Source organism: Neolamprologus brichardi, chromosome 7 (genome assembly GCF_056152115.1).
Source record: "Neolamprologus brichardi isolate AB-2024 chromosome 7, ASM5615211v1, whole genome shotgun sequence".
Lineage (NCBI taxonomy): Eukaryota > Metazoa > Chordata > Actinopteri > Cichliformes > Cichlidae > Neolamprologus > Neolamprologus brichardi.
Genome location: NC_142110.1, coordinates 17,171,519 through 17,314,841, shown reverse-complemented (window position 1 = coordinate 17,314,841; position 143,323 = coordinate 17,171,519). Strand labels below are relative to the sequence as shown.

The 143,323-nt window shown below is 40.2% G+C and overlaps 6 protein-coding genes, 1 long non-coding RNA gene and 1 pseudogene across 11 annotated transcripts; 6 read left to right on the top strand and 2 right to left on the bottom strand.

Annotated features, from left to right (window-relative positions):
* Positions 1-6,529: 6,529 nt before the first annotated feature.
* On the top strand, positions 6,530-10,000 carry LOC102781705 (uncharacterized). Its single transcript, XR_436629.2, has 2 exons — positions 6,530-9,492; positions 9,586-10,000. It is a non-coding gene; the product is annotated as an uncharacterized LOC102781705 (long non-coding RNA).
* Positions 10,001-11,350: 1,350 nt separating this feature from the next.
* Positions 11,351-19,586, top strand: LOC102781898 (neuroepithelial cell-transforming gene 1 protein-like). The gene is made up of 12 exons (XM_006782563.2): positions 11,351-11,673; positions 13,089-13,155; positions 13,938-13,997; positions 14,692-14,799; positions 14,880-15,044; positions 15,135-15,197; positions 15,290-15,386; positions 15,488-15,564; positions 16,854-17,111; positions 17,204-17,374; positions 17,466-17,652; positions 18,674-19,586. Exons 1-12 carry the CDS (start codon positions 11,510-11,512, stop codon positions 19,003-19,005), a joined length of 1,749 nt encoding a protein of 582 aa, XP_006782626.2. The 5' UTR covers positions 11,351-11,509; the 3' UTR covers positions 19,006-19,586.
* A 3,806-nt stretch (positions 19,587-23,392) lies between these two features.
* On the bottom strand, positions 23,393-29,240 carry asb13b (ankyrin repeat and SOCS box containing 13b). Its single transcript, XM_087843230.1, has 6 exons — positions 29,026-29,240; positions 28,167-28,366; positions 27,894-28,044; positions 26,343-26,477; positions 24,719-24,910; positions 23,393-24,629 (listed from the first exon to the last, which is right to left on the bottom strand). The coding sequence occupies exons 1-6, from the start codon at positions 29,066-29,068 to the stop codon at positions 24,481-24,483; spliced, it is 870 nt and encodes a 289-aa protein (XP_087699356.1). The 5' UTR covers positions 29,069-29,240; the 3' UTR covers positions 23,393-24,480.
* Positions 29,241-41,207: 11,967 nt separating this feature from the next.
* On the top strand, positions 41,208-68,711 carry tasor2 (transcription activation suppressor family member 2). Of its 2 annotated transcripts, none has more exons than XM_006782566.3 (22): positions 41,208-41,817; positions 42,121-42,269; positions 42,560-42,655; positions 42,745-42,817; positions 44,094-44,185; positions 44,272-44,409; positions 45,741-45,874; positions 45,995-46,011; positions 47,392-47,491; positions 47,600-47,694; positions 47,782-47,888; positions 48,144-48,216; positions 48,323-48,394; positions 48,533-50,629; positions 51,339-52,065; positions 52,214-52,673; positions 53,198-58,273; positions 60,845-60,967; positions 61,046-61,199; positions 61,296-61,401; positions 67,216-67,397; positions 67,602-68,711. In XM_006782566.3, exons 1-22 carry the CDS (start codon positions 41,784-41,786, stop codon positions 67,697-67,699), a joined length of 10,203 nt encoding a protein of 3,400 aa, XP_006782629.2. In that variant the 5' UTR covers positions 41,208-41,783; the 3' UTR covers positions 67,700-68,711. The 2 variants fall into 2 exon arrangements, with proteins under 2 accessions (XP_006782629.2, XP_006782628.2); XM_006782565.3 differs by having other exon boundaries at positions 52,214-52,688.
* Positions 62,225-63,152, bottom strand: LOC148101993 (uncharacterized; annotated as a pseudogene).
* Positions 68,712-73,406: 4,695 nt separating the features above from the next.
* taf3 (TAF3 RNA polymerase II, TATA box binding protein (TBP)-associated facto) lies at positions 73,407-80,741 on the top strand. The gene is made up of 7 exons (XM_006782568.2): positions 73,407-73,778; positions 74,146-74,388; positions 74,810-76,644; positions 76,749-76,831; positions 77,524-77,797; positions 78,327-78,433; positions 79,839-80,741. The coding sequence occupies exons 1-7, from the start codon at positions 73,613-73,615 to the stop codon at positions 79,951-79,953; spliced, it is 2,823 nt and encodes a 940-aa protein (XP_006782631.2). The 5' UTR covers positions 73,407-73,612; the 3' UTR covers positions 79,954-80,741.
* Positions 80,742-85,008: 4,267 nt separating this feature from the next.
* On the top strand, positions 85,009-119,629 carry LOC102783450 (CUGBP Elav-like family member 2). 4 transcript variants are annotated; one of them, XM_035915443.2, is made up of 14 exons: positions 85,009-85,217; positions 99,452-99,648; positions 103,822-103,904; positions 105,628-105,676; positions 106,100-106,234; positions 107,154-107,233; positions 108,451-108,612; positions 109,503-109,566; positions 111,698-111,835; positions 112,417-112,545; positions 112,656-112,832; positions 112,983-113,126; positions 114,397-114,576; positions 115,524-119,627. In XM_035915443.2, exons 1-13 carry the CDS (start codon positions 85,105-85,107, stop codon positions 114,522-114,524), a joined length of 1,599 nt encoding a protein of 532 aa, XP_035771336.1. In that variant the 5' UTR covers positions 85,009-85,104; the 3' UTR covers positions 114,525-114,576; positions 115,524-119,627. The 4 variants fall into 4 exon arrangements, with proteins under 4 accessions (XP_035771336.1, XP_035771332.1, XP_006782632.1 ...); XM_035915439.2 differs by having other exon boundaries at positions 112,980-113,126; XM_035915445.2 differs by lacking the exon at positions 85,009-85,217 and adding an exon at positions 87,475-87,798 and having other exon boundaries at positions 112,980-113,126; positions 115,524-119,626.
* A 2,830-nt stretch (positions 119,630-122,459) lies between these two features.
* On the top strand, positions 122,460-140,838 carry dhtkd1 (dehydrogenase E1 and transketolase domain containing 1). Its single transcript, XM_006782572.3, has 17 exons — positions 122,460-122,930; positions 123,195-123,347; positions 126,741-126,952; positions 127,039-127,233; positions 127,401-127,670; positions 128,477-128,648; positions 129,436-129,634; positions 132,197-132,509; positions 132,599-132,683; positions 132,789-132,928; positions 133,009-133,159; positions 133,257-133,363; positions 135,183-135,347; positions 135,939-136,021; positions 136,182-136,348; positions 139,844-139,929; positions 140,018-140,838. The coding sequence occupies exons 1-17, from the start codon at positions 122,759-122,761 to the stop codon at positions 140,117-140,119; spliced, it is 2,772 nt and encodes a 923-aa protein (XP_006782635.2). The 5' UTR covers positions 122,460-122,758; the 3' UTR covers positions 140,120-140,838.
* The last annotated feature ends 2,485 nt before the right edge of the window (positions 140,839-143,323 follow it).

The window sequence follows — 143,323 nt, the reverse complement described above, 5'->3', positions numbered from 1 at the left end:
TCACTGTAGTCGTTTTAATCTGTGCTAATATCTTTGTAACAAGGTTTTTTGACTGAGAAGTTGGGCTGTACACATGAAAATCTGACATTAGATCAGATAATGTACTGCTGTAACACAGGAGGTATTACTGCTGAAAATGGGCCTCTGTGTACCTGTGTAGATATTCCATTCAAACTCATTCATGATTTATGATCAATGTTACTGTTAAACATTTACATTTCTTGACATAATCAGGAGCGACTAAACATCAAACCAAATTTGACTGTATTTACAAAACAAGACGTTTTTGATTCACCTCAAACTTTTGAGCTGTATGGTTTTTGATGACAGCAGATGGTATCAGAGTATCAGGACAGGGGGAGACTGTTAAAAAGTTATGAGCTGTCTTGCTGCAGAGAAAGTGGAGTCGGTTGTCCTTGAAATGCTACCAGGATAGGCAGCTGGCAGGATGAATGATGCTCTGCCTCTGTGCTCAAGTGCAGACATAGGCTTTAAGCAACCATGAGCCACTAATAAGAGAAAATTCATCAACACACAATAAAGTGGACTTGTTAGGGAGAGTTTACCTTTAGCGTTGGAATAGCTCAACTCAATATTTGTTAACAAATACGCTTTAAAAATTCACTCTTTGTTATAAACTGGTGATCAGACACAGTTACATACATGCATACAATACACACTACTGCTCAAAAGTTTGGGGTCAGTCAGAAAAGTTCTTGATTTTAATGTCAAATTTACTTTTATTGTTGAAGTTTATCAGTAACATTTTTTCACAGATAGTTTTGATCAAATCATTCATTGTAAATTACTTCTGATGTTTAAGGAAATATCTACACAGGTATGCAGAAACCCACTTTTACTAACAATCACTCCTGTATATTGTAATCTTAGATTGTGATTCTTTATCCAAGTGTATCAGATCAGATCGATAATATATGAGTAGAAAAACCTTTCTACAAAGAATAAGCCATTCCAGATGAAAATAGCAGAGCTCAGGTTTTCTGCAACTGCATTTCAGAAACTGAAAAACATTGTTGTCATCAAATGAAACATTACATTTAGAAAGCTTGGGGTCCTGAGCAATGACTTTTTGGGTTCAAGAGGATGAAAACCTGTTGGAGTGTGTGCTAATCTCTATAGAAAAAGGTTTTATACAACTGGGTGTGTCACTCTCCTTTCAGGACAGAACAAATTTGATCTAATCATATTAGAAATGTTGTGTTTCAGACACAGATGTTGCTACATTTACTATTTTTCTATTTTTGGAACGAGTATAATATTTTGTAGAAGGATAAGGGGTTTTATATATGAAACTTGGAACACAAACTGAAGATTTTTTACACTGTGGTGTGTAACTCCCTTTGAACAAAAGTGCAAACTGGGTCCAGTTATGTATTGGTGCATGCTCAATCATCCAGGTAACTAAATACCAAAAGGTTGATTCTGTAAGATAAGATAAGATAAGATAAGATAAGATAAGATAAGATAAGATAAGATAAGATAAGATAAGATAAGATAAGATAAGATAAGATAAGATAAGATAAGATAAGATAAGACTTTATTGATCCCACAGTGATGAAATTTTGCGTTACCTCAGCTCAGGTACAGATAGCAGAAGGAAAATACAAAAAATACAAATAAATACAAACAAATATAAAATAAGTAAGATAATACACTATATACACAGAGTTTATCTGGACGTAGCGTTTTCAGTGTCATCCAAGTGACTTCTTCGGCCTGAGTGACTGAAGAAGTCACTTGGATGAGTGACCAAACGTTTCTCCCATTGGAAACGCTACATCCAGATGGGTCCAGTTAGATTAGGAAGAGAAACTCTGATGATTCAGACACTATTGATGCAAAACTGATCATTTCTTTCATCACTGTAGTCGTTTTAATCTGTGCTAATATCTTTGTAAAAAGGTTTTTTGACTGAGAAGTTGGGCTGTACACATGAAAATCTGACATTAGATCAGATAATGTACTGCTGTAACACAGGAGGTATTACTGCTGAAAATGGGCCTCTGTGTACCTGTGTAGATATTCCATTCAAACTCATTCATGATTTCTGATCAATGTTACTGTTAAACATTTACATTTCTTGACATAATCAGGAGCAACTAAACATCAAACCAAATTTGACTGTATTTACAAAACAAGACGTTTTTGATTCACCTCAAACTTTTGAGCTGTATGGTTTTTGATGAAAGCAGATGGTATCAGAGTATCAGGACAGGGAGAGACTGTTAAAAAGTTATGAGCTGTCTTGCTGCAGAGAAAGTGGAGTCGGTTGTCCTTGAAATGCTACCAGGATAGGCAGCTGGCAGGATGAATGATGCTCTGCCTCTGTGCTCAAGTGCAGACATAGGCTTTAAGCAACCATGAGCCACTAATAAGAGAAAATTCATCAACACACAATAAAGTGGACTTGTTAGGGAGAGTTTACCTTTAGCGTTGGAATAGCTCAACTCAATATTTGTTATTAAATACGCTTTAAAAATTCACTCTTTGTTATAAACTGGTGATCAGACACAGTTACATACATGCATACAATACACACTACTGCTCAAAAGTTTGGGGTCAGTCAGAAAGGTTCTTGTTTTTAATGTCAAATTTACTTTTATTGTTGAAGTTTATCAGTAACATTTTTTCACAGATAGTTTTGATCAAATCATTCATTGTAAATTACTTCTGATGTTTAAGGAAATATCTACACAGGTATGAAGAAACCCACTTTTACTAACAATCACTCCTGTATATTGTAATCTTAGATTGTGATTCTTTATCCAAGTGTATCAGGTCAGATGGATAATATATGAGTAGAAAAACCTTTCTACAAAGAATAAGCCATTCCAGATGAAAATAGCAGAGCTCAGGTTTTCTGCGACTGCATTTCAGAAACTGAAAAACATTGTTGTCATCAAAGGAAGCATTACATTTAGAAAGCTTGGGGTCCTGAGCAATGACTTTTTGGGTTCAAGAGGATGAAAACCTGTTGGAGTGTGTGCTAATGTCTATAGAAAAAGGTTTTATACAACTGGGTGTGTCACTCTCTTTTCAGGACAGAACAAATTTGATCTAATCATATTAGAAATGTTGTGTTTCAGACACAGATGTTGCTACACTTACTATTTTTCTATTTTTGGAACGAGTATAATATTTTGTATAAGGATAAGGGGTTTTATATATTAAACTTGGAACACAAACTGAAGATTTTTTACACTGTGGTGTGTAACTCCCTTTGAACAAAAGTGCAAACTGGGTCCAGTTATGTATTGGTGCATGCTCAATCATCCAGGTAACTAAATACCAAAAGGTTGATTCTGTAAGATAAGATAAGATAAGACAAGATAAGATAAGATAAGATAAGACTTTATTGATCCCACAGTGGTGAAATTTTGCGTTACCTCAGCTCAGGTACAGATAGCAGAAGGAAAATACAAAAAATACAAATAAATACAAACAAATATAAAATAAGTAAGATAATACACTATATACACAGAGTTTATCTGGACGTAGCGTTTTCAGTGTCATCCAAGTGACTTCTTCGGCCTGAGTGACTGAAGAAGTCACTTGGATGAGTGACCAAACGTTTCTCCCATTGGAAACGCTACATCCAGATGGGTCCAGTTAGATTAGGAAGAGAAACTCTGATGATTCAGACACTATTGATGCAAAACTGATCATTTCTTTCATCACTGTAGTCGTTTTAATCTGTGCTAATATCTTTGTAAAAAGGTTTTTTGACTGAGAAGTTGGGCTGTACACATGAAAATCTGACATTAGATCAGATAATGTACTGCTGTAACACAGGAGGTATTACTGCTGAAAATGGGCCTCTGTGTACCTGTGTAGATATTCCATTCAAACTCATTCATGATTTATGATCAATGTTACTGTTAAACATTTACATTTCTTGACATAATTAGGAGCGACTAAACATCAAACCAAATTTGACTGTATTTACAAAACAAGACGTTTTTGATTCACCTCAAACTTTTGAGCTGTATGGTTTTTGATGAAAGCAGATGGTATCAGAGTATCAGGACAGGGAGAGACTGTTAAAAAGTTATGAGCTGTCTTGCTGCAGAGAAAGTGGAGTCGGTCGTCCTTGAAATGCTACCAGGATAGGCAGCTGGCAGGATGAATGATGCTCTGCCTCTGTGCTCAAGTGCAGACATAGGCTTTAAGCAACCATGAGCCACTAATAAGAGAAAATTCATCAACACACAATAAAGTGGACTTGTTAGGGAGAGTTTACCTTTAGCGTTGGAATAGCTCAACTCAATATTTGTTATTAAATACACTTTAAAGATTCACTCTTTGTTATAAACTGGTGACAAAATCCTGATCAGACACAGTTACATACATGCATACAATACACACTACTGCTCAAAAGTTTGGGGTCAGTCAGAAAAGTTCTTGATTTTAATGTCAAATTTACTTTTATTGTTGAAGTTTATCAGTAACATTTTTTCACAGATAGGTTTGATCAAATCATTCATTGTAAATGACTTCTGATGTTTAAGGAAATATCTACACAGGTATGCAGAAACCCACTTTTACTAACAATCACTCCTGTATATTGTAATCTTAGATTGTGATTCTTTATCCAAGTGTATCAGATCAGATGGATAATATATGAGTAGAAAAACCTTTCTACAAAGAATAAGCCATTCCAGATGAAAATAGCAGAGCTCAGGTTTTCTGCAACTGAATTTCAGAATCTGAAAAAAATTGCTGTCATCAAAAGAAGTATTACATTTAGAAAGCTTGGGGTCCTGAGCAATGACTTTTTGGGTTCAAGAGGATGAAAACCTGTTGGAGTGTGTGCTAATGTCTATAGAAAAAGGTTTTATACAACTGGATGTGTCACTCTCTTTTCAGGACAGAACAAATTTGATCTAATCATATTAGAAATGTTGTGTTTCAGACACAGATGTTGCTACATTTACTATTTTTCTATTTTTGGAACGAGTATAAAATTTTTTAGAAGGATAAGGGTTTTTATATATGAAACTTGGAACACAAACTGAAGATTTCTTACACTGTGGTGTGTAACTCCCTTTGAACAAAAGTGCAAACTGGGTCCAGTTGCATGCTCAATCATCCAGGTAACCAAATCCCAAACGGTTGTTTTTGTTAGATAAGATAAGATAAGATAAGATAAGATAAGATAAGATAAGATAAGATAAGATAAGACTTTATTGATCCCACAGTGGTGAAATTTTGCGTTACCTCAGCTCAGGTACAGATAGCAGAAGGAAAATACAAAAAATACAAATAAATACAAACAAATATAAAATAAGTAAGATAATACACTATATACACAGAGTTTATCTGGACGTAGCGTTTTCAGTGTCATCCAAGTGACTTCTTCGGCCTGAGTGACGGAAGAAGTCACTTGGATGAGTGACCAAACGTTTCTCCCATTGGAAACGCTACATCCAGATGGGTCCAGTTAGATTAGGAAGAGAAACTCTGGTGATTCAGACACTATTGATGCAAAACTGATCATTTCTTTTATCACTGTAGTCGTTTTAATCTGTGCTAATATCTTTGTAAAAAGATTTTTTGACTGAGAAGTTGGGCTGTACACATGAAAATCTGACATTAGATCAGATAATGTACCGCTGTAACACAGGAGGTATTACTGCTGAAAATGGGCCTCTGTGTACCTGTGTAGATATTCCATTCAAACTCATTCATGATTTATGATCAATGTTACTGTTAAACATTTACATTTCTTGACATAATCAGGAGCGACTAAACATCAAACCAAATTTGACTGTATTTACAAAACAAGACGTTTCTGATTCACCTCAAACTTTTGAGCTGTATGGTTTTTGATGACAGCAGATGGTATCAGAGTATCAGGACAGGGAGAGACTGTTAAAAAGTTATGAGCTGTCTTGCTGCAGAGAAAGTGGAGTCGGTTGTCCTTGAAATGCTACCAGGATAGGCAGCTGGCAGGATGAATGATGCTCTGCCTCTGTGCTCAAGTGCAGACATAGGCTTTAAGCAACCATGAGCCACTAATAAGAGAAAATTCATCAACACACAATAAAGTGGACTTGTTAGGGAGAGTTTACCTTTAGCGTTGGAATAGCTCAACTCAATATTTGTTATTAAATATACTTTAAAGATTCACTCTTTGTTATAAACTGGTGATCAGACACAGTTACATACATGCATACAATACACACCACTGCTCAAAAGTTTGGGGTCAGTCAGAAAAGTTCTTGATTTTAATGTCAAATTTACTTTTATTGTTGAAGTTTATCAGTAACATTTTTTCACAGATAGTTTTGATCAAATCATTCATTGTAAATGACTTCTGATGTTTAAGGAAATATCTACACAGGTATGCAGAAACCCACTTTTACTAACAATCACTCCTGTATATTGTAATCTTAGATTGTGATTCTTTATCTGAGTGTATCAGATCAGATCGATAATATATGAGTAGAAAAACCTTTCTACAAAGAATAAGCCATTCCAGATGAAAATAGCAGAGCTCAGATTTTCTGCAACTGCATTTCAGAAACTGAAAAACATTGTTGTCATCAAATGAAACATTACATTTAGAAAGCTTGGGGTCCTGAGCAATGACTTTTTGGGTTCAAGAGGATGAAAACCTGTTGGAGTGTGTGCTAATGTCTATAGAAAAAGGTTTTATACAACTGGATGTGTCACTCTCTTTTCAGGACAGAACAAATTTGATCTAATCATATTAGAAATGTTGTGTTTCAGACACAGATGTTGCTACATTTACTATTTTTCTATTTTTGGAACGAGTATAATATTTTGTAGAAGGATAAGGGGTTTTATATATGAAACTTGGAACACAAACTGAAGATTTCTTACACTGTGGTGTGTAACTCCCTTTGAACAAAAGTGCAAACTGGGTCCAGTTGCATGCTCAATCATCCAGGTCACTAAGTCCCAAAAGGTTGATTCTGTTAGATAAGATAAGACAAGATAAGACAAGATAAGATAAGATAAGATAAGATAAGATAAGATAAGATAAGATAAGATAAGATAAGATAAGATAAGATAAGATAAGATAAGACTTTATTGATCCCATAGTGGTGAAATTTTGCGTTACCTCAGCTCAGGTACAGATAGCAGAAGGAAAATACAAAAAATACAAATAAATACAAACAAATATAAAATAAGTAAGATAATACACTATATACACAGAGTTTATCTGGACGTAGCGTTTTCAGTGTCATCCAAGTGACTTCTTCGGCCTGAGTGACTGAAGAAGTCACTTGGATGAGTGACCAAACGTTTCTCCCATTGGAAACGCTACATCCAGATTGGTCCAGTTAGATTAGGAAGAGAAACTCTGATGATTCAGACACTATTGATGCAAAACTGATCATTTCTTTCATCACTGTAGTCGTTTTAATCTGTGCTAATATCTTTGTAACAAGGTTTTTTGACTGAGAAGTTGGGCTGTACACATGAAAATCTGACATTAGATCAGATAATGTACTGCTGTAACACAGGAGGTATTACTGCTGAAAATGGGCCTCTGTGTACCTGTGTAGATATTCCATTCAAACTCATTCATGATTTATGATCAATGTTACTGTTAAACATTTACATTTCTTGACATAATCAGGAGCGACTAAACATCAAACCAAATTTGACTGTATTTACAAAACAAGACGTTTTTGATTCACCTCAAACTTTTGAGCTGTATGGTTTTTGATGACAGCAGATGGTATCAGAGTATCAGGACAGGGGGAGACTGTTAAAAAGTTATGAGCTGTCTTGCTGCAGAGAAAGTGGAGTCGGTTGTCCTTGAAATGCTACCAGGATAGGCAGCTGGCAGGATGAATGATGCTCTGCCTCTGTGCTCAAGTGCAGACATAGGCTTTAAGCAACCATGAGCCACTAATAAGAGAAAATTCATCAACACACAATAAAGTGGACTTGTTAGGGAGAGTTTACCTTTAGCGTTGGAATAGCTCAACTCAATATTTGTTAACAAATACGCTTTAAAAATTCACTCTTTGTTATAAACTGGTGATCAGACACAGTTACATACATGCATACAATACACACTACTGCTCAAAAGTTTGGGGTCAGTCAGAAAAGTTCTTGATTTTAATGTCAAATTTACTTTTATTGTTGAAGTTTATCAGTAACATTTTTTCACAGATAGTTTTGATCAAATCATTCATTGTAAATTACTTCTGATGTTTAAGGAAATATCTACACAGGTATGCAGAAACCCACTTTTACTAACAATCACTCCTGTATATTGTAATCTTAGATTGTGATTCTTTATCCAAGTGTATCAGATCAGATCGATAATATATGAGTAGAAAAACCTTTCTACAAAGAATAAGCCATTCCAGATGAAAATAGCAGAGCTCAGGTTTTCTGCAACTGCATTTCAGAAACTGAAAAACATTGTTGTCATCAAATGAAACATTACATTTAGAAAGCTTGGGGTCCTGAGCAATGACTTTTTGGGTTCAAGAGGATGAAAACCTGTTGGAGTGTGTGCTAATGTCTATAGAAAAAGGTTTTATACAACTGGATGTGTCACTCTCTTTTCAGGACAGAACAAATTTGATCTAATCATATTAGAAAAGTTGTGTTTCAGACACAGATGTTGCTACATTTACTATTTTTCTATTTTTGGAACGAGTATAATATTTTGTAGAAGGATAAGGGGTTTTATATATGAAACTTGGAACACAAACTGAAGATTTCTTACACTGTGGTGTGTAACTCCCTTTGAACAAAAGTGCAAACTGGGTCCAGTTGCATGCTCAATCATCCAGGTCACTAAGTCCCAAAAGGTTGATTCTTTTAGATAAGATAAGACAAGATAAGATAAGATAAGATAAGATAAGATAAGATAAGATAAGATAAGATAAGATAAGATAAGATAAGATAAGACTTTATTGATCCCAAAGTGGTGAAATTTTGCGTTACCTCAGCTCAGGTATAATTTAGAAGGATAAGGGGTTTTATGTATGAAACTTGGAACACAAACTGAAGATTTCTTACACTGTGGTGTGTAACTCCCCTTGAACAAAAGTGCAAACTGGGTCCAGTTATGTATTGGTGCATGCTCAATCATCCAGGTAACTAAATCCCAAAAGGTTGATTCTGTAAGATAAGATAAGATAAGATAAGATAAGATAAGATAAGATAAGATAAGATAAGATAAGATAAGATAAGATAAGATAAGATGTGTCTGGTGATTCAGGGCTTGTGTGTGTATTTTTTGTTTTTCTCGCGCTGACAATCCTCACAGGTCCTCTGGCCCATGATTCTTGATTGTATATTCTTCTGTATATAATGTTTGTTGTGTTCTCTCCCTTTTCTTCCATCTCCCTGCTTGTGGTTATGTGAGCTCATGGAAGTTTTGGGTTGCCGGAGGGATCCTCCTATGAGTCCCTAAGTGTTCCCGCACTGGAAGCTGCCACACCAGCCGTCACTAGCTGCAGCTGAGGGCCGCGTTTGGTGCGCACTTTTTTACCGTAGACTAATGTGCGTGAAAGGCTTCGCTTCAGTGGATTGCCTTTTCATTGTGTATATCTGTTTGTGTCTTGCCAGGAGCTGGAAGCAGAGCACGTTTTCTCATGGGAGTAGAGTCACGGTGTGGGAAGAAGAGTTTTGGAGTTGCCTTTTCACCTTTTGGACATTCTGTACTGCATTTTGTCACTCACCTAAGTGACTTCTTCAAAATCAGTGACTCCTCAATTGGACTATTCTGAATAAAAAAGGGTTTTTCATGCTGCTAGATGAGTTTTCATAGTTTAAATCCAATTCATCATCTATCATGATGTCCCAACGTTTCTGCTGTTGATAGTATTACAGTAATAGCATCAGAGGATTGTCTTGTAGGTGAGACCAGCATCACTGAATAGTATTTCAAGTTTAAAAACTTTTTTTTAATGTAAAATGAAACAAAAATAAGTCTTTTGTAAATGTATTTGGATCCAAATAAAATATATCTGTGCAAATAAAATCTATTTTTGTGGGACTTTATTTTGTGAGAAGATCATATCTGAAGCATACCTGCTAGGTCAATGAATACTGAAAATAATTTTAGTTTCTGTCTTTGTGTTAGTAACAGTGCAGAAATTTGATTGCGCTGAATGGTTTGATTCTCCCTTCACAGCTAATGTTTTTATCTTGAACTATAAAAAGAACAGAGATCATCCTTCGGTTGAGATGCTCTTTTTCTAGTCATGTGGCTGAGTCACATCACTTGTGTCAGTATGATCAGAACAATGGTCACCTGATTCATGAGTATGTGCCAGTTTGAGTCAAAACGCTAATCTGAATCAAAGTGAATGTCATCGCTCATCTTTTGAAAAATAAAGTAAAGTCAGCAAACTAAATAAGAATTTTCTTTACTTCACACATTATGAGTATTATCAACAAAGGATCAAATTGCATATGTTTTCAGTGTTTCCAAGTACCCAGTTTTAGATTCCAAATCCACAAGTCCAAAAGACCCGCGACTTAAAAGAAAAAAAACACACTGCCTTTCATACTACACTAAAGTAGTTAAGTAATAGATAAAAACTGAAAGGACAGAAAAGTTCCTGTTTTTCACTGTACTAGAGATACACTCGGGGGTCGAGGGCCATTTCCTGGTGTCCAAAACTCAATTTATTTTCAAAAGTGGTTGAAAATTCATTAAATTCTACTGATTTTATTTGAACACAGATGTCCTGACACCATACACCTGTGTAATAATATATGTTAATATGATTAACTCTACTTAACAGTCAAATTTGTTCTGCCTGAAGGCAATAAAAAACTACATCCCTGCTTTCATTCTGAAACTGTTCTGAGAATACTTAATGTTGGTAATGTTTTCTGTGGCAAGTTTTCAATTTTCCCTAAGTGTCATTTCTGATAATGTAAAGTTTGTCAAAAATGACTCCATACAAGGTGTAGGGTCACTGGAGGTTATCTGAGCTGACCACACTCCAGACACTTTGCCAGTCCATCACAGAGCTAACACAGAGTCAGACAAGCGTTCACCTTTGGCCAATTTAGAATAACCGGCTAATCTAATTAGCATGTCTTTGGACACTGCGTGAGTAGGCTTTCTGCCTTTCATGGAGTGGACAGTCAAACAAACTGAATCAGCATAAATCAGTTTTGATGGATCAGAATGGATCAGTGTTGTCTTGTCCCCAGTCAATTCATACTGCAGTTTTTGTGCACCCCGCTAACTCTGATAGGCTGGTTTTCATTATCTTTCGTTATGAAACGCGGACGAGCTCAGACTGGCTCCTCCCACCTAGTCTAGCAGCGGAGCTCCGAGACGTATCCTGATTGGTCCATTTCCAAGAATCCGCCATATTCAAACTTCCGCCGTGCTGTGTCTTCTGTTGTCATCGATCTTCTGTTTTCTTTGTACGTATAGGGCCAGTTTTCATACGTTTGGTTTTTCTATATTCCTCGCTTAGTCATAAACACTTTCGGGTATAACTCATTTCACAACGTATAGCCACGGGAAATGGAAGAAAACGAAGAATTTAGCGGAAGCGCGACGGAAAACAAAAGACACAAACTTCGCAGGGTGTCATCGAGGACGTCTACGACCAGTATGATCAGCGCTGCGGAGCCCTCGCCTCAAACCCTACGAAGAAACAGCTCCAAGAAGCACGTAGCTGCGAAAAGGTGATAGCATAATTATTTATTCGACAGCCCTTTTGCAATATAGTACAGTATACTGTAGCAAACATTTTATCCATTACCCGGTCGGCCAACTGTGACGGGCAGGGCTGGTATTGTAACTGGCAAAAGGTCCTTTCAAGTGCACCTCGGAAGCCAACCAATCGACTGAAAATACACATATGTCTGCTTATCTTGTTTTAATAAAGAGATAATTAATTTAATTTTTACATGCATGTGTGTGTGTGATTTAGGATTTGTACAGTTTCCTGTGCAGTAGACATCATATTTTTATATTAGGGCTGTAATAATGTTATCCTCTGTAAAATACATCTTTATTTCTTATGGGGAGGGAACAAAACTTTGTTTACAGGGTGTTCGTTTCTTTTATTGCAAATGAATTACTGTCAAAATACAACAGGAGGAGAGACATTGTAATCAGACCTGTGCAAAAGTTTGCAAAAAGAACATTATTTGTTATATCATTTAGAGTTGAATAATGTTTTCAAGTTGAAATTGCAATATGTGCATTTGGTAGACTGCAAAAGCTGCAGTTAGTCTCACCAATCAGAAGTGACCCAAAACAACTGCATATACACCCTCCAACAACATACATGTGGGTTAAGGTTAGCCCACATGAGTTCATGAGGTTACATCTTTTGGTCATAACATTACATTCTAAATATTAAACTGGGTTTAACTTAAAAAACATTCCCCAAATCATTTAAGGCTAATATTATATGTGCATTATAAATACTCTATAGATGTTTATGTTATAAAACACTGTTGTTATTTGATCACCCTGCTTTATAATGCTTCGTTTTGATTAGTGTACTGTGGCTTTAATTTGATGGCCATGCACTGCACCTGTATTTGTACTTGCAGACTTTCAAAAAATGCAAACAGTATAATATCAGGTATGGATTTCAAAAAATGTGATCGGCTCCAACTGTTTTTTCCCAGAAAGTGGTGACTGTTAACAATGGTTAACGTGACATCAGTAAATCAGATCTCATGACTCTCAACAAAACTTTTACAGTACTGGTTGTACTCATGCCTCAGAGTCATGAGCACTGTTAGTGGGGTTTTGCAGTAGTGGTTGCAGCTGCCCCTTGGCCTTGACCCTGACAGAAACTGTGTAGTTTCATTGTTTTGTCGCCATAATTGACAAGTAGCACAACAGAACTGCACAGCTCCTTAAATGGCTTCGTTGTGCTTCAGTCATCCCAGAGCACATATTTGAAACATAACTGCAACGTAAAGGGTCACAAAAATGCTTCCATGTAATACTGTAAGCCTCGCATATTGTTGCTGATGTTGATAAGATACCAGAAAATGAAAAGCTGCCATTGTGTAACGACCATGCTATAAATGTGTTTTCATTGTGCAAGGCCAAACATGATTTGTTTAATTTCCCACAGACCACCACTGCAGAGAGGCAGCTCCTTCACCTTCCTCACTCCTGGGACTCCGTGGGATTTCAGCCTAGTGAGTTCATGTTTAATATGCAACAGCATCATGTTTTATTACAGCGATCAGGCCCTCACACAATTATCTCTGTGTAAACTGAACAACTCTCTTGATCCATGTCTTATATGGCTTGTATATTATGGTTTTCCAAAAACTTTCCCAGAGAGGTTTTTGGTGATTTTATCCAGCATTAAAAATCACGAGCATCACAGTAATAACATTTAAGAAGAAGACAAAGCCCGCCTGGCTTTGTCCGCACCTGCACATTTTACACAGACACCAGATCAGCCAACCACCCTGCAGTGTTTTGATTCTGAAAGGGTTGAACTTTTGTACTGTCCGCGGTCTGAATGCTCGGAAGTAAATTCTCTAGGAGATAAAAGGGAGTGTTACATCCAGACGGAGAAGGGAAACGTTCTGTTCCAATATACACGGGGGGGGGGGGGGGACTGCGTTTTTAACATTCAAGAATGTGAAATCAGTTCTAGTAGTTCTTCATAAGGTTTGAGCCTGTAAAAGGCTAGTTCAATTTTTAGTAAAGTTGTGCTGTGGCTTATTTTTACACCTGTAACAAATAATGGGGAAATGCATACTTTTCAGCCAAATAATAACAGAACATGGACTCATTGTGTGTCGACAGAGAACACTGCCATGGGTAGTTTCCCCTAAGAGTCCCAATCTGAGACAGGAAACCCCCATATACGTATTGCATCTGGTCATGGGTAGCAGGATAACATTTTGGACTGTTGTTGTTGTTATGTTCATATAAGAGATGCTGCTCTTGTGTTTTGTTGCTGCAGAAAAGAAAGCGCAAAGAGAAGGAGGATGATACCGTCAGCCTGTCCAGCTTCGACCTCAAGGTGAGAGTCGGAAAGTCTCCTTTCTGCACCTGAATGCATCTCTACCATAAACTTTAATCCTTCTGCATGACTCAGGTTGTCATCACAGACAGCCCGAGTCATGCAGGCTGAGGATAATCCTGCTATGCCTCAGACCGGCTGAGGAAATAACTGTAAAAGAGTATACAAGCAGTGCGTCTCTTGGTGCTGTGATTGTCATAAATTCAGGGTTCAGTTCAGCACATCAGAGTAGCATTTACACTATGTTTCTGTGCTGTAGAAGCAGGAGCAAAGTTCCTATACTCGGATATTTGAAAGGAAGAGTTGAGAAAGCTGAAATTCTCCCTCAAATGTGTAGGAGAACTGTATGAAGTACAAGAAGAAATCTAACCAAGCAGACACTTTGTTCATGGATATAACTTCGCAATGTGTGTTTCACTGGAGATCACATAGTCAGACTGTAGGTCTAAATGCAACATAAATACATCTGCAGAGTAAACAGTCCTGAGACTAAACTGAAACTGTTAAGAGAGCAGATCAGTTTCATTTCATCCAGGTGTTTTACTGCTGTTGCTAAATAGACTAAGCATTTAAGAAGATAGATGAAAGGAATCTGAGTAAATTGTGTGTGAGGCTATTTAAAAATGCCAATAGCTTCAATTATAAATAAATCCTACAGTTTTAGTTTATTATAATTGTATTTTTCTTTTTTTAGGAACCCAGTAACAAGCGTGTCAGATCACTTGCCAAAGTTTCATCCCTCGTCAACTTGATATCTCCTTCAAAGAATGGAGCAGTGCGGCGCTTTGGTCAGACCATCCAGGTGAGCGCTGTGCTGTGACACTTAAAAACAACACTTACCCCGTACCATCTTCAATAACAACAGCCTTTGTTTTTTTGTAGTCAATGTCATCACGTGATACCAAGTCACCAGGGATGTCCCTCAAAGCTGGCAGCAAAGCTTCAGGTCCGACCCCCACGAAACGGAGAAACAGCACGCTGTGGTCGGAGACGCTGGACGTCCATCAGAAGAGCACGTTCTCAACAAAAGAGATCAAGAGACAAGAGGTTGTGCAGCTCAGCTTTAAGTCAGGAGCAAGATCTTAAATGTGCTGAGAGCTGAGAAAGTAACCCCTCCTGCTTTTGTTTTATTCTCAGGCAATTTATGAACTGTACAGGGGAGAGCAGGACCTCATCGAAGATCTTCAACTTGCCCGAAAGGTTAGTAGAATATTTGAGTAAAAATAGAAGAATCCAGCATTTCAGCTTAATTTCAGCTTCCTTTTTACTCAAACTGCTGCTTTTGTGTTTAGGCGTACCACGATCCAATGCTAAAGCTTTCCATCATGACGGAGGAGGAGCTGGCTCACATCTTTGGCGACTTGGATGCATATATCCCTCTACACGAAGGTGAGCTCTCGCTAACTTGGATATAAAACTGGAAGCTGTTTGTTTTTCGCTAACAAATGTGTCTCTCTTTTTTTCTCTCTTTTTTTTTTAACATTCTGCAGAGTTATTGGTGAAGCTGACAGAGGGAACTGGCCCTGATGGAACAGTAGCACAGATCGGGCAGATAGTGATAGACTGGGTATGAATACAGTAACATTATCCTGAGAATATACACTCACCTGTTACAGTGTCAGGTACATCTGTTCAGCTGCTTGATAACACAGATATCTAATCGGCCACTCACTTGGTATCAAATCAGTGCATTTAGCCAAGTAGACATGGTCAAGACGATTTTCAGAAGCACTGCCTTGATCACCCAAATGTGACCACTCTGGAGAAGTTTGGAGGTCAGAGGAGAGGGCCAGGCTGCTTTGAGCTCATAGGAAGCCAAAAGTAACTTAACCATTCATTACAGCTACAGTAAAATCTTGAAGCAGATGGTGTACAACAGCAGAAGACCACACTAGGTGCCAATCCTGTCAGCTAAGAGCAGAAAACTGATCCCAGTTCACATGACTTACCAAAATTAGACATCAGAAGATTGGAAAAATGTTGACCGATCTGACGAGTCTCAATTTCAAAATAAAAGCATGGATCCATCCTGCCTTGTATCACCGGTTTAGGCTGGTGGTGGTGGTATAATGGTGTTGGAATATTTTTGTGGCACACAAACACCACAGCCTACTTGAGTATTGTTGCTGACCATGGCTATCCTTTTATGACCATCCAGCAGGATAACATGTCAAGTCACACCACAAAGCTCAGATCGGCTCAAATTGGATGTGTTTGAACAGGAGATTATTGTTGTGGATGTGTAGCCAACAAATATGCAGCAACTGTATGATTGTTATCCAGCACTTTATTAAATCTGTGCTACAAAGGATCCCATAATTTGTACCTCATTAATTTAGCAGTGAGTGTATTTAGTGGATGTTTATCCTATAAGGCTTTGACAAGTTAGGACATTTTAATACAAATATTATATTATAAAAATTCTTGCTAAACTCACTAAAATTAAAATATTATTTGCTAGAATTGGTACTTATTATATCATTTTTTTAATAGTTGGCTGTACATGACAATAATTTGTATATTTAATGTTGCATGAGTAAATTGGTTGAGATTCTTATTTAATTTATTCTCTCACTCTAATTTTACCCTTTTTTTTTAAACAATAGTCTTCATAGCTGCTCAGGGTGGCAGTAGAGATCACGTTTACTTTAGAACTGATGATGCTGACTGAAACTTCACAGCCTGCCATCAGCTAATATTCATATTTAAGATGCTTTTGAGGAAACTGAAAATCCTTTTAAAAAACCTGAAACTAATCCGACAAGCAGCCTTTGGATATTTTCTTTCTTTTCTTTTTTTTAAAGACATGAAAAGTGCACCGTGTAAATGTTTTGCCTCCGACTGTTTTTCTCTCAGCTGCCCCGTCTGAACGCCTACAAAATCTACTGCAGCAACCAGCTTGCCGCCAAAGCCCTGCTGGACCAGAAAAAGCAGGACAGGCGGGTGCAGGATTTCCTGCAGCGCTGTTTGGAGTCACCCTTCAGCAGGAAGTTGGACCTCTGGAGCTTCCTTGACATCCCTCGTTCACGTCTGGTAAAATACCCGCTGCTGCTGCGAGAGATCCTCAGACACACTCCTCCCGATCACCCAGACGTGACCAGTCTGGAGACAGCAGTACGTTACCTGCGTGCCACATAATCTGGCAATTTGCATGTTTGTTGCAAATAAAATACACCATCATTTTCTGATAACTTTTTATTATCCAGATCACTATAATCCAGGAGATCCTGTCCGATATCAACGTGAGAAAGGGGGAGTCTGAGTGCCAGTATTACATTGACAAACTGGAGTTTCTGGACGATAAGCAGCGGGACCCCCTCATAGATAAGTGTAAGACACTTCTGTGTCACGGCGAGCTGAGGAACAAGAGCGGCTCGGTAAGAATGGATGCTTCTTCTCGCTGTTACAGTATCTGCACGCTATTCGTGTCATTTTGAAGTTTCACGCTCTGTTACTGTGCTGCCTCAGAGGCTGCACGTGTTCCTCTTCTCTGAGCTGCTCGTTCTGACTCGGCCGGTGACGCGCAACGAGAGGAGCTGCTTCCAGGTGTATCGACAGCCCATCCCTGTTCGAGACTTGGCCCTGGAGGACCTGCAGGATGGAGAGATCCGCATGGGCGGGTCCTTCAGAGGGGCTTTTACCAATGGAGAGAAAGGTGGGTTGACTTCTGATGGCTATAATAATAGACGGGAGTTCATATCAGTGTAAATTTGAGGAGTTTTGGGGTTTTAGACCATCAATCAGACAAAACAATTATAAGATGTCACTTTGGACGCTTTCTTTTTCTGTGCTTAATTTTTGTAGACTAAATTATTAGAAATGCATCTTTTATAGTAAAAATAATACCTTTATAACTGAAAGTGTCTTAGTTGTAACTCCACAAATATTTAGCATGCATAGATGCATGAATCCAGTCGGTAGCTGGGTCTTGCCTCTTCTCTCGCCAACTTTCATTCACAAATCTCAGTCATATTCTCCTGCTAGAAGGAGGGGGGGCTTAGTAGTGGTCCACTTCTAAAGTATGCTTTTCGCTAAAATGGTGAAGCCGAGAGCAGCAATACATAGTCACACTAACCTGATATGACCTGATTACACATGTTCATCCTTACGTCAGGGTTTATCCATTTTACCAGTTTTTGATGGGAAATTTTGGACTGATATGTTAAACCACACAACATACTCCAAAAACATCCATTGATGGGTGTTCTTTATTTTTAATTGATATTTTTTTTTCATAATTATAAGTAATGTTAATTAATATTTATTTAACAAAATAAATTAACTGGTCTGTAAGTTCAATAAACACTAGAATTCTCTGGTAATATTTAATAGTTTGGGCTTTACGGGGTTAAAGCACACTGCACACCAGAGTGAACCTGCTGAGTCATGTTATAATTCACACTTGGCTTGCCACGACTGGCGGCCCTTTTTGTATTTGCTCACAAGTTGTCTGTACCATTGTGTTGACTTACTCTTTAGAAGAAACATGCAGAGGAGGTTGGGTGAGGTGGGAGATTATGGATTCTTATAGGACTGGTGTTTATAACGCTGAATGAACTGGCAAAGAATTCTTTTTTCTTTTTTTAGTGTCATTAAAAAGGATTTTCCAGAATCCTGTAGCTTCAAAGCATCAGTATTATTTTTCTGACTGCCACTTTTATTCTCTTCTTCTCTAGCTAAGAATGTTTTCCGCGTGAGCTCTCTGGATCCTTCTCACGGCCAGACCCACACACTGCATGTGAGTGACGTCTACCACAAGCAGCAGTGGCTCAACTGCCTCCGAACCGCCATGTCCCAACAGCAGGGGGCTCCAGCTAGAGTTCAGCAGGGGCAAACCATCCCAGCAAAAAGCCACTCCTCTGTGTCCTCAGCCACAGTGTGTGACGAAGAAGAAAATGAGAACTGTCCTCCTCCTGTCTCTGGCCCCAAACTGAGGCCTCAGACGCTCTCCAAAACCAGACTGGACCAGAAGTTACAGTCACTGAAGAGGAAGGAAACTGGAGTGTAGCTATTTAGAGGGTTCCTCTTACATGTATTTGACGTGTGTCCTGTTTAGTCACCTTTTTTTTTTTTATCCATCTGCACTGAAAAGGCTTCTCCAATCATCACCGTCCAAATGTTAATCCAACTGTAGCCCTTAAAAATGTGTAATTAGTTTACAAAAAAAAAAGCCTGCTATTTGCATATGTGTTTACAGCAGCTGTAAAGCAGAGTTTTCTGTCTTGTTGCTTTGAAAACTTTTTCAGCTTTGGTTTTTGGTTAAGGCTTTTTTTGTTTTTTAAACCGTCTCTGTCTCGTGTTATGATCAGGATGTGACTGTGTGTCTATAGAACGAGCAGCACGTGTGAAGCTGTCCGTTTTAAGTGTCATCTGTGCCAAGATAAGGGACCAAGAAACTGTCTACCAAGGAAACAAGGCTCAAAGTGTTTCAGATCAGTGTCAAGATAGGGAGCAGAACACGTGTGAGAGCACTGACCACAGATGTATTAAGAATTTTTTTTAAGGGGGAAGGAGGGACATCAAGAATTCATCACATATTCAGAGGAAATTTGTTAATCAAAAAGGAAAAAAATAAAACGTATAGTAAAACTGAGTTTGAGACTTTTTATTGCAGGTTACTAAGATCCTCTTGATTGTACTTTGAATTCTCAGTCACTTCCCTTTATTGTTAACGTGGCAGTTCAACAGTGTTGCAACACTTTTAAAGCAAACAGAAGCTTAAAAAAAACTAGACACTGGTTTCTTTCCAATTAGTGTTCAAAAAACGACTCTCTTAGCACGTTTGTTCATGTGTTTTCGTTCAAATATGTCAAACTGGAAAAGGCGAAATGTAAAAAAAGACAGGTTATTGATAAATCCTTTCGAGTTCAGAGGCAAGTTTGACTTTTGTTTTATTTTAATTGCTGTGAAATGCCCGTAGTAGCTCTTCAGGGCTGATCCAAAATGATATGCATTGAAAATGACAGACCTGCAAAGCCTGATTTACATGTATGAAAATTTTACCTCAATATCTGTTGTTGCGTTTGTTTTCACTGTAAAACATACAACTGACACAGTGTGACTCTAGATAAGGTGTACGTCAACAGATACGTCAATATTCAGTATTAAACAGTCATCGAAAAGAGCATCACTGCAAAACTTAAAGATGTACTCATATAGCATTCAGGGATACAAGCGTCAGTACAAAGCGTATTTCAAATGTATTGTCATAAAGAGTCAGAGAACAGCTCATCACATTGCCAACTTCCTCTATCTTATTAAACACCGATTCTTCACTCACTATTTAAAAACAGGAACCTGAAAGACTTTCTTAAGTTCTTTTTCATTTTTATATGCTCGAAGGATCATTGGAATTTCAGTTGATGGATGTTTTGCTTCAATTCGATTAGGCAGCCACACAGCAGCTTTAGCAGCACACATTTTACTTCCACTAAAACCCTCGGGGGGCCTCTTATACAGCTTTTGATCAGTAGTATTTATAGCTGATAATGTGTCACCAGCATGAGATGCTTCACCACAGCCTAACCAAAACCCTCTTCCTCAAAGATGCTTACAACTGCCAATGTTGAGCGTCATGTACTCTTTCTGGGAGAGTTATGAAAGCAGGAGTCGGCGCAAAGCTTAAGGGTAAGCCGCCACACCTCCTTTTATTTGACTTGACCGTTGCCCTGATAACACAAGCCTACGCGGCGAACACCTGCTTCCCCTAGAACACAGCTGCTGAGGTTTGGGTAGGATAAAATGGCCGGCTTGGGGAAGTGGAAAAAGTTTTGAATGCCCAGGACTAAACCTTTCATTATATAATGACTCACTGTTAACTGTCTGCTGAAGATAAAAGGATATCCAGAGCTTTAGGGGGTCATTGTATTAATCTTTATTAAGTCGCACTTAAGAAAACACGGTCTGACTGAACTAACACTCAAATGTTTGTTCAAATCTTTATTAAGCACACAGATTGAACATTAACAGCCCAGGTTGGAAAAACCTGTACAGTGAGAACAGCGGATGTTTCCTGCAACCGTTTATAACTTGCACATTTCCTCTTTAAAAAAAATTTTAAAAAATGCATCAGTTTCAGTTTATGACCCGATTCACAAGCCCTCTTCTGATTGCGCTACAACATTACAAATTGGGTTCAGGTCACGACTCTCGTTTGTTTGTTCCAAAACATTAATTTCTTCTTTTGCAACCGTTCTGCTGTCCATTCATTTGTGTGCTCCGCCGGTTTTATGTCAGGTATTGCTGCCCTTATAGTCACCATTCATCATTCCCCCAGTTTCAGTGCATTCATGCATCGGGAAAGCAAAGAAGCTCAAACCCTGATCGTTCCTCTGCCGTGCTTCCCAGTAAGTATAACGTACATATGTTCAAAGAATACCTGATGCTTTCCAGATCATCCAGTTAGCCTTTGATCTTAGGCGGCACTGTTTTGGTTTATGTTTTCTTCTTATTTTCATTCTATTACCCGATTATTATTTGGTATTTTTTGTTATTGCAATGTTCTCCTGTCACTTTGGCTGCTTCATCACCTTTTTCAGGACTACGTGTCTTTCTGTTGGTATAATCTTTGCAAGATGTCAGTTCCCAGGGAGAGCAGTAACACCTTATGAATGAGACATTGTGTCTCAATGCAGACCGATGGACATCCTGGACTGGACTCTAGAATTGCTTTTGTAGTCTTTTCTCAGCTTTATGAACCTCTAAAATGGTTCTTCTGAGGTCCTGTGGAAGTTGTGCTTGAGGCAAGGTTCCAACCAATTCGCCTTTTGGTCAGAAATTCAGTCATATGCACTTTCAAACCCAGACTCTAATTATTCAGTGTGGTAAAAAAAAAATTAAATTTTTAAAAAAAAAAACAAACCCAAACACATCTATTAATGTGTCTTGGATGAAGATCAGACCACATTTATTAATAATCAGAGTAGAAACGCAGCTGATTCTAAAGGGTTCACAAAAACGTTTTTTCTAATCCTGTCGCTTAACTTTGGAACTACCAGTTCTGGATTCAGAAGACAGTGACAGCTCACTAAATGTCATCACCATCATGCAGTTGTTGCCGTGTGTTGACCTTCTCCAGAGTGAAGAACATGCTGGTATTGTTGAGTAGAAAGAAACCAATTTTGCAGGTTACTGTACTCTCTTAAGTTAGAGAGTAAATTTACAAAAACAAGGCACGTCCAGCCAGGAAGAAGCTGTGGTGTCACGGCGAGCTTAAAATACTCAAACTGTGGGTAATGACATTAATTCGCGTTGACACTTTGGCCCTAACTGAGCTGTCTCCAGATGCATTGAGGTTACAGTTAATGTTTTGGTTTTTCTTTTCACTTCCTGCTTACTGTTTGCATGTTTGGTTGCTAACATCTCCCCATCTCACGGCAATTGTTCTAGTTTTTACATCCTCCAGATGAACGTTCACATGTCATCTTTGTTGTTAGCAATATATATTTGTTTATCACTGACGACCAAACATTCCACCAAGCAAGTTTTAACTACACCAGCTGAGTTTTTGGCTCAGTCCACAGAGAACATACTTTGTATTTGTACTAATCTTTGCTGTAAAACAGTTGGTTTAAAAAAAAAAAAAAAAAAAGGATTTTACAGTGAATATTAGCTGCTTTGTACTTGTTACCCATGCTGCTCTGTAACACAAGCTCATGTTCAGGCATGCTTTAGTGCAAGTCAGGCATAATGAATGCTTTTATTGTCTGAGTGTAGGTGTAGGTTTCAGGTTCATTTCAGGCATTAGCTGCTTTTCTAGTCTTCACCAGAATGAAAATCATGTTATCAGAGCAACCATTCAGAAGGGCTGCAGAGAGGACTTTTGCTTTGTGCTTTATGGTCACATTTAATCATTCAATTTTTGTCCCACCCTAGAGTCTGACTGACTTAAAGGGATAGGGTGCTATTCGAACTATTGCTGTCCAACCACCTACACGTTGTTTATTTGCAGTTGTGCCATTTTGAAAGGACGTGTTTTGGTTGAGCCCATTTTAAACAGTTTTGCACAGAAACCAATAAACTGCCATTAAGAAAATACTTGTCTTTCAAAAAGTTTCCATGTTAAGATACCAATGATGTACTTGAGTCTGCTTTGTGACTGAAAGATGCAATCTATATATACCCTTTCACAATATTAGTTCCTGAAAACGCAATTTCAGATCATTTCCAGCTAAGCATTGCCAACTGGTGAAGCTTGGTTCCCAAACCCATTAGGGAACTATAGGGTTTTTTTGTTGTTGTTTTTTTTAAGTGGATGTTTTTTAGGTCGATGTTTTTTTCCAGTGGAACTTTCCATTCATTTCACGCAGTCTGTCAATTCCAAAGGAAATGAAGTACCTTGTAAATCTAAAACAGTTTTGATTGAAGCTTGAAGTCCAATTAAAACAACAAACAAGTTATTTTTAAATTCATGTGGTAGTCATCTGGTATTTATTTACACAGATTTGATAGAGGTAGAACCATCTGTATTATGTACAAATTTACATTAAAAATAAATACTTACAGAATATATACAAATTCATATTCATATGCAGTCCTAGTAATCAAACCACATGTTGCCAAAACAGTTAATGTAGTATTACGGGATATTGCAGGGTTTTAGTTTTTTTTGGTTTTCAAACTTACATTCACACATACTTGGACAAGTATTTTCTTGTCATCTCAAACTCCACAAAGCAAACGGTGTTATATCAACACAAATTATTCCAAGAAATGTGAAATGATGAGTGGTGCTGCCAAAGCCTCTGAATACACACAGGTGCACTCCGATACTGATACCAATTCAGGACTTGGTATCAGTATGGGGGGGAGAGTACATGAAATCAAAACTACTAATAATGGATATTAAAAAGGTGGAACTTGGCCTGTTGCAACAAATACACACCGGGAGTGTGCCAGACAAGTCGGCACACACCACAGTTCTGAAAGGAGATCTAAAATATGGAAACCCCCTGTGTAAGGTTGACACTTGCTGTGCATGGCCTTAAAAGGCAAAAATTAATCTTTCGGTCTTCGCACAGAGCAGCAAATTCCTCGCCTAAATTGTGCACAACCTACCAAGGAACAAAGCCCTAAACACTAGAAGGTGCTGAGATTTTTCTCGGTATTGGGTGGAGCAAATTAGAGGAAAAGGGCATTAAAAAAACAAAAACATTTGACCTAACATTCATTTGATGCAGAGGCTAAAGTTTGCCAACTACGTCAAACATCAAGGCTAAATACTGCAGGGTTTTCTTTCCGTTTGTCAGAATAATTTGTTGCTGTAGCTATGACCTTTAAAGAAAAAAAAAAAAATCACATTTTCAGTTTGCTTAGACAAAAAGTCATCATATTTAACTGAAAAAAATTAAATTAAATAAAAATCTATACACCCATCTAGTTTGGGAAATGTTAAGACATCTGTGTGGTATCACTATCAGCTCAAACATCCTGTCACATGATTTTCAGAAGAAAGGGCCACAGGAACAGCCGTTGCAACCAGCGATTAAATTTCAATGACTGGAGCCGGAATGTAAGACAGGAAGCTTATGATACGATTAGGCAAGTCCAGCCTAGAAACAACTTTATGCGCTCTTGTGCCGAGAATCCTCCTCACTGCCACCCTGCTGATCTGCTGTAAACTCAGGGGGTTATCTAAGACAGAAAAAGCCATCTCAAGTTATGCGTCACTAGTGTTCTTGATGGACTAAAATAAACAGGATGTACTCTAGGTGGATACTCACTCTCAAAGAACTCGAGGCAGAGATACGATGGGGATCCCAGAGTGGTGTAGTGGATAGGTTTCTTGTTCAGGTTATCCGTGGCGTACACATTCCCCCCAAACTCCACAAGCAACTTAATCAAATCTGTGTTTTTTGCCTTGGCTGCGTGATGAAGAGCTGTCTCGTGGAGCTTGGCAGCATTCACGTTTGCCCCTTTCAAAAAAAAAAAAACAAACTTCTAAGAGTGAGGAAAGTGCTGCTGATGCCCAAGGTTGTGTTTTTAATAGAAATTATAAACATCATAATCACTTTATACAGCAAGAAATATATTTGACACCAAATATTACAGTAAAAAAAAAAATATATATATATATACATATATCCTGGTAATGGCTGCAGTGGGGTATGCTTGTAGCTGCTACTACTGACAGACGTTGGAACAGTGAAACTGTGGATGGATCCACTGATACAATTATTAGTGGAGGATACTGAAAGACGAGGTCCACGCTCAAAGTCTAAAGTGCTACGCATAACAACGAAGAGAAGTCAACTTCCTGTGTTTAGATGTTTAGATGACGTGTCCTGTTTGTGGTTAAGCTGTGAAGGTAAAACTTGACTGTACAGAAAATTATTTTTCGTCTTATTCAGAAAAAGTTTAAAAATGCCGGTACCCTGCATGCCATGCCATTTTAAGTTTTAGACTGAGAGTTACATACATCCATTAACATGTTATATGTACAAGAGATTTTATTATGGAACAAGCTATGATATCAGGGTTAAAATAATGCTGTCATTACTAAGTAATGCAGCATGTTTTGTTTCTGCTCTAAAAACAGCTTATTAGTCTTTTTTTTTTTTAAAGAAGCACAGATAAGACAGGATATCACACTAAATTATCTCTAATCCATGATGACTGAATAGTACATCATAACTGTAAATTTCATCAGCCGTGGTGCGCAGAGGAAACGCCAGAGATCTTTTTCAGTGATTTGAATTCGTTTAATCTTAATATCGACAAGATATGCAGTCACACGAACCTTGTCATGGACAGGCAGCCAGTCAGCTCATTTTTACAGAGAGGCAACTATACTAAAGTAAAAAAACATCAAGAGCAAACAAAGTAGCTGTGTGAGCTAAACATCTGATGGTAATTTATTGCATTGATAAATCCATCAAGTTCAAAACAATCTCCAACAACACTGGCTGAAATGCAAACCCAAACCATGACACAGCCTCCACCGTGTTTTACAGATGGCTAAGTACAAAGAGGTGCTCTGTTGTAGAACGACAGATTACTGCTAAAGCTACAAAACCTTAAAAAGAACTGGAAAAATGTCAAGAAATAAAGTTGGATTCAATAATCTATAGTCATTATAGATTTTGTGAATCCAATTTATTACATTCATCAGGGAAACAAAAAAAGATATACCATAAAATAAAGTACAAATTACAAAATTGAGACCCTCCTACTATATGAGCACACAGGTCTGATTGATGAATCTTCCACTAATGTGATGCTATTCTCAAAGAATTCAGGTTCACAGGTTAAGTTAGCATGGCAATATAACCTGGTAATAAGTGAACCACCCTGAAATTGCCCTGATAAGCTCAAATCCTGCTTTGTGGTACAGGCCTCTGGACTCACCTGCGTTGAGGAGAGTTTTGGCGCAGTCATAATGTTGCCTGGCACAGGCTACATGGAGCGGTGTCCCATAGTGGCAGTCATGGGCCTCCATGTGAGCTCCTTGATCGATCATGAGCTGGACACAATCTGAATTCCCTGATATTTACAAAAAAAACAAACACAGAAAATAACTAATTCCAGTTGTATAAACCTAAAAAGTTCTGCAGTTGAGCAAATGTTGGCGATGCAGGTAGGTACATTTGGGATTTTAGCAGCAATAATTATTAGTATCAGAAGAAATAGTCCTTTTCGGTATCCCTCTCAATGCATTTGTAACCATGTGTGACGCCATTAAGAGAATCACAGCTGGACTTTAAGAACTTATCCTCTAGCTTGAAAATCCTTTATAAATATTAAGCTGAAAATAGTTGTGAAACTCAAGGTGACACAGTCTGTAAGCGGTTTGTTCTGCATCCTTCCATCTTTCTACAGAGAACCTGAAGGTCGGCACAAAGACTTTTTTCCCCAGGACTGCTCTCCAAATAATTTTGTCCTACATGTTCCAGTCATTCTGATCCATATGAACTATATACCTTTAACAGGTGAAGCTGTGCATGCATACAGTTGTCTTTTTGACTTGGGCTGTGTGGTGTGCTATCTGAAGCTTTGGTGATTCTATGACAGATGGACTGGGAAATTCCACAAGAACAAAAAAATAAATAAACAAACATCTGTGTCACTTTTGTAGTCATTATTGTAAAGCGAGTATGTCACAAACCAAGCACCAAGCCCCAGGGCCTGGATGCAGTTTCAGTCACATTGACATTTACGTCATTGCAAAGCTGCACCCACAATCACCGTCTGTCTTAACACTGGTCAGCGAGAGTCGGCGAACCTGCTCGTCTAGTTTTTTGTTTTTTGTTTTAAATACAATGGAGAGGATTTGTGCAGGTGGAGCTACAGCTTTAAGTACACCGATTCCCATTGTATTCACCACCGGAGCCATAAAGGTCTCTGTTACAATACAACAGCACTGTTTCTCCACTAGAGAGACCATCTTGCCAAAAGGGTTGGTTCATCTGCCTTCACACCCAATTTGAATTCGAGTTACATCCCGTTCCTAATCCATAGGGTTTAATATAATGTCAGCCCACCTAAGGTTTAGGTGTTTATGGGAACTTTTGACCATTCCTCCAGAAGTGCATTTGTGAGAGACACATAAAGCCTGGCTCACAGTCTCCACTCGAATTCTTCCCAAATGCCTTTTATCATGTTAAGGTCAGGACTCTGTACAGACCAGTCAAGTTCTTCCACATCAAACTGGCTCATTCATGTCTTTATGGACCTTGGTTTGCGCACTGGTGCGCAGTCATGTCGCAACGGGTAGGGCCGACCCCCAACTGGGGTCGAAAACCATTGCATGAAGCTCTCTACACCATGTTCTTGAGCTAATCTGAAGGACACATGAAATTTGGAGGTCTATAGCGATTGACTCTGCAGAAAGTTGCTGACCTCTGCGGACTATGCGCTTAAATTATGATTATGCACAATGTTGTGTTGGAAAACACACACCTCCCATGCAGGCTTCATGAAGAGGTGAGAAGGTGAACAGTGGAGGATTTACAGTTGCTCCATACTCCAGCAGCAGCTTGACGCAATCCAGACTGCCAGCTGCACAAGCATCACACAGCGGCGTGCTACCATCGATGTTACGAGCGTCCACCTGAAGGACAGGGCCGTAATGACAGCACACATGCACCATGTTGAGCTACCACCTAAGCCACCAACTGTGCTTGATTCTCTAGTGACGTGCCGAAGTCAGGTAGCACCACAAAACCTCCTCACCTGTGCGCCAGCATCCAGCAGCAGTCTAACACACTGGGCCTGTCCCTGTATACAGGCCTCGTGCAGGGGGGTGATGGAGTCCACAGCCACTATGTTAACTGCGGCACCTCCCTCGATCAGCTGCTGCAACTGGAAGGCCCTGCCTTGTGCAGCAGCCTCGTGCACTGCTGACCGGTCTGTCCAGAATCCAAGGCCGTGTGCTGCAAAGATGTGAAACCAAACAAAACCTAAGAGCATCTATTCACAGTCAAGGGAGGGGGGGTATGAGCGTTTATACTACTTCTTTCTAAAAGAAAAGCCAGAGTGTTTCTTCTCCTCATAAAACATGCAGCTCTTAATCCCATGTCAAGACAACTTTGTATAGAGTTACCCATATAAATAACATAAAGTGATGACAAATGCGCAGGAAAGGAGGAGAGGTTTGGGAACATGACAAAGTGGGAGAAAGTAGTTTCTCACAACAACCTAAACACAAATGACACTAGTGCTCTGCACGTGTGCAGCAGGGCCCAACCCACCTGAATAGCACATGTATTTGTCTTACATGGTGTGAGGTGTGCGTTATAATGGATCCACTGCTGAACCAGTTGCACAACAGGCAGTTCAATGCCTGCTGGTTTCAGCAACGAGCTTAAAGCGCGACGTCATGCTCTTAGATGAACGTCAACCAGTTTAAGATACCATGCTGGCTTAAGGCTAGCCTTAATCAGCATCGTCAAAGAAAGATGAAAGGCAGTCTCCACGAAATGAAAAGCTAATAAATCTAGGATCTGCTGGCATCATCGGGATAATAACCGGCAGACTCCTTATTGAAACGGCTGTCTTGGTTACTGTTAGTCACCAACTCTAAGCTACTTACCGATTTCTCCATACAAGGACGGTCTGGCCCGTGTGATCTCCATTTCATGTTCCTGTTTTTGTCTCTGTCAGCAACGAAGATTTAGCCGAGAATGGTTTTCATTTTGAAGCAAAGCAACAAAAATCGAAAGGACTGCATTACTACGAGTACTACCACACACACCGTGCAACCCTGTGCAGAGTCTAAGCAGCTGAGGTTTAGCCTAAATAAACAACGCCGGGGAATTCTGGGATATGTAGGCGAAGAGTTACGATTATAACAGATAGATGAAAATAATAAAGGACACACACACATTTATATATGTATATATAAATATAAATATATATTGTAGATGTTGTGGTTCTTTAGTAATGCAGAATAATAGGACATATGTATTTATTTGTGTAGCACATTTTTAAAATCCATTATGTGGATTCAAAGCATAGACTGTATATAAAAGACGGACAGAGCAATGGGTTTTGGACCTATTTTGAAGCCTTGGTGTTTTTCATTTTTGGAAGCAGAAGTTGCTATTTGTGATGCAACATGGAAAAGTCCACCAAAGATGTACACCAAATCCCAGTGTGGTGATAGAAAGTGTATTCTGGTTTTTGCCAAAAAACAAAGAACCCGTAAATATTTAAAATGTTGGTCTATATTCTGTCAAACGTATCTTATGAGATACTTAGGAGTCTTATGAGTCATTTTGAGCCAGAAAGAACATTCCTGACACATTGTAGAAGCTGCAATCAGTTTTTTGATTGTAGCTTTTGACTGACTATAATGTAGAACACAGAGAACAAAAAACCTATAATTCCTTTACCTTCTTTTTTTTATACAACTCCGTCACACCTCCTGTTGACTACTGCCGATAAGCAAAGATTTAAAACAAAACAAAACATGGAAACATTGGAAATCACGTTTTGGCACAACACCGGCTGAGCACAAAAGCAATAATGCAATCAGGAACAGCCAGACTTTCCCATATTTCAGATGTTTGTCATCTTAGTGTCACTGTCTGCAAATATCTCTCCACACACTGTATCCCAAAAAATGCAATTTATTGAACTGTGTCTAATGCACAAATTGTTAATATACAGTGTACTGTTCTGCCTCGGTTCCTCATCCAGGAAACTTTTGGCTAACACTGTGTCTAATCAGGGGTTTCTTAAAAGTAAGAAACAGTTTACAAATATGAGACTAATATCTGTTTACATCATAACATGACACCTGTCAATCCATTATCCTGTTGGATGACTTATAAAAATGTGTAAATTGTTTTTTGTACTGAAGTGCAAACATGTTTTGTAATCCTTTACAAATTGGTGTATTAACATAGCATGAATTGCATCACTTCTGGAGTCAACCTCAGTTTTTCACTCTTCCATGTTAGCTTCCTTTTTCAGTTTCTCTACTTTATCTAATACATAGGTGTCAAACTCAAATTTGGCCCGCAGCCTAATTACATTTGGCCCGCGAAGCCATACCAAATTATTATTAGAGCTGGCCTACTGGTATTATACAGCTAATATATATATATTGTTTAGTATTAAGCTTTACTTGTTCCATATTCAGTTTTTCAGCAAAACTTGTTTGAGTCCATAAGAAGAGATTCATTCTTAAATCTGGAGGAAGATTTTTTTTTTCAATAAATATTAAGGTTAGCCCACGACCTTGTTCCAGTTTTGAATTTTGGCCCACTGTGTATTTGAGTTTGACACCCCTGATCTAATGACTTTAACCAGCAAATAAAAAAGGTTTACATCGCTGTCAATAATGTCGCATGTAAAGAACTGTTTTTTATTCATTTGTTTATGGCATGTGCCCGTTTAGAGCTAGCTTGGCAAGCTTTAGCTAGCATGACACATTAACTCATGATGTCACTTAAGTGCTATTTTATATTTCAATTGCAACTCCTAGGTTAGATAAGGTTAAGTAAACAGGTTAACTGTGGGATGGATTTCATGATCCATGGTAACAGTGGTTATTGGTGAGTTCATTCTGGTAGCTATTTGTATGGCCACAGGACTGACCATTAGCCACCCAATTACCACTTCCCCTCAATGGAAAGGGAAAAGTCATTTAACCAATGTTTTTAGATTTTAGTTTTTTTGTTTGTTTGTTTTTCTGGAGACACCCTCTTGAAGCATTAAAAATTAAACTTCCTCTTTCAGCTTTCATCTCTCTCGATCCTATCGTATCCCCAGCATCGTCGTCTGTCACACCAACCTTCTGCGTGTCCTCGTTTGCTGTAGTCTTCCTCTTTTTGTCATGCCTAGAAACTCCATATTTGACTGCTGGGTTGAGCACTAACAACTAAGCACTGCAAATCTTTTACACAGGAGGTTGTAGTCAAGGTGCAACATGTAAGATTTTTGGCCTTAAGCATTCAAGGTTAAACAAAAATTATCAACAAAATTTGAAGAAATAAAAGATCTGACTCCAAGTGAACTGTGTTGGAAAGATTTTTGCTGAAGTGAGCACGCTTGCTAGCTTCTCATATTTGCACTTTATATCTAACGGCAGAGCTTCTATTGTAATATAAATGGAAATTACAAATTAGCTATCAGTGTTTGTGTTTACCATTGCCAGACAATGCTACATCAGTGCAATCATTCACCAACCATCATGAATGATGATGTGACGGAGAAGCAACGTTATATCAGCTTGCAATGACAAGGCCTCCACTTCTTGTCTTCTTTAAGACCATGAGCACACACACACATTGTGGTAGTGTATGTTTGTCAGTGCTTGTTGTTCCTTAAACAAGCAAACCATAAGCATCAATCAGCAACCACACAGCAGTGTGTTTTGAAGCCGTTTATCAGACATGTACACTTCTCACCATCGTGTGGGTCTTCTTCAGAACACTTGTCACCTCCTCTCAGGCTTAATGGATCACATTTGCCAAATGCCTGCGAGATTCTGCTTATTTCATGTCTGTTTTTAGATGCATGTCATTATCCTGTTTGTGCAACCATGTCCTGTGATTATGACACTGCATGTCTTTCTTCAGAACGAGCTGATACACTTCTGATATCACTCTTCTTTTCTTCATCTCCATGCTGTGCATTTATTTTTACTTTATTATTTTCTGTGAGCAAAAACAGAATTTCACTTATCAAAAGATTCTCATTTTGTTTCATCTATCCAAACAATTTTCTTCTAGAAGCATTGTTATTTGTCAATATATATTTAATATCTTTTGACTTTGTTACGGTCTGTTTTTCCAAAGTTATGGTTTCCGAGGCTTCTTCTATAGAAGCCACTTACCTTTACAGAGTGCTGTAATCAGACATCAGTGCATCTTGATCTTGGAGGTCAGCTTTTATACTGTGTTTCAAGCATTTCTTTATTTGTCATTCCACAATTAGCTTAGCTAAACAAGGTACAAGTGACAGTCATAACAAAGGCATAGCCTCTCCAATTGTGTCATTCTCCTATCCACTCGCAGGCTGGGTTCATCATGAAGCTTCTGTTTGTTCCTTGTAGCCATGTAGATTCCGTCATGGCTACTTACCTGGAAAAACGTGCATAGATGCTTTTCTGCACATCACTAGCCATAACTCTGCATTTGCTGGCCGTTTTCAAGCCATTTGTCATGTCTAAGAAGACAAGCAGAACACAAAAAATAAATCAACACAAGAAAGGAAGTCAATATGACTGTTTATTTCCTGTAGAACTCTTGAATCACAAATGTTGCAACGTGGGGGAAGATTATTCTTAAAGATTTTCTTTTTAAACATTTAAACATTTGCAGTCAACAGTAGCTTGACTTGAAACTCTAAGCCCAAGATCAAGAATCACCAAAAATTCACATTTTCAATATGGGAAAATGAGGTACAGAGACCATAACTGTGCTTGTATCAGGCTGTAAAGATGTATTTCTGTAGTAATGTTAGCACTACAGTAGAGATTCTGTAAGTATGAGAAGCTAGCAAGCTAGTGGTCAAAAAGAACTGTAGCTTTGGCCATTTTAACATTAGCTTCATATTTTAGCCTTGGAAGTTTCCATCTGGTTAATACAGCTTCTCTGCTTTTTATATTCAATATCTAACAATGAAGCTTTTGCAACATCTGCCTACTTCTAGGGTCTAATGTAATACTATGTAGGTTGTCATATGACACGGTGGTAAATAAAATAGAGGGCTAGGCAACCAAAGTCTTGAATGCCCACTAGCAATGAAGCCTCTGTGACAAAGTGATGCATGGCAACCAAATTGCTTTCTGTGTAAAAACCCATTAACACACTTATTTTATAGTCTGGTTATTATATTGGCTAGCAGCTCAGAACAGTCTTTGATTATATGTTGATCATAGGCAGTATAAAAGACGTAGCTACTCCTGCAGCTGCAAACTGGTTAGTGAAGTCTTATTTTGAAGCCTTGTGATGAGCATTTTTGCCATTTTGTTGTTTTGAAACCCTATGTTATGAAGAGGGGCAGATCAGACTGAAATTGCATTGGCTAATGACTTGTCAATCACAAATCATTAGCTCATGACAATATGTTGGACAATATACTTTCTAGCACTTCGAATGGCAAAATTATTCATGTTTTATACAGTACAACCCAAAATGAGTGAGTAACATAACCATGGTTGCCATTAGTTTTTCATGTACTACAAATATTTGGGGGAAAAAACCCTGCGAAAACTACTAGTCCAGTGATAGTAAAACCTGGAAAAGTTTAACGAAAACCAGAAATGTAAAAGGTTCACCTTCAGAGTGAAAGCTGTGCCTCAGTGCTGCCACCAGTTTGTTTCAAAAGGCACAACTGGTTTGCAACGTGTCCATAGACACGTCTGTTACTCCCATGCAAACTGGGACAACAGCAATATGCTAACAAGGAGGATTTCTTCCAGCCAGTTGGGAAATACTCATTCTTCCCTCATGAGTGGGTGCTGCCAGAAAGTCACAGATAGAGTGGGTGAAATGTTGTCGCAACAGCGGAGGTGAGATTGATTTCGAAAGTTGGACTTGCTGGAGCGCTTGTGATACTGTGAGCGCTGGAGGGTGTTTTGTTGGTAAGGGAGGTGGCAAAAAAGCTGGCAAAATTGGTTGGAGCAATGCCAAAAATTCAAACCTGGTTGGCAGTCCACCCTTGGCGGCGGTTGAGCACGACTGTTCCGTGAGTGGGTCAGCTGTGGGCAGCTGGGAAGACTATGTTGATTTTGATGAAGAGGAGGAAATGCCTCTGGAGCAAGTGCAAGGTGAGCAGAGGAGCAAAAAGCGTAAAAGAGGTGGGAGCAGTAGTGGTAGGGATGATTCTTTAGAAGCTAGAGAGAGAACAAGAATGTTTGTTGTTCTGAGATTCAATGAAAGAACACAAGTCCATATTAAAAAACTGAGTCCGTTCGTGTTGACAGCTGAACTTAACAGTAAAGTGGGAGACATAGTTTCTGCTAAGGTACTCTCAGATGGAAATCTTCTTGTGTAATGTGTGAATGAAGAGCAGCTCAACAAGGCTTTGAACTTAAAACAATTGGGGAAGTTTAAAGTAGAAAATGCTGGGCAAGTGGATGCAAGGGGGTAATTTCTGGGGTGCCCATTAGTGTGAAAATGTATGATCTGAAAAGCAAAATCAAAGGAGGAAATGTGATTTCTGTGGTCAGAATGAAAGCAACAAAAGAAGGATTTAAGGTAGATAGTGAAAGTATCCTGATACACTTTGAAGAAGGAAATCTGTGAAGGAAAGTGGTTTTGGGCTTCATTAGTTATCCAGTACGAGCCTATGTTCCAAAACCTCTGAGGTGCTTTAACTGTCAAAGGTTTGGACACCTAGCGAAAAACTGTAAGGAAAAGAGGAGATGTGCTCGGTGTGGTGGAGATCAGGAATATGGGAAATGTGGAGATGGAGTTCAACCAAAGTGTTGTAGTTGTGGTGGGAGTCACAGTGTTGCGTATGCTGGATGTGAGAGAATGAAACAAGAAAATCATATTCAAAAAGTGAGGATGGAGAAGAAGATCTCCTATGCTGAAGCAGTGAGGGTGATGAGAGTGAGTGAGCAGGTCAACGTCAACCCAGGACAGGGTGCATCTCGGGATCAAAGAGTTACCCGGATCAACACGAATAGTATGGTTATTGATAAGATGGCATTGGTTACATTCATTGCAGGAGTGATAAACACCACAGCTGATGTGAGATCTTAGCAGGAGAAAATTCAGCTCATTGTTAAGGCGGCAATTAACCACTTGGGGTTAGTAAGACTGACATGGGAAGAAGTGAGGGACAACCTCAATTATCAGTCAAGTCAGGAAACATGACGTTCTTTTACGTAATCGTGGTACTTATTCTTCAATGGAATGCAAGGAGTCTGTTGGTCAATGGCGAAGAGTTGAAGCATTTCATCAAACTACTTGATGTTAAACCAGATGTCATTTGTGTACAGGAATCTTGGCTTAAATCTTCTTTGGATTTTGTGTTGTATGGTTAAAAGATAATAAGAAATGACAGGGACCGTGGTGGAGGGGGAGGGTGTGCAATGTTTGTCAAACAAGACATTCCATATAGACTCCTGGGTAAAGGCAATGATTTGGAGTATATTGCTATTGAGGTTTGGGACAGGAATGAACCAAATGTTATTGTGAATTTCTACAATCCTTGCGCCAGATTGGAGCTGCCGCATCTTCGTTCAATTGAAGGAAGTGACTGTCGTAGAATTATTTGGTGTGGGGATTTCAATGCCCATAGCAGAGTGTGGGGAGGCACACACACAGATAAAAATGGTAAGGTAATTGAGGAATTGATGGATACATGCAATTTGGTGTGCCTGAATGATGGTAGGGGGACCAGATGTAATGTTGTTAATGGAACAGAGTCAGTTTTGGATTTAACTCTAGTCTCAACTGTCCTTGCAGGAATAAGTCAGTGGACCATCAGAACAGACACTACCATAGGCAGTGACCATTATCCTGTTTTCTGTGATGCTGGAGGGAAGATACTGGTATCTCTAAGAGAGGTGCATAAGAAGTGGAGTTTTCATAGGGCTGACTGGACAAAATTCCAAAAATTATGTGAGGAAACGATTGACAAGGTTGCTGAGTCTGGTAGTGTTGATCAAATGAATAATCAGTTTATTGAAGTACTTATGGTAGCCGCCAAGGCCTCAATCCTGACCAGTAAAGGCAAGGAAAGTAGGACTTTGGTGCCATGGTGGACAGAGGAATGTCGAATTGCTGTAAAGGAAAGAAACAAGGCGTTTAAATTTCTCCAAAGAACCCTTAACAAGCTCTGATTGCATACAGAAAAGCAGTGGCAGTGGTCAGAATAACAGTGAGACAAGCAAAGCGGAGCAGTTGGAGGTTGTTCTGTTCTAAAATAGGAAGAACCACTCCAGTGGGGGAGGTCTGGGGCATGGTCAGAAAAATGGGAGGTGACCGGCGGGAATGGGATTACCCAGTTCTATCTTCAGGCCAACAGAACTTTGTAACAGCTCAGGAAAAAGTGGAGGTTATGGTGAAAACTGCTGTGTTTGCTTAACACAGTTTGGATTAAGGGTGAGCTCCCAAGTACTTGGAAGGAGGCTGTTATTGTGCCAATAAGAAAACCCGGGAAGGATCTATCTAAACCAGATAGCTACAGACCAATCGCTCTTACATCAAATGTGTGCAAGTTAATGGAACGTATGATAATGGCAAGACTATCCTTTGAGCTGGAAAGAAAAGGGGCTTTAGCCAATTACCAAAGTGGTTTCAGGACAGCTCGGAACACAACTGATGCTAGACTTGAGAATGTTTTTAGGAATGCGCAGGCCAATAAAGAGTCTGTTTTGGCAGTGTTTTTGACATAGAAAAGGCATATGATATGTTGTGGAGGGATGGGCTTTTAATTAAGTTGCATAAGTTGGGTATTGGTGGCAGGACATTCAATTGGATCCAAGCATTTTTATCTGGTAGGAAGATCCAAGTGCGAATTTGGTCTACAATTTCTAGTCAGTGCACGGTTGAAAATGGAACGCCACGGGGCAGTGCGATTAGTCCCCTGCTTTTTGTTATAATCAATGATCAATGATGTTTTTTCTGATGTTCCTGAGGGAATTGGGAGGTCTTTGTTAGCTGATGATGGTGTGTTATGGAAAAAAGGAAGAAATATTGAGCACCTAGTGGGCAAGGTTCAGGAGGCTGTAAATATGGTGGTTGAGTGGGGATTTGACTGGGGATTCAGGTTTTCAGTGGAAAAAACAAAAATGATGTTCTTTACCAAAAGAAAAGTGAGTGAGACTTTGATATTGAAACTGTATGACGAAGTAATTGGGAAAGTGAGCTCTTTTAAGTACTTAGGTGTTGTGTTTGATTCAAGACTGACATGGAGGGAGCATATTGACCAGATTGAAACCAAATGCAAAAAAGTTATTAATGTTATGAAGTGTGTAGCTGGGAGGGGTTGGGGAGCGAGCTCTTCTGCTTTGAAAAGACTTTACCAGGCATTAATTAGATCGGTCTTCGATTATGGGTGTGTGGCATATGGTTCAGCAGCTCCTTCTGTGTTGAGACGTTTGGATGTTCTGCAATCGGAAGCCCTTAGAGTGTGCTGTGGAGCTTTTAAAACATCTCCAGTCAGTGCCCTACAGGTGGAGATGGGAGAAATGCCCCTAGATCTTAGGAGGAAGCAAGTGTCTGTGAATTACTGAGTTCATCTTGGTGGTCATGGTGACGCACATGCCACAAAGGAGGTACTTTTGGAATGCTGGGAGTATGGAAGAAGTCAGAAGGATCCTTTTGGAAAAGTGGGGAATCAGTGGGCTACGGAGTGTCAAGTGTATGAACTTAAAATATGTCCTGCAGTAGTGTTCCCTGTGGTTCCTCCATGGTTATTGGAGACCCATCCTGTGGACTGGTACTTGCTAGATCTGAAGAGAAAATTGAAAGGAAGAGTCGATCTTGTTTCAGCATTACATTTTCACAGCTTGAATGAATACCCTGAGTGCATTCATGTGTTTATGGATGGTGCTAAAAGTCCAGATACTGGGAGTACAGGGTTTGGAATAGCAGTTCCGTCAAAAAATATTGAAATAAACAGACACACTTCGGATGGACTGGCAGTGTACACGGTTGAAATGGTAGCAATTTTGGTAGCATTGAAATGGGTAGAGTGTTCAAAAATCAGGCAGGTGGTAGTATGTTCTGACTCGGCAGCTGTTCTTTCAAGTCTACAATCATTTTGTTCGAAGACAAAGCAGGGTATGCTGTATACTATTCTGGAGACTATAAGCAGAATAAGGTGTTGTGGTGGCAATATTCACTTTCTTTGGGTGCCAGCTCATGTAGGAATCAGTGGAAATGAAAAGGTGGATAGGTTGGCAAAAGGAGCATTGACTAAAAATAGGACTGAGATGGAAATTAAAAGCAGCAGATCTGAAGCAAAAGGTATTGTTTGGAGGCAGGTTGTTCAGGAGTGGCAGAAGCGGTGGGATTCAGGGAGTAAGGGCAGGCAATTGTATCATCTTAAGAAGGAGGTGGCAGGGTGTAGGTTGTATAGGGGGTAATAGGAGAGAAGAGTGTGGTCATTACCAGGCTTAGACTGGGACATTGTGCATTAAATAAAACACTACAGATGATAGGAGAACATGAGACAGGGCTTTGTGGAGTGTGCCAGGAGGAGGAGGAGATGGTAGAGCATGTAATATTGCGGTGCAAGGGTTATGATGTGGAGAGGAAAGTTCTGCAGAATAGATTGAAGGAGCGGGGAATTGGGGAATTTAATCTGAAGAGTGTGTTGGAGGGTAGTAGGGCACAGGTGAGGGAACTGGTGGGGTTTCTGAAGGATATAGGTGTTTATGAAAAAGTGTGGGGTCTTTTTTTGGGCGGGTTGTATTGTTTTTTGGATACAGATTGTAAGCTCACTGTCTGACCATACTCCGGAACAGTACGAGGCGGTAATGCTCCTTTACGTTTTTTGCCAACCGCCGTTAAACACAAAGAAGAAGAAGAAGTCACAGATAGGCCTCTAGGCCTGTGGCTGTGTCCCAATTCAGGGTCTGCACACTTGAAGTACGCGCACTACGCGTACTACGTACAGTGCGTACTATAAGTACGAGAAGTGTGGAAGTGATAGGCTTGTGAAATAGGACGGTCTAGCCTTCGTCGCGCTGTTTAGGTTGCCTAGCAACCATGATACTAACCGCGAGAAACGTCTCATACAGCATTGTGTGACATAAATGAAGGAGAAAAATGTTTTTTTGGTCATTCATTTTTGTTCTGACATCACTTTGATTAGTTGAGTATCTGAGACCGAGACCACGGGACTAAAACATGATTGTTGGGCTTCATTTCTGTACTGAACAGTCATTTCAAGATTAGTTAGTAAATAACAATTAGCTAATGTTGTTCATGAGACTAAAATCATCTCACTGTGGTAATGTAAATATAATATGGCCAATATTATAGTATTGTCAGATTATTATGATATATGTATGTATGTATATATATATATATATATATATATATATATACACATACATACATATATATATATACATACACATATATATACACTACACACACACACACACATATATACATATACATATACATATATATATATATATATATATATATATAGAGAGAGAGAGAGAGAGAGAGAGAGAGAGGAATGCACAAACTTCACTAATGTCACATAACTTTGCTGTTGGCCACATGTCGGCAATGTTTTAATGTTCTTTGTTATTAAACATTCGCACATAAATAACTGACATCGTATTCAGTACTTACTTTTGACAGTTCACTCTTGGCCGCTCCCTTCTGTCGTATTTTGCGGCAAAATTATCCACACCCACACCCACCGCTGCCCCATGAATTGTGGGATATATGGGACCACGAAGCGTGCACCGGACCACGCTTGATATTTGGGAAAATCGACGGCGCATTTGGAGTATGCATTTGAAGTACACTTCGAATTGGGACAGCCGTCGTCGCGTGGCGGTGACGTAATCACACTTAAAATGCGTACTTCAAGCGTGCAGACCCTGAATTGGGACACAGCCTGTGTGCATATTTACTTGATTGGCGTCGCATCCACTGTCACAAGCCACAACTTCTGTCAGTGCTGCATATCTTAATTTTTCCAACCTGGCATGTTGTGTTGTTGCAACCAAAGGTTGGCTGAAGACACAGCTGTAAAGCCGTATCAGTGTTTAACGCTGTTTTTTTAAATTCTATATCAGAACAGAAGCTCAGAGATTTACAGATTATACAGAGGGAGATGTTGCAATGGTCAGATGTGAGAAGTCAGAATTTCTGAGTTCCCAATCAAAATTTGAACCTGACGTTAACAATCCAACATGGTAGCATGGGCCATAAACAGTAGCAAAACTGTAAAACCAGGCTGTATCCATGGATAGGTGCAGTAGTGTTTTTAAGTAAAAAGTAAGTATTATGCCGTATTTATTGTGATATCTGGAAAAATAAATACTGTTTTTTCTCGCTTTTTCTGGAATATGCTAACTTGGGATTGACGCCATGCCCGAGTTCCGACATCTAAGATCCAAGTTATGTGGAATGCAACATAAGTCTTTTTGGAACCACAGCTATCACCCCAGGTGGCCATTAAAAAGAATGCAGGTTCGAAGCACGTCTGCACTGGCTTCACTCTTCAAAATAGGAAGCTGTGTCTTTGTCCAGTATGCAGAAAGGCTATTTCGAGATAAAGGAACATATCAAATATTTGTTTTTGTTCAGCTCACAGTGTGAACTTGCACTGCACATGCTCTTAGCATAATGAGAGGAACAAACAGATGTGCAAAGGAACTAGGCTGTCATGTGTCTCAAAGGGTGAACTATGGACTTAGAGCAATGTCCCACTCCATGTAAAAATAAAAAAATCACAATGAAGTAGGTACTCAAACCAGGTTACTAGTTAGGTTCTGTAACCTTTGATAGCGATATAGGCGAAGCTGCCCACCATAACATAGCAGTCTAGATATACAGAGAAAACCTTTTAAATAGACTCATGCAGAACACGACCCCCCCGTTTTGTTTTGTTTTTTTACTAAACAGGCAGCTACACATTTCCACTAGTTTTTTTATAGCGATTAGTTAAGTTACCGTGAGTTTGCCTGTGAATTTGGTAAACAGGATTTTCCGGGAAACCAAATTTCATGGGAACGTGCTAAAGACGTGTTAGCACTAATCTCCATAACTCCCCCCGCACCTCCCGTAGTTTATCTAAACTGTGCTACGGTGTTCAATCAGCCATATTACCCGTCAAACCGGTTGATAACGAGTTAGCGTTCAAATATAACCCCACGGTGTTAGCTTGTTTGTTGTTATAAATCAGTATTTCTTCGCGAGGAGGAGGGAAAGGGACAGGAAAAAACGGACACGCACACACACACGAGAAGTGAGCCGCAGGCGCAAACTAGCTTCAGCAGCTGCCTTGCGAACACAGTTCGGTGTAGACTTTCAAGATGGATGCTTCGCCTCGATAGGTTTCTGTTTCCTTTTTGAAACCGACGACAGTAACACCGAGTCCCCACGCGAGGAGGCATGTGGAGGACCGAAGGGCTTTCATGAGTAAAGAGACGCGTTGTTTATGAAACGATAAACGTCAACCTACGTGGATATTTTTGCTTCTACGTGCTGTGGACAAACAGCGATTTTCTAACTTCCTGGTTTTCGTGTTAATATGTCTATTGAAACTGCGGCGACAGGAGCTCGAGTGACTTTGAAAGGTTTATCTGACGTGGGATACATGGGATTTAATTACCGAGTTGTGATGTTTGAATCCGGGGAGAGCAGTTTTCAGCGAAAGGAAAAGGGAGGCCGACAGATTTCATAAGCAATGGAAAGTGGGAATGGTGGTGCCTCGAGTAAAGGTGATGAGCCCTTTTCCCCCACCAGCGCCACTTATACGACTTTCACTTCAAGATTTTTTTTTTAAAAAGTCGTGTGGTGGGAGATTTCTCTCCTGCTTTACTCGACACCTGCTAATGTTATGTGTTAAAACTGAAAATAAATGCGTAGATAATGGTATCCAATGGGGACAGGCTGTTCCAGGATTGAGAAACAGCTCGGAGAGTTTTTTTCCCCTTGGTTGAAATCCAACCCGCAGTTGCCTGTAATTTTCCAGTGTCTCGTGGATTTTGCGCTCATGTTTGCATTCTGTCCACTTTCTTTAGGTGTCTTGATACCTGTGCCAGACTCTTCTGACATCTTTAAAAACAGTATCTTGGCTCCACTTCAACGTGCATACTTGTATGATGAGTCGAAGCAGTGTTTCAGATACAAGTCTGCTGTTTTGGTAAAGAATCCAACTTTGGAAGAAAAGGTTAGTCTAAGTCTTGCCCCAGCATTTAAGTAGATTTTTATATAGCCCCAGTATAACCACATTTAAATAACATGTGGTCGTTAAACCCCACCAGATGGTATCTTATACATATGCAGTGGGTTTTGTTTCTCTTTTATACATATAATATTGAAGATTTCCCCTCTTTTGAGCTCATAAGAAATCCCACAAGGGTAAAATTTCTCATGCCTGAAACAGGAACTGCTCTTACATGAAGCACAGCCTTTATTCTGATTTCCTTATTTCTTTTTTTAAAATTTGTTTTGTATCAGTACAATGCCTTCCGAGCAAAAAGGAGAGACGCTGGGTATTCAGACGAGGATCTAGAGGAGTCTTATGGCTTTTTGCTCTTTGACGATGTCAACAAGGTACAGACTGGAGGTCACAGACACAGCTGAGAAAACACACACAATCAACCGAATCCTCATACCGTGCTCCTTTTTTTTTTGTTTTAAAGGCTAACGCACTCCGAGAAACCGGTGTGCTCACTGGAAATAGCACATGTACAACTCTGGGAGATCCTTCTAAAGGTATATATATACATGTATTTTTTATCCTCCACCCTGTCCTTCCCTCCCTCAGTCTGAGCCTGATATCATATGATATCTATGTGTAAAAACTCAACGTTAAAATCTTATTCTAATAAATTCCTTAGCTGTAAACCTATAAAAATACTAATAAGCAGGATTTTACCTTGAAGGCCAAATATAAGTTGTCCTTCATGTTTGCAGATCAAGCTAAAGAATAGTCCATGTTGGTTGTCCAGTGCTGCCTTGTTTTGAAAGTGAAAGCAAATTAAAGCCCTGAATGTATACAAATGAAAGTGAAAGAATGTGTGAAACAGAAACTATATGTTACATGAGGTTTTTGGGATATTGGTGTTTAAGGAAGACTCTGGCATTTCTTTCTGTTTTGCACTGCGAGTTGTATTGTTAGCTCTGTTTAGCCTTAAAACTCCCAGTTTAAAATGCTGCTGAGACACCCAACGGGGCCCAGTACGGACTGTGATAAAGAGTAGCAGTTATCAAGAGCAAACTTTGGTCAAAGTCAGTTTTTATGGAGCTGTTTTGCAGTGAACTGTAGGAGAAAATGGCACCGGCTTGACACTTTAAAACAACAGCTTCAGTGTGTCACATGTTATCGACTCAGCCAGTGTTTTTTTTTTTTTTTTTTGCTGCACATCCTGTGCAGACTTGCAGTTGTGCAATAGGTTTTTTTTTTCATGACCTTTCTCTCATAAATGTTGTAATTCTTGACATGTTTGTTACTTGACATTCCTAATTTTAAAAAAAAGTCTAAAAAGTACAAGACGCAACAGACTTCTTAGACTAGTTTGTGGCTGTCTACCTCGCCTTAGAACTTGCTCTTGAGTATGTCACTATTTTTCAAGAATTTTCTATGAAGTTTTCTTCTTTTCTTTTCTTTTTCAAAACTGACTCAGTTACTTGTACCATAAGCAGGAAAACACATGTTATTGAATGTTCATTACATTTTAACTATATAACTAGATTTTATTTTATTCTAAACTGATAAATGTCACCGTTATGGTCTGTTGAAATTTAGTGTTTACTGCAGTACCTAAGGTAATTCAGTCAGACTGTTGCTCAATGTGAGGTGTGTTCTTGGAAGTGTGAGACATTCATTTTCCTAGGTGTGGTTGTATTACTCTGGGAGTGACAGACAGCGACTTCAGAGTTATGACTTCACCATGATAGTTGTCTATGAAGTCCTATTACAAATAATTGAACCTCACTGTTTATTTTTGACTGAAAACATATTAAGTTTAAATTTTCTGTGTATTTAAAGGTGTTTACATATCGATGTACTCTGATTGTTTGGATCTGAATCGTTGGTATCATGGGAAATCTGGTTACATCGCCATCATCAGGCTGACAAAGGTACTGAAAAAAGAAATGGATGTTTCTAGAAGGATTGTTCCTGCTGTTATAAACACAAAAATGTTGTTATTCTCTGTTATTAACAGGGTAAAGTTAAAAGGGTTTCAGAAAACTATACCCAGAATTTCACAGCACCCACTGTGGGGTTGGACTGCCATGTGTCCGAACAGTTCCCTTCAGTATCTGCACAAACCAGCTCCTTCCTTGCATTTGAGAGAACCCAGGTAAACAAGTTTCTGTGTGTGTGTGTGTGTGTGTGTGTGTATGTATGTATGTATGTGTATATATATATATATATATATATATATATATATATACACACACACACTGAAGGATATATTATATTTTAATCAGAATATAGCATCAAGTCAATTAAACTATTGATCTGGGTTGTTAATCAGTTTCAGCTGCTTTGGCGTTAATGAAATCAACCACAGGTGCACTAGAGGGGCAACTATGAGACAATCCGCAAAGAGGAATGGTTTTACACATGGAGGCCACTGACGTTTTTCCCTCCTCATCTTTTCTGACTGTATTTTTTGGGTTAGGATAGGTCAGTGGCACTACTGGCAGCATGAGGTGATACTTGGATCCCACAGCAGTTGCACAAGTAGTCCAGCTCTTTCAGGATGGCACATCATTACATGCCATTACCATTTGCTTTTTCTTCCAGCACAATCCCAAGAAGGCCCAATTTTCTCTAGTGGGCCTTGTGCTCACAGTGTTGGTATTCTATGCCAATTGGGCTCAACAATTGGCATTTTCCATAGTGCAGGACAATGCCTGGCCTTGTGCCAAAAGTATGTGGGCAGTTTTTGGAGATGAAGGAATTGATACCATTAGGTGGCCCACAGGGTCGCCTGACCTAAGTCCAATAGAACAACTTTGGAGCATTTTGTTTCGGTCGATCCAAAGTTGCCAGGTTGCACCTCAGACCGTCAAAGAGCTCAGTGATGCCTTGGTCCAGATCTGGGAGGACATCCTCCAAGATACCACCCATCTTCTCATTAGTAGCATGCCCCAACATTGTCAGGCATGCAAGGGTGTGGGAGTCATACAATGTATAGAGTACCATTTTGATTTTGCTGCAATGAAATTTTAGCACAATAGACCAGTGTGTTGCATCAGTTTTTCACTTCTTGGGGTGTCTTTGAATTTAGCAGTCTATTGGTTGATAATTTTCATTTCCATCAAAGGATGTGGCATCCCTTTGTTCCTTACACATTACCCTATCTATATAGATATTCATTTAATGGTTTTTTTTTTTTTTGGGGGGGGGGGGGGGGGGGTTATGGAGCACATTCAGAAAAATGTTTAATTTGCTAATTGATTTGCCTGAGGTATATCATTGATAAATGTCAACTTAACAGGTCCTCTATTATTAGTATTGTAGCATTCCAGTGGTGGGGTGGTTTTTTTTTTTTTTTTTTTTTTTTTTTATTTTCTTTTTTTAACCTTGCTTAGTTACTTCCTTTTATGAATAAGTGCATGTTCAAAAAGAAAAATGAAAGCATACCAGGCTGTTCAAGTACCTTTTTTTTGTTCTGTCTTGCAGTGTTACATGTATGAGTTGCTAGATGGTGGAAGCAATGCTACAGCACAGTCTCCCAGTGCTGCTTGTCCGTTTGCTATTGTATTGTTTTCATATACGGATACCAAAGCAACAATAGCATCACCTCAGGAGAAATGGTATTTTATTATCACATATACATGTTTGTTTTTTAAATCTTTATGTTCTAGTCCGATACCATTCCATGCAATGTGAGATTATTAAAATCATACTGACTTTTTTGTTTTTCTTCTTTTCAGCGAGGAGAAAAAAATATGTAAGTAAAGGCTGGGATTATGAGTACACGTAATTTAGATTCTTAAGGAGCTGGAGGGTCACTTTTATGAGGGTTCTGTTTACTTTTTGTAGAATATGTTTTGTTACATATATGTTACATTTATGTAGTTCACCTACCCCATTTATATCCCCATATAAATCACCTATGAAAACCAACCTTATTTAAGACCACATTTAAAACAACAGAGTTGACCAAAGTGCTGTACATAAAATAGGAGGGTCACAGAATAAGAACATTAAAAAACTGTAAGATCCAGTGTACACAGACACACTCACAAAAGACCATAAATTAGAGCATAAATGCAATCTCCAAAAGTTGATTCTGTTCATCTGGACGTAGCTTAAATGCAATCGCATCCTAAGTCTTAACATTAGGACAAGAAAGGGTACTAGTCTTTAGACCTTTTGATGTTAAAGGGACCAAAGGTGTTAACGCCTTAAAAAACATTTAAATGTGTCTTAACATAATGTAGAGAAGATATCAGCAATGATGATTATTTGCTTCCCATCTTTCTGGGAAAGGATTTAAGGTGATTTCCAATTGTACATTAAGAAAGATTATTCAAAAGTGGGAAGCATTCAAGACGATGAGCAGTCATTCCAGTGGTGGAATCTTTCCAGCAAATTCACATCAAGGTCAGACAATGCAATGGTCAGAGAGACTGCAAAAAAAAAAAGAAGCAAGAGTTACATCGCAGACCCTACAGGCCTCAGATAGCAAGTTAAATGTTATTAAGGTTGTGACAGTGTAATTAGAAAAAAACAAGTAGAGACTTGTTTGGAAGAGTTACCAGTATAACCTCTTCTCTTTCAAAAGAGCGTGGTAGCATAGCTTAGGTTTGCAAAGTTGCATTTGAACAAAACTACGAGACTTCTGCAACATTGTCCTTGGGACATAGATTAAAAAAAAATGGAGATGTTTAGCCATAATAAAATGAAAAAACAAACACAGCGTCTCAGTACAAATACCTTATTGGCAATTATCAGGGATGGTGGTGGCAGGATTATAATTTTTGAGTCAGCTGTGAGGCCAATTCTCGGACAGCTAAAGCTTAGGTCAATCAACAGGATAATAACTACAAGCACAACAGTAAATCTACAACAGAATGGTGGAAAAACACCTCAACCTAATTACTTAACCTAGATAATATTTCTATTATGAAAACCTTATAATTGACGGAGGTGTATCTTTTTTGTTTTTTTTATATTTTTTTCATACGTGACTAAATACATAATAGATATTTATTGCAATTTTCAAGTGAACATGTTTTTGTTGTTGTTGTTTTGTTTTGTTATCATTACTGAAAATATGCATTTTTTTCATGCATAACATTTTTGCTGTTGTATTAAATCATTTCAGTTTTTCATTACTTGCCTTGGAGAGGTGAGCTTCAGATCGGCAAGCAGTTATACAATGTTGGGCTGAGGTCTAAAGCAGGGGCCTTACTACCTGCCAAGCTGTAAGTTCAATGTGCACATAGAAAAGGGAGATTTTATTCTTATTTGGCTTTGAACATTTAGATTTCATTAAGCTATTTTATGTGCTTTCCCTTTTTTTTCTGTTGAAGACCACCAGTGGTGAAAGTTGACTGGGTGATTACCATGTTAGATCTACGACAGCTGTTACCAAGGGCTGTTTTTGAAACCTGCTTCACTGGTGAAGGTGTGCTGTTGTTATTTTTTTATTTTTAAAGGTAAAATCTTGGGGAAGTAAACATATTAATAAATGTGGCATTTTGCTGTCTTTCAGTCTTTCTGGATGGCTTATACTGCAGTCTATATGAGCTGGTTTCTACTGAGGCAGAAGAAACCAACTCACTTGTTCAGCTTCTGTGGGACATCAAAGAGAAAGATCTTGTGAGTTTTTGTTTACTATCAATCTAATATGAAACACAGAGGACCAAGCAAACTCTTTATGAAACAACTAAAGCAATTAATTGAGTGCTAAATTGTTCACAAACTATTTTATTGTTGATAGACTAAACTGTGAATGATTTCATCGGTGGAAATTTCCAGTGCAATAAAATATGGGGCTCTCTTATATGCAGCTGACAGTATGTGGTTGAGTGTGACTTACCTAACACCCAAAAACCATTACTTATTTACACATAGGCTCTCATTGTTTTGCTGCGAGATGGTGGATTTTTTATCCTGCTGCACTCGTCCCATTTTCTCTCATATGATGGTAAGACTTAAAATGGTTAAAGTATACTGTTTTGTCAGTTGCATAACAAAATTTTGTCTTTGTTTAGAAAGCTACATATCATGCACAAATTTCTTCTCTTCCCTAGATGCTTGGTCCTGTGCAAGTGAAGTCCTGCAGGGCTTGTTTGTGTTTCCAGATCCTCGAGTTGTAATGAGAGGTCATTGTAACATTTATTAAACACTGAATATAAATGTATTTAATCATTCTAAATTTTGTAACTTGCATTTATTGCCATTAAGGCAGTTTAATTACAAGAGCAGATACTAAGCAAATATTCTGGCTTGATTTCTCACAGATACCAAATTTGGACAGAAGAACCCTTCTATGACATCAGAAATCCTCCGGATTCTGCCTGTACTAAGCTATGCTGAGGGTGAAGCTGAGAAAACACCCATCAACCCAAGTGAAGAACTGTGTGAAGTCTTGGCTCAGCATATGCAGAGTTACACTGCACTGATAAATCCTGGTCTGGCGTCAAGTCCTTCTCGGGAAGTCAGCATGTTTCCATTTCAGTATGATGTGCCGGATACCCACCTGTACTCTTCCCCTGAATGGACTGATGGGGCAATGCAGAGCTTCAGGTCATATCTGAGCAGACCAACCTCCTTCCAACTGCCAGTATCTAGAGCTTCAGAAATTCTTGCAGCTGGACAAGAGGAGCGGAGGAGAGAAGATCTTGATGATGATGTCTATATCTGTATATCGTCTCCTGAGGAGGCACCTCAGGAGTTGACAGACCCTGTTAATACAGTGTTGGAAGACACATTATCAGACCTGAAATCTTCTGAAAATGTTGAGACATCTGTAGACAATGTTACAACAAGTACCGGAGCACAAGATGATTTAGCATTTGTACCTCATAATGTGGTTCCAAATGATTTGCAACTGGGAGCTTCTTCCAAAGACAATGAAAAATCCAGTGACCCCAGTGAACTGAACAAAACTGTTGATGTGGTGGCAAATAATCTCACTCCTCCTACATCAGATGACCTTCCTGCAGAGCTGATTGTCAGCATCACTTCTGCAGAACAAAGTGTCAGCAATGAGACTCTAAATCTAAGAGCAAAATTACAAGCAGCAGAAGTAAACTCTCTCTGTGATGAGACTGGCTATACTCAAAAGCTTTTGAATATACCTCAGGTCACTAGTTTCACAGAAACAAAACTTAAACTACACACAGGAGGTTCCGGGGGATTGAAAAAAGCATCTAAAGCTTCTGTTGTGCCGTCTACTTTACAGACGGTCAAAACACCAGTGGAGAATGACAATGTAAACAGTCTGAAGGATGAACACACCAAGGAAATACCAGATCACCCACAGCTGAGTAATCCTTCAAATTGGAGGAAATTACAACGACGTAAGCGCAAATGTGGAAAACTATCTCCAAAAAATAGAAAACTAAGATCAGCTATGGTTGCTTTACCCATAGCAGAAGAGAAAAAAACAGATCCTGAGCATTACCCTTTAAGAAGGAAAACCGAGCGCTGGGACCTTAAACCAATCATCAGTGAATGTGGAAAGATTTTGGTGCCTCACGGCTCTACAGACTTTGCTGATCAAATTAAATCTTTGAAGGATAAGCTCCAGTCTAACAAAAATGAAAAGTGCTCTGAAAAAATGTTGCTTGATGCCCCAGTGAATGCTGATGACGCGGTCAAATCGGATCCAGAGTCTTGCACTGCTCCAGAGACAGCAGTGGAAGACATGCAGGCTGCTAACATAGTGGAGGGTGGGAATGATCTTCATAACGTCACTGTTAGTGATGTTAATCCTGAGAAGAAAATTTCAAGGGAGTCAAATTATGTTAATAGTTCATTGCCTTTGAATCCAGAAAGTAATTGCTCAAATAATGAACCCACAGACAGTGTTTCGTCACAAGCAGTTCAGGAAAAACACTCTGAGAACCTCTCCCCTGAAAAGTGCCCAACTAAGAGTGAATTTCTGTTGAGGAAGCTAAAATCAGTACTTTTAAGAGGAAAGAGGAAAACAGATCTTGTGACAGAGGACACAGCTCCAAATACTCCTCGGGACACTGAGCCTTGTCTCAAGAAGAGCAAAGAAGCGGACACTGAGTCTGAGGCGCTGACATGTAATGATAAAAATACCCCAAGCACCAATGCTGCGGTCACGGAAGTTCAAAGGGTGCAGCCAGTTGACCCTTTGTTTGCGTTTGCCCTTGGTCTGACCCCTAAAGTGATACCGGAGAACTTGAAAAAAACAGAGGATCAGGACTCCAAGCAAAAGACGGACACAGCAAAGACACAGGAACAAATGATTCAGGACAAGCAACCTCAAATCTTGCATAGGGCTTCATCAATTTTTACAAGACGGGGCAGGATAAAAACACTCAAAAAGCACCAAAGCATCTCTGCAGAATGTATTAAAAAGAAATGTAAGTTATGTTTTTGTAATTATAAAGTGTGGAATGCTTGTTTTTTGTCTGATATGTGCAATCTCTTCTGCCATGTGCAGGACAAACTAACCCCTTTCCTGACTGTCATTCCCATAACTGTCCTCTGCATGCTACTTCTGCACTTTGCAAAGCCTTTGCTAACTTGTGAGCTGTTTTCACACATGCACAGCAACCTTGAACTTTTGTCACAATTACCTAGTTGAAATGCATGTGAAAACACAAATGCTTAATGTAACGAAACATGAAACAATCTTTAACCTGCCAGGTGCCTAATGCGATATCTGTATATAATAATACGGGGAATTTAAAGCAAGCAAGTGGTCACCCTGTGTTTTATCTCTTGTAAATTGTACTTGGGCACCTCAGTGTATAAACCACAGTAGTGAGAATGCAGCTGATGCAAATGTTTCCTCCTTTGTGCTTCGTTTAATAGAGGAATTGTGTGAAAACAGCTAGTTTGCTTTTGCTCCTTTTTGCTTGTGCTGCATTTTTGCTAGTCCTATCAATCTCCAGAGGGTTGACATTATTGGCTAAATAAACCAACACCTTTGTTCTAAACAATGGCATACTTAATATGTTGGTGGCAAATTCGTAATGATAATAGACTGGTATATTTCAAGTGCTTTCAATGTGCTACATTTTATTTTCATGCTGTTTCTCTTGTTTCTTCTCTGTTTTGTCTTCACAGGGTGGTTGCACTTTCAAACTCCAGCTTGTTTTGCCAGTGAAAAACTCAAAAACAAAGACTGTACTAGCGATAATTCTGTCAGGAAGACTGAAAAAATGAACAGTGCTTACTCACCTGCAGATGCTTTGAACTTACTTGCTGACTTGGCACTCAGTGCCAATAATGACCAGGCCCCTCCACAACCAAACCCATCATTTGAGAGAAAACCTGAGACGGGTTTGAAGAAGTCTGACCTTAAAAAAGACCTTACCAGTGCTGAACAAGAGTCAGTTCTTCATGCTCTGCTTAGACAGCCTGCTGATAGATCCACTCAGCCACATGAGTCTCCCGCACCAAGCCACCTTGTAGTAAACGGTGAACTCGTTGGTTTGGTATCTAAAGAACATGCTTACTCATTGCCCCCATCTTCCTCTCTACTATTGGGTTTGCCAGGTACATCCCTTGTAAGTGATTCTTCGAGACTTCAGCACCATGACCAGACAATGTATGGATTTCAAACACTACAGCCCTCTGTTGGTCAAGAAGACAGAAGTGAATACGACAGGACACCAGAATATCTGAAAAAGCGCATGGCTTGCAGACAAAAGTTCAGATACTCCCGTACTTTTGTTAACACGGAAGGACGTATAAAGGTCACAAGACACTGGCAAGAAAACTATGACTTTAATCTGGACAGCAAGTTTACAAGCGATCCAAAAGACAAAACTATTGTTCGAGCTTTGCATGGGTATGTACACAGAGTTATTTATCCAGTAATATGTCAGCATAAAGTTAAACATGTTGACAAAAGTTATTGTTTATTTTTTGATAGCGCTGACATTTACTTCAGATGTCGTTATGTAGCTAACCTTTGTACAATTTGATATCTTCAACAGGCCATGGGATTTCTCCATTCAAGACACTAATGAAGAGGTGCGGCTAATTGTCCACATGTGGATAGGCTTGTTTTACAGTCGGTCAACACCACGCTTTTTTCACGTTGAGTCAAATTTTGCGTACTCCTGCTCAGAAGAGAATGATTCATTGGAAATGACGAGTGCAGTTGTATCTGGCTTAACTATATTTGAGCATAAAGACACTGCTGCTTCTTGCCCAAGTGTACCAGACACTTCAGACCCTTTGTTGTCAAATGCTTTGGACCTCAGCAAAAAGGATGACACCATATCGAATCAAGATTCTGTGGTTTTGGATTTGTCACTGAAAAATTCCAGCACCTGTCTACAGTCAGTCACTTCACATCCACAAGTCCACAAAAAGGGGTCGCTTGATTCCGGTGAACAGAAAGAACCCAGTGAAACACTGAATTCTTTAAAGCCACTGGGAGAGCTTCGTGAGGCAAGTACATTTCAGGTTTGGTTCTAACATTACTATTACTTCAAACATACAATATGAATAATATATGAATTCTTTTAAAATTAAATGGTTTTCCAGTTTCAGCTACACCTCAGAAATTTTAGGTCTAGACAGCTAGGATGTTTGGATTACATCTGGTACATCTTTTGGATGACCTGGGAAAGACTCTAATCATTTAGTCTAAATTTGTCCTCCTATGTTGCTTAATTCCAAATACAACCAAATCTATAGATCATGAAGTGGTATTTGTGTTCAGTCTCTTGGGAAGCTTCCACATATCTTTACACTCATGAAGCTCAAATACTTGGATGATGCAAAACAAGGACATTTCAGCTCTTACCTTGGAGCAACAAAGAAAAAGGCTAACAGTATCTGCTGTTTTGTATAAAATGTTTTGACATTAAATGCAAACCACTCAGTCTGAAATGTTCAATTAACATATTGCATGAATTAAATTGATATTTTAGTGTGATTTGTTTATTTTCTGTTAACTCTTTCTTTTTCAGCCTTCTGAAAACATGGTTCATTCCAAAATGATTGTGACTGACGTGATAAATTTCATAAAGCCTCATGAAGCTAAGCAGACCAGTCCTCACAGTAAAACTATCTGCCTGGAGAAGATTGATGTTCCATCTTTTAGAGGTGATGGAATAGCCATTCCTCTTCAAAAAGTGGCACAAAGTGCATCTGTCAAGGTCACCACTGCTGTGGCAGCATTTGGAATTGGTCAAGTGTTACTTGGATGCGGTGAAGAGGGGAAAAATATGCAAGAGAGCACTAAAAATCTAGGAGCTAAAGAGATGGACTTAGTGAAACAAGGTGCAATGGATTCCTTTTCATTTGTGAAACCTGAAAAAGGAGACCTCAATATGGAAGTAGAAGGCGTGGTTCAGACAGATGAGCATGAAAAAAACAAATTGAAAAAACTGGCAATATGTGAAAGGAAGGAACACCCAAGCCAAGAAGGTAATGCAGAGCCATCTCAAAAGGTTAGTCATGCAGATGATGATTCTGGAAAGAAATCAGATATTATTGTCTGCAATGGAAATTGTGTAGAAAGTGAGAAGCTGTTATCAAAGGAGGAGCATAAAGGAGTCTCACAAGAACATCGCAGACATTTTAAAGGGTTTCTGGCCTGTGACATAAAGCATAAGGCTAAAGTGATGAAAGAATATGGTCACTCTAAAGAAGATGGACTATATGAGAAAGAAAACTGTATGTCTGCTGGAAAAGATTTGACTGATCAGCCATTACCTGTAATGTGTAATGGTCCAGACTTGGTAAACGACAACATTACACGCAGTAATCATCAAGCAGAAATGAACGAGCAACCACCAGTAGTGAGCAACACCAACAATGTCTGCCATGACTTACCTCCGATGCTTTGTGCAGATGGTATTGGACTGGCAGATGGCTATTTCATTTTAGAAAATAATTCTCACACTCATTTGGGAATTAAATCCATATATAGGGAGCCTGCAACTAAGAAAATCCCCCCCAAAAAAAATTATTTGAGAGATGAGGCATTTAAATCAGCAGTATTACTTGTATCTGATGGAAGCTCGTCTATGCCTCAGGTAAAAGACAATGTTGAAATGGAGAGCCAAAACAAAGAAATAACGGACTGCAACAATGTTCAAAGTAATAATGATCAAGAAGATCAGAAAATTAAGTCAACAGAGGAAGAGGTAAAGGATGACAAAGAGCAATTTCAGCGCCAGGTTCATTCACCGCTGTGTGAGGCTCCAAAAGCATCTGATGGACAAGTGGAATTTACTGAAGAGGCAGATTTCAGGACTAATAAAACAAATGAGGGTCTGAACAAAGGTTGCATTGCATTTGAAAGTCCTTTTACTGGAATGAACCCTTCAGAAAAGGTTATAGTACTGGTAAAGGATGACAGTGCAAGTCACAAAAACACATTTGGTCAAAGTAACAATGATCATGAAGATCAGAAAACTAAGTCAACAGAGGAAGAGGTAAAGGATGAGGAAGAGGAAGAGCAATTTCAACACCACGTTCATTCACCTCTGTGTGAGGTTCCAAACACAAGTGAGGTAAAAGTGGCATTTACTGAAGAAACAGATTTCAGGACAGATGAAACAAATGAGGGATGGAACAAAAGTTGCATCTCAGATGAAAGTCCTTTTACTGAAATAGATCCTTTAGAAAAGGTAGGGCCAGTGGATGACAACTTACAAAAAACATTTGAACCCCAGCCTCATTCACCCCAGTGTAAGTTTCCAAAACGATGTGAGACAGAAGTGGCATTTACTAAGGAAGAAAGCCTCAGAGAAGAAGAATTCATAACAAACAAAACAAATGAGGGATTGGGTAAAAGTTGCACTGGAATTAAAAATTATTTTATTGGAATACATGCGTCAGAAAAGGTTGGAGTACAGGTTAATGATGACAGTGCAATAAGCAAAATAACATTTGGTAAAAGTAACAGGGATTGTGAAGACCAGGAAACAATGTCAACAGAGGACGTAGTAAAGAATGACAAAGAGCAGTTTCAGCACCAGCCTCATTTACCCAAATGTGAATCTCCAAAATTATGTGAGGCACAAGTGGCATTTACTGAAGAAGCAGATTTTAGGACTATTGAAACAAATGAACTAGACAAAAGTTCCATTGCTATTGATATTCCTTTTACTGGAAGAGACCCTTCAGAAAGGGTACCAGTACAAGTAAAGGATGACAGTGCAATTCACAAAAACACATTTTGTCAAAGTAACAAGGATCATGAAGATCAGGAAACTGTGTCAACAGAGGAGGTTAAGGATCTCAAACAATTTCAACACGAGGTTCATTTACCTCCTTGTGAGGTTCGAAAAATATGTGAGGCACAAGTGGCATCTACTAAGGAAACAGACCTCAGAACAAATGAGGGATTGACCAAAAGTTGCACTGGGGTTGAAATTCCTTTTATTGGACTAGATAGATCAGAAGAACTTATAGTACAGGTAAAGGATAACACAGCAACATTTCAACGCCAACTCCGATGGAAGATTCCAAAAATGTGTGAAGCAAACATGGCATTTGCAGAAAAAACAGATGTTGGAAGAGACAAAAAAAATGAGAGACTGGACAAACGTTGCACTGAGGATGAAATTCCTTTTATTGGAATGGATGCCTCAGGAAAGGATGCAGTACTGGCGAAAGTTGATAATGCAACTGGCAAAGAACAATTTCAATGCCAGCCTCAGTCACTTCTGTCTGAAGTTCCAAAAATATTTGAGGCACAAGTTACATTCACTAAAGAAATGGATCTCAGAGCAGAGTGCAAAACAAATGAGGGATTGGATAAAAATTGCACTGGTGTTGAAATTCCTCTTATTGGAATAGATTCCTCAGAAAAGGTTAGTGTACATCTACATGGATCACACCCCCAAGGCAAGTCTGGAGAAGTGGTACAAGGCCAGGAAGAAATTCCATTCATCAGTGACTCTAGCTACTCTAAAGCTGCACTGACCAGTGAGATATGTAGTACATCTCAAGCATGTAGTCAAAAAGAAGAACCTTGCAAAATGTTACTTCTTGATATAAATGAAAGCTACGGGCCAGTAGACTTGGGTATTGAGTCAGATGACCGATGCCCTACTCCAACTATAGATGAAAAACCATATGGGTACCCATCTTGTTCTAGCCCAGGCAAAAGCAATTCTGCATTAAGTAGTAGTATAACTGGCAAAAACCTGAATCGTAAATGCCTCAACACAAGCTCAGCACCTGTAAATGGTGAGCTGCCTTGTGAGAAAAAACTTTGTCACAGTTCCGTTGTTAAGACTGATTCCAGCCTTCACCAGATTCTTCATCCTGATCTTGAAGCAAGGACTCTAAGAGTTCTACAAAGTATAGACAAGTTCCTGTCCAAATCAAACCACATTGACAAGTCCTGTCAGATTGAAACACCTAAAATGAAAGAGTCTGTTGCTCAATCCCCTGAACCTAGTAGCAAATGTACCCCAAGTTCTTTAGCCTTTGACCAACCTACAGTTGACTTTAAGGATAAGAAAATAGGCAATGAAAAGTCAGCTCTTGTGTCATCTTCTACCTCACAGGATCTGCACATAGAAACATCAGATAACCTACTTGTATCACCTTTTAAAAGTAAATTGGAAGAAGTGCTTGGTGTCAAGTTGAATATAAAGAAAACTGACTCAGTTCCTCAGGAATATTTTGAAAGAGTCAGTATACAAGAAACCTTGATAGGGCAGGATGGCCAGTTCCCTAGAAATTGTCCATCCGAGTTGTTCCAAGTCATTAAACCAAGTTTAGACCAAGAGACACCTAAACAAACACTGCAGTCGAATGTAAATCAGGAATCCCGTGCATACAATCTTCGTCCTGTCTTGGCTGTCAAACCATCGAAGAATGATGAAAGTCAAGCAGATTCCTTCTTAGTAGATACACAAATTGAAAAGTCTCTCAAAAACACCCCACCTAAAACCCCTAGACTGGAATATAGCAAGCCAACATCTGTGCTCTCAGAAAAGAGGACAAATGCAAAATCTAAAGGATGTTCTGAAAGACTAAATGATAACCAGGAGGCCAGTCAACTTTCCTTCAAAACTACTTGGCTTCCAGTTGTTGGTAATAGTAGATCAAATTCATTTCCCTCATATCAGTACCAGAGAAAGGATATTTCAAAATTCGACATGAATCTGTCATCGCCACCACCTATGGACTCTTTTGAATCTGCAAAAAGTTCCTCAAAACGTGTTGATGAAATTCAAGGTTTCTTAACAAATGGTTTAGCTGAGAAAGTTGACCAAACTGTTAGAAAAAATATTGAGATGGATCTCAAAGACCCCTCCAGTGCAGCAGCTTCATTTATAGATCAAATAAATAGTGACAACATAGATGAAAGTCTGGTCTTAGGGCCTCGAAGCTCACTTGTATGCACAGTCTATAACAATAGTCAGAAGAGATCTTATTCGTTTCTGGAACAAGTTTCTCAGAGGTGCATTCAAGATGATCTAACTCAGGCGTCAGTTGAACAAGAATCCCTCATTTTCTCAGAACAAATGAAACAGGCTTTGAAAAAGAGTGAGAGGAGACCCACCCACCAAGAAGACAGTCATGACAAAATAAGGCTGTCTTGCACTAGTCCTTTGACTATCAACTTCTCTAATCTAGACGAGCAAGAGGATTCATTGGATCACTTGGGCACCTCTCTTATTGGACAAAAAATTAAGGTAGACCTGTCCAACAGGAAGGATCCAACTGACAAAAATGAAGAAAAGATGATTTGTCCTGGAGAACTTTCTGAAGGCAAAGATAACACTGTGGAACATGACTGGGTTTCTGATGTGACTGTGGAATGTGCCAGACTGTATGAAGCAAAAATGCAAGATGTTTGTGCTTTCAAAAAAGTCTCAGCTAGAGCCAAACACTTCCGAAGGAGTTGCTCTAAGACTGAACCAAGTAACCATTTTGACTTCTGTGAACAAATGAAGAAAGAAATGGATAAAACGTTCCGGACTAATCTAAATTCAGTTGTCAAGAAGTCCTGTAGAACAAAGTATAGGTTCTACATGCTAGCAACGTCAGAAGATGTCTTCTTTGAACAAACCAAGGTAAAACACTTTTTTTAAATAGTGTTCTCAGCCATATAGTGTTTATAAGCTATATCTCAGACATGTCTGATCAAATTCAATTACACAAGATGCTTGTATATGAAAGGTACAAGAAAAAAGTTAGTCATTGGTCAGAAATAGATATTGAATACAATAGTCAAGACAGATGTTGGTGTAAAGTACTGGGCCTACTCCCTCATTATAATCGGTTTATATGATTTCCATTAGTATGTTCAGTGTTTTTCACATATTTCCTTCAGACTATGGCTGATTACCACCCTAACCCATTTAAACTATTCAGAACCACCAAAAGGATTGTTTTGAACCTGGCTTGGAACAGTAGCAGCAACGGCAAAGAAATCCTCTCTTACTTACTTTTTTTGTAAATATATTTTATTAGTATTGGAAATAATTTGGAGTCATTCATTACAGATTATAATGGTCAAACATATTTTAGAACCCCAGGGGGGGATGACTATTCCCTGACTGGTTTTAAGTGGTTGCTGGCTGTTGCTCTGAAATTGATTGCTAAACCCCAGTGGGATTTACTTATCTGGATGATTGAGCATGCATCAAGACATCTGAACCAAAACCACTTGCGAATGCTTCTGGTGTAGCAGGTTGCCTGTGGTATGTGTGGAACTTGCTAAACGGTTGTGAAACTGTGAAGTGTGAAGCAAACAGACAACAGAAACAGGTTGCCTTCAAAGTAAAAGTTGGGCCTTTTGAAATGTCTTAGGTTTTAGCATTAAGGTTTCCTGTTTGTGTCAGACTTTTTCAAGTTTTACTACTTCTCAGTGGTTAGTTAGCAAATGTTTGCTGACAAGTCAGCATCTTCCGTAAAGACTTCAGGCAACTTTGGCATTCTGCTAACAGCCAAATCAATCACAAGAGTTTGAGAGTTTCTGGTGTAGCACTGTATGTCTTTTGCAAGAAATTTAGCCTAGCAACAGCTGTAACCACTCACCAACCTATCAGGGAATAAACATAGTGACCGGAGGCAGATATCTTCTCTTCACCATATCTTCCTCTCTCTCATCCAGCTCATACAGCCCCTTATCTATTCTGGACTGAAACCCATCCAATTTGGATTTTGCTCTTTATTTGCTAGGATTTGTTTTCACACACTCTGGACTCAGTTCAGCTAAGGTTTTCCCCATTGCACCAACATCAAACTGCCGGGCTCTCAAACATTCATTATGCACTCTGCTCCACTCTGCCTAATATCTCATCACTGTTTTACCCTACCTTGTCTTTAATCTAACTATAGTCCCCATAGTACTCCCCATAGTACTCATATAGTACTCATCTAGCCATCTCATGTAGCTGTCTCTGATTTATGAAACACATGCCTTCATATCAAAAAGTGTGTACCCTCCATACAGTGATTGTTGACTGCAGCATATTACGTTGTTTTCTTTGAACATCAACATTGTGTTGACTGGGTAAATAACTATTAATGGTTCCAGGTAGGGCTGTGCGATATGACCAAAATCTCATATCCCGATATAACACATCTATCGTCCCGATAACGATATAAATAACAAAAATTTTACATTTTCTGAAAATTCTGTGAATCTCGGGCAGCTCGACTTGCGTGAAGGGCTTCAAGTTGGGTATCGTGTACCTGGAGTCGAATGTTTTAACCGATGCATGAAGCTATACATTTTTAGACATAAGTTGTAACGGCCGCTGTTTTCTTTGTGAGTATTTATTACACGGCGTGCAGCGGGGAAAAGCCTGTTCTAACGTTTGAGTCTTAAGTTTATTTTTTAGCACCTGACGGCTCTGTTTTGCTTCTCATCCGTAAATACTCTGCATACTCTTTCACGTGATTCAGTTTAATGTGAAAAGTCTCAACAGGATCTTGAGCTTTATTGTGAAAGGTTTATGTAGAAAATAAATAAGCGGACACGCGAGGGTTTTACCGTCATTGTTGCTAACGACAACGCATAAAAACAGGCGCTTGTCCATCTGTAGTGTGGTTATATTAAATATAAGAGAAAGAGAGAACTTTAAGAAATTAATATAGCCACTACAGTGACCATCAAAACAATGAGAAAATATTGCCGTAAACAGTTTATTTTGCGACACCACGAAGCAAACGATAGCATAAAATGAAACGATAGACGTTTTTATATCGTCATCCGATATATATCGTTATATCGAACAGCCCTAGTTCCAGGTATGAATGGTGGTAATTTTTTTTCTTTAAATCCCCAAATTTATTATATGAGGAATAAGTCAATTTAGAAAAAGTAATGAAATAAGAGATTGTGGGGTTTGTAACAGAGTTACATGATTTTAAAATGCCAAATGGTTCAAAATGAACCCTCTGGTGGTTCTAGTGCATAAGGTAAGGCTCAGATTCAAATGTAACAAAATATCTATACAACTTAAAATGAATTGTTGTTTATTTCTCACAAGCTTGTGCTTATAGTAGCCATTATTGAGGTGTGACAGTAAAGGATATCAGCTTTTTTTCATAACCCTTGTACATATAAAATATAAACTTGCCATATATTTTATAACTTAACTTTATAACATTGAGTAATAATTTTATTTCAATAGGCACAGTTAGAGGCAGAGGGCCACACTTCTGTACAGCCATCTGAATTCTTCCCTGGTGATGATTGTTCTTCATCTTTGATCATCATCCTCAAGAATGAAGACATTGCTGAGCATATCTGTGAGGTAATGGTTCTATTGGTGTAAAAAATCACAACAAAACTTAAATAAAAGTTATTAAAGACTCAACTTTCTGCTTTTCAGGTCCCACACTTGCTTGAGCTAAAGAAGTCACGGCATGTGCAGTTTGCTGGAATTGATGAACCAGATGATGTTTTGAATCTCACACATCAGGAACTCTTCATGCAGGGTGGTTTTATAATGTTTGACAAAACAGCGCTGGATGCTCTCAGCCTTTGTATGTGCACTTTTACTGGGCACTAATTTTCTGTGTTTGGAGTATTTTCATTATTATTAATTTAACTAATTGCTTGAACCTTGAATGAATTTGTAGGTAACATGAAAAAAGTGTCTGAAATCTTGCTAGAGCTAAGCAAAATGGGAAAATGGAAATGGATGTTGCATTACAGAGACAGCCGTCGACTAAAGGAAAATGCAAGGTAAGGACCAGCCCACAAAGAATAACTAAATAAAACTTTCCAGTTTGGTATATCTCAGCTGCACAAGATGAATTTCTTTCTTTTTCACTCTTTGTTTGAAATTTAAGATATTATTTATTTATATAGTCCTTCTAAAAAAGATTAAATGTAATAATGCACCACAAAATGGCATAAAACATGAAATTAATGAAGAAGCATGAGAACAAACAAAAATGGGCACATAGAAGTAGTACTAGTAATATAACACAAACAGTGAACTAATAGAATTACAGACTCTACCAGAGACCTGGGTGCTTGAGGGTTCTGCACAGTATCTTTGCTATTCCTAGGACTGTACTCTTCTGGACAGAGATCCTGGGTGTTGTTCCTGGAATCGGCTGGAGCAACTTCCCCAGCTTGGGGGTCAATGCACTGAGTTCTCGAATTACTACTGGGACCACTGTTGTGTTCACCTTCTACATCAGGGGTCCGCAACTAAAATAGCAGGAGGTCTACTACAATGGTCTTTGATCATTGGTCAATGGGCTTTGATCATCCAGCAGGGCAAAATGATTCAGTTTGGTTGTTGATCAATGGCCATGAGAGTTTGCATATTAATGATCAATAAACTGACCTCACAGCCCATTTTTCAGTCAGTGGGCTAGTTTCAGTCATTATGCAAAAGTACTGTTTATAAGGTTGGAAAAACCTGCAGTCACCTGAGACAGAAAAAGTCACTTGGATAAATAAAAACACTGTGTCCAGATAAACAGAATCAACTTTTTGGTACAACGTTAAGGTGTAACCACCAAAAAACTGCTTTAAACTGTGCAGTAAATATGTTTCACAAACTCAACACAATGCAACTTAAAAAAGACTGGAAGTCAAACAGGCTCTTAACTAGGTCAATCTCGACCACCCTAGGGGTCATGTTCCACTTTGACCTTTCTGATACTTGGCACAGATATTCCTGTATACTATGCTGACCACTTGGTCCCATGTATGCCCTACCTGCTAGCATCTTGCACCTTGCTGTTATGTGCTGGATTTTCTGAAGGGAGTCTTTATACAGCCTGCACATGGGGTTTTACCTGGTGTGGTAGACACCAGCCTTTATGGATCTCTATGAGCTTGTTCCAGTGCTGCCATGATTAGTTACTCTGTGCTGTTACTTCTATCTGCTGTTAATACATACATGCAGGGGCCTGTCCTTCCATTATGGTTCTTCTCCTGGCTCCTCTTCTTTCTCAGGTTTGTGCTGCCTGAGGTATTCAACAAGCACACGATTACTTGTGGCTATCTTCCTGATGTACTCATGGATGTTTGTCGTCTCATCCTGGACAGTGGTTCTGACACTCTCTAGTCCTTGGCCTCCTTCTTTTCACTTAGTGTACAGTCTCATTGTGCAACTCTCAATTCATGGTAAGGAGCTTTCTTGTATTGATTCCAGTGACTTCTATCGCCTCCTTTTGCCAGCTTATTATCCCAGCAGGGTATTTGATCACCGGCAGGGCATAGGTGTTAATTGCCTGGCTCTTGTTCATCCCATTCAGCTGACTCCTCAGGACTTGCCTTACTCTCTGCAGTATTTTGGTGGTTTCAGCTTTCCTAGCGGCCTCTTTGTGGTTCCCATTAGCCTGTGGGATTCCCAGGTACTTGTAGCTGTCCTTGATGTCTGCAATGTTGCTTTCTGGAAGTACAATCCCCTCAGTTCTGACTACCTTCCCTGTCTTTGTTACCATCCAACTATACTTCTTCAGTCCGAATGACATTCCAATGATGTTACTGTAGATCCCAGTGGTATGGATCAGTGAATCGATGTCTCGCTCACTTTTGGCATGCAACTTGATGTCATTCATGTAGAGGAGGTGGATTTTCTTTATTTTTTTGTGCCTAGATGGTGGTAAGCAGGGGAGGTTGTCTTGATGTTGTCATTGAGGGACTTTTGCCACTTAGACAACGCAATGTGCAGTAGAGTGTGCAATATTCATGTCAATGACAACAACAATGCTTGTATAGGATCCTCAGCCACTTGGTCCCAGTAACCTTCATGGTCCCTCTTTATCATCCTGCATACTTCTTCATCCATATCGTCTGGATCATCCAGCAGGGCAAAATAATTCAACAAGGCAAATTGAAATTCTTGGCGACGTCCATCATCTGTGAGCAGCTTCTAGTCCAGACTTGGGTAACATCCTCTTGGCGTGCTGGAGTTTCAATTGTAGTCGAGTGCGAATGAGAGTAGTGATCAGAGCCACAGTCTGGGCCCCTCATTTTATGGACATCTTGAAGAGATGATGGGAATCTGGCGTTTATTAGTAGGGGTGGGTTTTGATTATCGATTTATCGATTAAAATCGATTCTAGCTTGGATAACGTGATATCGATTCATTAAAATCCTGAATCGATTTTTTTATATAAATTTATTTTGCCCGAAACGCCAGAATCTCAGGTTAAATCTCACTAAATTTCAACAACCACCAAACAGCTAAAACAGTAAATGAGAGCAGGTACACAGATTCTGCACAAAGACGTAAACACAAAGCGCGGACCGCCGACGGATCAGAATCGGTGAGATGTCGCCTTTCTCACCCGACGGCACAGACACTGTCAGAGCTGAAAGCCTACAGCTCACTGATTCTGATCCGTCGGCGGGTCCGTGCTTTGTGTTTATGCCCTTTTTGCAATAGATTCAAAAGCTGCAGGTTTTTATCTCTCTCCAAACAATATTGACCGAACCAGCAGCAATAGAAGATCCAAACTACGCTTTGCATAAACATCGTCATGAATTCCCTCTTACTTTTGCTGTTTTGTTTCCACCACGATATAATCACACTTCATGCACAGCTCTCGCTCTTTCTCAGTATACTTCAAGAACAGTTTCCCATCTAAAAATCTCTGTTTTCTGCATTATTCGCTTGCTTGTTATGCACAAGTCTACCGTTGTTTACAGCGCTGTCGGCCGCTGTTTTTTTCCTTTTACTTACTTCCGAAAAGAAAACCTAATTTCTGCCGTTCAATAGGCTACTGAACAAACAACTTTTTAAAATTATGCAAAATTGCAAAACGCTTAGCTGTGTCTCTAAAACCTCTGTAACTTTGCTCTGCTTCACTTCAGCAGCATCAGGTACTGTTCATATGTTGATTAATGGTTTTCTTTCATTTTTGATCTACTGCAGAATATTTTTATAAAATCCCAGGCCAGGAAATATCACCTTCATGTTTTTCTGTGTTTTATCCTGTTACTTTGACACAAAGACATCTGCTGCGATGCTCACATCTTTGATAAAGTCTCGCAAGTGTCAGCTTTCTTTTTATAGATATAAAAATATGGAAATGTAGTGATGCATGATCTGAATTATAATATTTCTGACTGTCTGAGGCAAAATTTCCCCGAATCGAATTGAATCGAATCGTGGATCGAATCGATTCGGGACCTTGTGAATCGGAATCGAATCGATTCTAGAAATCAGTGACAATACCCAGCCCTATTTATTAGTACATAATCCAGCATCACCAAGTCCTTTCCACTAGGATTTCTTCAGGTGAGCTGGTGTTTGGTGGAGTGCTGGAAGATGGTATTCCTGATGACCTTATTGTTGGTTGCAGCAAAGGACAGAAGACAAAGTCCATTGTCATTGATCTCTCCATGGCTGAAACACCCCAGGGTGGCCTCTTCGAGTCGTTCAGATCCAGTGTGGGAGTTCAGATCACCGGCAATAATGATGAGGTCGGTCTTTCGAGTTGTGTCCAAGACAAGCTGAAGGCAGTTGTAGAATTTATCCCTGGCTGCATCCAAGCCGGTCTCTGTTGGCACGTAGGCAGAGACTATGTGCGTTGTGGTCGTTCCATCAATGGTGAGGATGGCAAGGGGTTCTGAGATGGGTTGAAAGGTGAAGACGCTGGTTGAGATTCTGCAGTCGACCATGATGCCAACGTGTGCTTCTCGCTTAACTCGCCCAGAATAATAGACTGTCATCAGTTTGTTGGTGGAAGAGGGCTTGACGTTCGTGGTACCTGATCCCGTTAGATGAAGTTTGGACAAGGTGGCAATTTGGATATTGCAGCGCCAGAGATGGGCAGTAACGCGTTACTTGTAACGCGTTACTGTAATCCGATTACTTTTTTCAAGTAACGAGTAAAGTAAGGGATTACTATTGCAAAAACGGTAATTAGATTACCGTTACTTTCCCGTAGGAACGCTGCGTTACTGCGTTACTAAAACCGTGATTTTCTTGCGAGAATGTCTCATGACAGTGACGTAAGCGAGTGTGAAGTTCGTGACAACAGCTGTGTGCAGATCAACAATGGATCATATATCGAGTGCGGAGAGAGTATGAGCGTGCAGCGTTTAAAGCGTGGAAGTACTGACCTTACTTTGAGTTTGATTCCGTAAAAAGTGACAAAAACATTAGTGTCCGCTGTGCGTGGGAAGAAAACTTCTTTTTACAGCGAAAAAAACCCCTAAACTTCCAAGCAAGCACCGAGTAGCTACGACGTAATGGGAAACTCACAGAGAAACTGCGGTATCCTTCCACTGACCGCTGCAGCACACCTGCACCAGGATAAACCTCCGCCTACTCTACTCCTGCTTTACAGGTGAAAATAGAGCAAAAGGACCGCTAGTCTTTGACTTTATTTATTTTCTGCTGTGTTTTACTTGCATCTGAAAGAGTGAGTGTAAACACAAAAAAATTAAAAAAAAATAATATATATATATATATATATATATATATATATATATATATATATATATATATATATATATATATATATATATATATATATTTATTATGTGCTGGAATGTGCAGAAAATAGGTTTAAATGTTAAACTAATTTCTTCCAGTCAGATAATGGTGCATATAATTAAAATTTTGCTTCATGCATAAAGTTAAAAGATTAAAACTAACAAAACAAGTTTTAAAAAGAGACTTTTCCATTTGATTACATTTTGTATGATGGATTATGTAGAAAAAGTAGAATTGGGCTGAAAGATCTATCGCTTTATCACCTATTCAGGTTGTAAATCATGTTTTTAAAAAGTAACTAAGTAACTAAGTAACTAAGTAATTAATTACTTTTGAAAATAAGTAATCAGTAAAGTAACGGGATTACTTTTTTGGGGAAGTAATCAGTAATTAATTACTGATTACTTTTTTCAAGTAACTTGACCAACACTGTGCAGCGCTGGATCTCTTGCACGATGATCTCTGTCTGGCCAATGTGATGTCTCATCTAGATGTTCAATACGCTGGTGTTGATCGTCACTTGATCTGTGAAATTCTAATGTTACCTTGGCCAGTAGTCCATTTCTCACCAGCATCCTGGGTCCCCAATGCTGGTGCATCGGCTCCCCTGGATGCAGTAGCTTCAACGTGTGACAGTGATCGGTTTGAATCCATATGGTTTCATGCCTCATTTCTCCAGTTGCCTGGTTGTGGTCGCTTCGGCAGGGCAACTACCCTCCCTTTTTTGAACCCAGGCTTGGGACCGTCCTTGGCGGACTTAGATGCACTAGTTTGCCACAGCCAGTAACAGTTCAAGTTTATGAGTTACTGAGCTTACTATATTCCACAGACCGCTACAGTCGTGAGCCATGCCAGTTGTTTTGATGGCATGCAAAGGGCCAACAACATATTTGGTTGGGATGCAGAATGAAACTGTGCTTTTCAATTTATTTATTTATTTATTTATTTTTAAATACAAGGAAACGGAGACCATATTTCATCAGACAGAATTTGCTAATTTGTATTTTTTTTCCTCAACCATTTGGAACATCTGTTTTAATTTGGAGTCTTATCTTTCTGAACATCAAATTTGTTCCTCTCAAATCCAGGTTGAGTGCAGAGTCAAAGGAAAAGAAACACTTTCTGTACTGGGGCCAGGAGGCTGGAATCCTGGAGGTTTTGCCTTACCATGACTGTGACCAGATGTCAAAAGATCAGCCTGATTATCTCACATGTTTGGTCCGCCTGCAGGTTCAGAAAATATCATCTCGCTTCCTTGTTTTTATAACTGGTGAGACATGAATATACTAATACTTATGTTCACTGCGACATTCACCGAGTGCTTGTTGTATTATATGCTTGTTTTGAAGTTGTATTCCGGAGGATTTTATAAATTTAGTATTCATTAAGATGCTAAAATGGCCTCAAAAAATGTCCAGGTTAAATGGACAGAAGTCCATTTGTAAAGGAATAACGTAGTGTTCTCTTTTTACAGATACAGCAACAGACGGCGCCTTTGAGAGTAATGGGATCTTGGCAATGACTACGGAGTCTTTCTTAACAAAGCCTTTAAGTGAAATGTTTACAGTGTGACCTAAAAAAAAAGTTAGCTGGACGAACTGATGTTTTGCCCATTAAAGGATGTACTCATAAACTCACTAAATGTGAGGAGAACCCAGTAATACACCAGTAATTGCTATTTAACGTGTATTACATTGTGTTATTCTTCAATCCCACCCGTTTTTTTCTTCTTTGTTTTTGTATGCAACAATAATTATTGATTATTTTTTTCCCACATTGTTCAAATGTAAACCTAGTTCTCATTCAGTTTATGGATAGAGGTGGCAGTAATGCCAGTATACCAGCAGCTGTGCTGTGTGTTGATTTTGTATCATATTTTTATTGTAAAGTGTATTGTAAACCTGGTTAACAAGTGAGTTTTACATTGTGAATATTTTATCTTTTTCCTCACACTTCTGGCCTTATACATTTGCAGCACAATCAGCATAGTGTTTGTTTGTTGGGAGTATATCAGTTTGTTGATGGCTTCAGGCAAAAACGTTGACCAGCTGTTGTTATGCTCTGGGGCTTCAGACGAAGCTAAATTAGGCTGTTTTCAAGTGCTATGTTACATATTTATAATATACACATGTACAGCAGTTTAATGTTATTAGTTAATGCTAAGTAAATTATCTTTAGTTTTGGTTGTATTGTGTACAGCAAACTGACTGAAAATAAAGAGATTTCATCCACAAATCAACTAACATGGTTGATGGTCCTGAGTACCTACGCTACATTAATGTGCTTCCCACAGCAATAAGACCCTCGGCACTGTGCTCATGTTGAGGAAGAGTTTTGCCTCTATTTTCCTGTAAACAGAGTCATCTCAAATGAGCAAATGCACTGTCTGTACTAAACATGAATAAAAAATATTTAGTTTTCTAATGAAAATCAACCATTGAACGAAGTGCTTTAAAATGTTGGTTTCCCATCTCCACTTTCAAACTGTTCCATACATAGTGCAATTTCTTCTATTGTGGATTTTCTACTGCCTTGTTTTCTGTTCAGCCTTGTTCCCAAAAATTAAAACTGACATGAGAGAAAACTGGAAGGCTCGGATTTATTAATATGTTTTTGATTTGGGAATCTAACAGTACATGGATGGAGGTATGACTGTTAAACTGAGAGAGGGCCAAACCTAAGGGAAGGGTCTTAAAACAGACAGCAGTGACGGCAACCTCAGGTTACAAATTGTTGAATTAAGCGGATATTAAACATGTTGAACAGATCAATCAAAGACTGCACATTTGGTGAAGCAACAACATCAAATTTGTTGAAATATGATTCATTTGCTTGGCTGCTTATCCAGGTGGAGTTCCACAGGCACTGATACAAATATATCAAAACAATCCACCCATTTTCTCTGTTCTCTCCAGCCTTTCCCAGCTGTTAAAAGGCTTTGTCTTATGATGAAACTAGGTGCATGGTATTGGCATGGCAGACCCTCCCCAACCACTACTGTTCAACAGGTCTCCCTGGAAACTGGGAAGCCTGAGCTGTCTGGATCACCTTTTTGTAGGAAAACACAATGTGCAAGAGTAAATATAATTATATAATGATAACAGCATGATCATATGCAGTGAAAGGACTCACAATAATAGATGCGAAACAGAATATATTAAAGTTCTTGAAAGTTGGTCTCTCTTCATATCCCTCATAGTGTCTTAGACCAAAAACTTTTCAAAAGATAACTTTACACAGTGTGTAAGAGGTTATTTTTCTTACTGCTGCTACTCAATGAGAGATTATTTTTCAAAGTTATGTTGTAACCAGATGATTGCATGCTCTTAGCTCAGTTATTGAGCAGTTGAATTTTGTGCTTTAATGTCGTTATGGGAAGCCAAGCTCCCTAAAGCATAATTAAGGAGAACAGTGCCCTGTCAACAATTAACATTATTCAGTCTTGCAGAACTTTTAGCCAGTTTTCAAATGATTTCTATTGGTACAGAACATTTGGGATTGACAAGCGATTAACCAGGCCATAAACACAACAGGAAGGTGTTCACAGTAACAAGCCCAGAGCTGGTTTCCTGTAGCCTTCTTTATCCCCAGAAGTATTTTTCCCCTTATTTTTTCTTTTGCAAACAGAAAAGGCCCTCTGCTGGTTATTTAAAAAAATTGAGCAGGCACTACTGCATTTGCTTCACTTTTCAGAACCAGAAGTTACATAAATGTAGTCTTGGGAGGTTGAAAAAGGGAGGTTTTTGAAGATATTTCACCTCTCATACAAGAGGTTATTCAGTTCTATAAACAAAAGTAGAGAGTCTCAGGGTTTTAACCTCTACTGTGTCTGGAAATACTGTCTTGGTAATACATTGCTTTTTTGATGCAATACAGTGTGCAACAGTGTTATCTAATCTGTCACTGGTGCTGCTCCAGTGGTGTCCAGTTCACCTACGCATAAACTACGAGATCCTCTTTCACACTTTCAGTCTTTTATAACCTTGACCTTCCATATTTGTCTGATGTTCTCCATACTTGCTCTCCCCCCAATACACTCAGCTCATCTTCAGCTTCTCTTTTGTCTGTTCCATCTACTTGCCTGACTACCATGGGACTTAAAGCCTTTAGTTACTCTGCCCCAATCAGCCTGAGTTTTACCTTAATCATGCGTCGTGCATCGTATGGTATACATGGGGTAACGAGAAGCGACTAACACCTCACGACCAACTCCCGATCAGCAATCGTATGATCGCAAGAAAATCAATCCTGTTTTAAATCCTGATCGCCCCTCTTGAGGGTATCAACGCAACCTCTCACCCTGAGCATGCGCAAACACAGAAATGGAAGTGAAAAAGACAGAGTAGCATGGCAGTGCAGTGTGTTATCTGGACACAAGCGATGGAGGCCAAACTTGTATAACTTTGGCAAGCTCATCCGAGCCTTTTCGATGTGGCCTCACAAAATTAAAACAACCGCAACAACTGTGAAAACACTTGGATGGACATTGCTGCTCAATTGCAGCTGCCTGGTCAATGTTTTTCATTAGCAATTTAGCAAAGTTAATGGTGGTGTGTGTGTGTGTGTCTGTGTGAGTGAAAGACAGAGAGGGAGATCAAAAGACAGATTTTGTGTTATAAGCTTAATGTTATCACTTCACTTAATGGACGCATAGTGTGAGCACTCAGGTCACATCAGAGCATTGGGCCGTATAGTGTGAGACCATGCATCGTGACCTACGAACTTCTAACCCCTGCGATTCAATCATACAGTTTGAGCAGAAGCTGGATAATGCGACTGAAAAAAATCGCACAGTGTATGCCCAGCTTAAGCTATCCAATGAAGTGAAGCAAACAATGTCTAGATGCATGCTCAACTATCTAGGTAAGAAAATCCCAAGTAAGGAAGTCATTTGCTCCAGGCAATCCAGGAGTGAAGGACAACTGCTGCTTAAATGAGAACCTTTAGTGATCCCATGTGTCAGGAGCATCCGAACAGATGAGAAACGTTTTCTTTAAACACAATGTCTCTGCGCCATTCAAACCCCAAAACCTACTACGGCAAAAAAAATTGCTTCACGTCAAGGATTGGACCCCCAGAACAGACAAAGTAATATAGTGTACATAGTGAAGAGCCACAGTGAAGTGAGTTCTACATCAGGAAAACCAAACAACCAGATGGCACAACGCAAACCAGTTACCTTAACAGGCCAGGACTTTTTACACCTATAGACCAGTGGCAACTCTTTCTAGGCTGAGATGTACACTGGCAACACTGGTCTTGAGTGGGGAGACAAGCAGGCCATTCATGTAAAAAGGGAGTGACTACAGGAACAGATCAGAGGTACAATTTTTCAAGATCTTACAGCCTTTCTCTGACTCTCTGTGAATGGTACTCAAGGCCATTGATCAGTGGTGATAACCATTTGCATATTAATGATCATCAAACTGACCTCACAACCATCATTAATCACTGGGGCTAGTTTCAGTCATTATGCAAATGTAGTGTTAAAAGGTTTGGGAAATCTGCAGTCAGCTGAGACTTAAGACGTTCCTTGGAGGAGTGACAAAGTGTTTCTCCCTCTGAAAACACAAAGTCGAGGTGAAGAGAATCAACTTTCTGGAATCCAATCAAATAACCATTCACAAAGGTAGGTAAGTGACTCTCAGGACAGGACAGTCTAGGGCTAAATACCGAAGACTCTCCAACGGTTAAGAAGAAGCTTCTTGAATAAAATGGCGAAACGTCTTTGAGAAGCTAGAGAAGTCCAGTTGACTTATTTTCCAGCATTCGAGACTTCTGGATTGACTGAGAACCTCCACAGACACATTTGACATTTCCAGCATTCGCCACAGCTAATAAGCTCCACCATCACCAAATCTACAACCAGTTTTGAGACCCATGATAGAATTTGGGACTTCGGATTAAACAGCCATCTACAGCACCATTGTCACAGAACCAATAAAGATTTCCTCCTTAAGGGATACAATAACTTAGGAGAATCATTGTAGAGGTGCACTGAAGCTTTTCTGGTGGGCACATGTTGACCACCAAACACATTGACACTGGCTTTCCTTTGACTTGACTGTCAGTTTGTTATACAAGTCTGGAAATATATGGAGATAAAGTGAAATTCGACTGGTTAAAAAAGATCTACAGCTGCAAGGCGGTGATCATTTTTAATAATCCAGCACCACCCAGTGTGGGGAATTAAACCTGCAGGCAAACCACGCTCTATTTCTCACACAAACTCATGTGGTAAAGTTTACGTTAGCTTTCCAAATCTAAGAGTCACCTAGAATTAGCTTTAGTCTGATAAAACGAATTTTAAAAAGCCACCCTGCCAATTTGGATTTTTTCTCAGACACTGGGTATATTTTTCTTGAAATATTCTATTTTTTTACTTGGGCCGGAAGTGAGAAACGGTTACTTCGGCGTCACTCGGCGGTGAGAAGCTAAAAGCGAAACTGACTGCTGGCGTGCCCTGAAAGTTGTGAATGTTCCTGCAGCGTCAAAAAACGCGCATAGCTCAGTTTAGTTGAGTCATGGCTCTAATTTAAAGCCATGTTTCATCTACGGTAACCAGTTTACATTCACTAGCCAAACTAGTGACCAGCCCCAGCCAGTGTTGCCAACTCCTCAGTAAGGAAAATCGCTATTGGTTGTCCTAAAAGTCGCTAGAAGTCGCTAAATGACGTCATCACCTAATTTGCATAATTGGTCATGCTAATGTAATTGTAACCTACGCTGCTGGAGAGAGAAATAACATCGTGGACGAGACATAAAGTGAGCAAAAAACGTCCTAAATGCATTTAAAATTTATTTAGAACTACAAATTAAATTTCTTTTAGCAATTATTGTTTTTTGTAATGTCACAATTCCAACCCTGCTCCTTTACCCAGGCTTGGACCGGCAAAAGTGACCCGAAATAGGCACTCTGGTGGAGTTACTTTGTGTGTGTGTGTGTTTATAAGTAGTTTTAAACCTGATCCACAAAACAGCATAAGAGTAAAAGAAGAACTGACTGCGTTACAGCACCCGCTGCTTGTTGAGAGTAAAAGCGATATGCGCTTTCACGCCTTTTTTTTAGCGACTTTTTCTAGAAAAAATGTCGCTAGGGGGTCTGAAAACTCGCTAAATATAGCGACAAAGTCGCTAAGTTGGCAACACTGGCCCCAGCCTGAGTAAAATCTAGCTTCCTGTAAAACCCACAGAGCTCCTGCGCCTGTGCAGACAGTCAACGATCCGCTCGAACTCCGCAGATCCGTGTAGGCGGAGGCTCACTGGCGCGCATGCGCGGACTAGATTCCGGGGATGGGTCTATCGATGGAAACAAGATGGCGACTCTGGCAAAAGCGCCAATATATTTACTGAAGTAGATGTCCATATTTAACCGTGGTAGTGGGTTTTCCCAAGCCCTTCGGGGCATTCCGCGAAACATGACGAGCGGGAGCATGTTTTCCAAGAGGAATTGACCGGGATTAATATCGTAACAAAGTCAGCGAGATGTGCGAGAGCTATGCCCGCTCGCTGCTGCGTGTCTCGGTGGCGCAGATCTGCCAGGCTCTGGGCTGGGATGCGGTTCAGCTCACTGCGTGTGATCTGCTGTCCGATGTGCTGCATCGGTACATCCAGCAGTTGGCCCGGGTCTGTCATCGATACTCTGAGTTGTGTAAGTGCTTTGTTTGGTTCTCTTATTACTTTTTTAGCCTGTAAACTCAAAGTAGTCGATCACGTTGTTGTTAACTGACTCTGCAGCTGGCGCCCCCTAGCAAGCAGTTAATATGTCAGAAAGTACAGTAGGAACACAGCAAAGCGACTTCCCCTGTATTGTTATTATTGGGGCTATGCTGCTTTGCATCTGTTTTCAGTGCTAAAAGTAGCCGATCTCACGAGTATTGGTTACTTAATTGCTGTATAATCTATAAAATAACGTCGCGTGCCGACTGTAAACCTGTTGAGCATCACTTCTTGCTGCAGGAAGAGCGTGTGCAGAGTGAGTGCTGTGGTTTAATGACAACATTTTTGATCCATTTCAGATGGAAGAACAGATCCAGTCCTGGACGATGTCAGCCAGGCTTTCAGACTGCTAGGAGTGAGTCTGAGTGAACTGGAGGACTATGTCAACAACCTAGAGCCTGTGCCGTTCAGCCACCAAACACCGCTCTACCCTGTTAGCAAAAACAATGTCCTGCAGTTTCCCCAACCTGGAGTTCGAGATGCAGAGGAAAGGAAGGATTACATTCCAGAGTATATGCCACCTCTGGTCTCCTTACAAGAAGGTCAGTATAATAACTTGTATAGTATTAGCTATATGACCATTACTTTTTAGTGTGCACAGGCTGAAAGTTGAAAGCAAAGTGGAATCAAGTCCTCTCTAAATCCTATGCAAGTAATATAGCATTATAATTAAGTTTATTGCAGGGTTGTTACATTAGACTGTGATGTAACACAGCAGATTCGTAAAATAATCTTTTACGAATCATCTTTTTACTTTGTAGACATTTTATTGTGTTGTAAATTTTATTTTAAGTCGCTAAAACTAAGTGTAAATGCATCAATTCACACAAAGTGAAATACTTTTTTAAATACCCAAATATATTCAAAGTCAAAAGTTCAAACTAAAATCACATGTTTATGTTGTAAATGTCATGTTGTGATTGTCAAAGTTCTTAGTTCTGTTTTTTATCTCCTTTACTCTAGAAGAAGAGGAGGAAGAGGTCCCCCCTGATATGGGTACTTCAGCTGAAGCTATGCAGGTGGCACTGGAAGAGGATGAGGAGGAAATAGATGAAGATGAAACGATCAACGATGAAAATCATCCACTAAAGAGGCACCTGGATAGTCCTGATGCAGCTATGGGCATGATGCCTACCTCCAAGAGACCTCGGATGTACCCTGGCCTCAGCCCAGAGTGGGGTCTTGAGCCCAGGGAGCCTCTTACGTCTCTCAACCCTCAACGTGTTAGTCCAGGCATTCTACCTTCTCATGACAGCCTGGACCCCCTGTCACCTGAAATGCCATCTGGTACCCTGCCTTCCTTTAGACCTCAGCCCGTAATACCAAAACACTCTGATCAGAAGGCTCTCACTGCTCCAGCAAGAAAGCCTAAGGTGTCTTCCCCTGGCAGACAAAGGACTAAGTCCCCTAAAGGGGTTATTCCTGTTCCGGTGGTTGGCAGTCCCATAAATTCACCAAAACCATCTAAGGAAAAGAAAAAGTCTCCAGGCAAGACAAAGAGTCCTAAAAGTCCCAAGAGCCCTAAAATGGCCTCAGCTAAAGCCCCCCAACCTCAGAGCAAACCAGAAGTCATGCAAAAGTTACCGTTGTCCACACCGAGTGAGAGCATGGGCAAAGACAATATTCATTTGCGTCAGAACATAGAAGAAAGGGAGCTAATTGCAGGCCCTTTCAAGAAATTAGAGCCAGATAATAGAGCAATTGAGGATTCTATTGACGCTGTGATAGCTAGAGCATGTGCTGAACGGAAACCCGATCCATTCGCGTTCTCCTCGGGCTCTGATTCGGATAGCAATGGATTCTCTAGTCCCAGGAGACTGACTATTATGGAGCCGTCTACACCTAAAGGCCCAATTGGTGCCGGCATCTTGTTAAAAGACACGTCAACACCACTTCACCCTCTGCCACACATAGGCCTGGGGAATTGGACGATGGATGATTCAATCAACGAGGTGATCCGAAAGGCCAACCAGGGGGGGCCATCTGCCCCCGCTGCACCCCAACCGGCAGCAGATTACGTGTCATCTGGATCGGCTTCACCACCTACCCCTGAACCACTCCTCAAGGTGTTTGAGGAGAAAAATAAGATTGTTTCATCAGTAGATGTCAAGAAGAAGCTAAAGAAGGAGCTTAAAACTAAGATGAAGAAGAAAGAGAAAGACAAGCCGAAAGATAAAGACAGGGAAAAAGATAAGAGTAAGCTAAAAGAGAAGAATAAGGACAAGAACAGGGATAAAAACAAGGAGTTTTCTAAAGATGGGAAGATGCCCTGGAAGGAGTTTGGGGTAAAGGACGAGGAACTTTTTGTTCCACGAGACTTCCCCCTGGCTGAGGGCTCAATCAAGATGAAGTCAAGAGATGGGGACGGCTCTAAAAAGGAGAAGGAGAAACATAAAGACAAAAAGAAGGATAAAGAAAAAAGTAAAAAGGACAAGGATAAGAAGGACAAGGGGAAAGATAAGAGCAAGGACGACAAGCAGAAACAATCTACATTATCCCCCTTTGGTCTGGGTGATGTCCCGCCACTGTTTAGCCCGCATACCTGTCTGCGCGTGCCCTCAATGCTGCCTCCTTTGGCCCCAATCCTCCAGGAGAAGGAAATAAAAACCAAGGAGAAGGACAAAAAGAAAGACAAGAAAGAGAAGAAGAAAAAGAAGGACAAGGAGAAAGACAAGGAGCGGGAAAAGGCCAAAGAAAAAGAAAGGGAAAAGGAGGATAAGAGGAAGGAAAAGGAGAGGGAAAAGGAGAAACGAGAAAAGGAAAAAGAGAAAGAAAAGGAGAGAATTCGACTGGAAAAGGTCAGTTTGTATTTACGTCTAGCATACCTTTTGTTTATTGGTTTGTTTGTTTTTTCTGTATGTTGGCGCCACAAATATTTATATTATCCTTTGTGTCTCTTTAGGTCAAAATAGACACTCCAGCACCTTTACCGTCTCCGGTCATTCCCAGACTGACGCTCAGGGTGGGAGCAGGTCAAGACAAAATGTAAGTACTGATTAAAGCTTTCTAGTGATACCTCTGCTAATGTGTTTTTATGTTACACAAAGAGTCTTTACAGTTGACGGCCAGTATTCGTGGGGTTAGGGTCCACAACTGCCCGTGAGTAGCTGAAATCCATGAATACTTGAAATCCTTTTTAAAAACGCTTATAACTGCCAATTTTAATAGTTAAAACACCAAGTATACCTTAAACTATCATCCTAAAACACTTTAATATCATTTCAAAGTCATCTTACAACAAGTCTTTTATGAAGGTCTCAGGCATTTCACAGCCGCTTCCGTGTCTGGCGATGCAGATTTCCCCATGCAGAGAAATATACTCTTTTTTTTTCATTCATAAAAAATGTATTTAGTCACAAAAATAACTGACCTATTGAATAATCTTGACCTATGAAATCTTACTTTTTCTGGCCTCAGTGCTTTTTGGTACTGTCTGAAAGGTATCTGTTAAAGATCTATTCATGTTTATTGTCCATTGTCTTATTTTTGATTATATAAGTTCTGCTTTGATGAAGTTTTATCAGCTGGGTGGGTGGGCTGCTGTGCTCACAGCTGCAGCTGTTTACCTTTGATGATCACATTAAGTTAATTAATTTAGTTCTACCTTAAAGAAGACTCTTACAAAAAGAGACAGTATGAACAGAAGACATCTCTAACTTGTAACTCTCTATCAACAGTGTCATCAGCAAAGTGGTTCCAAATTCAGAGCCCAGCACGCCAGCACCCAAGACCCCTGCTACCAAGTCAGGACCTGGCAATCGCCCTCGGACACCGCCGCCACCACCAATGCTGCCGCCGGTCATACCCACGCTGCCGCCAGCTCCCTCGCCCCTTCCACCTGCTCCACCCCCATCATCGTCTTTAATTTCCCCGCCCCCTATACTCCCTCCTGCCGCCTCCGTCAAAACACCGGTCCGCAGCGTGGTAACTGAGACTGTCAGTACTTACGTGGTAAGTGCCCAGGATAAAAATATTTGTGCATTTAAAAGCTTTAGCTTCACCAGTCTTTGTTTAGTGTCCATGACATGCACATTAACAAGAACAGTCTGAAATTACATACCTGAATATCACGCTGCAAAATCTATATATGAATTGAATCCCTGGATCCAGCTCATGAAAGTTTCTTAAGAGTATAAAGATGTTGCTCCTGTCTTGGTTTTTGTTTTTTTCAGTTTGATCTTGAAATATTAAAGAGGGCTTTAAAAATATTTTATGGACTCCAAAAGCTCTAAAAGCTCTTCTAATGTTACCCAAGCACCATCTATTGTTTTCATGAATCTGTCTTTTTGATGAACCCCACTAACCAGACAGACATCCTCCTTGGCAAAGGTAGTTACACTCAAGATAAAACAGACTGTTGGGTTATTCAGCGTTTTGGGTGGATTTTTTTCATTATCTGTTTGTGTCATAGCTATTTTTTTTTTTCATTTGATTGCCTTTGACATGTCACTAAAGTTTTCTCCTGTGTGTAACAATCAAGATTCGAGATGAGTGGGGAAACCAGATCTGGATTTGCCCTGGATGTAACAAACCTGATGATGGCAGTCCCATGATAGGATGTGATGGCTGTGACGACTGGTATCACTGGTAAGAGCTTTACAACCCTGTATTTTCATGACAGCTTTTTAATGCATTTATATATAATTCACTCTTGTCACTTTGGTTAATCTGGGGAAATGTGGTTTCTGGGCGTCTGTAATGGGACCTTTTGATAAAAAATATCAGCACAGCTCCATTAAAAATCTGTCAAATACTGTGTATGATTTACAGTAGCTGATTAAAGGTATTTGTATGACTGAGACATAGTTAGTGTGTTTGGGATCGTAAAAAACAGAAAAGGTTGTTGCTGCTGTTGAATCATTTTGTCCTGCTCCTCAGAGGTTATGATCCATGTTGACACGATAGCATAACACAGTTGCCTCAGATTTGTCTCCCAACAGATTTATTTCCCCACCACATCCCAACGGTGCTCTATTAGATTTAGATCTGGTGTCTGTGGAGGTCATTTGAGTACAGTGAACTCACTGTCATATTCAAGAAACCAGTTTGAGATGATTTGAACTTTGTGACATGGCACCTTATCCTGCTGGAACCTAAAAGCCGTCTGGCCATTCTCCTCAGATCTCGAGCACCAGAGAACTCCCACTCATATTTTCTTATTTTTTTGGCCCACTCTCTGTAAACCCTAGAGATGCTTGTGTAGGAAAATCCCAGTAGATCTACATTTTCTGAAATACTCAGACCAGCTCATCAGTCACCAAAAAACATGCCACATTCAAAGCCACTAAAATCAGCATTCTGGTGCTCCGTTTGAACTTCAGCAGGTCATCTTAACAATGTCTACATGCCGTAATGCAATGAGTCGCAGCTACCTGATTGGCCGATTAGAAATTTGTGTTAATGAGTAGTTGAATAGGTGTACTTAACAAAGTGGCCAATGCGTATGTAATTAATGGGCCTGGGTCCACATTACAGTAGGGGGGGAAAAGTTGTTTCTGTGTTTGTATCATCTGCTTTTGATTTGTGAAAAACCAGGAAATTGTGCTAAATGCTAACGGTATATTTATAATCATACAAAATAACAGAAGCATTGTATCTTTCATGTCAACTGATAATTCGAGATCAATTTTTTTCAGACATGAAACACATAGTCAGTCTGAATGTGTTTGTCAGTGAGCTGCTGATTTTTTTTGTAATTTAAATGCATCTTTTAATATCAAAAAGTACAACAATGACTGAATGACCTGATTTCCAGTAATGAATGGCATCCCCTCACATCTCCTTGGGAAGTCTGTAGGTGGTTGAATTTATTAAATGCCAGCAACCTGACAGGATGAGGCCTAGATAAACAATATGTGTGTTCCTTTTAATTTGACATCAGTGTCAAACATAATGTCTTCTAACCAAATGGGGCTAAAGCCTCATAGGAATATGACTGCATTCTCACCATTTCCTCACTAACCTCAACTCTCTTCTTCTGTTATGTGCTCAGGCCTTGCGTCGGGGTCGTCACAGCGCCCCCTGAGGACCAGCAGTGGTTCTGCGTTAAATGTTCCAGCAAGAAGAAAGATAAAAAACACAAGAAAAGGAAACACAAACCGCATTGAGACTATGCAAAAGCACATTTTGGACTGTTTTGGACTAAAGCCATCAATGAACACTCATGGCAAACTGTAAAATTAAAAAAAAAAACAAAGATAAAGAAAGCTAAAATTATGGCTGATGCAAACTTCTGAGGATTTTTTTTAAAGATGTCAGCCACGATTCATTGTGAGTTGGTAAGAGGATAAAAAAAAAGGATTTAACCAGCACATAATCAGCCTTAGTTCTCATGTGGTCCCCCCTTTTTTTTGCGTATAAATTGTTTATTTGTTGCTTTTGGTTGTCCAATCTTGGAGATCTTGTCTGTGTAAGGAGACCATGGCAGTTTCTGTCAAATCAGAGTTAAAATTTCTCAACAAAGTGGAAGAAAGAAGAACAGCTGTCGTCTTTTTTTCTGTTTTCCCTCATGTTGCCAAGAAATGGCATGACCTTTGTGTCAAGCCTTTCTCCCAATTTTCTGCAGTATCACTGAAATGTCATGTATATAAATGATTGCATCAGGCATGTATAAATGTGTAAATACCAACTTCCAAGCCAAGTGCATTTTGTTCTTAGGATTATTGACTCAAAAATCCATTTTCAGATATTGCTTTTTAAATCTACTGATTTTTCTGTAATTTCTGTACATTTTTTTAAATTTAAAGTTTGTATTTTTATTTTTTCCCCCCTTTTTCCCTTCATATGGAGTAGTCCTGGAGTTATACTGTAGCTGTGCTCGTAATGTAATTAATTTCACTGAGATTTGAATATTAAAGATGAATGGTCTGTGTACTCACAGACTTTAACATGTCAATCTCATTACCATCAAAACTTTACCCAACTCACCTGTCCAACCCATCCATGCATCCTTGATTTTTTTTTTAAAATTTATTTATTTTCCGACAAGTGCACGCTTTCAATTGTTTTGGGTTGTTTTTTTTGCATTGGCTTTATAAGAAATAGATTGGAAATATTTTATCAAACCCAGTTTCGTATGTTGAATTTTGTCCGTGTTAATTCACTAATCCAGGATCCTCCCTTGCAGCTGTGTTACTGTTACCGTTACTCTGAACACTGAACACTGAAGGTCATCTGAGTGATTTTGTGTGGATTGTGAGGGACTGACTTCTCAGTTTGTCTGCCACAAATGGGGATATTTGTAGATGCTGCCTTTCCTCGAATGACCACACGGTGTCAATCTTCATGCACAGAAACGGGCGCCCTGCTCATAAGGCGTGGACGACGAGACAGCCTCGTGCAAACCATGTTCCACCACATCATAAATGTAAAAAAGCTATAACTGCTCTCTTAGGTAATGCATTTGGGATCTTCTCAAACATGCCTTGAAAGGAAATCGTCTCTAAAAGCACTGTCCCTTGTAAGACACCCTATAAATGACAGTAACATTTACAGCCATTCAGAAGCTATTAAGGTGGGTTTGGGGGGGGGGGGGGCAGGTAGTAAAACATCCTTTGCAGAATTATCATTGGAACATGGGCTCTGCTTGTCTTGTGTCACTTTTTCCATTCTTTGAAATTAAACGTTGCAATGAAGCCTCTGAAGGAGGAGGAATCATATGGAGCAGAAGCTGATTACCAGTCATCAATGACTTTATATACTGAGATGTGAAACATCTTCATACGTATCTGCTGTAATGTGCTTCTGCATCATATATTTCCGGGAACAAGCAATACCAGTGCTGTCTTTGGCGTTTTGGTGCACAGGTCATATTTTACAGAAAAGTAATAGCATATGAAAACCTTTGAAAGGGCGTAGAGAAATTCTGAGGTCTGAGTTCAGTGAGTTTTTTTTAAAAAAAATTATTCAGCATTGTGCTGGCAGTTGGCTAATGAAGGCTGTGCTTTTGAGGTGGATACCCCAGCGTTTCTGTTTAGCATCTGCAATTGATTCATAGACTGAATATTTCAGTTTAGTCCTTATTTAAGTGAAGAAGAAAGTGCTACACACATTAGAAGAGCATCTCTGAACACACAACAAGTAAAAACTTGAAGCACGTGATCTACAGCAGCACAAGACCACATTGGGTCCCACTCCTGTCAGCTAAAAACGGGAAACTGAGGCTACAATTCACATAGACCATGAGCATTGGTCATCTAGTCTGATGACTCTCAACTTCTGCTGCAAACATGAAACTATGGATCCATCCCACCTTGTATCAATGGTTGAGGCTGATGGTGGTATAATAGAGAGAGGGATGTTTTTTTAGTACACCTTAGTTCCCACTGAACATTGTTTAAATGCTTACCTGACAACTGATGCTGACCATATCCATCCCTTTATGACCAAAATGTTCCCATCTGCAGATTGCTCATTCCTGCAAATTATTCCTGCAAATGAAGCTTTGTACACTGTGCTCAACCGGCCTAAACAGTCACCAGATTTCAGTCCAATCAAACCCCATTAGGATGTGGTGGAGTATAAATCTTTAAATTAGATCTAGATCCTTGATGTTTTGTGGACATAGAAAGCAAACCTGACTCATTCACCTTTAAACGTGTGAATATTTCCTCCTACTTATCCACTCCTTTCTCTTTCTTGTTTACTCCCAAATTTGGAAATCTACTCAACATCTTCCGATAACATAGAATGAAAGAGGAAGTGGAAAAACTGATGCGTGACAGAAGAAAAGGGAAGTAAAATTACTTCTGTCCATGCTAAATAAGCTGACATTTCAATGTGGTATGGCGTTTTTAATCACACCAGGCGCGTCCAGTCATGCAGGTTGTCGTAGGAGGAGAACTGATGTGTGCTAAATCTGTAAAATCAAAGTAGACAAACTAAAAAAAAATAAAAAGTGATTGTTGAGATGGAAAAATAAAAAGATCAGACTGTATATGAATAGGAATTTCATTAACAGTGTCTGCCTTCAGCCTGTTGGTGCTAAAACGTCAACTCCACTCAGGTTTTGGGTGTCTCTTTCCCTCATCGATGGTGTCAGGTCTCTTGCTGTCAGTGCCTGTTGCTAGCATCTGTTGGATCATAACTTTTATTGCCCAGTGCCTGCAAACATAGAACTTTGCTATTAAAAAAAGGCCTAAATCTCTATTTCTTATTATTAGATATTAAAATTTTTAACCACCGTGTCCAGGTGAATAGGTAACATAAACAGGTTATGATGCCTGGGGGCGGGGGGTACAAGTTGTGCCTGCTTGTAACCGTTTGAAAATTTGAGTGTCAAGTGTGACTTTAAAGTCATGCTGCCAGCGTGTGGTGTTTGCACTCGAGCAGTGTTCACCGAGCTGTGACAGTTTCAGTTTTAACCTGCAAAAACACAGACAGAATTTGTCTGTGCAAATGGTCCCGAGGGAGGCCAAAAGTGGCAAAAGAAGAAGAAGAAAAAAATGAAAGTTGATGTTGCTTTCACTGTTCTGGCCACCTGCAGTGCTTTCACCATGTGCTGTTATTCAACTTAGTACATGTCAGGCGTGAATGCGTTTTGTTTTTCAGCCGCAAAATACACCGAAACCCAATAACGCTCCCTTTCACAGCAATACTCCTTGTTTCATATATCATTCCCATGCCATATTACTACACCTCTGTCACCTCTTTTCAGTCGTCAGCGATTAGCACGCAGGCGTTATCGTACTGTACGCTTACTGTAGGTGTTCATAGCAGAGCAGCAAGAAAATCTTTCAGTTATCCTCGTGCTCGGCGGCTCTGACTAGTCACGCTAAGCAGCAAGGCCTGGATTTCAGCACAAGTGTTTAAAATATTCAGCAGAAGGAGCGGGGCTGAGATGAAGAGGATTTCGTGCCACGATCAGAAGAAGCAGAGAGCCCGTTCATGCTGCTGTACTCGACTGTGATATCAGCACACACTGGCATGACCCTGTTTCAGATGACTTTCCTACTTAATGTCATATTACCCAAGCGGGACACAACACCTACGGGAGGGGAAGACCTAGATTGAGTCCCTCCTGGGTTTTGGTGAAAATAATATTGCAGTAAATTAGTTTCAGATATTTCACCTGATTGGTCCATGGCAGCACAAACATTGGCTGAGAGAGTACGAGAGAATGTGTGCAGGAGCTTAAAAAAAAGCTGCCTTGACTTCTTCATTTTCCTATCTAGATGGCTCCCAGCAGAGTGGAGTGAACTTTGAGCCATACAAATGATAAAACTACACACTTTTGATAAAAAGCTGCTGGGTCTTTTCAACATGCTCTTAATTCTCATGGTTGGGGTTTCTGGTTTTTAAATCGACAGTGCAGAACCTTTGTTTTACATACCGGCACATGTCATTTGTGCATCGGTGTTTGCGTTATAATCTAAAACACAGTAGAACCACAGTTTCGGGCTGCTCAGTGAACACTCCAGGTACTGGAGGTACACTCCAGTACCTGGAGTGGACAATAAGGGGAGTAATGTCATCTGTCCTTATTTCACAAGTACCCACACTTACTTAAGTGTTTGCTTATATTCTGGCAGCCTATCTTTATCTCTATCTACTCAATTATAGTAATGATGTCAGGCTGTCATAGAAAGCGCTCTCGCTGTCACAAACAGGTCGGTAACCAGACAACTCATGCATAGTGTGATATGCACATGCTCTCACTGCCTGGAGAGTGGTTATACTGTTTATCTCTAGTATCTGCAGGTGCTCAGACAGAGCATTTATTGATAAAAATGAGTTGTGCTGGGCGCAGGTGTAGGATGCTAGGCTTGATCAACCAGTTGGCCTTGTTTAGGCTTTTATTTAGAGCAGTTCACTGACTGAACTACATGGCAACATCCAAAAAAAGAAGGGGAAAAAAAACATGCTACAAAATCAGGACTGGAACAGAATGAAATTCTGTGTCAACTGTGTTGATGTTTCATCTAATTTCCTCCAGTGTGACAATGGGAATAAATCATCCATGTCCAATTTTCTGAAGTTTCCCTAATATGGGTGTCAATTAGTAGAAGAGTGCTGTGGACACAGCTTTACAGCCTGCAAACTGCGCTGCCGCAGGCAGCACAATGCATTAGCGCACGATGAGCTGTCAGAGAGGATTATTTCAGCCACCACAGCCAGCGAAGGGGGTGGGCGCCGCTCTGCTGCACTAAACCAAGGAGAAAGAGTGGGCGGGAGACACAGAAAGGGAGAGAGACACACCGAGGAAAGAGGGAAAGAGAAGAAAGTGTCCGTTACACCGGGTGGATTTTTCCAGAGCACCGATGTTGGAACACTCTTCTGAGCTGGCCCTGGTGCAGAGTCTGTATGCCAACAGCATGCGCTGTCCCCCCTCTGCGGCCGGGATCTCAGTCAGGAATGAGGACCTGCCTATGAGGTACGTTGGGTTGGCCCCTCATTCAAATTTGGGCTAGCTTTTGTGGAGCAGCCCGTATTTGGACTGCCTCTTTGTCTGGGCTGGATATTGTCATAGGATGTATTGTTTCCAGCTGAGTCGTTCTCCCATGCTGTGAGAGTGTGCCTGTGGGCAGGGTAGTGTTCCTCTGGTGCGCCTATATGGTTTTCTTTTTAAACAGGAATCTAGAAGCCATGTTTAAATTGAACGCATTTTATAGTTTATGTCTCCTCAACTTCCCAAGAAAGATGTATCACTAAAATTGAATAAAAATGTACCTCCCTTCTTTATTTTTTCAAACTTCCTCAAGGAATTGTAGATTTGCATGAAATATAAATGTTTAAAAAAAAGGTGGAGGTGTCAGTGATGTAGGTGTTTGCCTTCGAACTGCATAGCCCACTGAAGAAGAGCAGTACGAGTGACTGGATGTCTGCTGAAAGCTGCCCAGGCCTCACTGTGCTGAGCCAGTCAAACACAACTGAAGATATCAATTATCTTTAAATGCAAGAAAAGGAAACATTTACATGTGCATTTGCATACATTCAGTGGAACTTTACACTGATAAGGCAGCGCTATATTTATTTAGTACATTCTGAAACAGTTGATTTCCTCTGCAAAGGAAAGATAAGATGAAGTTCACTCTCTCCATTTTGAGAGCACTTCAGCTGGTCGGCCATTCGACAAATGATTTCATGAAAGGCAGAGCTAAGAATAAGTGCACTTTCAAGTTAAAGGCGTCCTGCTTAAAACACATGATGTGGCCTCTTTTTGTTTTTTAGTTGAAGCTGGCCTATTTTTACACCTTGGACATTTTTTTTATCACGAAAAGGTGCACATTTAAATGCTGGGTGAGTGGGCTCTTCAGCTCCCACTGCATGAGGGAGAAAACATTTGATGTAAACAACAAAAGGATGGCACATGTAGAGGATTATGATAGGATTAGAGTAGTAATCATCTGAGATTAAGAAAGACAGTCTAGTATTAGAAGGTGCCAGCAACTAGACATGACACTAGGCATGTAAAATCCAATCTATTAAACATATTTTTAGAAAAAACAAATAGTACATACCAACACAGCTGAAATGTATGGATGCTGCAGATGCCGTCTTAATGAAACCCCAATCTTCAGAGAGGTTTACCTTTTTATATAAGCCCCTTATGCTAAAGGCGATGCATGTTGCACAGTGGGCTCGTCCGCACTTATGGAAAAAGAGTTTGCATTATCACATTATGCACACAAGCCTCTTTCAGGCACTGTTTAATAGAGCAGACCCGACACTGGTGCCAGGTTGCCTTGAAATTGCTATGGATACAGGGATTAAGTAGGATTTCATAAATAGGATGTTTCTTAATGCTCACTATGAATAATATTTTAGGACTGTGCAGCTGCTGAAGCAGTAATGAGTGGTTTGATCATCAGGCTAGCCCCCCCAACTCCTCTCTCAAACAGCACTTGACAACAGTCCACCCCCCCCCCCCCCCTCTCACCCCGCCCGTTTACCTTTCCCTCCACGTGTAGAGGCCTCACCTTGTAAGTCCGGCACAACAAAGGAAGATAGGCTCCCCCTCCCCCCTCTCCCCCACCTTCTAGGAGATAACAGTCCAGCACAAAGGGGGAATATGACCTATGACCCTGAAGGGAAGAATGGATGAAGGTAGACAAGAACAGCTACATTTTTACCCATCTAACTTTTTGACTGGGAATTGATTTATGGACCGATCTGCAGTGCAAGGCAATAAACAACCTGGAAATAATCTTATTTATTTAAGTAATCCAATAAAAACAAAAGGCCCGGTTGCCTAATTTAGAGTGCTGGGAAGATATGGAAACAGGAGTGGCATTAGTGTGATTGATAGTAATGGACTAGATACTATATTTAAACATTTTAAATCGCTCACCAATTGTGATTATTAGATCACAGATTCATTCTCAGATAGACTCATTTCACAATAAGGCTCGACATGATCTGATTAATACGCGTTTTTGTTTTTTGTAAAAGGGTTGCAGAATGTGGGTCATTATTGGAATGCAATGGCGATGCTACAGCAGATAAAAGATCGCAAACTAGAAAACAGGTTAGTAAACTCTCCATAGGGCACCACGTGTGGTCTCTAAAGGGACATTGCAGTCATTTAGATAGGGGCATTTAGATTGTTGAGCAACACGCAGCGTGTCTTTCGGACTTTTGTTGACGAGGCCACGCCTCTGCTTTGCTGCAGCTCGGTGTGCAGTGTTGACGGCGGCTCGCCTGAATTTATTTCGCTCGGAGACAGCGAGAGAGAGAGAGAGAAACAAGAAGGAAGGAATAAGGCGGATACCGGTGCCCTCGCGCTCTCTATATATCTCCCTCCCTCCCTCTCTGCAGTTTTAAAGAAGACGCCCCCTCCCAGCACCTGCTCCGCTTCGTCTTCTCGCCGTCTCGCAGGAGTTGAGTGGACGTCGCTTTTCGTTGTTTAGACGCTGTGTGTGTTTTTCTTTTTTTTTTTGGAGCATGACTTCGGCGTACAACCTGGATTTCCTCCCTCTCACCGAAAGTCGGTTAATGACTTCGAGCGACACAATGTAAGTAAATCAGCTAAAGACATGTGCCGAGTTCCCGCCTCGCCTCTTCCACATCGTAAACACCGACTGGCATTTTTATTTTTTTAAGCAGGCGAGGCGAACACAACAGTTGAGGGCTAGTTGAGAGTTAGCTAACGCTAGCTAAACGAGCAAACTGGGATGCTAACGTTGCTAATCAGGCAAGCGGTGAGGATACGCTCACCTGGAGTTTAAGTTGCTAGCCTAACTTGGGTAATACAGGCATGTGACCACAATAAATTGCAGTTAAGTAAAGTGTGGCCCTGCTGCTAACCTCTTATCTCGTCACTTTGAGTGGAAACGCAGTTTGCTAACAGCGGTACCCGACGCTTGGGCGCGCTACAATAGTCAAGTGACATGTGCTTCCGGAGATCACACGTTCAGTATCAGTCCAGAAAAAGAAACCACGTAGTTTTAAAAAATATGCAAATAAATAAACATGATGCCCATTTTGTGCCCTTTACGTTGCATTAATTGCACAGACATGTTTTTGGTTGTTTGTTTTTGCTCTGGCTTCGGGTTACTTCGTTACAGCTGATCAAGTTCTCATTTGAAGTGCGGTCGATCGAAACAAACGGTGGGTGTTTAGACGATCAATTGTCGGGCTTTGAAAACAAGCGCTTTTAGCAGACGAAGTGTGAGAAGTTGCTTTAAAGTTCCTTAACACTATATGTCGTTGCCAAGCCGTTACTAATGTGACTTCAGTTTCTAAAGTCCAGCAGCATGCGTGAGCCGTGTTTGCAGGCAAGATACGGCACACTTACTCCCGGTCCCTCCCTGTGTCTCTTGCTAGCAGCCGAGCCTGCTAACATGGTTAGCTGCAGCTCACATGCATTTGTACCCCCCTCCTCCCGTCCATGTTGGTTATAGAGTGCTGACTTAACGATAGAAAACACGTGGTTTGCTACATTATTGAGCCATTAATGGAAATCTTGTGACGGGGCATGTAAACAAGTGGGAGGAAAGGTATTTATAAAGTACAGAGGTCCATATATAATTCCCCCAACCGAAAGTAGTATCGACACAAAGTCAGCTAATCCTGTTTGACAAAAACATTTCCAAAACCACCGCCTGCTTTACGACACTGTTTAACATTTAAATGTTTGCAATTCCAGCAATGCTCTCTGTAGTTTGCAACAAAATGGCTGTTATTGCATGGTCTCACAAATGAGGAAACTCAACAGCTGAACAAGGATTCTTTAAACGTTTTAATCACGTTATCCTTTGGTTGTTGTGCTTTTTGTTTTTTGCTTTAGAGTAAACTATAAATTAAAAAGATTGAACAAGAAAATATTTTTGCTTCTAGTCTAAAATGTTGCACTATTTCTAAATGATTTGCTTATTGGGTTGTAAAACGCTTCATATTAAGTGGCCTTTTAAGCTTTTAGAAACTTTTTAAACGTGCCAGTAAACTGCAAATATTTACATTTGTGGCTTTGTGTGTTATATATACTGGGGATCAATGGCCATTTACGTGACAGTGGTCGTTGTAGTTCCACCTTTTTGATATCCTGTTTTCTTGTGTAAAATAATGTGTGAATATTGTAAGGGGTTTTCCCCCTCTAAATAAATTTCCTTCCATCCATTCTGGGCTTGTGCCAAAGGAAAACGACCAGGGATATGATAAGAAATAACCAGTTAAGCCTTTTTTTCTTTTTGTTTGTCTTTTGTGACTATGTTGACTGCATCTTGACTGATTTGATTGATTTTTGTCTAATTGTTGACAGCGAGAATGGCTTTCGGGGCTTAAGCATGATCCTTTGGCAGCCGACCCTGCCATAGTGCTATGTCAGTTAGCTAAGTGTCACAGTGATCCCTTTTTGTTGCGGTCAGGGAGTTGTTGATCTGTGTGAAGTCTCGGATCTTGGCTCTGAGTTGGATGGCTGCTTGGGCCAATTGTTCACTCTCCTTGCTGTCAGGGTGCTGGTGGATGAATGCCCTTGTAGCCAGATGTTAAAGGCCAAAAGAAGGACCACTCTGATCTGGATTGTTACTTTTTTTTCTTTTTTTTTGCTGCTGCTGTTGCTGCTTGCCTTAGCATGACAGTAACTGCAAGCCTGTCTGTCCTGGAGCCAAAAAACACTCAGTGAGATCCTCTATCTCCACTGTGGGGTGGTGTGATCGAAGGTTGAGCAAATTCTTCTGCAAGCTTTGCAAACAAAAGACGTTGAGGCACAGAGTGAGTTGCATAAGACCACAGTCACCCACTATGTCCATGACTCTATCAAAAGTAGTTGGCTCTGAAGTGATTAACAAAGAGGTAAGAGGTCTGTTTAAGCAGAAAACTATGGGATTAGTTAGAGTAATGGATTAGATTAAAGGCATTTGAGAATTACAACCCTCATCTTTTGCATAGCATTGAGTATCTGTGCTTTAGATAAATCAATCATTAGCTTATAATTTATCAGTGATCACAGTGCAAGTTTGAATTTTGTGCATAATTGGAAGCCTTGTTTTAAAGTATTGTTTCTTCAATGTGCAGTATTTTCTGCAAACTCTCCATTGGAGCCTGTAGGGGTGAAACTGAGACTGAAACGGAAACGCGTCTGCAATATTGTACAACGATAGTGCTATTAATATTAGTTAAACCATACTAGTGAAAGCTGTGATGTTTCACGATCATTTCCACAATTACTGAAGTGGAAATGTTTACATTAATGGCCTGTGTGGTGGTGTTTTTTGTTTTGTTTTTGTTTTTTTTAGTTCATGAGAACACACAAAAAAAGCCGTATTCATCCATCCCCAAACCAAGGTATGGGCCACAATGGTGCAGTAGTTGCTCCAGTTATTGTTGCAGTTGGGAAAAAAAAAAAAGTAAAGCATTGAAAAATAATGGATTTATCTGATCAGCTTTTAGTGTGGAACTATTTTTGGTGGAAAATTATCACACTGACTAAATAATTTCTTAAAACCAAAAGGAGGACTTATTAAAGTGTGGTACAAAAAGACGTCTGGCTAGTTTGTACATAAAAAAGCTAACGCTGAGTTAAGCAGACTAGCATTTCTGGTACCAAGGCAAATATCTGTTAGTTCAAACATGTTCCGACATCTCTCGGGACAGCCCTGACAGATGCTGGCACCTTTCTCCCAAGCTTCTGCAGTATTTTAATTGAAAAAATGAGCAGTTGTACTCGGACTGTCAGTGACCTGATCTAACCACTGAAATTGATGTGATTACATTCTGTAACTAATCTGACATGTGTGCTTTTGATGTACACACATTTCAGTTATACGTGGAGCACCATTTCAACATCACACAACAGAATTAATGACTTGATATCTTGGGTATGTATGCAAATTCATGTAACCAGGGGGTTTCCCTGCATTTTTAACCGGGGGGTCTGTGTCTAAAATAATGTAATAACCATTATTTTAGAATGGGCTTTTGGTAACTGTTTATCAGATAGCTAGAAATAACAGGAAGATAGTCTTGTCCCAGCTAAGGTAACAATGCCTTATCTATATGTGGAACGGTTGAGCTTACACGCTCCTCCTCAGAGGCCCATTTTGAACAAGGAAGAACCCTGAACGGGTAATTCCCCATCCCACTTAAGCAGGAACATCAGTAGTAGCAGTGGATTTGTGTTCGACTTTCTATGCTCTATTTTGATGATGATGGTGGTGGTGGTAATAGTAGTAATAATAATAATAATAATAATAATAAAAAAAGAATAGGTTGGATAATTAAAACGAGTTTTATCTTAATCAAAGCTGTTCTGTTTTCTGTTACAGGTTAGTGTAATGAATGTCAGAGTAAGTCACCACATTCAGGCAAATTGATTGAGCTTGATTGCTGCATTTAGTTGGCTGTTGGTCTCTTCACTTGAGACTAATTGTTGACGTTCCGTCTGACACTAACTGAGGAGAGTTTGTAGTTGCACGTTTTGACTGTTCATGCAAGCTTTACTTTAGCATCGCCATCTATAACCGCTGGGGACTCTTGGTGTGATTATGTAGCTAATGGGGCGGGCCTTGTCATCAGATGCTCGCCGTCTGTTAACACGCAGCCCACTCAGAGGCTGATTGAACACGTCCGTCTTCATCAGGGCAAATGCAACAATGAAATTAGGCCATTTTGAGCTGAATTGGAGTTAATGCCAGGAGAAAAAAATATTTCAATAATTTTCTCATCAGAACCACAGTGTGCTGATTAGGTCAGCCACTTGGTTTGGAAATCAAATGACACACAGTTCTCCTGTTTCTGCCTTGAAGTTATAAAAAATGTTTTGTTTGTTTGGGACAAAAAACAAGGAGTTATATTGGTTTTTTGATATCAGTTATTCTGTAAATCCTGTTTTCTGTGGCCAGTCTTTTAAGTTGCTGTCAGGAGTTTTACATTTTTTTTTCCCAGGCTCATTATACTTTATTGAAGCTGTCAAAGAATATTCTGCCTTTTGTTTTTTTGTAGTGTTAGGGAAAATAAATGGAGTTGAGAGAGAGAGAGAGAGAGAGAGAGAGACTTTATGTTCTACTTGACAGCTGTCAGAGATATTACTGAGGCATTAGAGGCATTCTGTGTCTCATTGAATCAGCTTATAAGGCCACTGGTTTCCTAAAAGGAAAAAACAGCTCACGATTTTTTTTTTTTTCTTTTTCTTTAAGGGTATTACTAGCAAACAGCTGTTTCAGTCGGCCGATTTCTCTCTTTTCTTTGAAGCCGCATGTTCTCCGTGTGAACCTTGACTTTATTTTATCCCCAATAAAGTATTAAAGTGGCATGCTGCTGATTACCAGGTGATGAAATGAGTTTGGTCTATCACTCAAACGGGAAGAGACTCATGGCAATTTGTAACATGTCTTTAGTAAGACTTGATCCATATTTTTATTAAAGCAACATTGTGATGGTTTGACATTGAATGTACGACGTTAGTGATTTTCTAGTAATGATAAAATGTTAGCTGGTATTTATTTTTAATGATTGATAATAGCAGGCAGTGAGATTGGTTTCCATCAGCAATGGTGGGGGAAAAAAAAACTACATCATGTGACATGTGGTGTTGCTGTGACCCTCCTGAGGGTTTTGGAATGAGTAATGTCCACAATCACGAGTATAACCAGGCAAATTGGCTGGCCTTCTATTATGGGCACAGGAAAAGGTGTCGCTGGCATACTTGCGCGGTCAGAGCTCACCAACAGAACAGACACATGGTCTAGATAAATCACCTGTTTTTATGGGTGGCGCAGCAGTGGGCATGCAACTGCCGTGGCTCTGGATGGCTCGTCAGCTGCTGCAGGGTGTCTTGGAGCGCGATGAACTGCCACAACGCAGGGCTGTTTGTGGAAGCTCAGCAAAAGACTTCATCACTGCCGTCTGGGAATACTCTGGCAGGTGGTCCTGGGAACGGAGCTGGATGGTACTGATAGAATCAAATGCAGTATTTATTTTAACCGGTACACTTGGAGTAAAGCATCGACATTTTGTGTAGGTCTAATAGTTTAATACAATGTTTAAGGGTCTGACATAACTAGCTTATTATAGTTACGGCCAAAAACCGAAACATGTCTGAAAACGCATCAAAATAGAAACTTGACTCTGAGAAGAAAAATAAAACTTTGTACTTGGTAAATTAAATAAAATGAATATATACAGTGAAGGGCTTTGGATTTAGTCTTGTCCCTGTCTGATTAAATTTGTCCACACAACATACCTGATGTGGTCCGCCTGCTGAGGCTTGGGCATGACAGTCAACAACACCCACAGCGTTGTCTTATATTGCATGTTTTGAACTTGATAAATTTTAGTGAAATTCAGCTCAGAGCCTCTGCTTGTCTCAACAAACACACAGATAACAGCAAAGATGATGGCGTCACAGGTGCAATTTACACTTGAGCTGCAGCCTTGAGACAGCAAACAAAGATGGTTTCCCTTTTTCACAATCTAAACCTGTGCAACACGATCAGAAGTGGAAAAAATGTTTTTCTTCTTCTATCAACAACCAACTTGTTTTAAAACTGTGTGGCAACAGTGCATGTTAAACAAGTTGTTTAATTTGCCAAGATCTTCAAAACTGTCAGATTTCTTGTAAACTTTGCAGCAGGCTGACAGCTGCAGTAGCTTTGAAAAAACCTGAGTTTTGGCGCTTCACACAAATCAAAATGTACAATGAGAAACTTTTGATCTTGGGGTGGTCAGTGTTCAAGTTGACACTTTGTAATCTAAAGCAGGCTGGATGATGTGATCAGTGAGTGGGAAAACACAGCTGCTTATGTAGCTATGCTGTAGATAATGGTGTTTGCTGTAGATTTTGTCATCATAAGGTGAGCACGTAGCTCTTGCTCTTTGTACGTGGCATTGCATCAACTTTGCATTTACCCTTCATCCATATTTCTTGTGGACTTCAAAGGAGTATAACAGGAATAACCACTCATCTGTGTCTGCACCTGTCTCTGTCCACAACATGGTTAAAGAGCAGCTTAAGATAGATGATCTACTTCTGGGTGCTCTGACAAATTCAGAGCTATTTACCATTTGTAAGTTGTAAAATGGCATGTCCTTGTAAAATCTACATTTAAAAGCGTTTTTATTTTGGACACTGTAGCTGTCCAGTGAATCAAATTTTACCTCCAGTTACTGTTTTGTTTGGCTTTCAGTCAGTATTAAAACAAGGTAATTGGGATTAAAATGCCTATTGTCACATTCGGTTTAACAAGGGTTGGTCTTGTTTGGTCTTCAAGTGCCCCACTTTTTGCTGCTCCCAGGGCCCAAATTGTCTGAATGACTATTTAAATGGAAAAAAATTATGCTGTTTTTTTTCTGATAGCATAATTGTGTTAAATAATCATGATTTTAATTTTTGCCATAATCGAGCAACCTTAATTAGCATGGTATAAACAATGTTGCTGTGCCTCTCATACCGATAGCAGTAATTAAAGTTACCAAGTCTGTCTGAATGTCTTGATATTTCTGGTGTTGCTCCCACTACAGTAAAGTTGATGAAATTGCATTTGAATATGTATTTGTTTAAAAAAAATAATAAAATAAAATAAAAAAAAATGCCAACAGTGGTATGTCTTTACTTAATGCCCCAGTTCTTCTGACCTTATTGGACCCACGGTGAATGGATTTCAGCTACATGTTTATTTGGGGTTTATACCAACAGGTTTTTGTTTTGCAAAACAGCACTGCAGCATATGACATCACTTTAAACTGGTTTATACGTGCAAATGTAAATACTTAGTTTGCAGCAGTCACCTTTGTAATATTCAAAGGTGTCTGTACAGTTGTCAGCTCGGTTATGCTGTATGATGCAACATCATCTTGAAGCAGACAGTTTCATAATAGATTTTGTTTACTTGAATTTTACTTCCTTGAATTATGTCCTAATGTGTATACTTTTTTTTTTCTCTCCTGTAACTAAAAATGCGGCAGAATCATGCCCGAAGAATGTATTCTCACAGTTGCATAGCAGAAGAGCTATGCACAGCTGCAGTGGCTTTGAGAGTTTAATGAATGTAAAGGACACGGTGTCATGTGCAGCTTTCATGTTTTTGAATTCTGACACAAATCCAGTATTTTCAAGTGAGGTTTTCTCGTTATGTGCTGTGAGATCTGAGCAAAGGGCCTATGGCAAAATGGCGTCGGAATGCCACTGGCAGAAATGGACAAATGGTGTCACACACCAGTACCGTGGCCTTAGCAGACGTAGCCTTCGACGTGTTCCAGTGCATCTGTATGACTTGGTCCATTGTGCCGCAGAGGAACGGTGAATAGTGTTCTCCAGCATGGGGGAACAATATGTGATTGTTCCCCTGCTGTGGCAAAGAAGCTGTAGGTTACTCTCTGTACCATCGCCAAAGCGCCTGAGGAGGAGATGCACTGCAAAATCTCGGCCTGCTAATCACCGATTCTTGGAAGTTTAGGGCTTTGCGGTGCTGTTTTTGAGTAGCTGTTACATGCTAGTGGGAGGGGCCACAATCCCCTCTTTTGGAGAAGAGGTTTTTGTTTCACAGTAGTTCCTTTTGTTTTTTTTCTCTGGGAAAATTTTGTTTGTCATCATTCAAATGTATTGAAAGCCTTCAGAGGGAAGGGGCAAGGGCTAATTTGGAGGTGTGGAGTTGGATTTCGGGAGGAACACGAGCAGAAGTGTGATTTGTTAGCATGTCATTTAAGTCCCTCAAGGAGTTTGGTGTTTCTGCTGAACGGCTGGGATCATTTTGCAAGAGATGGATGACTCGTGTTCAGAGGTTTGTGTGTAAAATAGTTATTTTAAATGTGCAAACATTCATATACTTTTTTTTTTGTGAGACTAGTACCACGGTGTTGTCGTTTCGTTTGTGTTTTTTTTTTAACCTTTGTTTGAAATATTACATATCTGTAGTGTGCGTTGGAAGTCTTAACCTGTTGCAAGTCATTTCTTTTCCCGTGAAGGGCTGTTACTTCACCCTCATTCATAATTTCCAGCGCCTCTACCCCTGTCAGGAACTGTTTGTGTGTTTGATTCTGTGTGAGAGTGAGACAAAGATGCTGTAGTCACAGGTACACTGGTGGGTATTGATTCTCTGTCCCCAAGGCTTTCCCCAGAGGAAGCTGGCAATAACTTGTAAATGATATATTGTTTCAGCTTGCACTTGAGTAAACGCGTGTTTAAACGGTCACAAATCATTTGACTTGTTGGTAGGAATTCTGAAAATGCAATACACACTTATTTTATAATACTAAAAACACAGTATAACCTATTTGTGAAATCTTGGTTTTGTTTCGGTATGTTTAGGTGAATGTTAAAAAATAAAAGAGATGGTGTCTTTTTTTTCTTTTCTTTTTTTTTCTTCTTTTTTTTTTTTTTAATATAAACAGTAGGGGTGCAACAATACTCGTATCGATATTGAACCGTTCGATACAGTGCTTTCAGTTCGGTACGCATATGTATCAAACAATACAAAATGTTTGATTTATTTTATCAACTTTCCTTCTGATGATGCTGTCTGTGTTTAGCGATCAGTGGATCTGCGCCGACAGTGCGGCCTAGGCGGAGTAGTCGAACACAGATTCACTGAGCACAGGGCTAGCTTGCCCTGAAGTTAAGCTCAGAAGTTAAGCTGTCGTTGCAACATGGCAAATTGAACCTCCCCCACCCTCATTCAGATGTGGCGTTTGGAACTATTTTGGTCTTCATGTGAAGTATGACCCTGAAGGTAGCTGCGTCATGGACAAAAGTAAAACAGTATGTCGGATGTGCCACGCAATGCTCAGTTATATTGGTGGGAACTAGTGCTTTAGCGTAGTTAGCTCGTTAACGTGTTGGCCGTCCAGCCCCACGCACGGGGCGATCTGCGGTAGCTCGTTAACGGAGATTTGCCGTGTTGTGGCGTTAACGTCATTTCAACGAGATTAACGCTGACAGCACTAGTGGGAACACAACGAATATGACTGCACATCATCCTAGTGCAAAGATAAGTGGAAGCAGACAAAAACAAGCACGCATGCTACAAACTTTACCCGAGTCATTTAGACAGCCGTTAGCACATGATTCTCCTTATGGGGACCTGATATGTTTAATATGCTGCTGAGAATATAGCCCAGAAGAAGCGTATAGTATAGCTTTTATTTTGGAAAGAGCCATTTCTCTGTAATAAACTCTCTTTTCCAAAGATGAGTGATTTCTCGATCAATTTTTTTTATTACTTTGTTGTTTCAGCAACATTAAATTTAAAAACTGTACTTTTGAGTTAAAATATATATTTATAATTTTAATAAATGACAAATTAAAAAGGCATGAACATTTTTTTTTTGTATCGAAAAAATATCAAACCGTGACACCAAAGTATCGAACCGAACCGTGAATTTTGTGTATCGTTGCACCCCTAATAAACAGATATACATACATGGTGTATGTGCGCCATCTAACAGTTGGCGCCAAGAATATCCTGTCACGTGCTTCTAAATTAAATGACCTTAGTGACTTTCTAAATTTCAGCCTCTAGAAGAAAGCAGCATTATGGCTGTTTAAATCTCTCTGAACTACTGGCACTATTGTGACATCGCCTTTTTGCTGGAAGAATAACTCATTGAAGCTGATCATTTGCCCAGGCCCTTTCTGTGCCACTCTAAAATTTGCATTAGATATTTATTTTAGGGATGGAAATTGATAAGAATTTAGCAATTCCACTATCAATATCACTTATTAATTAGATTCCTTATCGATTGTCATTAGGTTCTCTTTGGCTCAGTTTTGAGAGTGAAAACCGTTGCTTAAGTAGCAATAAATTACATTCATGCAACTTAATTACATGATGTGCGTCAAATGTTCAAAGAGGTATTTCTTCTTTGTTGTAATCGGTGTTGGAGTCTTTACTCAAAAACATCATTGTTACACATATTACACAGAACACTTTTCTTAAAAGTAATGCAGTACATTACTTAATTAGTCCTGGGAAAGAGTAATTTGTTATACTACTGATTACATTACTTTCATGTTACTCAGTGCATTTCAGCTATTTTACTGTTTCATAATCACCATTTAACAATACAAACCTGAGGCTACAACCCCACACACCAATACAAATCTGTAATGAGGGCACATCTCTAAGATTTTTCTCTTAATAGAATACAAAGTGATTCTGCTTTAGAAACGTGAACGGGTAGAAAGGGAGGCTGCTCATGTGCTTGTTGCCTGTTGAAGCTCAGGGTCTGGCAGCTGGGGTGGGTATTCACTCGGCTTTCACTCTGGGTTCTTGGCTAGCTTAGCAATAGCATGCTGTTTTGGCAGATGCTTGCAAAGAACCAAAGTTGTGTTAGCAGTATTATGCAGTTATTTCTGTCCTGCATACATTTGTCCACCATTTATCTTGTCCTTATGTGCAATTAATTAAAAAAAAAAAGAAAAAAAAAGTGCATATCCATCCTCTAGACCAGTGGTTCCCAAACTTTTTTTGCTGGGCCCCCCTTTGTTTTACAAGAAAAATGTTCTAAGAATGTGGGATACTGTTTGTCCATGATTTGAAGAGCCCAGCGCGTGCTCCCGACGCAAGGGAAACTAATTCTGTCGCAGAGACCTACCTCGGCACTTGTGTCGGTGAAGCCAAAGGGAAGACATGCTTCATCATATTTTCTAGCATTTGGCTTGGAAGGAAGATGGTTTGGAAACATATTTGGCGATGCTTCATCTCCAGCTTTGCGTTTGTGTGGGAGCCCCGTCAAAAACCTGTCAATGATGCTAGCAGCGTCCAAGGGTTCTTTTTTGTCTTTTCGTACTGCGCCCCCCTTGCAGTGGCTCTGCCCCCCCCCCGGTCCCACACTTTTCCATTTTGCAAACAGAAATCAGCTGGTTGTAGTGAGTGTGAGAGCAGATAAGGGGGATCCCTGGGAAGAACAAACAATTCCAAGAAATGGGACTACTAGGAACCGATTTTCTGCAAGAACTCGTTCTCAATTCCCATCCCCATTTATCATTATGTGACACATTCCTTTAAGCTGAGCTTGAAAATTAAATTAAATTGTTAGCTGCCAAACGGGACAGTCCTTAGATGTGAGTGCAAGTGGTTCTAAACCAGATAATGGTAATTGTTCCTTTACTTTTCGTGACTTACTGAAGCAGTATGGGTTGCCTGCAATTACTTGAATTATGATATTAAATTTGTTTAACCTCTGGCATACACATTACAAAAATTGTTTTTCATTTCTTTCTCTTTTTTTTAGCAACGGCAGCAGCAGCAAGATGAACGGGTCGTTGGAGCACTTGGACCAGCCAGACCCTGACTCCATCAAGATGTTTGTTGGACAGATCCCCCGCTCCTGGTCAGAAACAGAACTTAAAGAGCTATTTGAGCCCTTTGGAGCCGTGCACCAGATAAACATTCTTCGTGATCGCACTCAGAATCCTCCTCAGAGCAAAGGTACAGTCTGGGTGAAAGTTTACTTTCAGGAATAATTTGTTCTACTACCTTGCAGGCAAAATTTCTCCTTAGTGATTTAGATTTCAATATAAACGATCTGGCATATAATCATTTTATTTTAATTGAAAACATTGGATTATGTATCATCCAGATTATCTTAAAAACCTGTTTTGTTTGTTTTGCCATATGTGAGGAGGAGTGCACCAGTTGCTAGTGGGGAAAACTAGTATAGCATGTAGCATGCTAACAGCAGTCTGCAGGTATTTGAGGCGTGCATTGCAATCTGTTTAAATGAAGTGACACAACTGAAAAGCTCAGATGATACTTTCAGTTTCTCTATTGTTCACTTTCACTCTATATACCATCTCTAATAAGAGATGGACACTAATTAGGTGTGAAACTTGCTGGAAAACCTTCATTGCTCATAGACAAAAACAACTTGGTCTCTTATGAGACAGTGCACAGTGTGAGCTCTATGAGCTCACATTGTGCACTGTGCAGCTCAGAGCTCACACTGTGCGTTTTTTGGCCCATTTTGAGCCGATTTTTGAGTCGTGCGACCGTTTTGGCGATCGGCCCGATTTTGGCCTTCATCGTGCGTCGTGCATTGTGTAGTATACGTGGGGTAACGAGAAGCGATTAACACCTCACTACCAGCTCCCGATCATCAATCGCTTGGTCGTGAGGATTTCAAACCTGTTTGAAATCCTCGCAACCGTCGTGAGGGTGTCAACGCAGTTTCTCACACTGCGCACGCGCAAACACAAATGTCAGCGAAAAAGACGGCGCAGCACGGCAGTGCAGCGTGTGATCTGGACACAAGCGATGGAGGCACTAGTAGAACTTTGGAAAGCTCATCTGAGCCTTTTCGATGTGGCCTCACAAAATTATCACGACCACAACAACCGTGAAAATAGTTGGATAGACATTGCTGCTCAATCACAGCTGCCTGATCAGTGTTTTTCATTAGCAATTTAGCAAAGTTGATGGCGGTGGTGTGCGTGTCTGTGTGAGTGAAAGACAGAGAGGGAGAGCGAGCGACAGAATTTCTGTTATAACCTTCATTTTATGGACGCACAGTGTGAGCACTCAGGTCGCATCAGAGCATCGGGTCGTATAGTGTGAGACCCTGCATCGTGACCTACGAACTTCTAACCCCTGCGAGTCAATCGTACAGTTTGAGCAGGAGCTGAATTGTGCGACTGACAAAATCGCACAGTGTGAGCCCGGCATAAGTTGGTGCAAACCCCTTCTCTCCTCATCTGCTTTCAGATTTTAGCACTTAGGCAATGCACTGCCTGTCTGCACATGCAGTGCAGCTGTGTTTGTGTTAGATCACCTCATATGCAAGCAGTCTTTTGTTTCAGGGTTAAATAATCTTTTTTTTTTTTTTTTTAATATTCATATATTCTAAATTCCCTCTTCTTTGTACAATGCAGCTTTAGAAGCAGCATTGTACAAAGGGAGTGTTACTTGACTGCAATTTTCCATTAAGACATCCATCGATGCGCTCACCTTAGAAATGGTGCTCGAGTTGAGCGATTCAGTTTAGGCTGCAATTAGAGGAGACGGTGAAGTGGAAGCCTGCTGTCTGCAGAGAGCTGCAAAGTGCCACTGGAAGTGCTTGGTCTCCCGTAACTAACTGCAGGTGAATAAAGTAACGACAGTTTCCCTGATGTAACTGTCCTGGGTCACCCAAATCTCAGTTCCCTTGATGGTTGGATGATTTGCTGTAGCTAAAGGCGCTAAACCACTCTTGGCTTTTAATGTGGTGGGACTATACTTGATGCTGAGCTTGAGTCTAAAAGGAACCATATTTGTGCTACCAGACACCGCCCTGGCAATCCAGGCCAGATGTAGTTGTTGTGAGGTGTTTGGCTGTTATGAATCACTGACACTACCTTGCTGATCGTGTGTGTGTTGCTGTTAACAAGCCAAAGACGGGTTGACAACAGTTGCACCGTCTGGAGAGATAAATGTCTTTCTGGGATCTCCTTTTCTAGTATTCTTGTAAACATCGGCTGCACAACTGTAATTTAAAAAGAAAAAGGTTATATTATCTTGTAATGTGCAGACATTCTGTCTCAATTTGTTGCAGAAGTGGGTTTTTTAATTAATGAGTAACTTATCCTGTCTTGTGTTTTTTCTGGGTTTAGAGCAATATAGCAACAAAATAAGCTTGCAGAGCAGGAAAGATGCTAAATAGATGAAAATAAACTTGTGACATGGCATTTATTAGACCTGCACTAAATTCAGACATATCACAATTTCACCATTTGTTCTGAAAGAGCCTTGAGTGTCAAACATGTGACCTAAAGACATACTGGATATCTTTTGACTGGCAACAACTGCAGTGAAATGTGTAACTTTCTACATGTTAGAAATTGCATGTATCACTTTATCTGTTTGTGTTAATTTTTTATTTTTTGAATAGATGTCTTACCTTAAAATATAAATACTATTTAAATTAACTAAAAGGGCTGTTCTATTGGTCTGGCTCACTTGAGGTCCAATTGGGCTATATGTGGCCCATTGACTAAAGCGGGTTTCAAACCCTGACTTTATTGTGTCAAGGCCAAAACTGCTGGACAGCATGCCACCAGGAGAGGATTTGAATTCCCATGATAAGGGCCTTGGAACAGATGTACACACATGTAACACCACTAAATAATCCTACGAGTGTTTACAGGTGTACCAGAAAGTCCCCAGGGTTCTTATAATGCTGTGTGTGTGTGTATAAATATACACACAACACTGTGCAGTTCATTTGGGAGGCTGAAGAGTTCAAAGCTCCTTATTGTTTAAGCAGCACCCCTCCCCTGCTCTATGCAGTGTCAGCTGTGATGGCCTATGGACATGTTAATGTATTCTATTAGATAATCAGGCCTGATCACAGGAGGTTTTTCACCCAGCCAAGTGAAGTTGAATGTGTTTTGCAGCAACACCTCTACGCTCAGTTTCACTGTAGGCCTCCTTTCACAGCAGTTTTGTTTCCTACTGCAGTTTCATCAATGACCTACTGATAGTCTGGCTGTTGTTTATTTGCATGCCACACAATGCCACTCTCCAACCAACTCTTATATAATCATGTTGCTTTTGTTTGATTTATTTGTTGAAAGTGCTGTAATCCCACTTCCATTTTTGCTTGTTTACTTTTGTGCAGATCAATTGACAAGCCACCAGATTTGCACTGGTGTTTTTTGTTTTGTTTTTTAGGGTTTTTTTTTTTTTTTTTTTTTTTTTTTTTTTTTTTTTTTTAGGTCATGTCTACTGCAGGTCATGAAAAAATCATCTGATGACTATCACGCCTCTCTGGATGGTTTATTTAGCTCCAGTATATCAGAGAACGGGCTTAGCAGTAGAGAAAGGGAGAGCTCAGCTGGTTGTGAGAGAGAAAGAGAGAGAGGGAGGGATAGGAGAGTGCAGCTTGATGCATATTAGAGTTCAACAGCCCTCCCCGTGGCCTGGGAGCTCCAGTAACAGCATAATACACACTATGTAGGTCAGAGACGCTGCAGTGCTCCACTTCCCCAGCCCAGTGAAACTGACAGGCTGGAACGCCACTGGCGGTCTACTGGGACGGAAGGATGAGAGGCTTTTTTTCTTTTCTCCCTCTCCTCCCCTCCTAACACTCTTTTCTTCATTCCCCTCCCCCACAAACTCTCTCCTTCCATGGTTTCTCTTCCTTGCTCTCTCCCACTCCCTCTTGTTTCTTTGTGCTGTTTTCATGCCTCATGTTTATATGTATGCACACATGTATGGGACTGGATTCTTATGTAATGCAGCAATACTCAATGTAATGTGTTGGCCTGGGCTGAGTTGACCTGCCGACTGCACATCAGTGCCTCCTGACAGCCGTCTAACCCTGTGGTACTCTCTCTGGCTGTGTCACAGCCTTCAGCTGTCTCATTACTCCTTTGTCCTCGCTGCCAGCTCCTACATGGTGTATGTGCACCATCTAACAGTTGGCGCTAAGAATATCCTGTCACGTGCTTCTAAAATATGATATGTGGTGAAAGTACTTTCATCCATTTAGCATCTTTCCTGTTCTGCAGCAGTCATGGTATTACATTTAATGTCTGTGTGCTGTGTTTTTAATGCAGTTTTGTCTCCTCCCTCCCTCCACCCATTGTTTGTCCCTCCTTTTTTTTCTTTTTTCTTTTCACTCTGCAGGATGCTGTTTTGTAACTTTTTATACAAGAAAAGCTGCACTGGAGGCCCAGAATGCACTGCACAACATAAAGACCTTAAGTGGGGTGAGTAGGCACAGCATGGGCTGCTTTTAGCTGCTTGAGCCCCACTACATCCCCGATGCAGGCTGTGAGCTGTACGCTGGCCGATAATGAGCTCTCGGTTCACTGAACGCCTGTCTAGCCTGAGAAATGTCTCAACCCCCACTATCACTTACGCGACACTTAGGACCGGCCTGAACCTCGGCACACTGAATTGCTAAGCGTGCAGGTATCGGGTAAAGCCTGCTTGACCAGGCTGCAGGTTATTCACTGAGACACAGGACCCGATCGCCACAAAGTGGAACAAATTATTAATGCTTGTATTCATGAATTATTGATGCACATCTACATTTTTATTCCCCAAAATTAGAAGCAGGAAAGGAGCTGAAGGCAAGTTGAAGTCCTTCTTTTCGTCCTTTTTTTTTTTTTTTTTTTCCCTCTCCCCCCGTTTTAACAATGCAGCCCGGTGAGACAGAGTGTGGTCCCCTAATACTTAACCCAATCTTCTAGTGAGATTAAAGTCCAGCCAACTGGAATAAGTGCAGTGGCTTGTTAAACATCCACAAAACTGTCTTGTCTATACATCATTCTGTATTGCCAGCTTTCCAATCAATTTAATCTATACTCAACAACCCCAGCTGTCGATGAAACCAATAGTCCAGTCTTTCAGTAAAAAGTGCTACTGTCAGTGAGCTTGCAGGTAAATATTGAACTGAGCTGATAAATGAGTCTCGCAGGCTGAGAATAATGTCCTAGCTCTCTTCTCTGGAAGACTATCAATCAGGCAGACATTTCAAACAAAGTGTGGTCTAACGGCTCAGCTCTCAAATCCCATTCCTGGGTCCTACTGTTACTGGCATTGACTGCAGTTGACTGATTTTTGATTTGCGTGATAGAGGAAAAGCTTGTTTCCCTGTTTCTGTTTTCTCTCCCTTCTGTGCCTCTCTCTACTTGGTCAGTGACGCTAGCCAGTCCCCATACTGAGCAGGCCATCTGTCTGCTTCTCCTTAGTGCTTGTCAAAAACAAACCCACCACTTTTCATAAGTACAACCTGCTCAGACATCTCATGGCTAGATTTATTTCTTCTTTCATGTCACATGGCATGCAGTGTGCTATAGATGTAGTCACTCGAAGTTCAGTATTCTTGGAGAAAATTGTTCATTAAGCGGCATGAAATGACAGCATTTGCTCTGCCTCCACTTTCTCACATAACAAGCTTGAGAACAAGCGTCATGTTCAGAGATGTTATGCTGACTGAAATGAGATTTTTCACAGCTCAGATTTGCCACACCTTGTTCTATTAGTATGTGATCCAATTGTGCATTGGGTGTTGACAGACTTGTATCTGGAGGAAGGGAAAAAAGAAACCAAACCTGAAGCTCACTGTACATTTCGAAAGCAATGCCAAAGAAGCTTGCTCGTCAACCAGAGTTCTTCTATAGAAGATGAGGGATGTTGTCAGTAGCAATCGATAAGTTCAATCGCGAGTCTACATTACAGCGAGAAGTGAAATTGGATACCGGAGAATTTGATCCCTTACCAGCAACTCTTAGACACTTCCTCCTGAATCTGGCGGCGGTGAGGGATGATGGTCTTAGGGCAAAAGAACAAAACAAGAGATGGGGAGAAATGCTCGAAGATGGAAGGATGAGTGAAGACAGGAGGCCTTTATGATGAGAGATAACAGAGTTTATAATGGTGACAGATGTGAATGGTTTCCCTACATTTTCTTTTTTTCCCCCCTAGATGCATCATCCTATCCAGATGAAACCCGCTGACAGTGAGAAAACAAGTGGTAAGTGGATTCATGCAGGATGACGTAAGCCATGAGATGGAGATGTTGAGGAAAACCTTTGAGGAGAAAGATTAGGTAAAGGCAAATGGGGTGTGAGCTTTGAAAAGGGTAAAATTGACAGCAGTACACAGCATCTATATAGTGCAGTGGTTTAAGAGCAGAGCTGGTACAGGATGATATACTTCTGTGTCTAGAGAAATAGACACAAAAGGAAAACAAAGCGGCAAGTCGCAGAGATTTGTGCAAAAGGCTGGCACTCTGAGTGAGAGGCAGAAAATGTGGCAGCATGACAAAGGGAGAGCGCTTGCTTGAACAAGAAAGAGAGGGGTGCAAGATTTTCGCACCTGATGTAACTGCTGCTTTCACAGCGCCATAATTGTTTGGGTTTCACTAAATAGCCTTCCTATTTTCGTCTTCCTGCAGCGGTAGAAGACAGAAAACTCTTTGTCGGCATGGTTTCAAAGAAATACGGTGAGAACGAGGTCAGAATGATGTTCTCGTCTTTCGGACAGATCGAAGAGTGCCGAATACTTCGGGGACCGGATGGTCAGAGCAGAGGTAAGCGTGCCTTCGGTGTGGATATGATGTTCAGCACCGCGCATCCGCCATGTTCAGCACACCAGAGTACATATTCTCATCAAGTATTTATACAGAGCCCCTCCCTGATTCTTCATTGCAACCCAGCACCCTCAGATCAAGTGCTATTCACCTCCAGTGGCACTTTTTCTGTCCACATAGTGTATCCTCCCATTACTGTGACACTCTGCCTCCACAACTCGCAGTGAAGGGCCACTGCACTTGCTGTCCGCCACAATGGCCCGTCGCCTAGGCAACCGCTGGCTGCCGGTGTTCGTAGGCTCAGCTGGCAGGCGGCTCAGCTCCTCCTTTACCGCCTCCTTCATCACACTCTACAAAGGCTGGAATTAGCCTGTCATCGCATCTCCTACATAGCACTCTGCTGAATAAAGCCTCAGATAGCAGGCAGCACGAGGCTCTAGCGTCGATGCTTATATACGATTAAATCCCACAGAAGACACGGCTAGCCATGAATTTCTGCTCTTTTTCTAGTATACGTACGCAGTGTTCCTACAATTTGAAACGGGCCCTATTAGCCTTTGATGTTTGCAGGCCTTGCATATTTTAGTAAATCAAAGCCTTTCAGTGTGTATTTATGTGTGCATTTTCTGTGTATATAATCACGTTGACTGTCTCACCATGACATCACGTAGTCGAGCCTCTCTGGGTGGCAATTTAATCCGTCGATCACCGCTCATGTGACACGTGTTACTGTTCTCCTTTTTGTGTTCTTTCTTCATGTGCTAACCAGTGAGGGTGGTTCTGTGTGCTTGGGAGTTGCCATTCTCTGTACTGTAATGTCTTTTTTGGGGTTCATAACGAGTTGTCCAAACCTTTTGTCTTGTTTTTGTTTCTTCTTGTCCCTCCCCCCTCCCCCTCTCCTATTGTTTCCCCCCTACAGGCTGTGCGTTTGTCACATTTGCTACCAGGGCAATGGCACAGAATGCAATCAAAACCATGCATCACTCTCAAACTATGGAGGTACTGTACCCCTTAGCACCTATTTCTCATTTCCCTCTCCCCCCCTTCCCCATACATTTTGCTGCCCCCTTGTGTTGAAAGATGAGGAACCTGTCCAAGCAGATGGCATCCATTCATCACAAAGCATGAGTCATTTCCAAAACCACTCTTGCTAATTACAAAGTTACATTGTCATCTGCAGAATAATTGAATAAAACTCGAAACATTGCCTTTTACATAGCTGCTGAGTTCAGAACTAACAGGACACAAAAAGTAATGTCATCTTTTATTTTGGGCTGAACTAAATGCATTTCACTTATTGATTCTAATAACAGAGCCTACCCATTAGTGTGCCATTATATTAGTCTGTATTTTGGACTACAGGGGAAAAGAATCCACACTATCAAATATAGGTTATCAGGAAAAAACAGACTGAAACAGCTCCCCTATTACACTTCTTCAAAAAGTGGGTCTGTGTACTCATAGCCAATGGAGTCTTTGTGGAAGTAGAGCAGCGGTAATTTGACAGCTAGCAGGTCAGAGGCTCCCCAGTGAAGCATCAGACCAAGTCTAATTAGGAGTCCAACCAAACATAACACTCCTCCTACCAGATTAAACTCGGGGGGGCCCCAGTAGCAGCGCCACCTATTTTACACCCACAATCACGTACTCCCCGATTCTCAGCTGCTGTGGGAGTTGCTGCTGGTGCAGAAGCCATTTTCCCTAACCAGCCTGGTCCCCATCTGGCTCTCAACTCTTAAAATACTTTTGCACCGCATGCCTTGTCCATGCGTCTGTCTGAACATGTGACTGTCTGTTTGCGAGAGTCTGCGTATTGTAATGCATTTTTCTTAATGTCTGACATATACCTGTTTGAATGTTATTTATTGTTAATGTTGTCCATCTGTTGTCTGCCTATTTGTGGACTCGATTACACTCTTTAACGTGCTTAAATGATTCACCGTCTGCACCATTGTCCTGTGCTTTTATTTATTTGGAATGTGGCCTGGTTTAGCTATGCATGGCACATGTCCTCTCTTTTTGCTTTGATATGAATGCAACAGGCATACAACTATCTTGAGGCATAGAGGAACCAAACCCACCCCACTCCCCTCTTTAAAAACAAAACAAAAGCAAATTAAAAAAAAATCCCTATGCAGTGACTGTCCTTGCATGGGTAAATAAACTTGGTGTGCTTTTGAACCGGTCTAACGTCTCTTAACTCTTCACCGCTCCAGGGCTGTTCCTCACCTCTGGTGGTGAAGTTTGCCGACACACAGAGAGATAAGGAGCAACGGCGCCTGCAGCAGCAGCTAGTTCAGCAGATTCAGCAGCTCAACAGCGCCTCCACCTGGGGAAACCTGGCTGGGCTGGGGACTCTTTCACCGCAGTACCTGGCTGTGAGTTTTATTAAAGAACACACAGATTAGCCTTAATGTACTAAAACCTTTTATAGTTTATCTGTTTAAATATATTGAGTGTACAGAATACACTTGGTAGAGAGCACTGAACCACCTGATAATTATCAATCTATCCCGTGAGTGGGTGTGTGAGCGTGCATGTAAGAATTTTTATCACTAAGCTTTATGAATGTGTTCCTGTGTCAGGATATTGAGGTCAGGTGATCCTTTTTTTGTTTTAAGTTTTGGTAATGACTGTTCTAGCTGGAAACACGGCTGCCATTTTGTGTATGACGTATCCAACCATATTGTTCTAAGTAATAAAATAATCTGTTGCAAGCTGAAAATGTGTAAGGTCATTGTGTAAGCTGAATATTGCACAATACTTTGACCAAAAGTACAAACTGAAACTTGGCTCGGAGTAGAATAATCTTCCTCCTCGAACTGTTTCCTGGCTAAAGGACACTGACATGTGACTTGCATATGCCTTCTCTAATTCAGAGCCAAAGAACATGTGACTTAGATGGCAACAGCTGAGGCGTTTTATGTTTCTAGGACGAAAATGAGACATTGAGCCTGTTGCATGAAGCTGTAAAAGCTGTCGTGCCGTTTATTTAATTTAAACCTCACATAACTTTTGCCTTCTGGTCAAAATGTGTTGCCTCTTGCTAACATTGTCAAAATAATGACATGGAGTATAAATCTTGGTCCCGAGTTGTTCCTGTGCATCAGATAATTTTCCACAGATTAGACAAACAGTGAATAGTTTAGTTTTAGTCCCCAATTTTAAAGAGGATTTAATAATGTTAGGAAAAAGTAATATTAATTATCATGTCTGATCTAATTTTGTTTTCTAGATTTGACTTTTGTTTTCTTTCATATCTTGACAGCTGCTCCAGCAGGCCACTTCTCTCAGTAACCAAGGAAGTCTCAATGGTATTCAAAGGCTAGGAGGTGAGTTTCAGAAGATCAGTCTGCTGTTTACGAGTCGTAGGAATGCAAATGAACAAGCTGTTAGGGCTGGGCGATATGGCCTAAAATTCATATTGCGATATAATTTGAAGCATGTGCGGTAACGATATATATCACGATATATTATTTTCTTCTGTATAACGTATTTTCCACACTATAAGGCACACTTAAAATCCTTTAATTTTCTCAAAAATCGAGAGTGTGCCTTATGTATGAATTCTGGTTGTGCTTACTGACCTTGAACCGATTTTGGCTGCAAAAATCTGTTAAAAATGTTTTAGTACAACTTTGGTAAGCCGCACTGCTTGATGGATTGTCAGAGCATTACGGCTGCCGTAGTGAGGAGCTTTGCGGAGTAATCTGGGTCCAAAACTCTGTCAGTTTCAGGTCCCAAAGTCAAACGAACACCAAGTTAAAAACGGTCTAAATTCTTTCATCTTTAATTAAATCATCAGCATTGCTGCTTTATGGGGTGTAACAATTAAGTTTAACATTCAGACATCCATGAAAACAGAATTTATTAAATTTAACGGAGTTAGAAGTTAACAGGAGGTTTGCTCGCTAGTTTTCACCTAAACATGACATACCATGTTCTGACTGAAAATTTATTGAAACTAATTAAAACGTATAGCTCTGCTACCACTTCCAACATAAAGACAGAAAACTAAACAGCAGTGGCGTTTGCAGGGTTACTGAAGTTGGATTACCTGGTATATAATGTTGTGCTACGTGATTGCTAGCGACACAGCTATGTTAGCATAACATTAGCACAGTGAAGCTGGAGGATGAACGCCAACTTTTTTCCCACTCAATAAAAGTTAACGTGACGATTCTGGTGGTTGGGGACAAATGCAATTGCATAGCAGGATGCTATACACGGGCCAAACTTCAGTCAGGAGAACAACTGAGATTATTCATCCATAATACGAGGTTAGTTATTAATATACTGCAACAAAAGGGGAATAGAACAGCTGCGAGAGAATTCAAGATTAATGAATCGATGGAAGTGGAGGAAGCTCAGTTTTTGGCTTTCCCCATATTTCAAAAGTGTTTCATCTCTTTACTATGACTGGCGCCCGCCATAATTTGCAGATGATAATGGTTTTAGCCGCTGCGATGCTTTTGACCAAAACAGGCGCAGCTCGATGACATCATCAACATGCGCTATCGTGATAGAGCAATATAGTCAAAATCTCTATCGTTTATATCGTTTCTATCGCATATCGTTTCTATCGCCCACCCCTACAAGCTGTGCTGCTCATGTCACCAGCCCTCTGTCTCGCTGCGCTTCACCCACATGCTTTTAAGTACCTTAAATTACATTACTCTTTTCAGATCAGTGGCATGCTAATTACTAATAATGCTATTTTCGGCCTATTCCGGCTGCTTAAAGACAAACTGCTCATCCCTCTGCCTTGGTTATATTAAAAGCCAATGTGAAGAGCTGGAAAACTACAGATGGGGTGCTAAAACTAATGATAAATCTTCAAGTTGGAATTCATATTAGATGGATTTGATAGATCAAGTCTGCTTCTTTTGTTGGTCATGCTAAAGTAATATACTGTATTTAAAATGTTAAAATAGCTTCCCGATCCAGGTTTAAGTGGCTTGAATTTGCACTCGTGACCAGTGGGGGGGGCGACTTCTCCTGTCATTTTATTGTGCCAGCATTCAAAAAGCAAGGTGTTTTGTTTTTTTTTGTTTTTTTTTTTAAATGTGGCCCTACCCTGTAATTGACAAGTTGCCACTGTATGAGGATGACATTTGCCACTAAGTCAGTGGCAAATGGATGACATTTGCCACTAAGTCAGTGGCAAATGGATGACATTTGCCACTAAGTCAGAGCCATCCTGGTTTTACAGCCGTGTTCATCTCACATTCTCTGAGATCTGAGAATGTGATTTGGTGATGGTAAATTTCCCAATATCCAAGCAGTTTAATATAGAGGAAAGCTTTTAAATGAATGGCAGCACATCCTATTTTAAACTTTAAAAATTCATTGTTTGCTCTTTTGATTTTAAAATCTATGTATTTCTTCCACGACTACTTTCAAATTTATGCTGTATGCAAAAAAATTCAGTCTTTGATAATTCGTGTGTCTTTGTACTCTCAGCGGGTGTGAATCCACTTCAGCTGCAGAACCTGGCCACATTAGCTGCCGCTGCGGCTGCAGCTCAGAGTTCTGCCAGCCCAACTTCCACCAGCGCTCTGTCTACAAGCAGCAGTGCCCTGGGAGCACTTGCCAGTCCAGGTAATTAAACACAAAACATGAGATGAATTTTGAATGCTGCCTGTACAATACATAAAACAGTTCTGTGAGTCGAGCCCCATAACAGCATGGGGACTAGTTAGTTTTGTTAGGGGTGTGTTTTGGCATGGCCTGGCTGTAATTGCTTGAGTCACCACCTCTGCTCTTTGTGTACTAATTCATGTATAATATATTAACTAAAGTATAAAGATTCACTCTCTCGCTGATTGAGATGTACAGTGCATGTCCACAGTCGGGCCGCTTCTCTGCAAATCTCCCTCATCTACTATTTGCCTAACAGCCCTCAGCCATTCCTCATTTACTTTATGGGAGTTAATCACCCACATATAAAAATTTTATGAGAGCCCCCATTTCCCTTCAATCTGTGTAAATATACATTGGCTCCATCTGTCTAAGTTTAACATATGGCTGCTTTGGTAATGACCGCTCCTCTTTGTGAGACAGATTTTTAACTGCCTCATCTCTGCCATGTCCTCCTCTATAACCATAACAATGGGAGGCAGATGTAAGGTTTTAAGAATCTTTTTTTAATTTCTTTATTTTTTTTTGTCATTTGTCAACAGTTGGGTCAACAGCAGGGTCCAGTGCTGCCGCTGCCGTGAACCCCTTGGCATCTCTGGGGACTCTGCAAGGTCTCACTGGGACCTCTGTGGGCCTCAACAACCTTAACGCTCTCACCAGCAGCGTCAGTGGTGAGAATCTTCTTATTTAAAAACTGGATAAAAGCCAAAAAAAAGGAAGATGCATGTTGATGTTGGGTCCCCACGCTCAATGGGTACTATTAAACTTCTGCTTCTTACAGGTATGGGGGCCATGAACGGGGGTCTGGGAGCCTCCATGGCCAACGGGTCAGCAGCCAGCTCTATGGATGCCCTAACCCAGGCCTACTCAGGGATGCAGCAGTACACAGCGTCTGCCCTGCCCGCCCTCTACAGCCAGTCTCTCCTTCAGCAGAGTGTGGCTGGCAGTCAGAAGGAAGGTGAGAAGATCCCTGGCACACATCACTCAATATGATTTTTCAGAAGTTTCTTCCTAAATGCAATGAACTTTTATGTTTACAGTAAATGTTTTGTGTGCATTTGAATTCACGTCTAACTAGAGTATCTGAATTTCTTACCAAATGGAGTAGGGCCAGAGGGCGCCAACCTGTTCATCTATCACCTGCCCCAGGAGTGTGGGGACCAGGATCTTCTGCAGATGTTCATGCCTTTTGGAAATGTGGTCTCTGCCAAAGTTTTCATTGACAAACAGACCAATCTGAGCAAGTGCTTTGGTAAGTGTGGTGACACTGCTGGCGTTTCCCTGGTTACATCAGTTAAGATGTTAAGGTTTTGGGTTTTTTTTTTCCCTCCATTTGCACTACCTTAATTGCTTTGTTTCACTGCAGATTTAAAGTTTAAATGGCATCTAAGTGCTCTGTAAACATGTTGATACTTGTATTTTCTATGTAAATGGATTAGATACATGTATGTATGACCGGAGGTAGTATTAAATATCATTTGCATTAGTGTTTTACTGAGTGCAAGCAGTACACCAGTATTGTGATGTAACACCACCTCAAATGCAAATTTAAAGTAGTGAGTGAAAATGGTGCAAAAATTGAAGAGGAGTATGTAATAATGCACATGCTTTTGTGCATTACGTTAACATGGCTAAGTCGCAGTTCACTATCAAAGTGCTAGAATAAAGATAACTCTGACTGTAGTTGAGGGGAGCTGAATAGTTTTATGGCCTTGGGGACAGAAGATCGTCAGTCTCTCTGTCAGAGCAGGTTTGAGGCAGCAGTCTGTTGGACATGCTGCTCTTCCTGCCCTCTACATCTCAGATTCACAAGGCAGTATTTATAGTTGTGACCCTTCTCTCTGACATTAACTGGCAGAGAGAAAAATAAGAGCCAGCTTTCCTCTGCAGCCTGTCCAGCCACATGGTGTCCAAATATGTGTAAAACTAATGATGTTATCTTGTTTAATTTCCCCTTAAAAACAAAATAAATTATACAATACACTTTTAAGGTATAAATTACAAAAACACCCAATGCAGCAAATATGATTCACATTTAAACTTTGATATGGAAATTATTTTGTACATTTTGTCAGAAGGTTCACTAAACACTCAGTTTACCTAAAATTAGATTTTTCTGGTAGTTATTTCATGGTTTGTGCTTTTAAAGGGAAAAATGGCAACCTCTCCTGTCACTTCCTCATCCTGTGGATGGACTCCAGCTTTCCTGTTGTGAACTGCAGGTAGTGACTGCAGTCCTTGTTTTGCTCTGCTGTCTGTTTGATATAGAGGCACGTGAACCAGTACTCCACCTGCTGGAGGTTCTGGTTAGTGGCTCTTAAACTTTTAGTGGATTTCTAGAGCAGAAAAAGAACTACATTCACCATGTGCAATCCATGATGGTGAAGATGGAGTCTGTCTGGCCACAGGAAGGGAGATGCCAAGGAGAGGGGGTGATGGTCAACCTGGTGATATGGAAATAAAATGTTGGCATTAAGTTGCTGTTTTGTAATGTATTCAGTTTAGTTTTTCTTTTTTCTCAGGGTTCGTCAGCTATGACAATCCTGTGTCTGCACAAGCTGCCATCCAGGCCATGAATGGTTTCCAGATTGGCATGAAGAGGCTGAAGGTTCAGCTGAAACGCTCCAAGAACGACAGCAAACCCTACTGATCCTAGCCCCGGGGCCTTCCCCCTCCCCAGCTCTAAAGCTAGCACTGCTAGGGTAAGTTCACCCTCCAGCCACGGTCACCACAGCAGAGACTCAGTGGGGCAAGGGGACAGAAGCCCATCACAGGAGGGAGACTCGGCCTATTCCTAAAAAAAGAAAAAAAAATGTTTGCAATGATCTTTCCACATTTTTGCTGTATTTCATTCCTGCGGTTTTGTCATGTAATTTGAATCTGATTTAGTATTTTAATGTATATGATTATTTATGACTATCACTGGAGTCGGTGTTCGCTGGAGGTATTTTGTGTCACTGTATTTAGTGGAGAGCATCAGATATTTCCATGCCATTTCATTGCCTTCAGGTCAAGCTAGACAGGTTGACTAAGGATCAGTTGTTGTTTCTGAAGCTAGGTCACAAGGACCCCCGAACCCAGAGCTTTAGCCTGTGTTTGGCTGTTTACGTGCAGTTTGTCTCATCCGTATCATTTTCAATGTGAAACTCTTTTCTACGCTAGATTTTCCAGTCTTCACCACACCTCTCTTCTACCCCCTCCCCTCTGTTTCTCTCTCTGTCATCTTTCATTATCTAAGCCATGTTGAGCTAGGCTACCTCTCTGCGTCTTTATTAACAACCTCTTCCAGTCATTCCATCCATCCTCCAAGTCTCCCACAAGGGACTGGCTCTAGATGGATCTCTTTGGGTGCCAAGTATACAGTTTGTGCATGTTGGAGTCTCTGCCATATGTCCTGGTGGTGTCACTTCCTTAAATCTGTGTATTATTGTTTTGTTTTTGTTTGTTTTTTTTGTGCGTTGGGAGAGGGGGGTGTTTGCCCCTCCCCCCTGTTGTCCTTACTGTATATGTGGTGACTGGCATTATTTTTGTTTTTTGTGCCTCATGGCTAAATGATTCTTGTGCTGTGCCCTAACTTTCTCTTCTCTCCTCTTTGTCCTCTCTCTTTCTCTCTCTCCTCTCTTCCTTTTGTGTTTTTGTTCCTTTTTAGAACAAATCTCCATGCCTGTTTGCTCATCATTAGCCTAGCATGTCTTCATGATGTTGAAAGCCAAGCCAAACTCCTGGCCCACATCATCCCACCATTGTCTGTGATGTCTCTCTAAGCTCGCCTGACCAATACCTGGCCACCCACTGACCTTGACCTTAGCTCAACCTGATTTTTCTGCATGTATATTCATTTTTGTTTTTGTTTGCTTTTTCTGTATAGAAATGTGACGGGTGGGAGAGAGGTCAAGCAAATCAATGTGAAAACTTTACCTAGGTTAAGTTCATTTGAGTGACCTGTTTTTTGTTTTTGCGAATGTTTTAAAAAGAAAAAACCTGTGGGATTTCTTACTTTTAATTTAGCTTTGTGGGACTTTTTTTTTTTTTTAATGTTTTTTCTTTTTACCTCTCTCAGTAAAGCTCACTTGAAAGTTGAATACAGGGATTGGCACACAGCTGTGCTATTTGGTGCCATTAGCAATATGTTGGCTTCTTAAAAAAATGCTACAGACCACTTTCCAACACTTTTGAAAGTCTGACCATTAAAATCCCTCTCAGTGCTCTGTAATGATCTCTACATTTTGCAGGCAGCGCGAAGATTTACACCAAGGCTATTTAAAAAAAAAAAAAAAAAAAAAAAAAAAAAAAAATTCATTTATAAAAATATCCAGTGTTTTTCTTTTTCTTTGATTTCTTTTTGGGTTTTTTGTTTTTGAACTATTGATGGCACAATAAAAGGTACATTGCTCTGTTGAGAGAAATGACTACCTACATGAGTCAACTTTTTTAGAACTGATTCACAAATAGACAATCTGTGGTTTAAATGCACACTTAGATTAACTATATTTTATACCATTGAATCTATAGAAGTTTAACTAACAGAACCCAGGCAAAAACGTTGGGTTTTTTGTAGATTACGTTGTAATGTCATCTGTGTTTGGGCAGGGAGGGGGGCAGGGGCGGGAGGGTCTTCAGTGTACTACATTTTTAAAGAGGACTAAAAATCTGTTTGATCAGCATGACCATTTGAGGGTCATTTCTAGTAAATTAAAAAGTTCAAAATTCCTCTGCTTTAATTGTAATTTTGTTTTCTGGTTTAAATTCTTTTTTTTTTTTTTTTCTTTTAAGGGTCATATTTTGAGCCTTCCCCCCCATTTTTTTTTTTTCTTTTTTATATCCCTGCTAAACTTCCATGGTACGTACATCTTGTCAACTTTCTGTGAATTTCTCTTTGCTAATTTAATTAATGAATTTTTCACTTTGGTTTTGTTTGGATGCCTCGTTGAGAGATGATTTACAATGTCTGTTAATCATACAGATGCCAGACAATGTTGTTCTGTTGGATTTTGTTGTTGAAGTGCCCATGTGTCAAATATTTCTTGCGCTTTTTTTTTTTTTTTTTTTTTTTTTAAACTCACCACTTTGTTTGCTGTAATATTACCTAGTTTGTCTGTACACACACACACACGCTGCAACACATGCAAACACACACAAACACTCTTTCGTGGTTGCAAATGTGGGAGCCCCTGAAGAGGAGAAAACTCGGACACAACACGCAACCTGTGGGTCTCTGCACGTTTTGTTTTTCTTTCCTCTTTCTTTTAAAAACATGCACTCGTGTGATGCTCAAGAAGTCACACAGCACATTAAATCGACTTATTCCACCACAGTAGTGTTGGTTTACAAATAACATTCCATTTTTCTCAGCACGAAAGTTTACACTTTTTTTATCAGGGTGGCATTTTTGTGTGACGACCCTGGTAAAACAACCACTTCACCCTCCCCTTTCCCCCAAAGAAAGGGTTCCCTAAAACTGCGTACCTGATGGCGCTAAAGAGTTGTCAGCTCAGGGCTTCTTTTTTTTTTTTTTTTTTTTTTCTTTTTTGTGTGTGCGTGGGGGGGGGAACTAGACACTGACGCAGGATTACCACGCAAAATGCACCGTTAACCACCATTTGACTTTCTTTTCAGTTGGGATTCTTCCCCTTTTTCTCTAAACTTAAATATTCCTACACAAAATAAACAAAAGGAAGGTACCAAATTTGAACCGGTGCTGGAGGGGGGGTGTTATAGTTTTGTAAGGAGATGTTAAGCACAATTGTGGGAGCTAATCACTTTTGCAGAATGTCGTGTGTATGTGTGGTTACGATCCCAAATTTTTCCAAGGTACCACTGATTTCTCTTTTAATATGGGCATGTGCTTTTTACAGTATTTTTGTTTTGTTTTCTATCCAAATGCAATACAATATTCAAAGTGCCATATATACGTCTAGAAACTGCCTACACATTATTAGGCCTTGGTTTAGAGATTGCTGCAGTTCGCCTTTCTATTTTGTTTTGGGTTTGTTTGTTTTTTCTTTTGGGTCTATTTATGCCAGTGTCATGAAAGCTCTTGTCACCTGCTAATGTCTCCCCTTCTCCTTCGCCTTTACTGTGTTGAGTTATTGGTAAATGTGTATTGTGATGTACTCAATTTGAACAGTTGGTTTAAAACGTTGTAGATAAACAATAAACTTCCCTATACATTTGAAGGTTAAACGTCTTTCTTAGTGAGTGCGAGCGCGTGTGACACTTGGCGATACAAACCGTGGGGGATCACGCGTGTTTTGGTGGTGGTGGGATATTTTTGAATTTAATAAAACAGAGGTACAGTGCAGAAGAGTCAGTGTGGGTGCCATGTGTCGGCCACTGAAATGACTGCAGGTCTGTGGTGACGCAGTGCATGGTGAAGTGTTACTGTGAGTGAATATAGTTTAAAAAAACTTAAAGGGGGGGGGGGAATAAAGCACAATGTATAGTCCACAGCAGTCCCAACAGGAACTCGACTCACTTCAGGGGCTTCCATCACAAATCCTGATTAAGCTCTAACAATCACGGTTTCTTCTGTTGGTTTTCATATTCTGAAGTGCTTTTTTTCTTTTTTGTTTTTGACAGTGTGGTAGCTTTGCATCTCTATAGATATTGTCTTGATCTATAAGAAAAAGAGTAGAGAAAAAAAAAACTTTTCTGTGTTATTTTTCTTGTCTGATAATCGGTAGGACTCTGTTCATGTTCCACCAATAATTTAATAGATGTTTTTGTCTTGTCTTGATGAAAGCCAAAGTGAGTGCATCTTGATGTAATCTGTATTATACACACAGTACAGTTATATATAAATATATATTTTTCGTTCTGTTCAATTACAAATTTTTGAAACTGGGTGGGATTTGAAAAAGACAAAAGACGAAAAAAGACATACACAGGCTGTCCAATTTCTACAACTGGTGGTTCATATGTATTTTGTACCCGTGAAGCTTTTTATATTGGAAATTAAAGGAAAAAAATCTATATTTGGGGGGGAAAATTGTCTGGCCTATCAATGTGGCCTTGGTCTGGAGTCTGGCCTCTTGCTGGTGTCAAGCAATTTTTTTCCCCTCTTGCTTTTGCCACTAAATGATGCCTGGTTTTTGATCTTCTTTATCCCCCTTGGATCTCTGTGTCCCTCACTTCATGAATCAGTTTCAGGGGAGGGGTGGGGTTAGGATCCTCTAAATTGTGGTAAGTTTCATGTTAGTATATTTGTGCTGTCCACATACTTTAATGGTCATCAGGATTTTTGACAACTTGTGTGGATAATTGTCTTAGTTGAAAAGGTAACTGTTTAATTTGAGCCTTGCTTTTTACCTGTGTGTAGTTTTGTTCTTTCCCATAGTGGAGTGCGTAGCTGAAAGACTGTTCTGTTTTTGTTTTCTTTTTTTTTGGGTCGATGTTTGTTTGTGTGGTGTGTTTCTTTGCCTCTGTCTCCGAATTAAACCATTTCCCCTAATATGGACTGTGTCTTTGTGTCTTGTGCTTGTCCGGTGTTGTAAAGGCATTGTACAAACCTCCACCCACCCTTCCCCAGTGTGTCATGTCTCGCTAATTTGTTCTTTGTTGTGCTTCTTTCTGCTTTTACCTGAGCTGTAACAGGTGGGGTGGGCAGGACGAGCCATATCGTATTGTGTTGGGTTTTATCGGTAAAAGTACTACTGATCTGTGAACCTGCACCCAAGAGCCAAAGAAATGCAGGCACTTTAGTTGCATTTGTACAAAACATCAGTTCAAACTCAGATGTTGTGGTATAAAGAATGAGCAAGTCCCGTTAAACTGATTATTTTATTATTATTTTTAAAAATGCACAAAAGATCTGAAGCAGTTTGCCTGAGATAAATGCAAATCTAGTTTTGTCCCCTCTTTTTCAGCTTCTCAAAAGAGGGTTATTTGCTGCACTGCTTTATATTGATTTGAAATGAATATACTTTCTCTCCACACGAACATGTCCATGTCCAAGAGTGGTCCACAAAATAGACTATCCATTGAGAGGCAGTTCCCTGGGTGAAACTGCATTGGAGAATTTCCAGACTGCAATGAAGGGAAGGCAACTGTAGTTCACCCGCCTGTTAGAACCAAGGTATGCAGAAGAGCATCTCTGAATGCACAACACGTCGAACCTTAAAGCAAAGGGGGTTGCTACAGAAGACCCTACCAAGGCCCAATCCTGTTAGCTAAGAACAGGTAGCTGACTGTCCAGAAATGGACAATAAAAGACTGGGAAAAATGTTGCCTGGTATGATGAGTCTTAATTTCTGCTGCAACATTCAGATGGTAGAGTTGGAACTTAACATAAACAACATTTAAAAGCATAGATGTCTTTTTCCCCTCCTCTTACGAACAACTCGGGCTGCTGCTACAGTTGGTGTAATTATGTAGGGAATATTTTCTTGGCACACTTTAGACCTTATTTATTTTTTGCTGATGTTCACTGTGCTTAAATAACCTCTACAGATTCCAGATCTCATTCTGGTACAGCTCCTTTTTTGATGTCATGGAACAGGTGCTTGGCATCATGAAAGTTCAGCAGCTGCACAATGTGGTGCTAACATGGACCAAAATCTCTGAAGAATGTTTCCAGCAACTTAAGTCAAGTCTATTGTTGTACTGAGACTGCTCCAAAATCAAATGGGGGTCCAGCCTGGTAGTGGCAAGGTGTACCTAATAAAGTGACCAACAATAGTATGTGATTTGGTGTTCTATTGGACAAAATATCCAATTTGAAGATGAAGCCATGGCATTTTCCTGTTTCCTGGTATGTTCTGTTAGTTGAGAAGACAAATACTTGAGGCTAAGTTAAAACATACTGACTTTTTTCTAGAATGTATCTCCTTTTAGTAAATATAAACAAAACAAAACAATTGACCACAGACAAAAGCTATTGTTTCTTAAAAAGTCTCATCATCTCTAAGATTTCCCCCAAATCAGTAAAAGGTCACATCTTAAATCCTCCTTTAGTAACAGGACACGTTTATTTCCCAGAGTGTTAGGGAGTGAATTTAGCAGCATTACATTAGCAGTCTAAAGGCATACAAAGAACCTCAAGATCCAACTTGTTCTGTTGCGAAAATGGTGTGAGAGGAGAAACTGGCATCTTTTCCCATGTGCAGGCGTTTCCATGTTCTCAGTCATCAAACACACAGGATGTAAGGAAGTAGGATGTGACACGTCACAGTGCTGAGATGTAATGTGACGTAGGAAAGCACTTTCTGTACAGTGTAGCAAAGGTCTTTTCTATTTAACCATGAACTTCTGACGAGTTTAAAAATGGAACTTAAGGTAGTACAATAACGCCACCCAGTGGTGGAGATCCCTCTGCAGAAAATGGCAGGCAGTGAAACGATACATAAAGATGCTTTGGCATTTTGGATTAATACAAAACATAAGGGAAAATATAATAAGCTTAACACTTTGCAATTAAACTTTACATTTTCAATCATGCTTTGGTTGCTCTTCAGCTATCAGAAAATGTTGGTTCTTCTGTCGTAAAGTAAACCAGGTCTGTGAGCTGTTCGAATAATCTGATACTGCTGGCGAAAAATTTAGGCTGTGTATAAAATGCACTGTTATTGAACTCCAGAGCTCTGGGGTCTTTAAATCTGATCACAGTTTATGTGGAAGATCCTGACGTTTGTGTCCTGGACTAATGAATGGTTGATTAGTCCTTATTAGCCATTATTTATTTAACATTAATTAACACAAAACATCAAAAGTTGCCTATTACAAACTGCTCGGTGCAGGAAACCTGTGTGTGGGACTTGTGCATGCGTTTCATGCACTCACTGAAATGGGAGCTCAGGTGCTGTTTCACTGTTTGGAGATTCCTACATGATCCATGAAAGACTAGCAGGTGTGGGAGTCTGGGCAAATGTGGTGGGAGCACAGGCATCTATTGTTACAGTGTCAAGGCTCACCTTGATCTCTGTCACCACTGGCCCTTAAAACACATAAACATGGCATACTGTCTCACCGTTTCAAAATCCCCCAAAACCACCATTTTCATTGATTTGACCTCAGAACAGTCTCAGCATATTTAAAAAAATAAAAATAAATAAAATGTAGCAACAGTTTGATTTTGCCAGTTGATATTTTTAGTTTTAGTGTTGGTGTTTTTAAATAGTTTTATAGTTAAATATTTGTCATGGGATATTTAAGAAGGTTAGAACAGCGATTTCAAAATGCACTTTTTAGTTTTTCTGACTTAGAACATTATAGACCTTCCAGTGTGTAAATACATGAAACAGTAACTTTTTTTTCACGTGGTGTGGTGACAAATTCGACTGAAAAAACCCAGCAAGTCTTCTATATTTTGTTTTAAGTCGTTTTGTTAGTATTTTTCCCGCAAAAGAGAAAAAAAAAAATCAAAAATAAAATAATAAATTAAAAAATTAAAAAAAACTTGTTGATTTTTTACCCACACCTATTTTCTTTCTTTCTTTCTTTTTAGTTATTTCAAAGTGTTTTTCATGCCTTAAATGCATGCTTTTATGAATTTTAAGTTCAGTTTCAGTTAATTATAATAATCTTGCTCTCCAGTGGTAATTACGATGTTTTAAGAAGTCCCTGAACTCAGCACATACGTCGTCGCTTGGACACCTGTTGCGCTACTTCACTTGCTTCTGAGATTTTAGCCATCTTAAAGACAACATAGCGCTGGCCCGAAATGTAAAAATGTAACCTCGTGTCCTACAGATTCAAACCTTGTGTTTAAGTAAAATTAAATACCATTTACTCGACTTAAATATCGACCAGATAAGCTTCAACCAATCGCCTGCCGATGCGACATCTCCTCCCATTAACGTGTCCCTCCTCCGGGCAGTATGGCTGCCGTCCTGTAGCCTGTTCTCAGATGTGTGCCCCTATCTCATGCGAGACTAAAGACCTGGAAACATGTCGGCCTTGATTTTGCTGAAAAGCTCGCTGAGCAGACTGCCCCAGAGCGTCGCTCGGCAAGTTGTCGGCTGCAGTTATCACACTGAGAGAGGTGTTTACGGATACCGACCCAAGAGGACCGAGCGGGACCAGAAGTGGCAGAGCGAGCGGGTGGCTGCACTAAATCAAGGTCAGTATGGAGTTAAATTACAGTACGGTCCCCTTAAGTTACCGTCGTTTAACATAGAGGCTCGGCAAAGACAGTTGCATTAACGCTTGTTTGTGGGGTTATTTTATTCCGCGGTATTTTTTATACGAGTTTAAATGATATTCTGTTTAGGTGGCCTATCGTTGACTCTGGAAGCTGTTGTAGCTGTTAACTGCTGTGCAGTGAACGCGTCATTTATTTAATGTGAGCTTGCTGTCACGCGTTGTTCTCTTCTCTTGTGTTCAGATCATGCTCTAGCTAGACTGGTGGAGGCATACAGAGCACACGGACACAAGGCTGCTAAAATTAACCCTTTGCTACCCCAAAAGCCTGTTGTTGACAGTGTCCCGGAGATTAGCATGCTGACTGGCACCCTGAGTGGACAACTCAACACCTCAGGTAAAGGAATCCTGCAGAAAGCATGCACCTGAAGTTAGCATACGCACACTTGTTTACCTTTTTAACCTTAGTCTTACAAATGCAGCTGCTTTTAGCTGGTCGGGTCTCTAATGTGGTCACGTGAGTCATCCAAATCTTATTGTAACTTTACAAGAAGCAATGAATTAAAATCAAATTTGCTATATTAGTATACATAAAACGTCCTGATTGATAGTAAGATAATAATATTTGTAAGGGGTTCAAACTGATCACAAACCACCTAAAGGAAATAAAATTATATTCTTCTTATAGTTCAGCGGGACCAGGAATATCAGTGGTCTTCAACCTGAGTCTGATATTTATGTAATGCTAACTAAAGAAGCTCTTGAAAACCAAACATAGCAAACATGCTCAGGGATTTATTCATTTTTGCTTGATATGAAGAAGCAGGGTTTTTAGTGACACAACAATAAGCGGTTTACATATGCACCTAACAGCATAGAAAAGATTACAAGATGATAGTTAGGTATGGTTTGGAGATGGTGGTCTGACAAAGATAGAAGATTGAGCTGCAGGTGGCAGATTTGAAGATATTAAGATTTTTGTTGGCGTGACCTGGATGGACAGAATTGGAAATGAGTGCATTACAGGGACAGCTCAGGTTTAAAGACGAACTTGGTGAGGAAAAGAGGAAGAGCACAGAGAAGATTTGTGGATGGTAGTGAAAGAGAAAATGCAGTGAACCTAAACGAATTACAATTTGTAGAAACATTCTTATTACTAACCAAATCTGAAGCGCAAAGTAAAATTATTTCTAAATTATATAACAGCATCCTGCGGTGTAAAAACGACAGCACTCTGTATATTAAAGCGAAGTGGGAAAAGGAGGGTAATTTGTCAATTACAGAGAAGTGTTGGGCTCACGCATGCAAGATACAGTGGGCTACCACTGGGTCTAATGTTTGGCGTGAATTTTGCTGGAAAAGCATTATGAGATTTTTCATTACCCCTGCTCAACAAAGATATCGAGGAATTGGTGATAAATGTTGGAGATGTGGGGGAGACGGAGCTAACCATTTCCACATCTTTTGGGACTGTAAAGTTATTCGCCAGTATTGGTCTCTAATCCATGATCATTTACAAAATGTTTTTTCATTTGTTTTTCCTTCAACTTTTGAGACCATATTTTTGTGCAATGTACCAGTGGATAAACTGAATTTCAACGACAGAAGACTCCTGTATATCCTTCTGGCCGCAAGTAAAAAGCCTCTTACGAGAAGATGGCTTAAGCCTGAACCACCAACAATAGAAGACTGGATACATTCTGTACAAGAGATCTATACAATGGAAAAAGTGTCATTTTCTCTTAAACTTCAGAGGGATACCTTCTACGGAATATGGTCTAAATGGACAGACTATGTTAAGCATATGAGGTGTGATTTTTGTATATGATGTTACAACCCTGAGTACTACGTAAACCTACCTGCCCTGCTGCCTCCTAACCCTAGTTTTTTTTTTCTTCTTTTCTTTTCTCTTCTTTTTCTGTCTTCTTTATTTTTCAATTATAAGTTAAAATGTGACAGCAAAGAAAGTGTAAAAAGGCAAACTACTGTTATGTTCAACAGCTGTCCCAATAAAAGAGATAATAATAAAAAAAAGAAAGAGAAAATGCAGAGGTTTGGTATTACAGGAGGAAGCTAGGGATGGGGGGAGATAAAGGAAGCAGCTGAATGAAGAAGACGACAGGAGCAAACTTAAATCAAGAGTTGATATTTTACACTGAGAAGTGTTAATCTTTTTATTTAAACTATGAGGGAAAAAATAACACTCACAATGTCATTTCACTCTGAGTTTTTAAGTGTTAATCACGTCCAACTCTCTACTTTTTGCTCTTTAAAAAGTGTTAAACTTATATGGCGTTTGCCTTTCATTATGAAATCCTGCCCATCCCAGTATTTGCTGCACTCCAGTTTTAATGCTTTACTGAGGACTCTGTTCGACACAACTTGTACTTACTTGTTGGCATGTGCCTTTCTTGCGCAACACCTGGTTGATCATCAGTTGTCTCTGAAAGTGAGGAGAAAACAAAACAACACACACCCTTTTATCCATGACTTAATGCTAAAGCATGAACTCTTTAAGGTAGACGCACATAAAGTTGTTTTTATGTTTTGTTATGCAAAATTTGAGTGGTTGCATCTGTTACTGCACCATTATTATGCCTAATTATGAGGTTAAAAAATGAAAAGTTCTCTACAGGCTTATGTAAAGCAGCAAAATTTGATCCATTTCACACAAAACGTTGTGCTTTTTTCTTTTTTCTTTTTTTTTAAACTTTGTGACATGTTGTGCTGTCCAGTCACAACGAGCCATCAGAAGACGTCTACACGGCGCTCATAAAAGGACATGGTCAGCACTAATACTTGGGCAAGGCAGGATGGCTCTTTATTCCAGGCTGTTTACACCTGAGTTGTGTGAACTGAAGCCTCGGTTTCCTGTTCTTATGTGCCAGGAGTGGTGCCCGGTGAGGTCTTCTGCTGCTGTAGCCCACGTGCTTCAAATTTGCAGATGTCGTGGGTTCAGATATGCTCTTCAGTCCTCATCCTTTTCTGACTGTTCCCTTAGCTCAGCAGTTTCTGAACTTCAGCTGGTCGTCTTGCTGTGATGTCACTGGCCTGTTAAATATTTTCATTAACAAGCAGCTGTACCTGTTAAAGCGGCGTGTGAGTGTATATAACCGTTAAAAAAAATCAAATCCCTAAAGGAAACCGTTACAGCAGACATAGTTCCACTTTTACTTACACATTCAGCGTCCTAATCTGTCTTGTGTTGCTTACTTGAAGGACCGTCCTCTTCATCCAGGATAACCATATTATTAGAGCCACACCCTGGAAGGTCTAGATCTGAACTGGTTACAACAACAAGCGCTGGACTGGATAGACCCCATCTGATCACAGGCTTACAGGGCTGGAACGTGACCATGTGACCCACTGCACTCAATCATTATTTCACCCATGTTCTTATGTGCTAGTGATGCGTGTCAATGGATCAGACCAGTCGCAGTATTTCATGGTAACAGCAGCTCGTCGTTACCTCGTTAAGTCTTAGGATTCAATTTGTAAACAGTTGCATTCTGTTATATTTACATTTTATGCAACATTTGAGAATTTCGATTCTTGGTTTAAAAGTGTAAAGTCAGAGTAAAATGATTGCAGGTTAAAGTCCTGGAAAAAACCCTGTAACCCTCATTACTTTCTAGCATGTTTTCTAGCTTCATATCATTTGTGAAATATAAAGTGTATTCATCTGTGAATACAGAACACTAAAAAGTACATATTAGGGCTATTTTTGTTCTGTGACCCTCCCCCACCCTTATAATTCACAGGTAGTTACTCGTTACATGTGATTCTGCAGGTTTGCGGCACTTTGGGAAAGCGCAGGCTTCTGTGGAAGAGGTTCAGGCCTACCTGGAAGACGTCTACTGTGGCCACCTGTCAGTGGAGCCCGGCCAGCTGAGCAGTCTGGATGAGAGGGAGTGGTTCGCTGACCGCTTCGAGGAGCTTAAGAGAGAGAATTTCTCTCCAGAGGAGAGAAGGCAGCTGGCCAGGATCATGCTAGAGTCTCAGGCAGGTTTCAGAAGAGTAATAAAAAAGAATTGTAGCACGTGATCTCAATGACATCCACTTCATAATATTCCTCTTTCAACCTGCAGGAATTCGACCACTTTCTGGCCACCAAGTTTGCTACTGTGAAGCGTTATGGAGGAGAGGGAGCAGAGAGCATGATGGGGTTTTTCTTTGAGCTCTTCCACCAGTCTGCCCACAGTGGAGTCACTGACATTGTGATCGGCATGCCTCACCGAGGCCGACTCAACCTCCTGACAGGCCTGCTCAAGTTCCCACCTGAGGTTTGGATATTTAATCTGACCCGTATACTGCATTTTAGTCACGATCTTCAAGCTTATCTTTAATTTTCTTTAACATCACTGAACAGCTTTTGTTCGCCTTTGCCGCACGACAAACAAAAGCGAGACGGTCTCGGATAACGCTGTGCTTCCCTCATTTTTCTCTCCAGCTTATGTTCCGTAAGATGCGCGGCCTCAGCGAGTTCCCCGACACCTCGCCGGCCATCGGTGACGTCCTCTCCCACCTCACCTCTTCGGTGGAGTTAGATTTCAGAGCCAAACACCCCCTTCATGTCACCATGCTGCCCAACCCATCTCACCTTGAGGCCATCAACCCCGTGGCTCAGGGCAAAACCAGAGCCAGGCAGCAGCTCCGGAAAGAAGGGGACTACTCGCCTGAGGACGACGCCCAACCTGGGGACCAAGTCATCTGTCTGCAGGTAACAAAGCTGCACGCACGTGTGAGGACATATTTTAAAACTTGCTAGAAAAAGTGATGAGTCTGTTAGTGTGGAATTTCATAAACGAACACAAATAGCTCTATTGGAACAAATAAAAAAGCGTTTTACTTCTGTGTGCTAAAAAAGATTCCGTCTCCCTTCCAAAATGCTTAAGAAATCACTGTATGCTTTAATGAATTAATGAAGAACAATTATTACTTTTAATTTGACAATTTTACATTTATTGGCTCTACCTCATGTTAATATTGTGACTTACAGACGTCACAACTTTAACTTGTGCTTATTATATAATGTTATACTAACTAACCAACCAGGAAGCTCATTTTCTTCCTCTTCAAAACTTTTTTTTTTTAAAGGTAAAATGCTTTTTGGAGTCAACTTGAAAGAAAGACAGATGTGAAATGTAAAAGTGAGGTCAGAGGTCAAATGTGACATGATATTTGGTTGCTATAACTATAATGCAATATTTAGAATCCCCATATTCCCTTTCCATAAATGCCTATATGTTGTCAACACAAACACTGGTGGTAAGAATAATAGTTTTAAATAGCTCTGTATAGCATTGCTATCAATTTGACCTTCAGATCATTCGGTTGACCTTGAAGGAGAGGTCAGAGGTCAAATATGACATATTTTAAAACTTTATAATTGTACTTTCTGCATGTTGACTACACACCACACTTGAAAGAATCATAGCTAATCAGGTCAGTATAAAAAAAGCAGGATTTGTTACATGATGTTTGTTTGTACGATGAGACAACTTCTCCTTTCTTCCTTCTCCACAGATTCACGGCGACGGCTCGTTCACTGGTCAAGGCATCGTTCCTGAAACTCTGACCCTTTCAAATCTTCCTCACTACAGAGTGGGTGGGAGCATCCACCTCATCGTGAATAACCAAGTGGGCTACACCACCCCGTCGGAAAGAGGACGATCGTCTTTGTACTGCAGTGATGTTGGTCAGTGAAAGCTTCTCATCAGTATTTCCGTGTACAGAGAGAATACGTTATTTATTTGAAAGCGCTTTGTGTGTATAAAAAAAGACTTTGAGACTAGGCAGACACGAAATAAAAAGCGTGTGAGGAGAGTTGCAGATTAACTAAATATAAACTTTTAAAATGTCACAGCTTCAAAGTTTTTGGAGCTAAAGTATTTAAACCCAGTGTTTCCAAGATCAGTGTCAATTAGAGGTACAGCGAATGTCAAAATGTCCTGTGACCTGACATTGTGTCTACTGTGTTTCAACCAAATCAAATAGCAGGCTTTAGTCAGGCAATCAGTGGGGTGCTGCTTTAGCTCAGTGGGCGAGTGGATGACCCACATGCCACATGGCCACAGAGTTCAGCAGCCCGTATTTGAGTGTGACCTGCGGCCTTTTGCTGCCCTCTGCTCTCTTTCCAACGACCTGCCTATCTTCACTGCTCCACTATCCAATAAAGGAAAAAATGCCCAAAAAGTAATGTTTAAAAAAAAAAAAAACACTTCACATTACGCGATGCTTCATTTGTTTCTATGCAAAAATCCAAAGTAATGGGGCTAAAAATGAGTGTAGCATGCAGCCTGAGGCCTAAGTCAAACAGTTTCATGAGGGTTTTGAATATGGATTATTTCCTGTATGCGTCTAATATGATACATACGGTGAAATAGGATATCTGAGAGGTCTTTTAAATTAGCCAGTGTTAGTGCAGTTTTACTTTGTAAAGCGGTACCTTCATCATGTTGTAATGGGCGACATTTCTTCCACAGGTAAGATAGTGAACTGTGCTGTGATCCATGTAAACGGAGATGATGCCGAGGAGGTGCTGCGAGCCGCTCGGCTGACTGTCGACTACCAGCGGCACTTCAGGAAAGATGTCATCCTGGACCTGATCTGTTACCGTCAGTGGGGCCACAATGAGCTGGACGAGCCTTTTTTCACCAATCCGGCAATGTACAAGATCATCCGGTTAGTTAAAGCTATTGCTTTTACTTAGCAGTTTGATTTGAATTATTCTTGTAGGTGCACTGATGCATTTACATGATGGGTCTACTTGTGTAGGAATGGCTGATGTTTAATGGTGTATTTGGGTAATTGTGGAATTTTTATTTCTGTGTGAAAGGCAAGCATAACTTGAATTGCAGTGTTTCAACTATTAAACCACTACAGTGCTTTGAAAGTATAAAAACTCTGAATTTCAGGACAGTAGAGAATATGCAGTTGCAGTTGCTTCACAACAACAGTCATTTTAGTATGTTGCTTTGGATGTTAAAGACCCTGCAACATTCAAGAGAGAACTGCAACAATTAGCCGAGCCTCTAAAAGCAAGCAATTGGCGACCGTGGCGAGAAAGAACTCTCTTAATAGGAAGCGACCTCCAGCATGACCAGGGAGTGGGAAGCAATACACTGTGACTGGTTAGGAGGATGAGAGGGAAGAGAAGATGGATGAAGAACAACAAAGAGGAGAAATCACTAACTGCCAGAGAGAGATTAAAGTAAATGCAAGAGTGTTGTTTAATCACATGGGGAGTAAAAAAAGGTGCAAGGTTGTTTTTTTTGTTTTTTTTAAGATGCAGTTCTTGGGTTAGTTTTTTTTTTTTTTTTTTATGCCTTTTTTTAAAATAATTTTGCCTCTGTACACCACCTCAATAGATTTTAAATTGGTCGATATGTGATTTAATTCAAGTGGTTTAACAGTTTAGGAATTACAGCCATTATAATAGACAAGTCCCAATTTTGAGAAGCTCACAGTTAATTGGACAAATAAACATCATATTGAACTACTGGGATTAAAATCCTTGGGCATGAGGTGATGTGTTTCCGTCACTGAGATGCTCTGCCGGGCCTTCACTGCAGCTGCTTTCAGTTGCTGTTGTTTGTGGGTCTCCGCCTTCAGTTTTGTCTTCAGTAACTGGAAAACATGCTGTTTGTGCTGAGATCAGGTGACCGACTTGGCTTTTTAAGCATATCCCATTTCTTTGTCTTGAGAAAGTCTTGCTTTCTTTTGCAGTATTCTTTGTGTTATTATCTATTTGCACTGTGGCGTTCTGTCTCATCAGTTTTGCAGCATGTGGTTAAAGCAGACAGTACAGCTGTGTATAATACATAATTCATCCTGCTACTTAATACACAGAAACAGTCCTGTTCGCTGGCGATCATACATGCCCATACCATTACATCATCTCTGTATCCGTCTCTCCTCCTTCATAGTTTCCTCTTCCCATCACTTAAAGGTCCAAAAAAAGTTTTTTTTCCCATCAGTGCAATCTTCTTTTAGATGTTTTCTGGCAAAGTCTAATCAGACCTTGTTGTGTTTGTAACAAGTGTTTTTTCACCTTGTTGTAAACCCTCTGTAATTACATTCATCAAGGCTAGACCTTGACAATTATACGCCTACCTCCGTGTGAGTGTTCTTGACTCGGCTCTGTGCTGCAGAGGGCTGCTTCTTAACCAAGGAAAGAATTATGTCACCATCCGCTTTAGTTGTCTTCAGAGCTTTTAGTGTTTCTGAGCTGGCCAGCATAGCCATTCTTGTTAAGAACAAACCAGGATTTTGATTTGATCACTCCAAAGGTTTTTGCGATCTCTCTCATTGGTTTATTTGCATTTTTCAGCCCGTAATGATAATAATTCACTTACGTCAGCATCTCCTTGAACCTCCTTTAACATCATAAGTCAAGTGGAAAAAATTACAAATTCAATTTGTATACTTTGAATCACTTTCAGATTTTTATTTATTTACTTTGTTATGAGCTAATAAACAGGCCTAACCTGGACAAATAAACATCTTAGTCAACTGCCCAGTTCGTTTTGAGCATCTGAAGGTGGCTGTAATACCCAAACAGTTAATGCAATGCTTTTGTTGAACCCCTTGAATTAAAGCTCGAGTCTGCACCCAGTCCCATCTTGGGCGTCTGATTTAAAATAATTGTTAAGAGATATATTCTAAAACACTTCTTCAGTAGAGAATCAGAGAAGAGAAACACACAGATTTTCTTGCTAGCAAGGGCAGCCTCCTGAGCTCACACACCAAGAGTGAGGCTCAGAGACTAAGCACTGAGGACTGCCCTGGTCTTTTATTTATACTTCTGTGTGTGTGTGTGTGTGTGTGTGTGTGTGTGTGTGTGTGTGTGTGTCAGAGTGTGTGTCAGAGTGTGACCCCATAAACGACTTCCCTTGACCTGCTGGTCTGGAAAGTCCAACAGTTCATCTATATGTAAAAAAGGCACTTAGACTAAAACTGACATAGCTACGTTAATCCTACTGTAAAACAAAGTACAACCTTTCCCATGCTCCTAGGATGTGGGGGTGAACGCCAGAACACCCTTGGAATGTTACAGACCTCCTAGGATGAGACATTCTTTCAATATGTCACCAAATATATGCTTTTAAACACAAATGATTACATGCAGTATTCTACCATATTCAAACTTATATCATTAAAAGATTATACTGACTACTAAGTACAATTTTCCATTGACAAGAATACAGGGTAATAATCAGATCATCTCCTGTTTGCTCCTTGCAGGTCTCGAAAGAGCATCCCAGACGCCTACTCAGACCAGCTGATTTCAGAGGGTCTAATGACAGAAGTTGAGCGTGACGAGATCAAAACCAAATACTACAGCATGCTCAACGACAAGCTGTCCAACATGACCCTGTACAGCCCTCCACCCACCAACCTGCAGGGCCGCTGGGGGGATCTTGTTGAGCCCCAGGCTAGAGTCACCACCTGGGACACTGGTGTCCCCATTCCTCTGCTGCAGTTTGTGGGAGTGAAATCTGTGGATATCCCTGAGCAAATCCAGCTGCACAGCCACCTCGGAAAAACCCACGTACAGGTACCGGGATCTTTTGCTTCTAACCCTTCTGCCGCGTTGCCTTGTCCAAACATCACAGCAGTTAAATTATTTTGCTTTTGTAAACTTAGGCCCGACTGCAGAAACTGGAAGAGGGAACCAAACTAGACTGGTCGACAGCAGAGGCCCTCGCTTTCGGCTCTCTCCTCTGCCAAGGTCTGTCACGTTTTGTCTGGTGTTTTTAGCAGTGAATAAAAATGACTCATTTCCAGTTTGGGAATTCCTGGGGTTTCCTTTAAACTCGAGCTATTCTCACTGCAGGTTTTAATATCCGTATCAGTGGACAGGACGTTGGAAGAGGTACATTCAGTCAGCGGCATGCCATGGTTGTGTGCCAGGACACTAACGACATGTACATCCCTCTGAATCACATCAGCCCCGAGCAGACCGGTTTCCTGGAGGTAATGCCCTCGCAAAGCAGATAAAACCATCAGTGTTAACATGAAAAAGAAAAAAAAAAATTGTGGTGTCTTGTGTTTAGGTGTGTAACAGCCCGCTGTCTGAAGAGGCCGTGCTCGGATTTGAATACGGCATGAGCGTCGCGCAGCCGAAACTCTTGCCCATCTGGGAGGCTCAGTTTGGAGATTTCTTTAACGGAGCGCAGATTGTCTTTGACACCTTCATCTCGGGAGGTGAGCCTCTCACCCCTCTGCTGCATTTTCTAATAAACTTGGTCAAAAAAAAAAAAGAGAGATTATTTCATCAGAGGTGAAACTGTCGTGTTTCCAGGTGAAGCCAAGTGGCTGCTGCAGTGTGGGATGGTGATCCTGCTGCCTCATGGATACGATGGCGCTGGACCTGAACACTCCTCCTGCCGTATGGAGCGCTTCCTCCAGGTCAGTGAGTCAGGACTGTGTCGGTATTTCTAATCTGGAATCGTGTCATATCAGTGTCAATCACTTAATTTCACTATTGTTTATTTAACCTGCTACTTAATATTACAGAAAGACATGACGGTCTTAAAGCTACTTAAGCTCAGATTTGATGGACTAGCCATATGAGGGCCCAGGTGAAGCCTTTTATTCAGGCTGAATGTCTGTGCTCTTCATTACATTATTCCAACCACTCTTTCATTTGTCTACACACAGAACACGTTTTTCCTGACAATTCCTATCAGGAATAACACAGATGTGCAACCAATTCCTTATGCACTGCACCAACAAAATTAAAGAAACACTTGATCCTAACAGTAAAAACAAAGTCAGCATAAACTATCGTGAATCTATTTTACCTGCAGCCATCAGTCCGGAGGGATGAAGAGAGGACAGTGTTACCACTTCAGTTTGCACCAAAGCAGCTGAAATGGATTCAGAATGGTTTATGATTCATAACAGCACAGCGATATCCCTGAAGCTTAACAGACTTTGTGTTATACTGTGATAAACAAGTGCTCTGTCAGTGTATCATAGTAGTGCAGAGCCTGTTCACAGAGATTATGAAACCATTTTGTTAAAGCTACAGTTTAAACATCCCTTAAATGTGTCGTGTACAGGCAAGCAAGATGATTTGAAACGAGGGCAATAATAATATCGTGTGTGGGTGTGTGGGTGTGTGTGTGGAATGAGCAGATTGTGGGTTGCAGTTTTGTTTTGTTTTTTGTGACTCATTCACCAAAATGGGAGAAGTGCTTCAGTGTAGTATGTAGTTGTTCAGGTATCTTTGTGTAATAACTATTTGTTTTTTTAAGTATTAAGTACTGTTTGAGGATTAAGATCAGCCACTCAGGCTAAGGACCTCAAATTCAGCAGTGTACTTACCCCACCAAGTTTGAAATGAATCACACGAACAGCTGCAGAGAGAAGCAAAGTTAGTTGGATATAGGGCAAAGATTTCAGCACATAGTATTCTCTAACCATTACACAACTTCTTTTGCAGTAATAAAAAAATCTTAAACTCTGCTAAAGTCAAAGACATGGGAGAAAGACATCCAACTTCTCTCTTTTGGTTCTGAAACAGTCACGACATGACTATCATTTCAGATCCTGCAGACTCATCAGTTGCTTGACAACACATTAAAAAAACAGCTGAATAGTTTCCATGGAGGTTTAATCTTTTACTTCTGCCAGGAAAGAGATTATCCTTTCTCTCATGCCTTTGTAGAGTTGAACTGTAATAACAAATGCAGTGTCACGCAGAGAGCTTTATCCGCAAATAATACCGTAATTTAAATAGACAAAATGATAACCACATAATGAGAAATAAAGGTTCTATAAGTGAGATTTTAAACATTAACATAGCCCGTAGGACTTTTGATCTAACTGAAAAGCTTGTTGTGTGAAGTTACAGATGGTTTCTTCGGTGCAGAGGAAGGCTGTGTAGTCAGGAGCACATTATGTACAGATTTGATCAATGGCAAATCATCACAGATAATGTTTCTTAATGGGCTGCAAGCAATCAGCAGACAAATTGCTTCGGATTGAGGCTGCTTCTAAAATCATTTCCTCGATAATAGACGCAATTTATTGAACACCAAATTGGAATTTTGCATACTTAACACTTACTTTGTGTCATCTTTGGCAGGTGAGGTATAAAAAAAAAAAATCATTTATATTCACGTTACAGCTTTGCAAGAGTGGAAGCTACTCAAGCTAATGTTTAGTTACGCATTACCTGAAATATAAATGAATGTTAACTTTTCCTCTTTTTGTCTCGCAGATGTGCGACAGTAAGGAGGAGGGTGTGGACGACGATACTGTGAACATGTCAGTGGTCAACCCCACCACCTCTGCTCAGTACTTCCATCTGCTCCGGAGGCAGATGGTTCGAAACTTCCGCAAACCTCTCATTGTTGTGGGACCCAAGACTCTGCTGAGATTTTCCGTGAGTACTTTAGGCTGCGCTCAGTCGGGCTTAAATACGTCAAAAACCGCAGTCGCTAGGGGAAAAATGCAAAAATTTCTGTGATTGTTTTGCAGGTGGTATTTCAAGGTTGCTGGCCATTGCCATGAAATCGACTATTAAAGCCCCAATAACACCAAGATGCAAAATGAAGTTGGTCACAAACAGGTATAAGGTGCTGCACCAGAAAAACCCCAAAACAAAAACTCTGCGTGCACTTTTCAAAGTAAAAGCTGGACCTTTTGAATGGTGTTGGCTGCAGCAGAGTTTCACTACTGCTCGGCGAGTACTTGCTAAGTCTTCGCAGTCTTCCATGAAACTACCAGTCTGCTAGCAACCAAAGCAATCGCAAGGAGGGTTTTTGTGCAGCACCCTCTTTGCAATCAATTTTACCTAGCAACAGCCAGCAGCCTCCAGTAACCACTTGCCAACCAGTTCAGGAATATAATTTTTTCCCTAGCGACCAGTGGTTGCCAGGAAGTCACCAATCGGTCTCTAGGACAGATTTGACACATCCAGCTCCTCAGAAATGCTTCCATCTCGATGCTTGAAGGACATGTTCTGTTTTCCCAGGGGGCCGTGTCCAGTCTGACTGAGATGGCACCAGGAACGTCTTTTAGGCCAGTGCTGGGTGATACTTCTGTGTCAGCAGAAAGGTAGAGCAGACGTTATATTAAATCTGCAGTGTGGGTGTGTGATTGTTTCTGTGTGTTTAAATGAAACTGCAGGAGTTCAGATTTTTGAAAGAACCATAAAAACACATATGTAAGTAGCCCAAACCCTGAGCCCAATCCAGTGTTTTTTCTTTCCACACAGTGTCCAGAAGGTGGTGCTGTGCTCTGGGAAGCACTACTATGCTCTGCTGAAACAGAGGGAGACATCAGCAGCCAACCAGAACACAGCGCTCATCCGCGTGGAGGAGCTGTGTCCGTTCCCTCTGGATGCCCTGCAGCAGGAGCTCAAAAAATACCCCAAAGCCAAAGGTAGCGTGACCGCTCACTAATCTCTGTTTTCCCACCTACATGCCTACTTCATCTTTACTCTCAGCAAACACACCGGCTTTATAGATGGAGGTGCACTAGCAGTTTGCTTTGAGTTGTAGTTGAAGTTTAATCAGATCAGTTTATGAGTTTTGTTTTTCAGAGTAGATTTGTTTGTTTCATTTTAGTTTGTGTTGTTTAAAAATGTTTTGTTTCATTAGTTTTAGTGTTAGGGTGGTGTGGGTGGTGTTTGTGCTCTCAGAGCAGTACAATAATACATTTAAACATTACAAACACTTATGTTCTCAAATCTAAATGTCTTTTTTTCCACCTAACTACAACGGTACTTTATTAATGAGTCAGAATAAGAATCACAAGTTTTCTGTCGTGAAATCTTTTTCCAGTCTCTGCTTGAAATCCATTTCTCAGTAAACTATTTTAAATCAATCTTTTAGAAAATCCAAACGTGTTCTGTGAGTAGATATTGGTTGTAGTTGATTGGTTTCAGTCAGATTATTTGTTGACAGAACAGAAAAAAAACTCAGAATAAGTTCAATTTACTACATTTGCAATCCAGAGGTTTCACTAAACACAAAAATGGTGTATGAATGATTTTTTTCATCAGTGCCACCATGTGGCTGACCGATGTTCTGAGCTGCTGCTGCTGCAGCCTCGCATGTCCATCAGAGAAAGTCTCTCATCTGATTTAGCTTGGTGGAAATCTCATGGAACAGAGATGAGTAGTCGTGCCAGGCCTGTGGTGGCTGCTTGAGCAGGACGGTGCCGGTTCCCACACCGCCAGGATAGTGCAGGCCTTTCTGGATCAGGAGAGTACTCAGACACTTCCTTGGCCTTTTCCTTTAGTCCTGACGTGTTTCTTGCTGAACATGCCTGGGTGGATGCGTTCATCAGAGGCAGCTACAACCAGTGACCATTGCATAGCCAGCTGTTAGCTGCACTCATTCAGGAATGGAGGGTAATTCCGATCCAGACAGGTGACGGCTTGCATCACATCCAGGAGAGGTCATACCTCATACGAAGTGTCTTCTGTATAAGTTATAAACGTTAGTGTTGGGGTTAACCTTTAAGGGTTGGTCTATAAAATCTATTTAACAAACTACTGGGTTTTTTGTTTTTTATTTTTTATTATTATTACATTTAACAGACCACCTGTCATATAATCAAGAAAACAGATACAATTTAGCAATCTGTCAAAAACTTTAGAAGGATGACTTTTTGCCAGACAGAAAAAGGTTACAAAAGCGTGCTGCCGAAGTCTGAGTCAGAGTAATTTAAATGTGATCCAGCTGAAAGCAGAAACGACATTCGACCGTTTAGTTGAAATGCCAGATCATCAAGTATCTGACAAACTCTTACCTACTGCACAGCTGTTGTCTCACAGGTTTCTCTCACTTAATCCTTTACTGTCCCCGTGAGCATCATTCAAGACATGATGGACATGCTTTCCATACACGAGAAAATTTCCTTGCCAACATTGTCTTTTTTTGCTTATTCACACCATCCTTACACATTTAGTTTCACAAAAATGCATTTTCTTAAACAGCAGTACAAATACTACGTGTGTGTTCAACTGGCAAAGTTTAGCTGAGGACTCAGAGTAGATCAAAATCTTGAATTGCTTTTCTGAGCTGGCCTCTGTTATTACCCTGTGCCCACAGCCTTTGAACCTTCAAAGCGGTGAGTGATTTGCATACTTTTTTTAGGTTCCTCTTTTTACTTTTTAGGCACAGACAGCTTTTGTTTTAAAGGCTGTTGTGCTAAATGCAGCTTGTGAGGATAAGAAGACTTCAAACACGGGGCTGAAAATATCTTCACATTTTTGGGGTATAAATCATAGGTTCTGGTCTTACAAAGATCCTGATTATTATTTCAGTAATACAGCAAAGGATAGTCAGAAATATTTGTTCTGTTTTTTAAAAAAAAAGAAAAATTGGTGATTCAGATAATGGTCTTCAGACGGTAACTGAGGGATATGACCAGGAGCTTTTTGACCAAACTGCTCAAATTATGACACATGGCACGTTATGTCTGTGTGCCGTGCCCTTAAACTAACACTCTCTTCCTGCTTCTACAAGAATTGTGAGTATAAGTAGTAGCCAGGAGCTGATAGCTGACAATCAAATGCATCGTGTCCATAAAAGCAGGAGTTCTGTGAGTTTGCTGGTTCAGGTGTGTGTGTGTTAAAACAACGGCAAGGAAGAACGACATCAGCAGTGACCTTAAAGAAAGAATTGCTGCTGCCCATCAATGCAGGAAGGGTTAGAAGACCATTTCCAAACTATTTGAAGCCTATCATTCTACATCTAATGTTTTTCACTATTATTATTTACAAGTGAGCGACATTCAAGATGGTAACCAGTCTTTCTAGGGGTGGACATCCCAACAAATTCACCCCGAGGTCAGACTATGCAGTGCTCAAAGAAACTGCTACATTACAAGAGCTACATGTCAGATTCTGCAGGCCTCAGTATGTTAAATGTTAAAGTTCATGACAGTACAAAAAAAAGACTTAAGAAATATGGTTTATTTGGTGTGTGACCAGGAGAAAGTGTCTTCTCTCGAAAAACCAGAAACGAAAAAAACATGGCACGTTTGCAAAGCTGCGTCTGAGCAAACCACCAGACTTTAGCAACAGTGTCCTTTAGACAGATGAGACAGATAAGGAAATGTGTGACCTTAATGCACAGCACCGCAATTAGATATGAGCACACACATCTCATACCAAGTGTCGAGCACGGTGGTGGAGGAGTGATGATTTGGTTTTGTTTTGCAGCCACAGGAGCTGGGTAGTTTAAGGTCATCGAGTCAACCATGAACTTCTCTGTATACCAAAGTGTTCTAGAGTCAAATGTGAGGCCGTCTGTGTGACGGCTAAAGTTTGACTGAAATTGGGTCGAGCAACAAGACAACGATCCCAAGCAGAGCAACAGATCTACAACAAAAAAGACTGAAAAAGAAAAGAAATCAAATTATTACTACCACCCAGACGAAGTTGTATTTAAATAATTTCAAGACCCGATAAAGACCACATGACATTTCATTCAATCCTGTTAGAACTGAAAGATGGCACATTTTCTTTAGCGAATGACTATATGTTTGTTTATTTATTTATTTTTCTGCACGTATGTTTGTGCATTTGTAAAGTTGGAAGCAAGACCCAGTGAATTTGTTTGTTTTTTTTATTAAAACTGAGAGACGTAATTTAGATTGGCAGTTGTTCTGAATGGTCATTTTTGTGTGTGTGGATGAGAAACAAAGCTCAGGTTTCACTTCAGTTTGCTGTTCTATTGTTCTCCCCAAATACTCTAAAGCAAACTGGTTTCACACTGAGCTGACATTTCACTGAACTGCAAGAGAGGAACTTCAACCAAAGTGCTAACCTACATAAATCTTTAGTGGGAACTCGCCTTTTAAAAACACTGAACAGTGTCCTGTATCGCTGTAGATTATAATCACATTTTAAAAATCCTCTTGCAGAGTTCATTTGGAGCCAGGAGGAGCCTCAGAACATGGGGCCCTGGTCTTTTGTAGCTCCCAGGTTTGAGAAGCAGCTGGCCTGCAAGGTGAGCACAGTTTGAAACAATTCTGTCTACACTGTGAACCTCAGTGAATTATATTACTCGAATTGACTCCCTCCTCTGTCCTTGTCAGCTCCGGTTAGTGGGCCGGCCCGCTCTGCCCGCCCCTGCTGTCGGCATCGGGACCCTTCATCACCAGCAGCAAGAGGCCATCCTCACTGCTACTTTCTCCTAAAACTTAAACAAGGCTGCAAACCAAAACATATCAAGTTTGCAGGCATCGGTACAACATTACATGCTGCATCTGCTGCACTACAGATACGCGGGACCCTTATGTGGCGTGGATGGGTTGTTTTTAAACAAATTGTTCAGTAATGAAGATCAAATCAGAGAAATGTGTGAAAGAGGATAGTGTTAATGATTTTATTTGTTCTCTTGTAGTTCTTAAGTGTTTGTTTTTAATGAAAAGTCTACTTCTGTTCCCTCCTTTCTGTCATTCAGCATGCCTGTATTTAAGGATGGCGGCACTTTAATCGAAGCCTTACAGACGGGCATTTACAAGGTGACTGTGATGGACGCCTGTCAGGGGGAAATCTACAGATTCCGTGTTTCAGGAATCGGAACTGCTTATTCGTCTCGTGCACACAGGCTGCATGAGTTACTGTTTACATCATAAAGTAGTGGGAATGTATTTGTGCATTAACCTTGAAACATGTAAGAATGTGAGTGCTAAACTAGCATTACACTTGAAGATTTGAAAGTCTGTCGTGATCACCAGGAGGAAGTTACCATTGAAACTGCTGAATGTTTATCAGACCAGTTTTATTTCTTATCTTACAAATATGAACTAAAGTTAATTTTTTTAACCATTTTACCAAACTGAAGCTTCAAATCAGAATATTAGCATTAAAGAGTATATTTTAAAATAAATCTGTTTTCATGTTTGTGTGTCTATTTCTTTTTGACCAATAACGTGCTTTGTTCTATAAGAGTAGTCGCTCCTGAAGTTTGTAGCACGAAGCAGGATCCATGCTTTTTCCACTAACTTCCAGTTTAACCCTGGATTTTCTTTTTTTCTTTTTAAAAAGGCAGCTTCACTTGTTACTGAGCTGTGCAGCAGACATAACCTGATCCAGATTACAGCAGGTGAGATTAGTCTTAGATTAGAGATCAACAGGTAGGAAATCGCCACCTACTGACCAATCAGTTCTCTGGGAAATGGTGTCACCATATGGACTGAACTGAATCTTCTTTAGTGCTTTTCTACTCAAAGTGCTTTATACAACTTGCCTCATTCACCCATTCATACAAGCACTTTCTATGCTTAGGTGCTTTCTGTGTAACATTCACACTCTGGTGGATGCACTGGTGAGCAGCCAGGGGTAAATATCTTGCCCAAGGATACTTTAGCATGTCAATGACCTGCTGCACCTCCTGAGCTACAGCCACACATTTGTGGAAGATACCTCTGATCTCTGTGAGCAGGTAGAAGAAGGGTCTACAGCAGGGGTGGGTACCTCCAGGCCTCGAGGGCTGGTGTCCTGCAGGTTTTAGATATCACTCTGGGTCAACACACCTGAATCACATGATGAATTCTTTACCAAGCCTCTGGAGAACTTCAGGCCATGTTGAGGAGGTCAGCTGTGTTGGATCAAGGACACATCTCAAACTTGCAGGACACCGGCCCTCGAGGCCTGGTGTTGCCCACCCCTGGTGTACAGGGTTTATTTTTCCCTCAGCATCTGTGAGAAATACAGATTCTTTAACCTCCTAGAACCTGGCATCCACATATGTGGACATCACATTTTGGGTTATTTAGACCAAAATACTAAATCTTGCTCTACTGGGGCCTAATATCCACTTATGAGGACACTCTACTGCTACTGTTCTATTGAAATTTGTATCGAAAGTGAATATCCTCATATGGCTCTGATTTTTCTTAGAAACAAAATTTAGGTAAAAAAAAAAAAATCTGGTAATTTTTTGTTTTTACATTCATCAGGTCCCAATCATACCAAATATCAAAGAGAACTTAATAATGCATGCCATGGAAGAGTTTGGGTCTTAAGAGGTTAATGCAGCCCTATTTCTGGATATCTTTTCCCCTCCTGGTTGCAAACGCCACCAAGACTGCAGCTGGAAGGAATAAAAACTAAAACTGTCCTTATGCAGGGGGCATGCTGGTTAACACTGTTACCTCGCAGCAACAAAGTCCTGAGTCTGCATGGGTTCTCACCAGGTAATCCTGCTTCCTCGCAGGGACCACAGCTCCCCTGCGACCCTGAAGTGGATAAGTGCAAGCAAACGGATGGAAGGATGAACTGTCTTTATGCACATTAACTAAACATTAAAGGGATAACACTTGTAATCTATGTGGTTCTCCAGTGTCATACTGATAGCTGTGACGGTGATGTCAAATAATCCTCACAGTGTAAACACCCTGTCCTTCCTTGATTCAAATACTGCTGTTTGTGATTGGTCAGTGTTACCCCTCTAATGACAATGGCTTGTAATAAGATTGGGGAAATCCCGTGATTGACTTACCAAGTTTATAACCACCTTCCTGTAACCTGATGATGTTCTGGTGAGTGAAGCCAGATAACTCAAACATATCTTTGGTCTGATGAACTTCATCTGCAGGCATAGTTTCAAATAAATTAACATATGTACAGGGAATTACTGTGAGCCGGTAACTTTAGGCTTCAGAAATGTCCATTTTTTTTCCTATTCTTATTTCTGTATGATGTCATTGAGAGTGAATATTACTTATGTGGTCATATCGGGCACACAGGTTCAAACCATTATGTGAAGGAGAGCAAATTAGATGAAAGCTGGCTTAAAGGGAAAAGAAGTGAAGCAGATTTTTTCAGACAGAGGTTCAACTGAGGGGCATCACCAAGGCTCAGCATGATAATGCTCAGCAACAGTAAAAATGCACAGTTGTAAATGAGTATAATAGATCCCTTTACCCACAGCCACCCTGGGGCGCCTCTGTCAGTGGTGCGGTGGTCAGAGAGCCCGGTGGCGCCAGTGTCCGGCAGCCTCGCCTCTGTCAGTGCGCCCCAGGGTGGCTGTGGCTACAATGTAGCTTGCCATCACCAGTGTGTGAATGTGTGTATGAATGGGTGGATGACTGGATGTGTAAAGCGCTTTGGGGTCCTTAGGGACTAGTAAAGCGCTATACAAATACAGGCCATTTACCCTTTCACAGTTGCGTAACCTTACTTCAGCTTAAGACAGGATATTGTTAGAGTGGACCCAGAGTTGTTGGGTCCTGCATTCATATTTTTCTCGTATTTTTTAAATGAGATTCCAATAAAGGCTGACGCACTCTTAAATGTCTGTTTTCCAGTTAAAGCAAGACATGAGATGATCGATACTTTTGGAGGCTGGATTCAAAAACCCAAAAACAAAGTGGGTGGATGATTTTTCTGCAGAC

Bases quoted from the DNA above. Each gene is read 5' to 3' on its own strand.
- tasor2 (XM_006782565.3), top strand. From the start codon at position 41,784: ATGGAAAGTGGGAATGGTGGTGCCTCGAGTAAAG. The intron at 42,656-42,744 runs GTACAGACTGGA...TTTGTTTTAAAG, and splicing joins TCTTTGACGATGTCAACAAG to GCTAACGCACTCCGAGAAAC. The intron at 61,402-67,215 runs GTAAGGACCAGC...TCTCAAATCCAG, and splicing joins CGACTAAAGGAAAATGCAAG to GTTGAGTGCAGAGTCAAAGG.
- dhtkd1 (XM_006782572.3), top strand. From the start codon at position 122,759: ATGTCGGCCTTGATTTTGCTGAAAAGCTCGCTGAGCAGACTGCCCCAG. The intron at 135,348-135,938 runs GTGAGTACTTTA...CTGTTTTCCCAG, and splicing joins AGACTCTGCTGAGATTTTCC to GGGGCCGTGTCCAGTCTGAC. The intron at 136,022-136,181 runs GTAGAGCAGACG...CTTTCCACACAG, and splicing joins ACTTCTGTGTCAGCAGAAAG to TGTCCAGAAGGTGGTGCTGT.
- asb13b (XM_087843230.1), bottom strand. From the start codon at position 29,068: ATGGAGATCACACGGGCCAGACCGTCCTTGTATGGAGAAATCG. The intron at 28,045-28,166 runs GTGAGGAGGTTT...CCTGTCCTTCAG, and splicing joins TGCTGGATGCTGGCGCACAG to GTGGACGCTCGTAACATCGA. The intron at 24,630-24,718 runs GTGAGTATCCAC...TTTCTGTCTTAG, and splicing joins CTGCCTCGAGTTCTTTGAGA to ATAACCCCCTGAGTTTACAG.
- taf3 (XM_006782568.2), top strand. From the start codon at position 73,613: ATGTGCGAGAGCTATGCCCGCTCGCTGCTGCGTGTCTCGGTGGCGCAG. The intron at 76,832-77,523 runs GTAAGTACTGAT...CTCTATCAACAG, and splicing joins GGAGCAGGTCAAGACAAAAT to TGTCATCAGCAAAGTGGTTC. The intron at 77,798-78,326 runs GTAAGTGCCCAG...GTAACAATCAAG, and splicing joins AGACTGTCAGTACTTACGTG to ATTCGAGATGAGTGGGGAAA.
- LOC102783450 (XM_006782569.3), top strand. From the start codon at position 85,105: ATGTTGGAACACTCTTCTGAGCTGGCCCTGGTGCAGAGTCTGTATGCC. The intron at 105,677-106,099 runs GTAAGTGGATTC...GTCTTCCTGCAG, and splicing joins TGACAGTGAGAAAACAAGTG to CGGTAGAAGACAGAAAACTC. The intron at 111,836-112,416 runs GTAATTAAACAC...ATTTGTCAACAG, and splicing joins GGGAGCACTTGCCAGTCCAG to TTGGGTCAACAGCAGGGTCC.
- LOC102781898 (XM_006782563.2), top strand. From the start codon at position 11,510: ATGGAAGAAAACGAAGAATTTAGCGGAAGCGCGACGGAAAACAAAAGA. The intron at 15,198-15,289 runs GTTAGTAGAATA...TTTTGTGTTTAG, and splicing joins ATCTTCAACTTGCCCGAAAG to GCGTACCACGATCCAATGCT. The intron at 15,387-15,487 runs GTGAGCTCTCGC...AACATTCTGCAG, and splicing joins ATATATCCCTCTACACGAAG to AGTTATTGGTGAAGCTGACA.